Source organism: Lepisma saccharinum, chromosome 21 (assembly GCF_977018435.1).
Source record: "Lepisma saccharinum chromosome 21, izLepSacc3.1, whole genome shotgun sequence".
NCBI classification, from domain to species: Eukaryota; Metazoa; Arthropoda; class Insecta; order Zygentoma; family Lepismatidae; genus Lepisma; species Lepisma saccharinum.
In genome coordinates this window covers 24,706,394-24,826,428 of record NC_139249.1, presented here as the reverse complement: position 1 = coordinate 24,826,428, position 120,035 = coordinate 24,706,394, and the positions used below count along the sequence as shown (strand labels likewise).

The following is a 120,035-nucleotide window of genomic DNA, read 5'->3' as shown; positions in this document are numbered from 1 at the left end:
ATTTAGTTTTTCATAATCATGGAAACAAGGCTTAATGGTGTTATTATTCATCTAGGAACTACAACCACTAGGTAGGTCATATATATATATATATATATATATATTCACACAAAATTGTAGTACACATTCCTTCTGTTAGCGATGTCTGAACTTCACTGTTGTGGTACTTGATATATTTCCCTGCTGTGTGCTGAGTTTGGTTTGGTTGACTTTGTTATTTTTTTTTGCCACTTTTGGCTAATTGCAAAGATGAGAATGAGTAATGATATGATAAAATTGATGAAGAGAGACTCACATCCATGCCCTGGTTGGGATTTGAACCCGGGACCTCTGGCATCGAATGTATACCACTGTGCAAGGGATCGATTGTGCTGAGTTTGAGTTCCCAGTAGGGTATATGTATATTCCACTTTATATGCACAGATGGACTGGTAATTTTGATGTTCAGATGTCTGATATGGAGCCGCACAGAAAAATTGATCCCATGAAACAAGTGGGTAGCATTTAGCACTGTTGTTGGATTTGTTATGAACCATGATTTCTGTTGATCAGTTCCCATATACCGCATGAGGCACCTAAAAGTACCACCTGAAATAGCGAAGAAACCAGAAACAGTAGCGATGTGAGGTTTGCGGGAAACAATAATATCAAATGGGGCTCGTAAATCGGAGGTATGGGGTGGGTCGAAAAATATCGACAAATGGGGCATCTGGAGCAAAGTCATATTTTTTTAAATGGAACGATATACAATAACATGCATAATATAAAAGAGCACACGCAGAGAAACACAACGCCTTTGGTCTCATGCATCTACTGCACATAGGAATGAAGATATGGCCATGTGAAAATATGTAAACAAACTAACAAGTGGCCCACTTGACCGTCAGTACCACGGCATGTAAGACTTCTCAGGTGCCTGACAGAACTGCCTTTACGCAGAGCAAGTTTTGATAGCAGGTCCACGAGATCGTGTTAGTTCATAGCAAGCAGTCGTAGTGGTAAGAGCGAAGATTATGGTGTTCACAAACATAGAAAAAGCGGACATGATCCTGATTTATGGGGAATGCCGAAAGAATGCCTCAGAAGCCTACCGTTTGTACGCAGAGAGATATCCGGACAGACGACAGCCATCTTGACATCTGTTTGGTAAGTTATTTATTAAATTAAGAGACACCGGAAGTGTAACACCACGAGCACGGAACAAACCAACTACAGGTGAGGCAGGTGCAACAAATGTTCCCGCCGCTGTTGCTGTGAATCCGCACGTTAGCTCCCGTGAAATTGCCAGGGATGCTGGGATGAGTCAGCGAAGTGTATTGCGCATTCTGCACACACACAAGTTTCACCCATATCATATCTCCCTCCATCAGGAACTTCACGGGAATGATTTTGTGGACTGTGTTCGGTTTTGCACATGGTTGTTACGACACGACACACCCGATTTGTCACGTATCCTCTTCACTGACGAGGCAACTTTTACCAATCATGGAAATGTCAACCTAAGGAACATGCACTATTGGTCCGTGACAAATCCACATTGGCTTCGCCAAGTGGAACGCCAGCGCCCATGGAGTGTGAACGTGTGGTGTGGTATAGTGAGTGAACATCTCATTGGCCCTTTTTTATACAAGGGACACTGAATGCTGACCGATACATACAGTTTTTACAACATGAACTGCCTGTACTATTGGAGGACATACCACTTCAGACAAGGTACCAACATGACGGATGCCCAGCTCACAGTGCAAGACGCGCTACAGCATGTGTGGAAAATACATTTCCAAATCGTTGGATTGGACGTGGAGGTCCTGTCAAATGGCCGGCTCGTTCCCCAGATTTGACACCGTTAGACTTTTTCTGTGGGGAAAGCTGAAGGACATTGTCTACCGGGATGTGCCAACAACTCCAGAGGATATGCAACACCGCATTACTGCGGCCTGTAGGGACATTCCCTACGAGATGCTACATTCTGTGCAACGATCTTTGCATGGGCGCCTCGTTGCCTGTATCGCAGCTGACGGCCACCACTTTGAACACACACTTTGACAAGTTTTCGCTTCTTACGCAGTGGTTCTTCGACATACTGTCATGGTCATTTTCATTATGCTGTAACACTGTCAAATACATGGTGCTGACGATGTCTACTGTATTTTTTCTTCCTTTAACACGTTCTGTCTTCATCTTGTCCAATGGCTTCCGACATCTCATACTTGTACATGCCGTGGTACTGACGGTCAAATGGGCCATATGTTAGTTTGTTTACATATTTTCACATGGCCATATCTTCTTCGTTCCTATGTGCAGTAGATGCATGATACCAACGGCGTTGTGTTTCTCTGCGTGTGCTCTTTTATATTATGCATGTTATTGTATATCGTTCCATTTAAAAAAATATGACTTTGCTCCAGATGCCCCATTTGTCGATATTTTTCGACCCACCCCCATACCTCCGATTTACGAGCCCCATTTGATATTATTGTTTCCCGCAAACTTCACATCGCTACTGTTTCTGGTTTCTTCGCTATTTCAGGTGGTACTTTTAGGTGCCTCACGCGGTATACGCAATGACATACGGACAAGAAATTAGCATGTAACCAAGATTTGCTCCACCCTGCATCCCCAGTAGTGATAGTGCAAACTAACACTATGAAAAGTACACGAGAGTAGAAGCAAAAAAGTCTCTGTAAACGTGGGATCGCAAACAAACTGTTTGCAAGGTAATTGTGAATGTATGGTTACGGTCCAACACTGACTTGATTGTTTGTGCACATTGTACGCTTGTCTCCTCGCACACTCAGAGGTTTCTTTGTTTAAAACTGAACACTGCCGAATATGTAGCATACTGTACAGTACAATAGTCCTTGGTAATAATAGCAACATATCTAGCGAGGTGAACCTTTAATTTTGTTATTTGTATGACTATGGCACCTCACACGTGAAGAGCGTACGATGTGCACAATCAAGTCAGTGGCGGATCGTAACCATACATTCACAATTATTTTGCAAACATTTCGTTTGCGATCCCATGTTTACTGAGACTTTTTTTGCTTCTACTCTTGTGTACTTTTTACCGATTCAGTTTGTGCTATCACTTATTGTACACCCTGTATATATCAGGAGTAGCTTCTGGTACCTAAATCAGGATATATCTAATAACTAGAAGAGGAAATTGGAAATATATCAATGCAGTGGTGCAGACAAAATACAAAGGACTGCAGGTTAGCAGAAAAACATTTAAAAAAGTAAAAGGTAAAGTGTTCCCCTGTGCATAGCACCACGCCATGAAGGCGTATAGGGGGTGTGGAGGTAACGCCCCACACTTTCTTGATCCGGTCGTGAGTGGGGGTGATGTGATCAGCATCACGCCCCTGACCGCCTTTACCCCCCAGGGTTTCCCCCAGGTACCCATGCTATTCGACGCTGGGTGGGCGCCGGGGCCACTTCCACCGTTAGAAAAGTTCCTGGATTTGAACCGGCCAGGGATCGAACCCGGGACCTTGAGCAGAAAAACATTTGTCCCAAGTAAAGGTGGGTGGGTGCCAAAATCTCTCCTCATCCTATCCTCTAGCTATGGTTCTGCTCGAAATGTAAGAAAGAATCAAATATGAAATAACAGTGATACAGTTAGGGTAATTATACAAATTAACTAAAACAATTGCTTTCACACACAATCCACAGTAGCAATGAAACAATTATGCTAGGATTATGAATGCAATCACCTTACTGGGATTGAAGAAACTATATCAGGTGTGTCGCTGCTAAGTCATATATATATATTTTTCACAAAACACCTTCAGAAACTAGTATTTTGTCATAATTCTTAACACTTGTTTGTTTGAATATAAAATATTTACTAAAATCCCTCCCTTGCTTAGGAAGTGGCAAATGTCCACTTACTCTAACCGCAGGGTATTATGTTATCATCATTGATGACTTATGTAGAGAAAGAAAACTAATGTGAACACGTACACATCATGTCTTCCCTGGCTGCTTTGCATGTGCATCCAAAGAGAGGATTTTGATCCTCAATCTTCCCTATAAAAAGAAGGTTGTGTTTTTTTTATTTTTTAAATAAACCATGGTATGCCTGTGGGTAAAATATCAGACTGCCAGGTAGGAGATCCAGATTCAATTGTATTTCAGAAATTATGCTAAAAAATGTACTTTCGTTACTCATGCTGTGGCATATCAGTTCTAAGTGTGCCTTCATAGATAAGCCCTGTCTTGCTGGCCAACAGGATTCACTTTTGGTTCTACAACAGTAACCGCTTCTTTCATTCTTGCTCAGTTTGTACTTGTGGCCAGTTGACAAAAGCCTAGTAACTCAGACTGGAACATTTGGTTCGAATTCAATCACTGATAGTGGTCAATAATTTTCCTGTGCACAGGTGTCTTGCAGAATCTAAAAAATGCTGTGCGCAAGTATCTAGAAATATATTTCCAGAGCAGGGTGGATCCAAACAAAGTGTCTCAGAAATAATAATAATAATATGTTTAAATTTAAATAATTATATTAAAATAATCATAATTAAAATATTAAATTAATTAATATGGTATTATTATTATTATATGAATAGGTAAAATTGGGCCTCCCCGATGGCGCAGTGGTAGTGTCGTCGCCTTGTAATCAAGGGGTCCCGGGTTCGATACCTGGTGGAGGCACATAGTGGTTCAGATTCCACTTTAAATTGTAGGTCCAGTCCCGATTAGCCTTACTGTGCATAAAGTGGACTTAAAACACCAACTCAAACCAAAAATAGGTAAAATTGGTGTATTAGAGTAGATATATATGACAGCACGTATCCATTATCTATCTTGCGTGTAGTTAAGATCACCAAAGTTTCTGTAAAATGAACTGCCCTGGCAAGGAAATTGTCACATAGAGAGAGAGTTGAATATTTACTGAATGACAAAAATTAAAGTTCCTGATTAATATTTTATACATATTATCATTAGTAGTGTGCGTAAATCTTCTTCGGTAATGTCCTTGAAAACCGTATGGTTCCAATATAATCCTTGCTTTCCAGTAAGTTTGGTGTACGTTAGAACCTTCAATTATACAACAAATGCTAAGCAAGTATATTTTGATTATTTAATTTTGTAATTGGTACATCTTCCAGGAGAAGGGGGCACCACTGTCTTAAGAGTCTAAATTTCATGGAAATTATGCAAAATTCCAACTTGTTTCGCACAAGTATTTTTGGGGAAAAAATATGTTATTATTACATGACAGCTATTTTAACATTGTGATTATCTTGTATGAGAGCTTGTGCAGATCTTCAAGTAAAACTGTTAGCTTGATATGGTGCAATTCAAATGAAATACTTATATATTAATATTTATATATATATTCTGAACAAATTAAGGTGTTACATGTTGAAATATCAGCCTTTGTATTGATATCAGTTCCAGGTGATATTATCTCAGCCTAATTGTGAAAGCAGCATTACCAAAAAAAATCTTCTCTATACCAATCAGGGAAGAGGTTAAAAAGTGTGACTGGTACATTGTGTAAGCTTTCAGTTTAATTTAGTTTTTCTGGATCCTAATTTACTTGTATAAAAAAGGTAAAATTAAGTGGGCAGTAGTTCATGAACTAGTACTCACTCAACTTGGTCCTATTTGCAAAATAGTCCAGGAAACAAAGGCATAAAATGGGGTGTTGTCGGAAATAATTAGGGGAAAGCTGAATTTTTGTGCATTGTTAGAGAATCATAAGAGATGTATTTTCCCAAATATCCCCGCCTCTCCCCCTGCAGCTCCTCCCCCCCAATGCCCCCCTGAACATTCAACTTGCAGTGTTTCAGGAAATCATGCATATCCCTCAAACTAGTTAACATATTGCGACATTCTTTTTTCAGTGCTAACATTATTCTACAAATTTGGTCCTCTTCATGATTTAAATATTAACAATGGTTTTTGAGTAATTTTAAGACAGTGAAAAAAATGTAAATTGTTATACTGATGATTTTTCATTTTGGCACCATATTTTCGTTACGAATGATAATATTGGAAAATTATCCCAACAAAAGGTGTAGAATATTAAATTATATTTAATTTGATATCAATAATGACAAGCTTGCTACTAAATTTGCCATGTAGTGAATAAAGTTTGAACGTGCATGCATGAGCTTTCACTCACTATGTGCGCTCCCGTACTCTCGCTGCCTTCTGCAAAAAATTGAGTTACTTAGTATCTGAATGCACACGTATTTTTGTTTTTTGTTCATATGTGCTACATTTAAACAATATTTTTAATATACACATTTAATTGTCTTATTTTGAAAATATTAAAAATGACCTGTATGCAAATATTTTTATTACTTACCTCAGAAAATATCATTCTTGTCTGTCATTCTCAAATTGTTGATCTGTACACATGATTGTTTCAAGTACTTTTCCGTAGCCTAGTTACACTCTGTACCTGGAATCTGTGGAGCAGCGCCACGCACAATGGTGGAAAAGGGGAGAGACCGAGTGGACATAAAAAGCAGTGCATGCTGCTGCAAACAGCTGGTAGCTGCAGCCACGATTCCCCTCCATGCACTCACGCACTCATTGGTCAAATCCTCTCGATTTCTACTTGCACAGAGGACTTGTTTTCGTTTAGTCTATTTCTCACTCAAAGCTCAAACTAGTGCATTAGTGATAAAATGATAAAAGGGATGATCCTACTGTAGAACGGTTGTGGATTGTATCGGCCTCTGTTGTTAATAATAATCAAAGTCATCCAAAAGATGGTCCATAGATTAATTCACTTCACTGGAATCAATAAGTCTTGGAGGAGAAGGACTAGAGCCTGAAACTCTTAAAGTTTTTACAAAGAGAGCAAAGAAATCAATTATTGATCACTAGGACTCGGAAGTTGAGGAAAAATCCTTTTTTTCCCCCTAGTGTCCGAAGATGAGCCCCAACATAATATATGTTCATTTTGGGTCATTGTAGGCCAGAAAAAGGTGGGTTTCTGGACTATTGGTAGATTTCTGTATTCGTGTATGTTTTCCACAATAGCAACTTTTTTATTTTTAGTAAAGATATCTGAAGTCAATTTGTAGCATGATGAATGTGATGTCATTGCAGTTAGATGAAAGTATGTGTTGGATGTAGATTCTTTCTATTCTCTGAAAATTCATATCATTCTCATAATTAGTCCATGTACGAGGGGAGAGTGAAAAGTTTTGATCCTCACAGGGAAGGGGTGTTTTAGCTACAGTTTTACATTATGATTTCTCTACATAATCTCTATAAACACCTCCCCCCCCCCAGATCAATGCACTTATGCATTCTGTGCTGCAATTTGTTTACAGTCATCTGGTACAATGATTTTTGCCTCTCTGAGAAAATTTAGATGTGTGGTGTTGTTTCTTTGTGTTTGGTAGAAGAGCCATGCACTGTGTATGTGAATATATATGCAATACTGGCCAATATTTTGGTCCATTTGATCTGTGCCTTCCATATATCTGTTGTACTCTGTAAGGAACACCAAAGAAAGTTGACGCTGCACATACCACAGAATTATCATTCACCTTCAAAAAATGAACTTATAGCAGCAGGATAAAAAGAAATTACAACTACGCTACAAAATTTTAAAAAAATATGGAAACAGGATGGTCAAATTAAGTCACTTATCCAAATTGGAGGCGCAACCACAACAAATTTTGTCCGGGGGGGGGAATGTACCAGTAATAATAATAATAACAAAAATATTAAAAATGGCATAATAATAACAACAACAACAAAACATTAATAATGGCAAAATAATAATAATAATAATAGTAATTATTATTATTATTACTACTACTACTAGTGATAGTAGTAGTAGTATTAAATACGTTATTATCTTCATAAATTACGCAAAAAGGTGGTTGAAGTCGGTGCTAAAGCATGTTTTTGGAACAAACGATTTGAAACATTTTTTCAACAGTCAATTTCACATTAGCTAAAACAAGCACACAAACTGTATTTTTGAATGACAGAAAATGAATGATAAATGCATTCCGAAGATAATTCTTTTTGTACATATAAAATGTATAACTGGGCCTCCTCACCTTGTAATTACGGGGTGCCGGGTTCGATGTGGAAGCACATAGAGGTATGGATCCCACTTTAAACTGTAGGTCCAGTCCTGATTAGACTTTCTGTGCATAAAGAGGACTTAAAACAACAAATCAATCAAACATGTATAACTTTAATTTAGAACATATGTTTTACACATATACAACATGGAGCAACATAAAATAAGAAAATACATATTTAACATGCTAACACTAAATCGTATACGTATTCTAAGTTTACTCAATACATATATACAACACATATTATTTAAGTACATTACAGAAAAGAATGAGAACGAAGCGAGCAAGAAATTTTTTTCCAATTGAAAGCAATATTGATTTAATAGGGTGCAATGCAAATAATTTAACTGGATGCCATGGCATTATCTCTTTCACAACTTCTTTCCCATTTAGACCATTCAGCGCCCATGGCAGACTCCCACTGCCCCAAGCTACGGTTCTGAACTTGACAAGACTGAGTAGAGGAGGTAATGTGAGCGAAGCGAGCAAGAAAATTTTACATTATAATTTACTAAAAGTGAAGATTCATGAATATGGAAATGGATTTGAATTTAGCTGGTTCCCGAGGTACCGTAAAATTATGCTAGGTTCACTTACTTCACCTTACCTATATCTCCCAGAAACAAATAAATTTTGCAGCATGAAAAAATAATGTTACATCTTTTCCTTGCATGCTAACATTTCTATTTCCACATGTATGTACTTGTTAGCACAACACACTCAAAAGAATAGCATCACACTTACGAGGAGAGTGAAAAGTTTTGAGCCTCACATGGAAGGAGTGATGCTAGGCAGTGTTGCCAACAGCACGAGAGAAAATCGCACCCAAAATGGAGCTAAAATTCACATCCAAGGGGCTAGATTTACAAAGGTGCGGCTGCGCACTGAAAAAAACCTGGTTCTTAATCCTTGGGTGTTTTGGTGCAAAATTTCTGAAACTCAAGAACCACAACTAATCAACTGTCAAGATGAGGGGCATACGCTCAACCAAATTAAATTTTCTTAACTTAAATAATTTATTTCCCCCTTAAATTGTGGTGCAGTAGATTACACAAAAGCATTACACATTTTCGGCATATTCCTCCTTCATATATACGCACACGTACACTCACAAACACACACACGGCCGCACGAACGAACTAGTCTCTGGGTGAGCATCACTGTTACGAACGATTCGTCGATTACGCACCTCACTTGTGTGAACTTTCAAGGACCAGATGCAATGCATAGCCTCCCCGATGGTGCAGTGGTAGCGTCGTCGCCTTGTAATCAAGGGGTCCCGGGTTCGATACCCGGTGAAGGTACAAGTGGTTCCGATCCCACTTTAAACTGTAGGTCCAGTCCCGATTAGCCTTACTGTGCATAAAGTGGACTTAAAACACCAAATCAATCAATCAATCAATCAGATGCAATGCAACTGAACGAAGATTCGCATTTTCTGGAATTGACGTTATCTGTAACTCGCCTTGGGCTACAACCAGAAACAAGGGGATAAAGTGACAATGTGCACTTGCTACCTGCTCCCCAGGAGGGGTCGCAGGACGAGCTTGCAGGTGCAGAGAAGGGTCGGTTAAGTGAATTTTTCTTTGCAGTTTACTGAAATACCAAAAAAACATTTCATTACTGAAAGGGCTAGATTTGTAGCAAGATTTCTCTCTGTACGTACTCAAAAGGGCCAGTTCTGGCCCCAAAAGGGCCAACTTGGCAACACTAATGCTAGGTAGTTAAAATTCTGGAGGATGTAAGGTTTGAGTTCTAGGATACTCTGTGCGAACTTTTATAAAATTCACATGTTTTCTTCTTTTCTCAGGTTGAAAATGAATGAAGTGTCGGAGAAGAGAGTGGCCGACGGCCGTGATGTGCTACCTCTGTCGGCAAGGCCTCACTGAACAGGCTGCTTTGGTCCAGTGTGGTTTCACCGCACTTCCCCATCCACCTTATTCCCCCAACCTGCCCTATCAGATTTTCATCTTTTCCCTGCTATGAAGAATTCACTTCGAGGACGTCACTTCCACATGGACAAAGGCAGTCATTCAGTGGTGTGAGACTCAGCAAAAATCATTGTACCAGATGACTGTAAACAAATTGCAGCACAGAATGCATAAGTGCATTGATCTGGGGGGGGGAGGTGTTTATAGAGATTATGTAGAGAAATCATAATGTAAAACTGTAGCTAAAACACCCCTTCCCTGTGAGGATCAAAACTTTTCACTCTCCCCTCGTACATGGACTAATTATGAGAATGATATGAATTTTCAGAGAATAGAAAGAATCTACATCCAACACATACTTTCATCTAACTGCAATGACATCACATTCATCATGCTACAAATTGACTTCAGATATCTTTACTAAAAATAAAAAAGTTGCTATTGTGGAAAACATACACGAATACAGAAATCTACCAATAGTCCAGAAACCTACTATAAAAGGAATACACGTTATATATTTGGTTGGTAATGCTCACCTGATGTTAACTAAAGCTGTGTTAGGTGTTTGGTTTGAGATTTTGTTTCAAAGTCCACTTTTATGTACAGATAGGCTAATTGGGACTGACCTACAGTTTAAAGCAGTGATTCCCAACCAGGGTGCTGTGAGATCGGCAATTAGGAAGACATTAGGAAGTAGGCAAAATAAATATTAAGTCAAATTACAAATCAATGGACATAATTTTGCCCTTTTCAAATTCAAATTTGTGCGAGCAAGCCTTCTCTTCTATGGCAACAATAAAATCCAAAGCAAGAGATGGGTGGTATAGGTGTAGTACGTCTCCACATTTTTTCTCGATACGTCATTGTGAGCCACATTAGGTTAGGTTAGGTAAATAAAACACACACATCTTGTTTTTTTGTGTTTCCTTTACCTAACCTAACCTTACCTAATGTGGTTAACAAGAAAGTGGAGAAAACATACACAAATAAAGAACTTGAAATGTACATACATATCACACCTACATTCTTCCAATGTGGACACATACTACACCTATACAGAGATGGGCTGCATGACTTTGGGCATGATATGGAACAAATTGCAAGTACTGTTGTTGGAAAAAGGCCAGGTCTTTGACAGAACGTTTCTTTTATAATCATGAATAGGCCTCTGGAGTGGAATAAAGTAAAGCTGTTGCCTTGTAGGCAGAGTGCTTCGGATCTCATTTCAAACTGTAGGTCCAGCACACAGATTTCTTAAATAGTTTCTTTTTGCCATTTGCGGCCAATCTTATTTGCTTCTGCTTCAGTTTTAGTGCTTTTCAACCACTGGGTCGCAAAAGGTCCATTGCACCCAGGGGTTGAGAACTAATTTAAATCTAATTTCATATTTGACAGCAAGTCTATACATAATTGAATTACAGTATTTATTACTCTTTATGATTATGCTGTAGTTTATATATATATTACTATTTATATTAATTAAGGGAGGATATTAATTTACATATAAAGTTTAAAAGATCAGGAATATACAGGGTATTCATAAAGTCCCGGTACCATTACAAAAAAACATAGCTTGGAAACTACATGCAATAAAACAATGCTGTTGATTGCAAAATGACGGTTTGTTTGTTTACTTCTGTTGCAGGCATGATTGACGAAAATGACACCACTACAAGAGATAGCACAATGTGTGCTGTGGTATGCTGAGTACAAATCACCAGTAACTGTTCAGCGAGAATTTCGCCCTCGAATGAAAGAGATCCTCCATCCAAATCAAGCATTATGAGATGGTTGCAGAACTTAAGAGAGACTGGTAGTGTTAAGGACGACCAAGTGTATCTGATGAAACTGTCAACAAAATCCCTATGCCACTCGTGAAGACATGCATGATAGCCCAAAGTTGAATGCGTGGTGTGGACTGATGCGTGATAGATCCATTTATCTTTGCTGAGAATTCCATTACCAGTAACATTTACTACGACATGCTTGAACAGTGCCTTCCTTCTCAGTTGGAGGAATTCCAGCCAACCATAATTTCTCAACAAGATGGGGCACCCGCTCATTGGTCCGACGATATTCAAGGTCTTCTGGATAGGCATTTCTCTGGCAGGTGGATAGGCTGTGATGGACTTATTCCCTCGTCACCGTGCTCCCCTGATATCACACCCTTGTATTTCATCTTCTGGGGGTATGTCAAAGATTGTGTTGAAGGCACTCCTGTTTCAGATGTTGCTACTCTTTGAAGAAGAACAGAGAGTAGTATTTTTTTTGTAATGGTACCAGGACTTTATGAACACCCTGTATTTATGAGTGAAATTGTTGGGATCAGGGCATCGACTTGTAAGACATAAATTTACTGGGCTGTGGTCTCACAAAGGTTGAGAACCACTACAAGCAGCCAAAATACACCACTAGTTGCTCCGTGACCAGGTTTAGCAGCCATTTAACCAAATTATACATGATGTACTGGAAAGACAGAATACAAATATATTTTTCTGAACACAAAATTTAATGTAGAGAGGCTTGATACTAGATTTTTAAAAGGTAGAGCAGTATTTTCTTTTCTGCTTCATATACATGTTCATATAACAAATTCAAATGTTGAAAATCATATCATATTATTGGCTTTTTTGAAAACACTGTTTATGTCTATCTACGAATTTCATATTGTAAATTGTATTTTATATTTAGAAATAAGCATCTATTTCACAGTAGGGAGATAAACGAAAACCAAAGAACAGGAAAAATACTGCCAACTCCTGTATTTTCATTGATTTGACACACATTTGTGAAAAAAGCCACAGGAAAAAAAATGTTTTTTCCCCCCAAAAAAGCAGTTTTTTTTCAACCACTTCCAACTCTAGCGTTAACAGACGTGAATCAAACCATGTAAAAAAATGCATATGTAGCATGATGAAATCTCAATAAAACAAAAGGAACTTGGGCCCAGTGGATCACATTGCTGTATCACTGGTTGGGGAAATTTTCAGTACAAGTAAAAAATCAAGACCAGCCAGAGTTTGCTCAGAAGCTCTGTTGGCTGAGGAATAGCACAAAATGCTTGACACACAGAGGTTTGAGTCCTGGCCGGGCCTTTATTGCTTTCTAAGTTTATTTTATAGAATATCTTCTATGTGTGGCAAAAAATTAGGGTAACGGTTCAGATTATTTTATGATCATCTTCAAATTCTCCTAGAAGGAAGACTAATTATCATATAATTTTGGCAATCATTGTCACATGAAATTTGAACCTTCCTTAAAGTAATGAGCACTGTTTGGATTCAGAAAAAAAGTTATTTGTGTTGATAAAAACAATTTAAAAATTACCTTACGCAAGCATGCACACTTCCAATGGACAATGTATCTTCCGTTGACAAGCAACTGTAAGTATCGTAGACTAGTGGGAAATAATGTATAAGTAAATCGAGACCTTAGTAGAATGTATTTAGGGACTTTATTTAATGCTAAGAGAACCAAACCTGGCCTGCCTAACCTAAGCATATATTGAACAAAATCTTAAGTATTAGCTAAAACTCTGCAGTATGTGTTAACATTGACAATATTAGTTGTTTGCTAGGAATAGTTCATTGTGATTTTTCATTTTTGGTTGTAGACAAATAGACATTATGGAAAACAACCTGATCTAGCCTAATACCCTAAATTCCAATCTTAAACCTTTATTCAAAATTCGGTAAAACTATCAAAGCCGGGAATCAGATTTCTTCAAATTTACAGGAGAAAGTACTTACGGAATTGAGTTTGTGTGTAATTTTGGAAGTTCGTAGAAGCGTTTCCTCGCATTTTTCAATGTATTTGGCAGCTAATTCATGTATTTATCTATAATAATGTCTGTCCGATGCATCAAGTGTTTTGGTAACCGTTCCGATTGTTTTATGATTTCTCCTAGCACAAAGACTAATTATCGTAGAATTTTGGAAATCATTGTCACACGAAATTTGAACCTTCCTTAAAGTAATGAGCATGTTTGGACTCGAAAAAAAAGTTATTTATGTTGAAAAAAAACAACTTGAAAATTACCTTACACACTTCTCATGGACAAGATATTCTCCGTCGACAAGCAACAATAAATATCGTAAAAGCGTGGGAATGAATGTAGAAGTAAATCGGAACCTTAGTAGAATGCATTTAGGGACTTTATTTTAATGCTATGGGAACCAAACCTAACCACAAAAGCATATATTGAACAAAAACCTTAAGTAATCGCTAAAACTCCGCAGTATGTGTTAACAGACGTACATCGAAATCAAACCATGTAAAAGTTGCATTTGTAGCATGATGAAATCGCAAGAAAACAAAGGGAACTTGAGCCAAAGAACGAACAATAATTATTCGATATGTCGACAATAGATGCTAATTTTGTTAAAAAAAGTGAAATCCCTTGTTAAACAATCTTTCCCAATGCGGAATAAGTAAGTATGAATGTAAACAATTACAGAATGAACGAGTTACAGACAATTCCCGGCTTTGATAGTTTTACCCAAAATTCATCTGCTTATGTACTTTGGTAACAGTATGGTATAGTGAAAACACATTTCTTCAAATTTACAGGAGAAACTACTTACGGAAATGAGTTTTCGTAGACTTTTGGAAGCTCGTGGAAGTGTTTTCTCCCTTCGTTCAACTTATTCGGCCGGTAAATCATGTATTTTTCGACATTAATGTATCTCCGATGTACGATAGCTCTTGCCACCATTACCGTCGACTACGAGTATCAAATGTTCCGTGCGTTCGATTATGTAACCCCCGTTAGTGTAGCAACCAGGCTGTAGTTTTACAAGATAACGTGTGAGCGTTTTTTTTTTTTTTTCAAATATAATTTTCTGTTTGCCTAACATAACTAAACCTAACATAACCTTCCGTGAATGGTTTGTGGATCAATTTTCGCTTAAAAACCTTCTGTGAATAGTTTGTGCAGCATTTTTCCGTTAATAAGTTTGAACGTGTGAACATTTTTTTTTTCCAATTTAATTTTGTTTGCCTAACCTAACCTTCTGTGAATGGTCTGTGGATCAATTTTCGCTTAAAAACCTTCTGTGAATAGTTTGTGCGGCATTTTTCCATTAATAAGTTTGGAAACACTGCATATCAGCTGACGATAGACAACGTGAGTCAAGATTTGCCCGCAATATTGTGCGTAACGAAAGCGAATTAGCAACGAACAATAAATACTTGTAATGTGAAAAATTAGGCTTTTCTCAGTGAAAAAAGCAAAATACCATGTTCAAAAATGTTCCGCTATGCATAACAGGTAAGTACAAATGTAAATAATTAGGAAATAAACGAGTGAAATGTGTTTTCACTATACCATACTGGTACCTGTACTTTTGTGTAGCAAATATATATTATGCAAAATAACCGGTACCAGTTAGATAAGCCGGAGACACATTAAACTCGTTTATTTTCAAATAAAAATCATTTCTATTTACCTCATATGCATATCGGAACATTTTTCAAGCTGGGGATCACTTTTTTCCCCTCTCCTGTAAATTTGAAGAAATCCGTCTCCGGCTTATCTAATCGTTACCAAATAACCCACCTTAGATTAATACTCCAAATTTCAATCTCAAAAATAAACTTTTATTCAATGTTCATTTAAAACACAACAATGTAACATGGTAACAAATACCTAACATTAAAATTCGCTTGGTCCATCACGTGCATCAGTGCAGACGTTAAAAACAATTCCTCAAATTCACTTGTTATGGTTTGTATTTTCGAATGTATTCCCTTGAACGCATGTCTGCTTGTCGCACTGGTTCGGGATTTTTAAATTTGGAACACTGTAGTACTACTTTGACAGCTGTATCTAACGCAATTTTATGTCCAACAGAAACATACACTGGGCGTACTGATTTTGATGATGTTTTTAAGGCCATTCCCAAGACCTTTCCACTTTTACTAACCAACGGAAATCTGTCTCCTATCTCTTTCAAGTCACTTATTTGCTTCCGATGTGTGTTGTCTCTCATCAAACCATCGACGTGATGCAAATTCTTTGCAACTCCAATTGTGGGAATGTCACATATTACTCCTAAATGCGACGCCAAACCGAACCCCTTAGGATGAAGTATTCCATTGCCATCTACCAATATTATTTCAGGTGTGAAATGCGACGCTGTGTTGCGAATTCTTTCAACTGCTTCTTTTAGAGGAGGAACTTCACGAAATGCTAAGAATCCTGCTTTATAAGGAACGTCAAGCGTGACCATTCTGATATCTTCGTACACAACTTCAAAAGTTGGTAATTTGCATACAATTAATGCAGCACATGCTTTGTTAGGCGATTCCTTCACAAACGAAAGATCAGTACCTCCTACAAGATGTACACCATTTTCAACTATGAATTCACTGTCATTACAAATGACCAACGCTTTCATTTGCTCTTGCACTTTTTCCCATTCCGTCTCCTTGTTCTTCTCGACCATTGTGGAATATGTGATACATACACTTTCCTGTATGGTTATCTTACACTGTAATGTACTCTTTTGTACTCTTACCTGTAATACGCAGTTGTCACCAAGAATAGTCACATGTGAGTCACATACTGTAGTGTACAACACAGGGCTGTTTCAGTCTTATGGGAGATTGGTTGACCGTAGTTAGTATTCTGTGTTTCTACTGTTCCTCGCGAACCGGCTGAAGTCAAATTCGTGTCCATATTCACGAACCTTTTCTTCTACTAAATTTTATTGCGAGAATGAGAGTAGAATACGTGTAATATTTACAAATAGTACCAGGAATGTACGTATTCTACAACTCTTTCATTTACACAATATTTAGTTTCTAATTTGGATAAGTAGCTTCATCCGGCCGACCAGTTTGTTTACATTTTGAAATTGTGTCGTCTGATTCTTGTCATTAGAATATTATTTTGGGGATGCGATAAGTGTTGCCTAATGTAGTTAATGAAATCGTAATTTAACATTGTATGAAATCACTGCGTAATACGTATCAAAGCTTTTTTCAAAAAGTGATAAAGAAGTATCGCCAAACGCGAACCAAATTCCGTTCATTTCATCTCTGTGGTACAGGCTTGCATTCAGTATCGAAATCGAACTTTCTGATTGTAATTGTGTATCATTTGTTGTTTAAAATAAAAACTCAGGAATTTTAATGAAATGGTAATAATATTGGTCTCACTGCAGAACATGGGCTGCTTTTTACCTCTAAATAGACCAACAAAATTTATATCCCCTGAAAGTACGTACCTTCTACTTCCATTTTCCGGTGTTCCTTTTACGATTGCTATTATATTATGGCTCATCAAAAATGTTTTTCCTGCTACTAAAAGCAATGCATTTCTCCATTTGTTCGCGTCCATATTGTTTAGGCGCTCAAGTGTTGTGCGATAAGTGAGACCCTTCGTTTCGCGGCATTCGAGTTGATTTGTCACTCCGGATTCCACACACAGACGCACAGTTTCTTTCATTATTTCTTCGAGGAATGCCTACAAGGTTAGGTTAGGCCTGGTAGGTTAGGTTTCATTAGCATAAATACAATGACTAATTATTATTTAGGCTAAATGAACTAAACTTAGCTACCTAACAACATAGACATTTTTTGCTTTCGCTAGATTTGTGCAGGAATATGCCTTTCCATCGTTGGTACGATTTCAATACCGCCCAACCTGGACACGTTTTTCTGGGTTTTTTAAAGAAAAAAATTTTCCGCACGTTAAAACTTACTTTCCCCGATTACTAACTACCAAACGTGGTAAAATTTTCGTATCCCCAAAACGTATTTCTTCAATTTTACAGGAGAAAGTACTTACCGAAATGGGTTTATTTATACTTTAGGAAGGTCTTGGAAGTTTGCTTTCAACTCGTTGAAATTTTTTTGCCGATAAATCATGTAATTTTCGACATTAATGTCGCTCCGATGCATGAAAGCTGTTCCCTTGATGTCCGTCTACTACGTGAACCAAATATTTGCGAGCGTTTCATGACGTAACAACCGGTCAGTGTTTCCAAATGCGCGGTTTTGTAACTGTGTAACAGTTCTAGAACGTAAATAAACGTGAGTTACTGTTCATCATTTCTGATTACGAACTTGCGACAACATGACGTGCACAGGATCAGTGGCGTGCTCAATGTGAGGTTGATGGGGGTGACAACCCCCCCCCTTTCGCCCAGTATCTCTAAGGCTATTTATGAATGGTTCGTGGGCTATTTATGTATGGTTCGTGGGGCTATCCGTGAATGGTTCGTGGGGCTATCTGTGAATGGTTCATGGGGCTATCCGTGAATGGTTCGTGGGGCTATCCATGAATGGTTCGTGGGGCTATCCGTGAATGGTTTGTGGGGCTATTTATGAATGGTTCGTGGGGCTATCCGTGAATGGTTCGTGGGGCTATCCGTGAATGGTTCGTGGGGCTATCCGTGAATGGTTCGTGGAGCTATCCGTGAATCGTTCGTGGGGCTAGCGCAAATGGTTCGTGGGGCTATCCGAGAATGGTGTGTGGGGCTACGAATATTTTTTTCGAAACCAATTTTTAACTATTGAAACCTTTGCGTGGCCCTACTAACCTATCCACGCGCCAATGGTTCGTGGGGCTAGCGCCAATGGTTTGTGGGGCTAGCGCCAATGGTTCGTGGGGCTATCTTTTTCACTATTGAAACCTTTGCGTGGCCCTACTAACCTATCCACGCGCCAGTGGTTTGTGGGGCTAGCGCCAATGGTTCGTGGGGCTAGCGCCAATGGTTCGTGGGGCTAGCGCCAATGGTTCGTGGGGCTATATTTTTAACTATTGAAACCTTTGCGTGGCCCTACTAACCTATCCACGCGCCAGTGGTTTGTGGGGCTAGCGCCAATGGTTCGTGGGGCTAGCGCCAATGGTTCGTGGGACTATATTTTTAACTATTGAAACCTTTGCGTGGCCCTACTAACCTATCCACGCGCCAATGGTTCGTGGGGCTATATTTTTAACTATTGAAACCTTTGCGTGGCCCTACTAACCTATCCACGCGCCAATGGTTCGTGGGGCTATCTTTTTCACTATTGAAACCTTTGCGTGGCCCTACTAACCTATCGACGCGCCAATGGTTCGTGGGGCTTTCTTTTTCACTATTGAAACCTTTGCGTGGCCCTACTAACCTATCCACGCGCCAATGGTTTCAGTTGCTTTGTTTTATTTCAATCACTTATCGCACAACACTCTTGCTACCTTGCGTTCTGACGTCAGCAGACTGAAGTTTATTTTTAGGCTAAAGGCCTATGTTGTTATCCATATCATTAAAATTTCAGTAACCACCAAACGTCTCTAATTCCCTTATTTTCGTATTTTCCACATTCATACTTACGTATTCTCCATACTAGTACCTAGATATTTTGCTATGAAGAAGGTCGCAACACTGCATAACCACTGATCATGGACTACGCTAGTCAAGATTTCTCCGCCATATCGCGTGTAACGCAAGCAAAAGCGAAGAAAATAAAAATACTCCATATTTCGAAAATTGAGATTATTTGCCTGCAAAAAACGAAACGCGAAATAGAAGAATCCTTACGAATGCAGAATATGTAAGTATCAATGTGAAAAATACGAAAATAAGGGAATTAGAGACGTTTGGTGGTTACCGAAATTTTAATCCAAAGGTTACCAAAAAATTATGAATCGCGTTCCTCCTAAGCAGCCCATATTCTGCAGTCTTACCATAATATTATATACTGTTCTGTAAGGGAAAAGTTCCACGTGTATAATTATTCTGTGATGTTATGCTTCTACAATAACTTATTTTTTAATTCCTCTCGTATTTTCTTGCTTGAATGGTTTAGGTGGACCAGGTTTGGTTCTCTTACTTTTATAATTATACACACGCGCGGAAATAATCAGATAATTAAACCTAATGATCCTATCCTACTTATGTTATGATTCTGGTAATTATTTGAAAATAGTCGCAGCCTTTTCTATTTGTATGTAGCTAATGCTTAAGGATCATTTGAGGTAAATGCAACTTTGTATTGAAAGCAACATATTTTCAGTTACTATTTTCACCAAGTGGTCAACCTCGTTTTTGTGCAATTTTCACCTAAACTCATGATTCCTCACAATGTGGGAATTATTTTATAGAACAGTCACGTTCTCTTGTAAGATTTTGTTTTGCATTGCTTGTTAGGTTCTATGTCTCAAAAAATAATCATCTATACCATGTGATATCACTGCTCTCTCTAAAAAGTGGTAATAATAATCAATAATCATCATTTTTAATTTGTGTTAAGCTCTGTGGTTAGTTGAGTGATTTAACTTGCAAAAATTGACAATGTGTGAAATATAATAGCATCTGTACTTAATAATAAAGGTACCAGTTTCATAGATCCGAGACACATTAAAATCAGATATTTTGTGTCTTGCATGGTTCGTACTTACCAATTGTGTATTGTGGAACATAGTTCAAGGTGCCAATATGCTTTTTACACGAAAACAAACACTTTTTCTACTAATTTATCTAAGTGCTACTGAACGCACGTAACGGTGCTATATCGCTTACTTTCTGAATGATATTGCTTCTTTTGTTTTCGAATATCAGTGTTTTCCAACCTTCACCGAAAAATACCTACTATTGTGTTCGTCACGTGTGCAAATTGTACATTATGCACTGGTAGCTGAGGGACAGACCCACGAACCATTCCGATAAGGTTAGGTTTGGTTAGGTTAGGCAAGAATAGTTAAAAAAAGGGTGGGTTGGAAACACTGACATGATTTCCCGGTCAAATAGATACCACGATGAAAGAAAATACCTCTACTAACGTTGGAAACCTTAGAGAAACTCATTTCAATAAGTAGTTTCTTCTGTAAAAATGAAGAAATGTGTCTCCGATGTATGAAACTGTTACCATAATAAAAAAAAAATGGTGAAAATAACTTGTTCTGCTAGTCTCAACACCTCATGAACACACATTTTTTTTTTTATTTTGAGAATAATTACTGAAAATCATGGTTCCCATTGTGTGATTTTTTTTATTTTTTAGAAGCTATACAAGAGAATGAAAAGGTGCTTTCAGTACTGCAAACAACTGTGGGAATAACTTTGCAGTTCGGAGAAACCTTTCTGTGGGAAAAAAAACAACACTTCAGAGTGTGATCATTTCCACAATTTATCTATTTTGATGAACATTTTTGTGTTCAGTAACATGCATGTATCATGATACACGCAGTACAGTAGTTACTGATATAACAGATAATCAAGTCCAGTGAGATGTATGAAAGTAAGTAGTCTCTGATGCACACTGTTTATGCTGTACTTCATTAAATACTAGTTGCTCATGTTATAAAACTATTCGTAATAACTACAGAAAGGAGGTATGGAGTAGCAAGGTCCAATATGAATTTTTCATTCTTGTAATGGTGCTCGTATGTCCTTAGGAAAATGCAGCCAAAGTTGATAATTAAGTCATGCATTTCTTAAAGTGAGTACATTAAGTACATTATTTTTGTTTGTTTGCCATAGCGTCGGTCAACTTTATTTTTTCAAAGTGTACTCTCATTTATGTGGTGAGCATTCTAGCATGTTGGCTACTGAAATGTTAGTGTCACCAGGGAAACTATGTTACCCATTGGGCAATTCCCAGTACATAGTATTTGAAGATGAAAATGCAAGAAAATGAATCCTACTGTACGGCACTGTAGAGCATTTATTTAATTTCTAGGAATTATCCACCTGTGTGCGTGTTTTATGCACACATCAAGATAGAAGAGATACAAATGCAAAGTCCGGTATGGGACTTGGACGTGGGAAGTGTAATAAATATGGCACTTCTCTGTTTAAGTCTCGTATCAGCTAGCACAAAGTTCATCGTGGAGGGAAATAAATCAACATTTCTTCATTCATGTTCAGCTATTTAGTAAATGATGAGTATTTGGTTTTTAAATAAGCTGTTTTATGTGAGAGATATTGTAGATATCATTTTATATATATATATATGTGTGTGTAGTTATTATTTTTGTTAATATTTTCTGTTTTTTTAAAGTAGAAATATTAATTTTCAATATTAGGGGTTTTCATTCTTTCAATTGCGTTAAATGCTGAAAGAAGTCTTCAAGGAACAACTATTAATTTTCCAAAGTATATTTTCATACTTTTCTTTCAGTGTAAAAAGCATATATGTATAGTAGGTGCTGCTGCACTTGCTACAATAAGGTATGAAATTTCACTTCAACTTAATGGTCAGTGTCATGACATGTGTTAAAAGGCTGAACCTTTTCGTAGCATTCAACCTAGTACTTTTTATTTATTTGATTTTTGAGAAAACTTCCGAGCATTCTCTTGGTAATTATTATATTGTTTCTGTGCAGACTAACCTATTTCTAATCAGTGCCATAAGCATGGGCGTCCACAGGATTTTTTGCAGGGAGGGGCAAGTAAGGCAATTTTTTTTTCCAGGGGGCAAAGGAGTCATATTTTCCCTCATAATAGTGATGTCCCTTCAAAAAACACTGCTTCAGTCTGAAATTATCATGTTCTTCAACGCCCTTATAATAATTAACATAAATTACTGACTGAAATGAAATTATGTGTGAAATATATACCTTTTGTCAGACATTCATTATCCAGGGGGGAGGGCGTGCCCCTCCCCCCTTTTGGACGTCCATAGCCATAAGGTATGTGAACTGATCCCTGACAGTATTGAAATTTTTATTATCGAATGGAGCGTAGTTGCTGTAGGCAGTTATTATTTTTCGTTTTAATATGTGGTAAACAAAATGTTTTATTGATCGGTGTAATATCTTGCAATACAATCCTGTATAGCGGAAGGATCAGTCAGCATTTTTTTTTTTTTTTTTTTTTTTTTTTTTTTTTTTTTTTTTTTTTTTTTTTTGCAAATATGGATTAGCATGACATACATCGTTCTGAATTATTGTATCCTTATTTCATTCCATTTCCCCACACAAGAAAAAAAAGTCACCTATTTTAAGACTGTCATTTTCGTATGATGAAGAATGTTTTTAAAAATGCCTTTAGAGGAAATTATATATTTCCGCTTAAAGTAAGAGTGCAATTTCAGGAAGTTTTGGTAATAGTACGTTTTCCATATAATTTTCGTATACTTTTATTTTTGTGATAGAAATCAATTTTAATGCGAAAAGTTTGTACTTAAACGAAAGCATTGCATATAATTAATTTCCGCCACTTCTAACTACGTTTAGTCAATTTGCGCGTATAATTTATTATACGCGCAAATCGGCTGAACGCGGTTAGAAAGTATCGGAACGCGAATGGTACGGAACACGATAGTGTTTTGTCGTTTCGAGCAATCCGCGAGTCCTTGCGCATAGCGTTCGTCTTCTGAATTTTTTCCCCGACGGTGCTGCCGTCGGTGGTCGCGAGGAAACGACCTTCCAGTGCCGCCATACTGTCAACCATTTTTAACCCGTAGCTGTAACATCTTGTAGTAGTATGTCTATGGTACAACATGACAAAATAGAAAAAAAGAAAACATGATCTTCATCACAGGTTACTTGCCATGCCGCGATAGCGCATTCGGCGAGCCAGACAACTGCAAGTTGCATCTGAGAGGCAAAAAAAAAAAAAAAGAAGGTAAAGTGCTCCCCTGTGCTTAGCACCACGCCATGAAGGCGTATAGGGGGTGTGTGGGTAACGTCCCCATATCTCAGAGGCAAATCTCCGAATCAGGGGGGTGCTATTCCGGCTTCCCGCGCTGCGGCGGCACGTGAAGGTCTTCTGCTAGAGTGACGTCAAAAAGGGGACCCCTCAGCTGCGGGCCGCTTAATAACATGTAAAATCATACAACTTTATCGCCTCATAGAGGCGATTATAACTCTTGGGAAGCAATGTTTATAACATGTACTTCTTCTTCACTGCTTTCCCGTACCTTCTCAAGTTAACTGAGGATGGCAAACGAACAAATTCATGCTGAATTCAGCAAAAAGGGAAGCGATGTATTTGGTTCTTCAACACTATTTGTCTACACTTCCACACGCAGCAATAAAGTTGGTTGGTTGGTTGGTTGATTGGTTGATTTGGTGTTTTAAGTCCACTTTATGCACAGTAAGGCTAATCGGGACTGGACCTACAGGTTAAAGTGGAATCCGAACCACTATGTACCTTCACCGGGTATTGACCCCGGGACCCCTTGATTACGAGACACAGCAATGAAGTTAAATGATTATTAGATGAGAGTCTCATCTTGAGACGAGCACCCGAAATCGTAAAGTGAAACAATTTTAAATGCCTGTGTGTGCTGGAGGGGGGGGGGGGGGTGGGAGTAGAGTCTCGTGCGCATATTTTCATGCAAATAGTTTACAAACTTAATTAATTACAGCATGGACATAACTGCAACAGGATCGAGAGGCTAAGATTGAACAGAAAGGATTAAGCAAATCCCTCTATATGTATATAACCGGTCTCCATGATAGCATAACGCTTTAGGAAGCCAGAGGCCCCAGTTTGAACAATAGTAAGGCATATAGCAATGTTTGTCTCATTCTCCACTCATTAGTTCATCATTTCATCCTCAAAGTAGCGATCAACCCAGTAGAAATTCGTCTTTAAATGAACGACACATACACACATATTGATTTGTTATTATTTCGTTTTTCTGCTACTTCTGGCTAATCGCGAAGATGAGGATGAATGCTGATAAGATGAGGCGGATGAAGGGACAATCATAAACATGCAAGGACAACACAATACGAGCCCCACCAAGGATTATAATGGCCACGAGCCCAGACGCCAGAGCCTCGCTAGTCACTAGTATGTAAAATACAGTCCAGGGTGTACTACGTGGATATTAATACAATTGGGCACTCAAGATATATATATATATATATATATATATATATATATATATATATATATATATATATATATTGTGTGTGTGTGTAACGACCCTATATTTAGGCTTTTTTGCAGTCTTTGGGTCCTGTCGAGTTGCATCCACGGGAAGCTCCAAAATGTCGGTGTTGTGTGTGTGTGAGTAAAACTATTAGTATTATTATGAAGTTACAGTTACGCAATAAAAAACTTCTAAGCCGTATGAATGCAAATATTGCCATCAGTTTCAATAATACGAATGTCTATAACAGTATCCTCCTTATTTAATTTTTATTTAACACGTAGTGTTTTTTTTTTTTGATACGGAAGAAACATGCATCAAATTATGTCAATATATTGTACATATATTCAGGTAGTGTTGTATTTTAAAAATTTCCAGCAGTAGAATTTCAGCAACTTCTTTGCAGGGGCGACTTATTGTTCACAAGAATTAATTGAAGTTACTGCTGCATAACATAATAAGTACGAGTATATTGCAAAATCATAGAGAAAATGCAGTGGGCGGGGGATGTCTATGCAATTTATCCTAGTGGGGGAATTTTCTTTAAGAGGATTTTCTTAACTAGAGAGATAGCATTCCAAAACCTTTCCCTCTTTGAGCACTGCTGCCTCTCCTGTAAAAAAAATCTTGCGGGCGTCCTTGTCAAATTGCGTCATTACGAGGCAAATATTTTTTTCTTATTTTTGGGTTGCTTTCCTGTAACTTTTACCTAATTGGAAGGCGAGGATGAGTAATAAATAGATGAAATAGATGGACACCCGCAAAGGGACACAATGTCCAGGCGGAACTCGAGCCTTAAACCTTCGCTGGGTAGCGGGATCGTTACTGAACCAATTAACGTTCTCATCTATTTCTATTTTGAGGGCTTCCCGGATGGTGTAGTGGTGACGTCATCGACTTATAATCGAGGGATCCCGGGTTCGGTACCCGGTGGAGGCACGTAGTGGTTCGGATCCCACTTTAAACTGTAGGTACAGTCCCAATTAGCCTCAATGTGCATAAACTGGACTTAAAACGCCAATTCAATCAATCTGTCTTATTATTTCACGTCGCTTTTTGACATATAGAGCAAACTAGGGCAATGAAATGAAAATGAAAGATGAAATAGATAAGACACACAATGATACACACCCATGCCTCAACCAGGGTTCGCTTCTGAGTTCATAGAGCGTTACGCTAGCGATTTCTCCAGGTAAGGGATATACGATAGACGATTTACGTACACCGAGGGGGTTCATACCTGCAGTTAGGAACATTCAAATGGAAAGTAATTGCTTCCAGTTTCCGAAAGCGACATGGCTTTCATTGTTCGGTATAAGCCAACTTCGAGGCACAGATTTCTCCCAGATGTCAGAAAAATCTGCAGGTCTAGTAGTAGCCATCAGGTATTTATTTACAGACGTGCTTGTGCTGTTTGTCTTGAATACGAGTATTAAAGCGAGTAATTTTAGGTCGTATTACGTGTATTCGGTGTCTGTACCATGAATAAGCGTGCCAAAGCTAAACATTCTTGTGCTCCCCGATGGCGTAGTGGTGGCGTCATCGCCTTATAATCGAGGGATTCCGGGTTCGGTACCCGGTGGAGGCACGTAGTGGTTCGGATATGGAAAAAGTTATTCAATTTGAGATTGTGTTTGCATCCTTCCATGGGTCAACTGTTTCTAAGCAACATAAAGTTATGGACACTCTAAAGACAGTACTTCAGTCAAAATTTCCTGAAGTTAACGAAAAGATTATTTCCCTGTATGTCAGAACAAGAACTTTTATTAGAATTCGACATTTGAATAAACTAATGAAACTCCAGTCCATGGAAGCAAGTGCAGCGAGAAAAAGACGACAGTGGGTAGCATCGTCTTCAAAATCATAAGTCTCCAGGAAGGGTAAGTTGTAATGAATTTTTATTCTTACTGATATTTATTTCCGCCTCGGCCTCCACTGTATAGTGATTAACAAATCATATTTCTAAACCAAGACAGAGGCCAGGCCTATTGTTCATGTATTTGTTATTTGACGTCGCTTTTTTACCACTTTTGGTTAATCGCGGCGATGAGTGTTGATCACATAAAATTGATGAAAGGGCAGGCACAAAGAACATCAATGCCCACGACGTGACTCCAAGTCGGGAACTTCAGTGATGGGATTCAAAGTCGAACACGCGGTTGACCAGATTCGCCATCGAGCTGGCACGAGTTTCTTTGAATTTATTAAGGGATTACGCTTTCCCACGACATTGCATTTTATCCATTTATTATTTATTTATTAATTTCTAAAAAAACATATTTTGATGTTACGGTATTTTAAACACAAATCATTTTAGGTAGAATATTTCTGCAATTTTACCATAGTGTAAACTTTAATGTAGCGAAAGCATGTGTGCATCACTATAGTTAAAGATTTTCACATCTACAAAAAAAAGATATCCAAAACCCATATCCACCTCACTCAAGGATTATGTTAATTCAATTCAAATTGTACGCGGGTTCAGTGCCATGAATCTAACCTTTACTCAACAGAATGAGATTGGTTCATAGAATGTATCGCCGAAAATCAATTTCGCTGATATCCCGTTGTCGCTGTTCTATTTTCATTAGATACGAGCTCCAATTACCATTTTAATCCTTCGTTTTAAAAGTTATTCAAACACAAAAAAAATATCGGGGGTCATTTTAAAGTTTTTTTTACTTCATTACTGTCTTCATTTGATGTTTTTATTTTCTAAGAATTTCGGCGGGCTGCAGCCCCTTAAGCCCCCCCTGCGTACACCAGTGCTTGCCACACTCATCTAGCCTACGCTCCCAACAAATTTATCACTTCATCATTCATTTTTATTGTTGCGGTTACCCTAAATACGTAGAAAAGCGACGTCATATAACAACAGCGACAGCGACATCCTATGTATACTAGATATATAAATTATAATGAACAAATTATTAATAACAAACATCTGTGAAAATTTGAAGGTATGAAGGATAATAAGTATTGGTGTGGTAGCGAAATATTTAATACGTAAAATTGTATTTATTTACCCATACGCAACTTCAGATTTCAATGTAGGGGCGATATAAGAGGATAGTCGTGATTACTTTTTGTTTGATTTGTATAACGACATTTATTGTAATTGCGTGCTGTAAACTTCTTCATATTATTGCCTAGTTCTTATTCCTTGCGTTTTGCTTATTATTCTGCTGCAAATGGTTAATAGAACCAAGATATGGACAATTAAAAATGAAAACATTTCCCGTAAGATTCCATTGCTACGCGAGCCTCGCCACTTGACAGATCCCCTTGGTCACGTCAGAGCTCGTTGCGGCTTCTGGCCAATGGTAGAGCTCCGTGTCTCGGAATGCTCTTCCTAAAATACTTCTATATTCCTTGTCTCCGATATAGGGTTGCCAGACGTCCCGTATAGGTGGGTTTCATGTGACGTCAGGATTCGCACCGCCGCCATGTTTGCGGCAAAGCTGTTTGTCGTCTGCAAGGAAATACTCACCACACTCGTTACACCTGCGCCAAGTGCACGTTTGTTGTTAGTACTGTGTAAAATGTCGGTAACATTGCATGAAAATGCAACGAAAAGGCCAACTCTAGTTCGCCTGTGATTATTTACTTGAACCAGCTACATGGAATCAGTTTGTATTTATTAGTGATTCGGATTCTGCTTGAAATATTTACATCCAAGTAAGTAACCTATGTTTCACGCTCGGGGGGGGGGGGGGGGAGAAAGTGGTCATCGACGACCTTGAGTACAGAATAACTGAAAATTTCAAGATTCAGACATTTTCTTCTATGTTTCCTTTTAACGTCTGTTCAAGCGCAGTAATTTGAAACGTTGAGTTGTTCAAAACAGTAATGGACATTTTCACTCAATTTTTTTTACAACAATTTTAAAAACTACATCCTGGAAAAATGACCCCTGCAAGTTCTCTCGTTTCTCTGCGTCCAGTTTAAGGCAGAAATGAGACTTCCAAAGTTGCGAGGCTAGCGTTGCGCTGAAAACACGCCGCCGCCATGTTAATACGTCACGCCTTAGAGAGAGCTCGTTTGTCGTCTGCTTCGAGCGTCCAGTTTACTGCGGGTAGCCCGCGGTGAGCGAACATGTGCAGCAGTTTTACAAATCTGTACAGATTTAAATAATGGAAGAAGGAGCGATAGTGGAAAGGAAAGCTATGCTTTGTAATGATCATTCTTCCATGAAATATCCCTGCTGCTCACGTGCAAGATAAATGAAAGGGTTCTGCTGCGTGCGTGTTCTCAGGTCATGCGAAAAATATTGCTTGTAAAATTGGTTGCTGACCAAACTTTCAAAAATATATATATTTTAAACTTACATTTATCGAAATTTGCTGCAACCTATGTAGTGCAAAATAAGAATTTTCACATTCTTCACTTTATTTATAAAGCCTATTTTACTTTATTTTCCATAAAGCAATTTCAGTTTGTGTTTCATTTCTGTTGCGCAAGTTATGATCAAATATTCTTGGGCAATTAAGAGAAAATACACTGAGATGATTACATCAGTTGCACAGTACATATCAATACTTAATTTATGTGTAATTATTACAAGGAAATAATGTGTATAACAAAGGGCGTATTTAAGGGGGATTCAACGGGTCCACCCCCATTGGTTCAGTAAAATTGCCAGAGTTACCTCTTCATCCGCTTGTTCATAAAAATTTCTTCGGACTTATTTTATTCTCTTAAATTAGAGACGTAAGACGGGATACGGATGGGAAGGAAATTACGTAATTCCACACACCAGATGGAGAACTGCAGATCAAATGTCTGCAATTTCCTGATAGTTTCGGAATTTCTGCGATAAGAAACTGCATTGAGACTGTCAAATCAGTTATTTTTTCCCCCTCGAGTCATCTTAAAGATATTTGGTTTTTAAAAACGCAGTGACACAAGATGAACAGAAAAGTATCAATACTAGCGTGACTTCGTGACTACATACACACAACTTTGTCGGGTCCAGCACCCCCTGCTCCCCAACAATCTTCCGGCCAGCAGTGTCCTGGATTTTCACTTACGAAATAAAGCAACCCTAATCATACCAAAAGTTGATCCATCCGTACCCCCCCCCCCACGTGAACTATATATACGCCCATGTGCATAACAATATCCCATACTGAAATGGTACGATATATTTTGAATTTTGTACTGCGAAAAAAGCCGCCTCATCTCGTTACCCCGAACGCATTAATTGGCTGGTTCACAACTTCACCACAAAGGATCCTATCGAGACGAGACATGGCAGCCTTGGTCTCGTTTTCGTTGAGAGTTGTAAATGTCTGTCTTGTGTTTATTTGTAAATGTCTCATTGACAGTCTCGTCTCGATTTATAAACATCCGTCTCGGTTTGGGTGGGCAATTCTCGTTCTAGTCTCAAGTCTCGAAAAATATACTCGTTGAATTAACAACATATGCAAAGGCTTATCATTATAAATACAAAAAAAACCTTTCTTAATATATATATATTTTTTTGACTCCTCGTTTTAACGGTACGAGCCCTCGAAAACTGAATATTATCCTGCTTATATATGCAAACCAAACCGCAGATTCAGAATTTCCAGGAATGAACTGGCGTTGTAATTATTATACACAAAATTCATGATGTATCTGAGGAAGTCGCATGTCCAGGTTTGACTCTCGACCTGGACATGACTGTTCCCTTGTGAGTGACATTTCATTGAACTGGAAATTGTTACATGGGAGGATGTTTGCTCGAGACTTTGGGGACACCTAGGGAGATGTTAGTGTTGCTCACGAGACGAGACATTTTCCGTCTCGTCTCATAAAAGGAGATGGGACAAGAACTAGTGAATGTTTTCGAAATGAGATGGGACAGAAGAAAAAGTTCGTCTCGTATCATGGCAGTTTGGGTGATACTTAGATTGTGCTTGTTGTTGGTGGTGGTAGTGTGTGTGTTGGGGGGGTGGGGGGAGTGTCCTCCTGCACCCCGACTTCGAATACTGCTTGTAGTCATTCATCTTCATTGTAGCGATTAGCCAAAAGTGGGAAGAAATGTGATGTTAGAGAAGATACATACTAAATAACCATGCGTTCTCATCGTTGCGGTTAAACAAAGTGACGGAAAAGTAGGCTAAATACAAAAATTTGCAATGTATATATATTAACTGAAGAAAACTAATTTGCTGAAGGAAATTTAAAAACTCCCCGTACCTTTTTATACCGTATCACCTCTTATATTGCAGAAATTGGCGTGTAAACTAGAGTGTTCTAAACGTATTATCTTAAAATTTGCGAAGAAAATATTATGACGAAAATAATTGTAATTCCAGAAAAGGCATTCCTATAACATTAAGTTCTTGCCAGTCAGAAGCAACCTATGTATTCGCAATGAACAAGGCTGTTCACGTGTTCAACCATTGCCTGTTACAAGTTTTGCTTTGTCACCCTAATGGGAAAACCCTCTACCGAGTGGCTGAATTATAGTAAATACTGCTATACTGCTAGGGCATAATTCATCTCCAAGAAATGGAGCACATATTTTTGCACTGGAAGTTACAAGATACTTGTTTTACACAGTAACAAGTGACCTTGCTGTCGCTTCCGCGGCTCATGCTAAGTTGACGGGACGAGCAGAAGACATGCCTGCACGCATTTCTAAGTGATGACGTCAGAGGACCTCCTGTCTGTGGAGAGAACGTTTTCAAATCCGTGACGTAGGAGGTGAATTTCAGCGGTGTTTGAAGGCGTGTTTCTCGAGAACCAAAACAAATATCGCCGAGATATTTTGCTCATCTCATGTTTGTGTCATTATCTGTAAAATAAATGGATTTAAAACGTTTTTCATGTCAAAGTGGAAATGTCCATTTCACTCCTTGCTTTAACAATATGGGATATGCAGGCTTCAGTGACGGAGTGGTTAGCACAACGCACTACTATGCTAGGGGTCCCGGATTCAAATCTCGGCCTGGGCATGACTGATCTTAACGACTAGAAAATATAGCAGAAAAGCGAAGTAAAATAAACCAAATAAATCAATCAATTTGAGATACTTTGATATATTATTAAAATGTTTTAACCAGGGTTGGTTAAACGTTTAAAACATACGGCTTTGTTTTATTTACAAATGTTTTAAACGTTTAAAACAATGTGTTTTAAACATGTTTTCTTTAGAAGTGTTTAAAACACATTTTGGTACTTGATATTTTATAATCTGTGATATTTTTTTTGTTTTTTTTGTCTTTTCATTGAATCTGTGTCAATTAATCCGTGCTTTACGGGTCTCACTTATCGCATAACACTTGAGCAACCTTATGTTCTGACGTCACGGGAGAAAGCTTTTTAATTTTAGGCAAAATGCCTACGTTGTTAGGTTAGGCATGCTAGCTATGTATGCACAAGGTAGCAAAACTGTTGTGCGACAAGAAAGACCCGTGCTTTACTGTAGAAATCGAAGTTTCTCAGTTCTTTGTTTCCTACCGTCCTGTAAGTTTGAGACTGGTGGAAGCTGGAAACTAATATCTGAATACACAATGCATGATTTTGATCATGACGTGAATTTTATTTCTCTTGCGATACGATTCATTGGTTTGCATAACTGAATGAAGCGCAGATGCTTACTTTTGGTAACATAATTTTGTACTTGGAAAGATAAATTGATCTGGAGTATCTATTATGGCACTGCAGGTTGTTTTCTGCTATATAAACTGTTCAGGCAGCAGGAAATATTTCACTCTGATTTTTCCAGGACGAGGATAGTAATTCTATAATATTTAGTTTCTTGAAATTTAGATGAATATGAATCCTAACCAAGTTCAGCAGTGACGGAAAAAGGGGGCTATTATCCCCAACCTTTCTACCTGCAGTAGAGATGTGCGGGATCCCGAAAAGTCGGGACCGAGATCGGGAAAAAAAATTCCCGTCGCGATTGCGACTTCGGGAAATGATTTTTCGGGATCCCAAGCAGTCGGGAAATACCGAATGGTCATTTTGAAAAGTCGTCAATTCTCGATGTTTTCTGCATTGTAAATGTCTGGAACTTATCGAAAATTGTTAGTTTTTGTACCAGAAGTGCAAAAACAAGCACTTAAGATGGAAATTACGTGTAGAATTCGAGATTTCAAGAGCTTTAGGAAATTCGAACATATTCCGTCCCGAAAATTTCCCGACTTCGTCGGGAAATTGATAATTTTCCCCGTCCCGAATGTCGGGATTTAAAGAATTTCCCGTCCCGACCCAAAAAATTCTGTCCCGCATTCTCCTATCCTGCAGTATAATATACCTGATCTCCAAAGGTAAATAAACTGTCCTTGCCGCCTGTACTCATAAAAATGAGTATTTTTTCTTTAACGACTTTAACTATAATTTACTGGGAAAAGGTTGACTTTCATTTGTTTAAAACATGTTAACATGTTTTTTTAACTCATGTTTAAAACTATGTTTAAACAAAAAAAATGTTTTAAACAAAAAAAAACAGTTTGTTTTGTTCTTTTTTTTTTAAAAAAAACTCAAATTTTGCCAACCCTGTTCCTGTGTATAGAAATTTGTTCAGTGGCTGAAAATGTATATTGAATTAAAAAAGAAACATATCGTGATGAATACCCGTGGGTCACGTTTAAAACACCTGGCTATGTTTTTTTACAGGTGTTTAAAATATTTTTAAAATTCAATACTACATGGATGAAACCGTTTTATACTTCACTTAACACACTGCAAAATGTGCACATTGTTGTTAATGTCAATATTTAGTTGAATTGACGATAAAATGTAGGTAGTGTCTGCTGCCATGTTATTTTTTTGCTGTAACCGAAACGAGACATGCGCGTGGTAGCAGACTCGGTCTTTGTTTTATCGTGATTTCATCATGCTATGTATGCAATTACGTCTCTAACACCTACTGTAAAGTTTTAGCGATTACTTACACAAAAATGTTTTAAGATTAGGTCCCTTGGCATTCTACTGATAATAAACCTAAATGCTCTCGTAGTTAGATTAGGTTCTGTTAGAATTAAAATAATATCGCTAAATGCTTTCTAAAAAAAAGGTTCTAAATTACCTGTACATTCATTCCCACTAGTCATAAACTTGCATTTTTCTCGTCTTCATCTGTTCTTAAGATTTGTAACATAATCTTAGCAGACGAATTACGTGGCAGGAGCAAATTTGACGCTTATTCTTACTCCTGACACGCGCGTGGCAGCAGACTCGGCCTAAAATGCATTAAAAAAACAAGAGAAGAAACAATAGCTACCACGTGGACTCAGTGGGCCCTGGCAACTGTGAATTAGTTGAAGCTTCTAGAACAGCCTACATGAGAAATTTAAGACTAACACAAATGTGTATTTTAAGAAGTTAGTGAAGCGTTTACTTCATAATAGGAACACAGTCCATCTTTAGATGATTAAGAGATTCCTTATTAATCATTATTCTTAGAAAATAAGTCTTCTTGGCATTATGTTTTAAACGTTTTATTTGTTTAAAACATGTTTTTTCGGTTCTTGTTTAAAACACTGTTTAAAACATTAAAAACATGTTTTAAAAAAATTTTTGTTTTGTTTCTTTTTTTAAAAAACACAAATTTTGCCAACCCTGGTACTAACAAACGTACAGTTGGCGCAGGTGTAACGAACGCTACGTGATGGATATTTCCTTGCAGACATAAGAGAAAATGAATTAACATAGTGATGGACAATTTGCCTGATAACATTTGAGCTTCACCTATAGTGACTGTATTCTCACACAAATTAAAGAAAACCAGGTTAGTGTATGCTATACCAGTTACTTTATTTATTCTTGGTAAAATTCAATGTACAGAAAAGATAAATGATTTAAGGACAAGCTGTAACTACTCACTCTCTTTCTAGCCATAGGCTGAAAATATTTCTTACCATCTTTATTAACCCTATATACATAACGAATACATCATGTGGAACCTTTCTTCCTTGCAAGCCTGTTTTGGCATGCAAGGATTTATCAACAGCTGGATGTCAAATAACGTCTTAACATGCAAATAACACAGCACTTCATTTGTTAACACTTGTATAGTGAAGACAAAGGTTAACAATAAGAATAGTTGACGCTCAAAAAGTAAATTTGTATATAATTTTATTTTCTATAAAGATTTGTCAATAAAATAGAGGGAAAAATGATATGTTTATGTATATTTTGATATGTGTTTGTATCCCTTAGAACCTTAGTGATATGTATTGATTGGCGATTTGATGGCCAAGTTTGGACTATGTGGCTCTAATTTTTTAATGTTCTTTAAATGCTATGACAGTCCCAATCTGTGCTGGAACTGGAATAAGTGGTCTAAAGCGCCATCTTGGAAAGAGATTTTCAAGTCGTAATAGAACTATCGGGGGAGGAAACGACTTTACAACATCAATGATATGTTACAACGGAAACAACGACAAAGACGCGGTGTGCTTAGCTTATGCTCTTAAGGGCACAAGTTTCTTTTATATGTAAGAGTTGTGTGTACTTGTTGTACTCATGCTACATGGTACTTCGTCTTTCACCCATATAAAGAGTGGTTGGATGACAAACCACCCAGTCACAGTTTCTCTCCTAAAGCAAATCCATCCTTCCTTTTCCATGCAGCCATTTTTTTCCTCATGTAAGTGTGGTGTTTCGCTGCATTGCAAAGAAAGGAGCAGGAAAACGCTCCGTATTTCTTTTTCTTGGAAAAACAAATGAAACATCAGAGGAGACGTACACTAAAAAGTTGTGACATTATGGAATATACGAGGAAAACACATACAAACAACACGCACACAACACTTGCCTCAGCCAGCAGGGTATTTTTAAAATTTATTTTTAGCAGCAAGATTAATTCCTGCTTTTCTCTCATATTTTTGTTGAAAAATCATGTTAAACTATTTTAAGTACTGTTTGTTTCTTCCTTGAAAAAACTTGTTTGAACATCATTATACTTCCTCAGCACGTTGCTCACCAAAAAACACGGGGTTCGTTGAGATTACAGGTGAGGTGTGGAATAATCGTTACAGGTAAGAAGGTGGGTTGTGAAGGTTGAAAAAAGAGTCACATGTCGCATTTCTTGTTTCTGAGATGGGCGACAGCAGCAGCATTCTGATTGGCTTATTTCCTCAGGTGGTTGAAGGCTGCTGCTTTGGCTGTGATCCTCTTCTCGCCTGCGGTGTGTTCCACATCCTCCTTCACTTGATCTGCGGCCACTGGACCAATGCAGATGAGAGGGTCCTTGAAGTAGGAGCACACCTGCAAAATACAATGGACTTATTTTGTGTAATCAAACACCATGGATATACAGATCCTACCAAAAGTTTAAGGACACATGCATTTTTCATGAAGATGCTTCCTGTCCGCAAACTTTTGGTCTGAGGCATACGATTTTTTACAGGGAACTAGTTCTTGTGGCGAGGAACATTTGCTGACATTTTCATTAAAATATCACTCTTTGTTTGTTTTACATAATTGGAAAGAAAATAGCTATTTTTTATATTTGAGGAGATCTCTACAGTTCAATATGGGGATGACATTCATGATTTTTGTTATGGAGAAACACAGATACCTGTAGAAAATTTAAGATTGTAAAAGAGCAACATAATGTGTTTCCATTCAAAAATTTCCCCAGTTTTATAACGGGAAGTAGAACCACAGAAAGAGGCCATAAAACAAACAGGTGTTGACCTTGACTTGACATGAAACCCTTCAAGCCACAGAGATCGTTTATGTGTCACATTGTAGTGTGAATACCGTACTACAGAGTGCAGCACTGTATTGGATTAGGAACAACATTCTTCTCGCTGCATTTCTCACTCCGTTAGAGGGTTTTCTGGTGTCTGGTTGTGCAACGTTGTGGTTACGCAAAACATTGGGGAAAAAGTGTGAAGGAGGAAACCAAGTGACAGATAATGGGCATGCATAAGTGCAGTAAGTCTTATACAGAGATTGCAAGTCAGTTGGGTGTCAGTAAAATGTGTGTGGAACAAGCAGTGAAGAAATTCAAGACGACCGGTAGCGTTGCTGACTTGGCGCGGAGCGGTAGTGAAAGTATGGTGAAGAGGGTGAGATTGTGTTTGATAGCCCGAGGAGAACCAATATACTATTAGAAACATCCACAACATGGGTTTTGTGTGATACGATGCGATTACATTGTAATTGTATGTATGTGTGTGCCAAGTACAGAATTCACAAATTTCATAGGGTGTCCTTAAAGTTTCGGTAGGACCTGTAGAAAACTTGTACAGAGTGTCTAACAAAATAACAAACCTAATATTCTTGACATTTTCATGGCTTTCTTTTTTTCGCCCTTCTTAACCTTTATTTATTCGCCCCCTACTTAGGAAAAGTTGGGAATTAGCAATTAAGATAATAAATATTTATTCAATGAAAACCTTTACCAAAAGGCCAATGAAGATGAAAAATGAGCCTTGCCTTATCTAGTAATGCATACGGGACTGAATCTGACAGACTAGCAACGCTCTGGCTTCAGGACTTGCAGATAGTATAATCTTATGTGATGCTCGTTTGATTTGATTTATTTTACTTCGCTTTTTGTGCCATTTTTGGCTAATTTGCGAAGATGGAGATGAGTGATGACATGATGAAATTGATTAGTGGACACTCACAAACATACACTCCCAGGCCGGAATTCGAACCCGGGACCCCTAGCGTCGTAGCGCGATGTGCTAACCACTCCGCCACGGGGCCGGCTTATGTGACGCTCGTGTTGTCATCCCTATATACGTATTTGTGATTGTCCCTTCATCCATCTAATCTTACCACTACGATATTCATTCACATCTTTACGATTAGTCAAAAGGGACAGGAAAGTGAAGTAAAGAAACCTTAATCAATCAATCGGTTATCTTGATAGCAAAATTCTTGACCACAAGTATAATTTCTTGCCTTTTTATTGATTTCTTGACCAGCTTGTTGATTTCTTTACTTTTTCTTGACTTTCGTGACTTACTGGAGTGGAATACACCCTGTTGTATTGCTGTCATGTTAAATTTAACGTGATGTTAAGAGGGATCAAATATTTGAAACTTCTGTACGTATAGAAATGATTTTAGACAGTAATGTAGGCTAATTTACGAACAATTATCTTTTAACTTTTATTTATATTTTTATTTATTTGTTGATTTGCTTTATTTGACTTCGCTTTTGTGCCACTTTTGGCTAATTTGCGAAGCTGAGGATGAGTGATGATATGATGAAATTGATGAATGGACACTCACAAACAACCATTCCCAGACAGGGATATGAACCCGTAACCCCTGGCATCGTAGCGCGATGTGCTAAGCACTCCGCCACGGGGGCCGGCTTTTTTCTATTTAATTTCTAGCTTATGTACTGAGTGTATACAGTATTATAAGCCTCTTTTATGTAGCTAATCTTACACTGTAAAATAGTTCTTATGCATGCATGTTAAATACACGGTGTTGTATAAAGGTGTAAATCTGTTTACAACACTTAAATAAATATATTTCAATTCAATTGAATTCAATTAAGATAGGGGATACAGGTACATGTACGGAATCAATTTCTTCACCATATTTCCGAGTTGGAAAAAGTGCGTTCGTTACCAGGTGGTTCATTTCGTATTGTGATTTATCCTACTGTGTATGCAACCCAAATAACCTCTGAGCATTGCGGGCTTGCCTGAATGAAAGGTTCATTCCTCGTAGGAAACCTTGTTGGCAAGGACTTTCAGCGACATCCATCAGAAGTTACCTTAATTTAATGATAATCCAGTTTTAAATTCGGTTATAAAGATTAAAATTCGACTTATAATTTCAGCCTAGGTTGTGTTATTTTGCTGTGCTATTTTTTTATACAATATGGAGACCTTTGGAGTACAACGTCATCACAGTTCGCTTTGGATGTCTAAACACTACAGGTAAAAGTGATAACAGTGCTTCTCAGAAAAAATATATGCTGGCTCGAAACCAGATGCGCAACCGGCCGGCTACCTCTCGAGCTATGTCAAAGATACCAAACTTGCGTTCGAATGAGGACCTAGACCATACACGTCTGGAAGTGGAACCTCACTTAGTTAAAATGAATATGTGCTTTAGAGAAGGATAGAGAGTTTGACAACAGAACTTTTCATACACGCGTGTGTTTGGCCGTTCAACACCGGCATATTTTGACAGGATGTAGAGAACATTAAGACTTTTCTTAGTAAAGTTCTGCTCCTCAAGGTGTCGTTTCGGCGCTACGAGCCCCCGACAAACGTTATTTTCCATCCTGTATGTATGCAGCCATGTGAAACAAATTCCCGATTGCAACTGATAGTTATATTTTCTGTCGGAGAATGATTCAATTTCTAGCACGATACGAACAAACTGCGTAACCAAAAACAGGAAAGCAGGCCCCTGTGGCGGAGTGGTTAGCACATCGCGCTACGACGCCAGGGGTCCCGGGTTCGAATCCCGACCTGGGCATGGATGTTTGTGAGTGTCCATTCATCAATGTCATCATATCATCACTCATCCCCATCTTCGCAAATTAGCCGAAAGTGGCACAAAAAGCGAAGTAAAATAAAGCAAATCAATCAATCAATAAATAGAAAACCGCAAGGACTGCTCTCTCGAGTGAGAACACCTCTGGACAAAAATTACAAAGTTCTTCTTTAATGCAAAAACATAAATAAATAAATATTGAAAATAAATAAAAATAAAGTAAAGGTAACGTAAATTTCCCCGTGCCGTGTCATGAAGATACATTTAGGGAATGTGTGGGATAGGGATACACACATTATCTATCTCGGACATTTTGGAGGTGATGTGATCAGCACCACGCTCCGGCAGCCTTTAACCGCAAGGTACACATTGATTTGAGGCTGGGTGAACCCCAGAGCCGGTTTATGCGGGAACATGGCCGGAAAAGTTCCGACCTTAGATCAGTCCACTCCGGGAATCGAAACAGAGTCTCCCGCGTGGCAGTCAGACGCCCTTAAAAAAAAACAGTATAAGTAAATATGTATGGACGATGTTGCATGCATGATTGAAGGGTAAGGCCTAAATCCATACCGTACTATAATATTTTAATATGTTTTCTAATGTGACCAATAAGTGACAGTGGCAACCATGAATTTGTACCTCATACATACATGCATACAGGGTAGAGAATGCCGTTTTTCGAAGGATTGTAACACCCAAACGGGAGTTAACAAGCAAAACATTACTAAGAAAGTTGTTTGTCCTGACGTCCTCTACGCATTTGTGAAAATATGTCGACATTGTACGGTGACACCATTTATATATTTATACGAGGGTTACAACAAAAGTCATGGCAACCATTTTTTTCTACGATTATGAGGGTCAGGCAAGACATTTTAAAATACACAGTGGGGACCCCGTCACATGCAATGTATTGTGACGCCACTATACAGATCGCAAGCCCAACTGGCAGCTGACCTCCTATTTGCTACAGAGCTCTATCTGTCCACCAATCGTCTTCGGGTGTGTGTGCCTCGATGGGTGTCAACAACTTCAGTTGCGAAGTAAAAGCTGTAGGGGTAACATCGCTCTCCCGTTACAACGTTGCCAAGCGTACGTCTGTTTTTGTCAGTTGTTTTTATTGGCTTGTTTGCACAGTGTTTGGGTGTTTTTGTACTAATTTTCCGTGTTTGTGTACTATTCTTTAACTTTTATACACTAATAGCGCTGATCAACTCTCTCTCACTCTCTCTCCGGTTTTATAGTACGTTTGGCAACATGCTGTGTATCCGGTGGTCATTTGTTTCGTCCCACCAGGAACTTTCGGTGCCTTGTGACTCGAAAATACCCGATGTTAGTCGAATTGAATTAAACTAATCGCTGATTCGTTGTTTCCAAGCCGCCAGTTGGACTTGCGAGCCGTATAGATGGCAGTGGCTGCCAAGACATTGAGCTGACCGAAGTGGGAAGTCAGTGCGTGTTTAACAGCTGTGAGCATTTTCTTATGTGAAAATAGCAGTTCTCCGTGGAAGGAATGCGAGAGAATATCACACTAAGCTTGTGGAAGATTTAGGAAATGATGCTCTACCATACCGAACTTATGATCGATTTGCAATTACGGTCCTGATTGAAACCTCCCCAAGATTTTCCGCTCCAAGAAATGACACAGCTGTCTCTATCGAAACAACATTCTTCCCCACGGAGCCAGGAATGCAGTTAATTAACGAACCCGCACGAGTGTGGTGTTGCCCTGAAAATTCATCTTTCCCCAAATTCCATTCGGCTCCTGTCACGATAAGTTCATACACTGCGAATTGTCGAAATTTGGTGATGCAGGTGGCCAACAGAGAAGTGCCAGTAATCACAGCGTTACAGATATTAAAATGTAAAAGGCTTACAACCTCGGCTGGAACACGTCCCTTGCTTTTCCACATGGCTTCGATGACAACGCATCTTCTGTTTCCCTGAAGCAAGCCACCTGCACAGGCGTAAACAAACCAGCATCTAGGCACGTAGAAGGACCTGAGCTGACGTCGTAACTCCCAAAGTCGAGCCAGCCAGTCTACACTTCGGACATTTTCCGGACAACATAAGTGATACGGGAATTTGAACTCTAACTTCGCTTCGAGATCTGGACGAAATATGTCATCGCGCTCGTGACATTAAGCCACCCAGGAAAGCCATAACTGAATTCATACGTCAGAAGCTACAGCCCTCACAAGAAATTTATGGGAAGTTTAAATTAAATTAAAACAAATAGTTTCAACCACTTCAAGCGAGCAGTGTTCCTGGTGCGAAGTCCCGTGAAAACCCCGTCATCCCCCAGGGTGTAAACAAGCATCCACATGTGGGCGGGCCTACAGGAAAAGTACCAATAGGAAGGAAGGACGGTCCCCTGGTGCAGCAAGAGCAAGAAGTTTGGAGGGTGAAAAGACGTGTGCTCGGTGGACAGTTCTCGTGCATTGTTCAGACAGATTAGGAGGGAAAAGTTTTTCTTCTCGCCCACGAAAGACAGTAGATCGCCAGATAAATAGAAGCAAAGAGACTTGATATCCACCACTCTGACCGATTAGGAGGGAACAGTTTTACTTCATCGTACGAAGAAAGTTTAGTTCTACTGTGATAGAAGTTAATTTTCATCCACCGCTCTGAATAATTAGGAGGAAAAGGGTTTTCCTCAGGACTTTAGAGTTTTGTTGATAGTTGCGTGTGTTCTCTGTAGTGGACTTATATTCAAGTGTGCTTAACATGAACTTGATCTACAAATAGGAAGGTCGACAGGTAAAATAGATAGAAATGATTATTTCTATCGGTGTATAACGCTCCACGCGTGATCTTGGTACCGATTGTAGTCTGTGCACCGAACGGTCAACTGTTGGGCGGTGTGTATCCACAATGCGTTGTAAGTGTTAAAGTGGTAGCTAGATCAAATAGTAAAGGTAAAGGTAAAGTGTTCCCCTGTGCATAGCACCACGCCATGAATGCGTATAGGGGGTGTGGGGGTAACGCCCCACACTTTCTTGATCCGGTCGTGAGTGGGGGTGATGTGATCAGCATCACGCCCCTGACCGCCTTTACCGCCCAGGGTTTCCCCCAGATACCCATGTTATTCGACGCTGGGTGGGCGCCGGGGCCGCTTCCACCGTTAGAAAAGTTCCCGGATTTGAACCGGCCGGGGATCGAACCCAGGACCTTTAGCATGGTAGTCAGACGCGTTACCGACTGAGCCACCGCGGCTCAGTTTTTGCACGATCAAATAGTCGTGTTCTGATTTCTTCAACTTATAATTTATTAAATGTGAGCATTGAAATTACTACCGGCTTGTATCAGAAGACCAATGGTTAAGGAATTTAATCGTCCTTACCCCCTTGGCCGAACTGGTGGACCGTTCACCACTGAATGCATTCATACGTCTGGTTTTTGTGGTACTTATGTACCAGGTTTTTTTCAGTTCTTTTAATTAATGAACATCCATGCTTTTAAACAGATGTGAACCCATTTATATTATTCAGGAGCATTCGGGCGTGGAAGAGAAGCAACTGCCGACATGGAACGTTCAGGACGACCTGTGATTGCGCGTATTTTGTATTTCTCTCTATCCTGATACAGATCTCTTATGTTGTTCAAAATTCATACATTAAACGTTAGCATATATCGTGACCTCTCAATTGTATATTTTACAATATCTTGCCTGAGCCACATTATCGTGGAAAAAAAAGTACTTGCCATGACTTTTGCTGTAGTCCGTGTGATAATGGGGATAAATGGTGATATTTGTCACCCACAGAAAGTACTTTGTGAGCGCTCACCTTCCGTGGAGCCTGCCTGTGTCGTCTCTGGACTTGGCAGCAGAGGCCTTTTGTGATGTCACAGTCGCTGCTCATTGTGCAATCGTCACCTGCAAAGAAAAAACAGTCACATGAGCTCTAAAGCGAAACATAAAGAGGAGCAGCACACAAAAGTCTACCTGAACTTCACACACAATTTACGAAAACATTCAATATAAAGGCAAAATACAAATTGTACTGGTAATCTAATACTTTGGTGATGCAGATTTTAGCAAAACTTTTGAGTATTGTACTCACATTGTTCTACTGATTTACAGCAACATTTCATTAGTTTACTGGTAGATTTTACACTGAATCCGTATAATCAGTCTACTATAAGGTTAATTTTCCGTTAACTGAAGGTTATATTAAACCAGATTGCTGTTGGCTGTCTAGATACTTATTATAGATGAGCAGCCATATTTATGTGGTACGTAGTGTCGTGCAATTTACGACTACAATATAGCAAATTGTTTATAAAATTAGAGTAGATTGAAGGCATTTTCTACTAAGTCAGATATAAATATAAATATTAATCATGCAACTGTAATATTTCTGAAGAAGGGAATATCTGACATCAGGACATGTGCATTTGTGTACTCGATTTCGTGCGTTTGTTGTCAGTTTTTTTTATCTGCATAGCGCTACTCTGGTATCTAAATTTCCGTATTATTTTCAAGGATTAATGTATCGTCTAACGCCATTACGTCATCACAAGAAATGAAGGGAATGACCCAACCTGTACAGTGGGATGTACAAGTAATGTTCATTAATTTTTCTCTTGCATCTTACATGGTTTTGTTTTTAAGGACTAGATTCTTTACGTATGCTGATGCAGAGGCTGTGAGCCGTTTCTTTGGAATTTTTATTCAATTCCCGAAGCTCTCAGTGCATAAAACAAAAAGAATAAACATGGTGGTGGACAATTTGCTTAGTAATACTCATGCATCCCACTGTACTTCTAAAAATCTTGATTTTACGAAAGTATCTCCCATCGCGAAGAAACTCTCTTAGAATATTATTTATTAGGAAGATTTGAGTAGAAATCCCCTTACTCTATTCGTCGTGTGAAAAACATTCGCTGTGTATATTTCATAATAGACAATAGTCGCACCACGCCATTAAAACATGTAGAATAGTTGCAGTAGTGAAGATAATCCACAAAAATACTTAATGTTCTAGGGTGAAGATGGAAGAACTAATTTTTTACAATATCATAAAAATTGCCATCGTTGAAAGAAACAGTCAAATGGTCCAGCAGATCCTTAATTACAATGTACCTAATATTTAAGGTGCAAAATAAGTATTCTTTCATGAAAAAATTGCTGTTGGAATTGCGAGTAAAATGTATTCCTTCCCACCCCCATCCACATGCATTAAAAGAGAGACATTACAGGAAACGGGTTGTACAAATTTATCTCACGGCGTAGAACATTGCATTAGGGGAAAAATGCAAAACAAAAATATTGAAATTCAAATTATGAGTCTTCCCTTGTGTAGACGAGGAATGTCAAATTCACAATTTCTGGACATAGTTATCCAGAAGTGCCTTGTAAATGTGAAAGCAACGCAAGTTATGTATGCGAAGATCTTAGTTTCGAAGATTGCCTACAGGAAGCGAAAGGATGATAACCGACAGTAATTTGTTTTACTGAAGCATTTCGTGCAGCGTGACTTTAGATAAGTTCTCAAATTTGCATTTATTATCATGCCATACCGCAATCTGAGTATCATTCGACATGGCATGCGTAATCGCGCCAAAACCACCATCATCAACAATTTTTCCCATGTAATGTTTGTTTCGTTTCGTCTGCGTAACGAACTGCCACGTGCAAATTCTTTCTGTTGATGATGTTACAAGGGCCTCGTTTGTTCGCGTTAATTACAAAAAATTCCATCGTGGCTCTAGCTACTGGTCTGTTCAATCTTTTTCTGGTTAGCCAGTGGCCGTGGACGACAGTTTTCTTAAATTCAGAACTGTGGTCTTATCAAATGCTGAACATAACTGATTGGTCGCAAATGTATGAGTAAAATGTCATGAGTCATCAGACGCCTAATTGTGCTCCTTCGAAAATTTCGTTTAGCTATAATTTTCTCACTGAAAAGTGCATTTCCAGAAAAAAAAGACTTCCGCACGTTATTAATTTATAACATTTTCTGTATAAACTGATAATGTTAAGCATTTAAAAGTTTCTCAATGCAGAAAATCCTGTGTAAATATCTCTTACGGTTTTAATGTTACAGGTGATCAACTTTGGGTTGCGTAACTTTTTTAACACTCTGTATTTGATTTTGCTTTGTACAAATGCAAAAAAGGTGATGAAATACACGGCAACTATAGGAGAACTGCGTTTTATTTCTTTCCACCTCTGATAGTAGAAACTAATCACAAAAGTAGTTTTACTTTTCGTGGCTGATCATAATTGCAGCGAGCGTTCTAGTCTAATATACAGGTAAAGTTTCATATACTTGTATATATATATATCAAATATCAGTTCATTGGGACAATAAAATCGTACAAATATATGTGTAAAAATTAGTCCCGGTAGTTTCAGCCCATAATCATCTATTCATTTTCATATATTGCTATGCATTGATAAGATAGACTAAATTCAATTTTACATGGTTATGATGACTATTTTCTCTTTAGGTTCAATTTCACTGCGTATTTTACTTCACGAAGCATATTTGAAGGGCCGCTACCACAGACAAATTACAGTTACACGTGTACTAATGGGCTTCGAGCGTATACCGATCGTTTGCCTGTCCGAGCGTTATTCGCTCGAGCGAAGAAACTGTCGATTCAGTAAGGCCATCTAGCGTCATCCGTGCGAACTATACCATCGAGAAAAAAGGCCTCGAAGTAACACTAGTACATAATAACTTGTATATCCAATTTTCTGTAAATAGTTGATATTAATCTTAAATAACTTTATATTGTTCTAATGTTGTTTGTTTGTTGATCGTTTGTGGAGCGTGATTGGATCCAGTGTACCAGCTCGAAGCGACATATCTTTTCATAGAATCTGACGTATTCTCATGAAACGCGCCACTCGGCGTGCTCCGTGTAAAAAATAAACAACTCTAAGACCGCGAAGCACAAAGGGAAAACCACAGACGCGCTGTTGATGTATGTTCCCAGAAATTGAACTACTCCAGCGAATCCCTAGTTTGCCATATCCCTGACGTTTTGCGTCACCATGAAAACGGATGTTTTCCTTCATGCTCTGGGCGTACATCTTCCAATTTTCCCTATGCCCAACTTTTCCATTATAGAAATTCGTATCGTATTCCCACATTTCATTTTGCAAAGGTTTCCTGTATAATTTGAGAATCAAATTTCTTATTTCTCCTCTTTCAATACATTTCCATTTCCCTCCCACAGTCAACGAGCTACATCCGTTGAAATTGAATTTTTTATCCTACCTTTCCTTATCAAAGTTGTTTTTTCAGAAGTTTGTACTCGTTTCGAAAGTTAAGGAAATGTAATTTCCCCTCTTTTTGCGAAGGAAAACGATAACAATAAAACCTAGAAAAATGCATATTGCTTTTTCGCATATGTGAATAACAAATTTCCTTTCTGACAACAAAGACCTTGTGTGTCATCCCACAAAATCAAAACTTTTCTGAAATATTTAGTAATATGATTCCTGTTTATGACTTTCAGACAGGCATATTTGTGTTACCACGGAGGTTTTAATATTGCATCTCCCAATTTGATGGATATATGTGTGTAACAGTCATAAGCATGGTTCGCTTTTATCAATTCAAAACGTGGCATACGAGCCTAGAACAATTTGGTGAAGAGATTCAAGCCAGTGTTATTCTCTTGTTAACGTAATACAGGTAAGATAATGACAAACAACAGTCTTCTAGTTATATAGAAACTCTATGCTCTAAAATGAATAAGAACTCTACTTTTTCTTGTAGCAAAAAAGTTTGTTTTAAGCTAGCTTTGTGCCCAGATAGGTGAACCTTACTTTTATAAACTCAAGAATATATTCACATAAGAAGCCTGGCCTCCCGATGGCGCAGTGGTAGCGTCGCCGCCTTGTAATCAAGGGATCCCAGGTTCGATAGCCGGTGGAGGCACACATAGTGGTTCGGATCACACTTTAAACTGTAGGTCCAGTCCCGATTAGCCTTACTGTGCAGAAAGTGAACTTAAAACACTAAATCAATCAATCAATGACATGAGAAGCCACAGCATTCACTAGGCTACCACTCACAGTATGAGAAATCCCTCTTTATTGATTGTTAAATCAAATCAAATCAAATCAAAGTTTTGAGGAATTTATACAAGCATACAGCAATTCTTGCAAAGTAAAATATGTACATGCATAATACCGATTGTTTGTGTTAACTTCTTAAATTCGACTTAACATTCCTCTTCTTCTTATTATTATTTTTACTGACCCTATCAACTGAGAGTTGATTTTGGTCATCTTGTCTAAAGTGTTGGTTCACTATACATTTGTTATCCACAGGAAGGAAAAAAAATACTGTTTAATGTTCATTAAATCCTTAAGTTATTTAGGGATACAGGGAATGGAAAACCATTATTGTCTCGTTCTCTATCAAAATCTGGAGATTGTAGAAAGATATGTGTGGCATCTTGATTAATTTTCCCACATGTGCAGGCTTGTTTTGATGTTATGTGTAAGCGTGCTAGGTGATCATTAATGCGAATACGTATAATAAAGATTAAAACTGATCTTGGTAAATTATATGAATAGAACCAAGGCTTGATTTGTGAATTTTCTGCAAGCCATTTATATGTTTTACCTCTGGATTGAAATTGTACTATACACCACTGTCTCCATATATTTTTAAGTTTATTTTTAACTCTTGGGAGAAAGTCCGTATAAGGAAGCCTCGCAAGAGAGATAGAATCAGATGATCGGGCAGTTTTGGCATATATGTCCACACGTTCATTTCCAGTATTTACATCATGAGCCTTAACAACTTAACATTCTTACAACAATAAACATCGTGATTCCTATAGCAACAGAATTCTCAAGATGTACATATGCAGGCAAATCACTATTCTCTGACATCATCAGATATAGATTAAAATATTGAAGCATAGCAATCACGTACTAGGTTACAGAGATTACAAAATAACAAGCATAAATACTTGTCCAACGGGGAAAGGACGTGTCATAGGCTAATCGGGACCGTGCCTGCAGTTTTAAGTCGAATCAGAACTACCATGCAATGTGCTTCTATCGGGCATCCAAACCGCGGCCCTTTGATTACAAGCGACAACAATAGGGAAGGCGACTAAACTGTCTCTCTCCAGCGTTATAAAAAATTCCAATCGATACCGATTCTTGAAAATTGTAGCAATTAAAAATTGTTTATAATATTGACTAATATACGTATTAATGGTTGAGTCTTCCGCTTCACTTATAAGTTAAATTTAGCAAAGTTCTGCTTTGAAATACGGTGCGTTCAACGAAAAACTGGCCCCGAGCACAAATATGAGAAATGTTACAATGTAGTGACTGGTCTATATGCAACCCAAATGACAATCGTGCCTTTTGGGTTCCATAACTATCAGGAAACCTAAGGTCCACTCCACATGCCCTAACCTAACCTAACCAAACGTAACCTTAGGTTTCCTGACAGTTATGCAACCCAAAAGGCACCATTGTCATTTGGGTGCATATAGACCAGTCACTATAGTGTAACATTTCACATAATTGTGCTCGGGGCTGGTTTCAAAATGTACGCACGGGGACCGGTTTTTGGTTGAACCCACTGTATTAACAAATTACACCCGAATATAAAAATACCAGTTATGTAATCACAAAATAGTATTTGAAATAATATTGGTACAAAATCAATGACAATTTCGGATTTTGCATATCTTCCAGGATTACGAGACTCCGGAAAGGTGTTACGTGGCATTTTTTTTAGGACCCCGCGAGAGATGAACACGCCGGAAAGGTTTCGGTAAGCAAAATCCAACAGATATTTTCCTACACCGATACTACTAGTATTGGTCGATACCGGTACATAGGTTTCGGTATCGGCTCCGCCCTCATATATAGTGCTTAATTTCTGGCGGTACGCCTTACTGGCACCCTTTTTATAGGTGAGAACAAAAACTAATTTATATTAACGAAAGAAATGTGTGTGTGTATGTGTGTGTGTAAAGTGAAATGAGAACGAACACACCTACAGAGAGAAACATTCAATACTCCCATTTCTAAAACACCAAGTAAAATCCATTGTTCTAAACTGCACGCTCTGACCTATCTCTGAAGATGTAGCTTAAGATAATTACATGCTCAACGCGTTGAGCACGACGCTGTGTACATATATAAAAAAAAATCACACGAAACTCCCAACGAGGCTAAAAGTCGCCGAGAGCAGATTTTCGGCGTCTCTACAAAAGCACCACAGAATTGTAGAGATTTGGTTGCCATGGCAACCAGTAATTAGCCAATTTTCCTCTCTTGTCTTCTGATTGGCTCAGGGCTATGTGAATGCTGCAGTGACGTCACAATGCACTGCGGCCAACATAAAATGAATATTGCAGACGTTGTTTTTTTTTCTTCCGCGTGGGTTTCGAGGAAGTGTAAAAACCCCTTGCTTCTATCCGTGGTGGGATGCAGCAAACTGTTGACACTGGGAAACCGTATATTTACACAGAGATTTAATTGTACTGGTACAGGTATTGGAAAACATATAGCCTAATTTCGAAGTTTTAATGTCGTATCAAGCGGGATGGAGAATGTAAACATTGCACCTCACACGATAGCGCTTTAGATATACAGTAATATATCCTGAACGGTAGGCAACACGCACATCGACTTGGCACATAAAAAAGTATCTACTTTATCTTCCGGCATGTTTAAAACAAAATTGATTACAAATACCATGCTTTAAAATCTTAAACACATGCCTATACTTTTTTATGTGTGTTTAAAACACATATTTAACCGAATAGTATTTGACATTAACAACGATGCAGGTTAAGAACGGAACAAACTGTTTAATTCAATGTAAATGATTGCATTCACAATATAATGTGATGTTTCGGAAAACGGAGTGGGCATTAAAGAGATAGAATGGAACCTGGCAACCGTGAAATGATCGGAATATTCAGGAATGGCCTACACAATAGACATTCAATTAACGTAAATAGGTCTTATTAGTGTTTACGGCATAATTAGAAACACAACCCTCATTTGACGATTTTAGGATTGCTTACCAACTACCCTTCTTAGAAAATATGTTTCTGAACACATGGTTCAAACGATTTTTTGGTTTAAAACTCTCATTACTTGCTTGAAACAACATTTAGGCTTAAATCGTAAAACACGTTTCATTTGTTTATTGAAAAAATACTGATCTTTACAGGCTACAAGAACTTCAAAATTCATGGAACTTTAAGAACGGATACGTAACAGTGAAATTGTGTGCTCATGTTTTTAAAAAGTCATCATAGAGAACAGTGGCGGGGATCGGGTGCCAAAACTGGATGCAAATACAGTTCACTTTCTCTTGGTAGACAAGGCTTAGCATTAAAAGGTCATAGTGTGAGGGTAAAACGTGGCGAAAAGTGGGGTGGCAACTGCTCCTCCACGCCCGCCTAATCGCCGCCACTGTTAGAGAAACAACAAACAGAGTTCGTTTACGGCATGATATATTCTGAACGGTGCAATCGAAGTACAATACGGATCAACTATATTTCTAGAATTTTCTGGATAAATGATCCAAAATTTTTTCTACTAAATTTTCGCTTATTTAGTGTAGAGATATGGTGATTAAAAGAACGAGAAAACCTCGTCAAGAGATTATTTATGCTTGTTTATTAACTGGAATTGTCCGACCGCCGAGCAATCTCAAGAATGTGCACGCATCGTTATTTTCTCAGAGCTTTGACTGAGAGGTAAATACGTAGTTCTAACTTGATCCAGCGTGTTCGAAAGGTGTAATAACCTTTCGAGGCAAAAGATTATAAAAGATAGCTCGCTCAAGGGATCGCACTCATATACTTTACGTCGAATTGAACTTTAACAACGGTGTACGAAGTTTACGGCTGCATAAGCCTTGCAACCACTCGTGCGGTATTGCTCGGAAGACCGAACCTTGGCATCAGTCACAATACGGTGCCCAAGAAACATTTGGACAAGATACATCACTCGTCTACCAGGTATGAACAAGCGTGAATAACCCAACATCAATCATCCATATCTCCTTTCTCTCAGTCGGAGCAGGTTCAATCACAAGTATATTAAGCTCTACCAAAATGTGCCATTGTTGCGTCCCTGTGACCTCAGATCCCTGGTAAAAGGGGATTACAACATTAGATAAAACTTGTTACAAAAATGTCAAGAGCATACTTTTCTGCCAAAAAACACGCGATAGAACACTGAATAATTTTGCTAGTAGATCATTTTCCCCATCTTTCTATTGACCTCGCAAACAAATTAAATAACGATAAAGACAGCTGGAAGCATTTTGGTTGCGCTGTTTTAGTTGATTTCATGGTACTGTAATTTTTTACTTTTCATTTCCGATGACAACGGTTTCTTTAATTTACAGGATTGATTCACTAGACCTTTTGAAAATGAGAGTTTATCACGTCTACGTATCGAATATGTCATTAAGCCCATTACAGCAATCTGTTGTTGACTTGATTTGCTTTATTTTACCTCATCTTTCTCCCACTTTTGGCAAATTCGGAAGATGAGGATGAATGAGATGAAATGGGTGAAGGGACAATCACAAACATATAAGGGCAGCACTCAACACAAGCCGCACAGTAGATTATTCTGGTCGTGAGTCCAGATGAAAGAGCCTTGCTAGTCAGCAAGATGCAGTATACTAGGCGGAAGGGAGGTTGGAATTTGGGTGTCTTTTGCTGCCCTGTTGTGTTCTCTTTTTCTGATGTACGTTGGTGAGGAGTGTTGAGTGGGACTCTTTCTCCCTAAGGTTGTTGGCTGTCGTACTGTGATCGAAATGGGCGGGTATGAGCCAGTGCCAGAAAACATACCGGCAGTTAATTTTTATTGGAGCTGATCGCAATGGCCTGTACTCGCTCATATCTCTCTCTCCCTTTCTTGCACCATTGATTTGTGCCGTACAGCACTCTGCACTTTTCCCCCCACTCCGATGTCCACGGCCGACTGCTCCTTGTCAATCATACGTCATGAGAAACGCCCCAATAGCGTCTGCAATTACAATAGTAATTTAATTAAGTGCTGATAATATAAACATTGCTTTTTGCATAGGAGAATTAAGATTACATCATTAACTGTTTGTCCCTTTAAGAATTATTTGGTTCGATCAAACTTATTTAAAATGTTATTCGCAAAAATGTACAATCACGTGGTTTATTATTCGTTTATTCGTGGATGGAGGTATACAAACAAACTCTTTTACTTGTCACTGAACAAATGTTTGTTTTTCGTCCAGTTGGTGTCACGGGCTGATTTGTGCGACGTATTTATTTTGCGTGTGAGTGTAACAAGTGAAAAATGAATTTATATTTGTGGCTAAAACGGACACCTTCCAACAAACGCGATACAACTGAAGTTGAAGTGCTAGAAACGTAAGCACTGAAAAAAAGGGGCTGTATCAAAAGACAGGTGTGTGCATAGGCGCCGACTTTGGTGGGGCAAGGCACTTTCTGCCCTCCCCCCTTCACGTATGACACATTTTATGTATATTTATACAGTGCGTTCAACGAAAAACCGGTCCCCGTGCGTACATTTTAAAACCGGTCCCGAGCACAAATATGTGAAATGTTACAATATAGTGACTGGTCTATATGTAACCCAAATGACTATCGTGCCTTTTGGGTTGCATAACTGTCAGGAAACCTAAGGTTAGGTTTGGTTAGGGCATGTGGAGTGGACCTTAGGTTTCCTGACAGTTATGCAACCCAAAAGGCACGATTGTCATTTGAGTTGCATATAGATTTCTCATATTTGTGCTCGGAGCCGGTTTTTCGTTGAACGCACTGTATATATAAAGTATTGTTTATACCGATCATGCCCCCTCAAAAATTTACTGTCAGTATGCTTTTTGGCATCTTAAGTCGGTGCCTCTCTGTCTGTTCATACAAGTATACCGGTAGTAATTTATTTCCAATTAAGCCTCTGCTGTCGTGTTGATGCAGGGAAACCCAATGATGATAGGGTTTACCGTGTGTTTACTGAAACTTCTAAAATTCAGTGGTTTATGTTTACATGTATACATGTGTACATAAATTGAACAGTAAAAGAAGAGAAAAGTTTCAAAAGGACCGCAGACATATGAGAGCAACAAGTACACTTACTGTATTGTTTTTTGTTGGAGATGGGTGGCTGACAGGTCCTACCATCTGGAGTCTCAGTGCAGAGAAGACCAGTTTCACAGTCGTTATCCCTTCTGCATGCTTCTCCCTGTTTCTGTCCGTATGCAAAGAGGCAAGAACCGATGACTGCAAAAGATGGAAGAAAAAATGAATAAATTAGTTCATACCAAAAATGCCGGTTAAAATGTACCATAAAATCTGCTTTTGTCATAAGAAAACAACACAGTACATAAATGTAAATTTTTAAAATGGAAAATAAAAAGTATGAATATGGTGTGACCACAGACGAATCCAAAATCACGAGAGAGGTAAAACAAACATGCACGCTGTAAGTTCCAGATGGTTACAATTTTCACACCTACAGTCATCACCCTTTTTTGACAGTGGACTCGTCCAGTTAGCTCACACGCAGTTGCGTCTATGGTCGTGACTAACGCACACGGACTATACCACACTTGTTTACCTTGTTCCATACGTAAAGCATGAAATCCCTTTAGCACGTAATGGCAACATTGTCGTTTGCCTGTTATTTAGTTATTATTAGAATAATTAAATCAAGAAGACTTAGGTGGGCAGGACATGTGGCACGAATGGGAGAGGAAAAAAGAGTTTACAGGTTTCTTGTTGGAAACATGATGGTAGGAGATCCCTAGGAAGGCCAAGACAAAGATGGAGAGATAACGTTGAGATTGATCGGAAAATAATGGAAAATATTGGATTTATCTTGCCCAGGATAGGAACAGATGGAAGGCTTCTGTTAGGGCTAGAGAGTTAGTTAGTTAGTTAGTTTGCCTGTTATTTACGGTAGTTTACTATTCCATTTATTTGCTCAAGAACATGTAACCAGATAGGTTATACCGCCCCTTAGTGTTAGTAATATTATAAACGTAAAGTAGAAAATAATTTCAAATGGGACCTGGCAACACTAGAGTGTGTCAATGAAGGACGGAGAAGAGACGGTTGTGCGGAATTTTTCGTGTCGCGGACTTAATTCGTGGATCAGTTATTTTTTACGTGTAACGTATTGCCAAATTCTTCAATGTTTGTTTGGTGCAACAATATATTAATGTTCTGTAACACAGGCTGTTATGTCTTGTGACAGTATTTGCTTGTCCATGTATGTTGAATAGGCCTATTACATTCGTTTACACCTAAATCCGGTTGCAAACATCCCCCATGCTTAGGTTTTCTAATGTATAATACACGAACTTATAATCGATGACTCTAAAACTGCTGGTTAGAGCGATGCACATCTGTTTGATTCCCGAGCTCAAGTTATTTTTGACGTAAAGCGTACCAGAAAGCGACTTCTTTGCGTGGACATGTTTAAACCTGCAAAAGGGCAGGCATCAACTGGGGAAAATACTTTGAAAAGTGGACAAATCATCATTGATATGTGGTAAAACGAACTGCCACCACTTGGCCTAATATATACAATTGAATTTGCATAAAGAGTTGCTTAACTACGTCCAAATAGGCCTCGGCGTAACTTTACTAAATGAATCCCTTTTTACAGCAAATCGTCGATAGTCGATCAAGATGGATTACATATAGGTGAACCCGTTAGAGCCTGTCAACATTTGTCACAAAACGACTGCTCTGGACTGTCTGTTTTCAAATTAAGACATTCGAAGTATAATTCAGCGTGAGTTTATGCATACGTGGTAAATTAATTGAATCAAACCCTCAAAATTATAACACTATTATCCTTCGGAAAGTCAAGATCCTTCATGTGATGACGTCATTTAATCGTCTAATATTCTACACCTTTGAAGTTTCCATGCGTCACTTCTTTGGCTTTAACACGTGCAAGAGTTCCAGCTACTATCACAAAGCTAATAAAAATTACAGGTATAAGTACTTCCTATTATTTCACCCATTTTCTTAAAACTTTAGAACAAGAACGATTTGTGTGCTGCAACTTATTACATTTTCTAAAAGTTTAACAAAGGTAAATAAGCACAGAAACAACAGGATTTCCGTGACGCAAACTCACTGTTGCCATAACAAACGCATAGAAAAATCGCATGTCCAAACAAAGTAGCACTGACGAACTTCAAGACACGAGCCTCTCTGGTATGACTAACTTTCCCTCCTAAGTCTCTCGTCCCAGCACTTCTATTAGTTTCTCGCGTGCCAGTGATCGTCGTTTTGTTTTCGTAGGTACGTTTTGATAACGCAATCCCTCGAAAAACAGCGCAAAGTTCTTGTTTGTTTTATCGGACAAGAGGTTTCATTTTTACATTACACGCAAAACTAATCGTACATCACGTGTGCTCATTGAGTGCTTAATTCAAGATATTCTTTCAGTATCGTCTTTACAAAAAATATTGTACAAAACATTCTACGACAATGAACCTTCATACAAAAGTAACGTTAGCGGTTTAACAATATTCTCTTTAGAGTTGAACAATTTTCTTCTAGTTGTTTCAGGAGTCCTATTTTATTCCGTTACGAAATGAAGACTGATTGCAAGGTGTGACCTGCGCATGCGTCAATTGTGGGAAAAAGGACAGCTAGCTCTGCGACGACATTAATGAGCATTTCTACATTCTAATTTCTTCATATAGGAGAAGTATTTATTTTCCATGATAGCGCTCAACTAAGATTATATTATATTTCTTGGATCTGAAGTGAAAAGAATTATTATTTTCTTTCACTTCAGATCCAACAAATGTAATATAAGCTTAGATCAGCGCTCTCGTGTAAAATAAATACTTCTCCTATATGAAGAAATTAGAATGTAGAAATGCTCATTAATGTCGTCGCAGAGCTAGCTGTCCTTTTTCCCACAATTGACGCATGCACAGCATGCATCGCATGCGTTCAGGAGACGCCTCTGGTTCATTAACATTTAGCCTTGATTTCTTGAACTAATCTGGGAAGAATATGTAATGCATTGTCGCCACAGTGGAAAATTCTGATAAAAGAATCAGACTTTGTTGAAAGCACTCAAGGTATTTGGCATTTTGCCACGAAAGGGGTGATCGATGGGGAATCCCGAAAGTGATTATTTGGCACCGATCCAAGACAGCACGAAGAGGCAAGATTACAATAAGAATTTGGAGAGTTACAGTTCTTTGAATGATAAGTGTAACGTTGCTTTCTAGCTCGTTTGGTATGTCGCTATGATGAGGATGAAATACATTGAACATGTACAATGAAAACATCCTTTCCATGAATGGGGGCACTCCTTGGCGGTATCTTGTTTTCTTTATAGTGAAAAACCAATAAAATTTTCACTCCACTTTTAGGTACCTAGCCTATATTCTTCCTATACTCGCAATTGACAACGGCCTCCTCTTCTCGATTTGCAATTGTCTGTCTCGTTCGTCGAGTCTAGAAATATCTGAGTTATTTATGGTTCGTTTATTTGAGTTCTTTTTGCTTTAAGCCCACTTTGCACAGATAGGCTAATCGGGACTGGACCTATAGTTTAAAGTGGGATCAGAGCCACTGTGCAATGTGCCCCACGAAACAACGGCCCCTTGATCACAAGGCAATGACGTTACGTTAGCGATGTTACCACTACGTCATCGGGGAGGCCCTTTATTCATGCTTTGAATTTACTTTATCCACATATTCAGTCATTCGAATGTTTGAATGAGTCGCGCCAATTGCCATTTAGGTAAAATATTCATACATCTTATATTTGAATTTGATGAAGTGCCGATTTAAGGGAGAATTCACACCGAAGTGACAAGTGACTCGCCACTTTAAGGTTCAATATAAGATGGGACAAGACATTTTGAACCTGCCTGTCCAAGTCCCTACAGCCTGAGTTATTGTTTTTTTTGAAGAAACACTGGGAAACAACACGTCTCAATGCACACCCAATGACCCTTTCATTTTCCTTCCGTCTGTATTTTTCGTTGCCACTGTGTTGACAGCTGAGTTGTTGTGTCTTAGGAAAACAATGGGTGTTAAATTCGTCTCAATATACACAACGTCCTTCATTGTCGAGGCAGTTCTCGAATATTGTGAGTCTGAGTTTGAGATCTTATATGCTGCAGTTATTTAACATTATAATCCTGTGTAGAAACATTCACTAAATTATTTCACTGTACTCACATATACTGTGTATGCATCGTAAAACAAAAATAGTTGAATATTGGACTCCGCGAATTCTCTGTTTCCCTTCCGCTGGCAGTTAGTTTGGCAACAGCGCAATAGCACTGGCTGTTTATTGGTTGAACTCATGTTCCTTCTAAAAGCATACACGGTATAGCCGAAATTAGTCATTAATAGAAAATTTCCAGTCTAGCAGGTAGAATACTTAGAATATTGCATGGCTTAAAACAAAGTTAATGAACCTTGTGATGGACAATTTGCCTGGTTATATTCATCTAATCCACTCTTATTACTGTTATTCCGAGTTGGCAACACTGAGTGACAAGGAAATAGGTCAAGTGGCGTTTGAATTGTGTTTACTAAGAAATTTTGTACAGCAGACAGTAAACAGAAAACTTGTAGAGTCTTAAGCAATTTTTTTCTCAAAGAAGAGGACTGTTGCAGGCCGAGTATGGCTTGTACGTGCCCCGTCAATCAATATTCGAGGAAAAAAGGTTCCATGAACTTCGTAACAGAAATTCAGTACAAGACAGAACGTGTAGAACAAACACTCTTGAACGTTTTATATGCAGTGACGTAAAACCAATGCGGAAGCCAATGAGACAACAAGGCTTGAAAGTTTCTCTGAATATGTAATTATTACAAAGTTACAGGAGAAGAAATGAGAGTTTTCTAGGTAAAACTTTCCCATGATTCATTGCAAGAATTGCAATATTTCTCAGACACTAAGACAGTGGTGCCAAAGTCATTAATTTGGAGGGAAGCAAGTCAAATGTTATATCTATTGACAAGAAATCTCCCTTGGCATTGCACTCTCTTACGGACGATAGCCGTGATTTCAGAAGCATTGCATCTGAGTTATATTGCACTGTATATTCACTTTGGATATCAGACTATTAAACCAACTGTCATGTATGGTTCACAGACTTCGTGACTTCCTGTTAGTGAAGGAAGAAGCCTGCACATATTGGGAAGAAAGGTATGAAGGAAAATAGCTGGTCCTGCTTGTAAAAGAATACGGTGTTAGAGAACTAGGACAAATAAAGAATTGGAAGAACTGTAAAAGGACATCATTTCAGAAATAAATGCTGAAATGGGTGGGACATTTGGAGAGAATAGCTATAAATATACGTATATAGATAGAGCTGTATCATTAAAGTAGAATGCAATCAGTTGGAAGATCCAGGTTGAAGTAGCTGGCCAATGATGAAGATATGAAGAGAATGGATATCTGAGGATAGAATAGAAAAGCAAGAAACAGAGATGACTGACTGAAAGTCTATCTTGATGGATGTAAAGACCATGAGAATAGAATGTTCCTGGTTATGAATGTTTACCGTCACAAGCGTTCACTAAAATTGTTTGTAGTTGGCCACCAAGGACTCGCGATCTAAATCCATCAGGCACTGTGTCCTCGAATTCTTAACTCTACTCGATGGAACGAATGGGATTTCCAAGAAACTGTTCATTTATTAAACAATACCATCTCCACGATAAAAGAGAAGTGGGGAGAGGGAAGCGGAAACGAAACGTTCTCCGCATCATAATAAAAGTAGAGAGACGTTTCCTGTTTTCAGCCGTGTTTTAGTTCGTTCTGTGCGTTATCTTGTTCTCACATCTCTCGCATTTCTATTCCTGATTCAGAACGACGTTTTGCACAAAGCAGTACGAGAATCAAGGAATTCTTTTTTCTCAGGCTCTCCTCTCTATTAGATAAGAAAGGGAGAGAATGAAAATTGCTCCCAAGCGCACTTGATTCCTCTGGGAACCGTTCCGGATGCTGGACGGATACTGATACAGGCTGGATGCAGATGTGGAGAAGCTGAAAGGGAAAATAGGATAAAGAGATGCTGGTCCTTATAAAAACACTCCTGGAAATGTAATTTTAAAGTTGAACGTGCCTATAGCCAGGAAGATTGTTTGGAGAATGATTTATAAAATCTAGAGACGAGAAATGTCAAGAATTATTTCTAGAAGGCTCGTCATGTTACATTACATCGCTGTACAAAATGAAACTTGTTGAGATCTGTTTTGAAAATGACAGGTGATTTAACATTATTCGAGAATGCTGATTACGAATATGCAATCCATTTATCCCATCACGTAAGATTTTTCACAAATTCTAAAAATAAATTCCAAATATCGATATTTGCATACACTATTTGCTAGGAGCTAGATTTTTCTTCCAAATGAACGTGCATTTTCGTAATAAATTCTAAATTTCATTGGCGAAACATGCTTCACTTATGTCCGTTTCTGCCTTTTTCGCTTGGAAGCTCCAAAAACCAGATTTTCTCTTGTGTGAATCCTCACTACCAACGTCCAACACTTATCCGCCATCATTGTTCTGTTCCAACGTTCCTGAAACCGGCGCTGCAAGTCACTGACTTCCTGACGAAACCTTTTACCGTGTTCTTCACTTAGTTCACCCACGATAGCAGTAAAACTGTCTAAAAGCGAATGCAGGAAATGGATCTTGGGTTCAGTTCCCTCTTCTATTCCATACTCTATGTGAAAGCCTCCCCGATGGCGCAGTGGTAACGTCGTCGCCTTGCAATCAAGGAGTCCCGGGTTCGTTACCCGGTGGAGGCACACAGTGGTTCGGATCCCACTTTAAACTGTAGTTCCAGTCCCGATTAGCCTTAATGTGTATAAAGTGGACTTAAAACACAAAATCAATCAATGAATCAAACCATACTCTATCTCATTGCTTTCCCTACTGAAGGGTCTGTATGCAGTAGTTCTTGTGGTAGAAGTTCATTTTCGAATTTCCCGTGTCGAATTCATGTAGCAAACGTTGACAGTTTTAAAACAGCAAATTTATTGACAACCAGAGGTCTCTTTTAGAGTCAGCACTTTTTTCGGAAATATACATGTACGGTATGCGCCAACATATACAGTACTGAAACTCGCGCATCTCGAACACGTGGTTGCGTTTGTCGACGGGGCATAGCTCCAGCTGCACGTGTTCGCAGTAGCGAAAAGGAAGTTGTGTTGTGCAGTTGTTGTTGGAAATGGGTCTCTCGACGGAGGAAAAAGTATTCATAGTTGAGCATTATTTCCGCTCATACGGAAGCGGTCGTGAAGGTGGACCGAGTTTGAAAAAGGTGACTGGTCTATATGCAACCCAAATGACAATCGTCCACTCCACATGCCCTAACCTAACCTAACCTTAGGTTTTCTGACAGTTATGCAACCCAAAAGGCACGATTGTTATTTGGGTTGCATATAGACCAGTCACTATATTGTAACATGTCTTATACTTTTGTTCATCTTTTCATTTCAGTACTGTATATTTTGGCGCATACGGTATATAGCATGTTGTCCCACTCCGTTTTAAAGAAAACTGTACATTATACAGCAACACTAACTTCATTTTTAGATTTTGCATGTCAAATTCATTAAGAAAACGTTGACAGTTTTCCAAACCGGAAAATCATTGTAAGGCAGTGCTATTTTTGACTGCTAATTAAAGAACGTACAGGCGTAACATGAATAGAAATAATACTTGCATATAAAGGAGGCCTGGTCGACCTGCTCTAATTGTTAAAGAGCGTTCTAGTATGCAGAGAGGGCGGTGGTGTTGTAGCTTTGTAAGAGAGGCTGAAGGGAGGGAGTGAGCGAGGCAGGAGGCTTCGTCGATCGCGTTCTGCAAGTACTACAACTAATAACGCAAAAGCATTCTCGATAGCCGAGTGATTACGGGCAAATTCCAAGCGGGGGGGTTACAGCCAATGGCAAAGATAATGGTTTAGCAAATTGTCCATATCTATTTTCATTATTTCTATTCTACATCCTGTGTTGTTCTAAAGAATTGATTCCTAAAGCATAAGTTGTCATCTGCTCATTGTCGTTTTTATTTCAATTCTTGATCATGAGAAAGAGAGGGCGGGGGGGGGGGCGATATTGATGAACAATTGTCCTACTGTTTCTTTTGCCGTTGAGTGTACAAAGTCTGAGAATTAAATTGCACGTAGTACTTCAAATTAAGTTATTGTGCATACCCTGGGCATTTGGTTTAATAGCTTTTAATGAAGTAATTATTATTAACACAATAATTGACAACAAACGAAATACTAATCTTGGAAAATTAGCTACTCCAGTCCACAACAGCTACTAATGCCTTAAGCTCTGGACAAATTTAGCTATTTGTTATTAATTTTTGCAAATTATACACTTTCCTTTACTACTTGAGTACACAATTTTATTTCAATTATGTTGTAACACTACGCCACTCAAGTCGACTCTGGCAATCCACAAGTTAGCATAAATCTTTGAACCTGAGTCCGCATTCCAGTTCATCGAATTAAAATTTAATATTCCCTGATAAAAAAAGTACTATTACTATAATCTCGTATTCTGGAACTTATGTCATATATTTAATCAAATCCCTTATGTATTTGTAATCTATCGGCTAATAATATGATTTAATTTAGCTAAATTATTTAAGCTACTTAATACGTATAAGACTCCTTTTCATGTACCACTTGAATTTTGAATTTGAATTAAAAATTTTGGGTGCGTCAACGCTTTGGCTATTTTGCACCAGTCACACTATGCGGGGTCAATCCCCTTAGCATAACAGAAATAAACCAGTGTCTGCAAACTAAAATATTCTTACCTTGGTTAAAAGCTGAGGCTGTAAAGGGGCACTCAGTACACATAAGGACAAAACACACACAATTATACTGGCCATAGGCCCAGTCGCCAGAGCCTCGTTAGTCTGCAAAATGCAGTCCAGGGTGTACTACGTGGAAGTGAGGCTGACAATTGGGTGTATTACGTGGAAGCATCACCCCTTAAACCCTTCATGTAGCACAAGTATCCACCTAACATAATAATAATAATAACAACAACAACAACATCTTTCAAAATGCCGCGTAATAATCACGACCATATTTTCAAGTATTAATGGAGTACAAGAACTGAATTATGTGGAAAAATTACTCATTTTAAAGATCTTTACTCTACAACAACTAAAATGAATAGTCCTTATATACCTTTAAAGATAGTTCCTCCAAAAACATCTGAAAAAAAATGGCGTCAAAAAATAATAAGTATTCAAATAATAAATTAATCAAAAACTATAAGATATATCATTATTCTAGTAGAACCTCATAGTAAAATAAACATTAACTAATTTAAGAAAGATATATACAAAATTTCCAAAATTAAACCCTTAGAATAAAACACAGCTAAAAAAGGCATTCCACATAGAGGAAAGTTGAATTACATATACAAGAGAGAGGGAGGCAGAAATATTTTTAAAACACAATTCTTCACATGCGAAATCAACCACTGAAGAGGCACTTTTCAACCTCACATATTTTGATTCATTTCTTAAATTTTCATACTGAAAGGGCCACCTGAGGTAGGAAAATATACAAAGTTGCAGATCCATATCTTTTGTATTTCCGAAATTACAGTGTTCTTAACTATGCGATTTTGTACAATTTTTTCCAACATCTTGTTAAATTTAAATTGGAATATTTCTGCAATCAGGGAACCTACAGAAGCGATTCGGATGGAATTGAAAAGGTATTGAAGGGTTCTTTCACACGAGATATTGCATGCCTATGTCAGGGCAAAAAAAACAATTGAAGGTGGTGTAAAGAAAATTTTGGCAGCCATTTTCTCAGGAACAGGTCTTTTAATTTCTTTAAAAAAAACTATGTGCTGTACATACACTATTACTCAATAACTTCAAAATTTAAAAATGGGGTGCCAATGGGATCCGAAGTTATGTTAGATTTAGGTTAGGTTAGGGTATGTTAGGCAACATATTTTGATAGACAAATTCCTACGATTGAAAAGTAAAAGTCCTACAGAAATGAAATACAATAATGTTTGAATTAAGGTACATGAAGCTGGTGTTTACATTCCCAGTTATTTGAAAGAGAGGGTGATTCAAAAGTCCGGTTCCATAGGCAACTCCGTTATTAGTGCACACAGCGAAAAATGGAAAGAGGAGAAAGTTGTTGGAAATAGGTGAGTTTCAATCCAAAGTGCTTGAATTTTCACCGTTCAGGCTGTACACTGGTACGAGCCTTATTGGTAGCCGGAAATACCTCATGCTTGGTCCTGAATACTGCATGACACAACAATACTTCACAGTAATGGGCAAATATAGAAATTCTTTACTTTGCCGTAAATAGACTAGTGGAGCTGGTTGAACTGGCAAATCGAGGGTTCATGCATAGCTTAGCGCACATCGGAGGCCTTGTTCAATATGCGAGCGCATTTCGACAAACCCCAATAAATACACATCTTATGCGAAACCGTACCCTATGTCCTGAAGTGCGTAAGCCTAAGTTTTCCTACAATTATTTCCATCTTATTTTCATTCTATCTTGTTTCTAGTGCTTTTGTATTTACGGAAAGCACGCCATGGTGCTTGTTTCGCACTACGTTCTTACTTTGTTGCATATCGCATTGTACTAGTTTGATTTCTGGCACTGGGAACATTCGATTACTTTCATTTCATTCTGAAGCACCAGTAGCGATTAATGATCTGCAGGGAAACAGAGATTAAACGAGTATTTTTGTAATGTACAGAGTGAGTGAGAAATATGGTTACACGTTTGAAGTAAATGTGGTGTGTTACTGTACAATGTAGATGGAAATGGTAATGATATATTAAATAATTTCAGATAAAGAGTCACGCGCCCGAGCATACGTCATTAGCCAAGATGACGCTGAACATTCAGACACAAGTTACAGTTTCAGCGTGGGCAATTGCATACCAGAATGATCATGAGGCTATGAGACTGACGAAACGTGATTTTTAACGTAACATTGTTGCCGTCGACTGTGGGAAAGTGGAGAAAACCACTGCTTACATCACATTGTTGTTTAAGTCCATTGCTGTGCACACGACTCTCACGATCATTCTGGTGTTCAATTTCCAATGCTGCAATTGCAACGTATAGCTGCCGCAAAGAGATTCGTCACTCATTACCTATGGAGAAATTAGCTAGGTGAAGACATTTAGAACAACCCTCGTATAATTTTAATTGACTTAATTCCTCCCACATCAGGAATCAATATCGACCGACCGACGGCCCTTTCACGACATGGGGAAATTGTATAAACAGCTGACGAAACACCCCGTTGCGTCATCTTCGATGTTAACGGCTTGAGCAATCTGTCTTTTCCAAGAGACGCAAAATCGTTATTTCCAGGACGAGCTGTGAACAGCACGAATGTAGGAGGGGATGTTATTTCCTTCTGTTTATAAAACAACTTCGTTTTACCACGAACTCTGACCATGGGCGGATGCGGAGGGGCGATAGAAACCCCGGGGTGTCTTCAATCTTTTCAAGAGTGATAAATAATTTGCGTATTTTAATTTCCAGGGATAAAAATAGTTCTATATACAGCGCGAACATAAAGTCCGGTAACACTTTTCTTAATTTATTGTACAAAAACAACAGCCTAACGAAGATAAGAATACCCCTAGTAAACTCGCGAACTAACATGCACAGACATTTGTTTTCTCCTCTTGCTTTTCCTTCACAATTTGTCAACGCAGGAACATGAAAACAATGTAAGCAGCTGATTGCATCGTCCACGCTCCCTCCGCTCGTTTACGATTAAAAATTCGACTGCAGCGGTACAGGGACATACTTATTTTGATAAAGCTGTACAAATGCCATAACTTCAAATGTATTTCATCTTGAAAAGGAAGACTGTAAATTTGTTTGTACATCATGTCACAGCACAAAAAATTGACATAATTTTTAAAGGACCAACACAATAGCTTCTAATACGAATAATATAAATAGATGGCGCCAAGCAGAGAGAAGAGGAAAGTAAGAAGGATTTCTGACGCTTGAGGTGGAAGAACTATGCAGGAGCATAAATAAAGTTAAATATGAAAAACTAGAGGGAACAGTAAGAGGCAGCATGATTAGAAGGAAGGAAAGAAATTGAAACCAGGTGTTAAAGGACATTGAATCAGAAATGTCAAGAAGTTTCGCAGATGTATTTCAAGTAATGTTAAAGTTAACTTCGTTTCTCTCGTAACCATCACGCCTGCGAACTAAGGCTATCCGAGTTAATTTCTTTTGGAACATTAGGGTAATAACACGTTAAAAACTATATACAAACTTCCTTGTAAAAATGTACCTAATTGAGATTAGCAATATTCTAGATGTGCAACTTTCGTTTGTCCAGAGAATTGAAAAGACGATAAATGTGTTTAACTAATCTTGACAAGAAGATTGATGTGAAAGACTCTAAAAGTGATAAATTAAGTCAAATCTGTGTGGACTTAATTCTATATGTATTCAAGGAAAGTACATTTTGCGGGTGAAATAGGAAAATAAATGACTTATTAAGTAGTAACAGAAAATCGAAACTTTCAATAATATATATTGTATATCAATGACTTTGTTTACATACTCAATTCAATTTTCTTATTATGAAGAAAATTACCACTTAATGTTTATATACTTAGTATTACTAATATAAATCTTACACGATATAGGAATCTGTGAGTTGTGTGGTAAAAATCAGTAATTCTTAAATTGTTATACCCATTGAAGAACATTATGGGTGGGGTATCGGCCTCGGCTGGAAATTCGAGACGAGCTTGCGAAAATCGAGACTAGATAATTCGAGATTTGGTAAAGACGAGTCCGAGAACAAGACAGACCTCTGTAAATCGAGACGAGACCGAGACTTTGATACGATACTAAAGATTTTACACAATAAACGAAATATAGTTTACTATGCGACTTCATTCAGACATACCAAGCGAATATCTACCTGATTATTTATAGATAAGTTATACGTTTTGATTATATAGCGATTGCAAAGTCAATTCATTAGCGGTATTTGGGAACCTGTGATGCGAGGTTGCATACATTCAGGGTTAGCGATAGGTGCTGGGTGGAGATGACGTCAGCGACTCGTTTGCGGTTTGGTGGCTTCGGGTACGACACGCTCCAGTGCTGCAAATGCAGAACTGCCAGAAATGTTATGGAAATAATCTCACTCTATACTGTTTAAAGGCTTGCTAGCCAGAGTTGCTCAAACCGTAGAGAAATATTCTGACTATAACATGCGTGTTGCATAAAACTAACGTCGTCATAATATTGTCATTCATATTTTGATAAGAATTTTTCAAATATCCTGTGAGGACAACATATAAATGATATCAAAATGTGACGTGGAGTCGTTGCTTATCGTTGGCTTTAAGCGTCACTAGACATAAACCCTTGCTCAATAATGTACGTTTCCTGTGTTTCATCCATTTGTGAGCACATGGTGAGGTAGGCATCCACGGAGAAAGTATTTACAATATTTCTTGCCAGATGTCATATCAGATAGCTGGAATCGCCGATGTAAAGTACTTACTTCCGTCCATATCCACGCAGACAGATCCTGGGCAGCAATGTTCATTGGCGGTGCACTTCTTTCCATAGCAAGGTTCTTCGTCTTCTTGGATTTCGTCGAAAATTTCCACAGGGCTTTGCAACCTCTGCAAAAGAAGAGAATCGAAAGAGTTAGAAAGGAAACAAAAGAACAACATTCCTAACACATCATTTGAAATTGTCAAAGTTATAGCTGCATTTGCAAAATGTGAATTCAACCGGGGTCTCCGAGATACTTATATACGGGCCACACAGCAGCTTCCGTGACGTCACAGGACTAGTCAATTATAGTAAATTTATAGCATTTAACAAAGTGCATTATAAGAGTATAATATTTATTTTTCTGACTGAATCGTCCTTTCGTATTCATTCAGAACGTTGCTTTCACATCAAGAACATTTCAACTGTTATACGGCATTACAAAATACGTGAATAATGTTGATAAAACTAAAATCCAATCTTTACCGTTTTGCATAATGTATCTTCATTTTTCAAATTACCAAGGGCCAAAAATGCGATAGAGATAACTTACTCTAAATTCGTAAAGAATTATCATCGTTAATATATAATTGCTTTGCATTGCTGTGGAATAAACACTTACGATTCAACTTATGCATGCAAGATAATTTTGTAAAAGTTGGGTTGAGGAAAGAGCTTGTAAGATTGGAATTTGGTATTAAATAAACTTTCCAACTTTGGAAACTGAATTCCCCTGTGTAACTTGAATACATTTTTAATTTTCGAGAGATCAGGTAAATATTTGGCTGCACAAGTTTGACTGGTTTGGTTGAAGGTTAAGCTTACATTTGTTTAAAATCATGTTTCGTATTAAAAATTTTACATCAAGCACATACTAATGAAGCAAACGTACTAGCCTAACCTATTCGAAATACCTGGATGCTAAGAACACTAACCTTAAATGATCTAACAGTAATTAAAGCCTATGAAAATGGATTTACGATCACACGGAAAATGGGAATATTAATGCAAGCGACGTAATTTAATTAAGAAGTCAAAGCAAGAAGCAGGAGAACTCAATAAACCTCTTGATCTATCATGAGAATATTGTTAGAAGAAATTCGTATTCTAAAATCCATTTTCCGTAGACAAGCTAGATATGGTAAAAATCAAGAGACAAGTTGTTTTTCAGGATACGGCGTAAGTTTTAGGAATATCAAGCGTGTATTTCATCCATCCCTAACAAGGACAATTTACTTGTAACTGTACGTGAACATGTTTTGAAATCGTACCATGCTGAAATATATGTAAGTTCATATTTATATTGCCCCTTGTACTTGGTATATTTAGAACAGGTTGAGATAAAATCTCGCTCACCTACTTTTACACAGAGTATAAATTTAAATAAAGCAAATAGGTTACATGAAATCACAATGACTGACTGTGCAAGTCTACGAAACGAATCGTTATTCACATTCTTTATAAACTAGTAAATTTTCACTTTAGCAACTTCCGTTCTACATTTCGAGATTTCCGTTCTACATTTCCAATTACCTTAAATGCTGGTGACGCAAGTACACATTTTTAATAGTTCACTAACTACATCGCAATAATCATGAAGATTTCATCATGTCTTTGACAGAAATAATTGACAAAGAGAAAATATAACACCCATTACTGAGTACAAAAGTACAAAATTATCCACAATGTATTTGTGAAATAGGTTATTAGCATTGAACGAAGTCGTAAAATTCCATTGATGTTCGTACATTATATTTCTTTCACAGATGTACTATATCATCAAGATCTAATTTTTGTAAACCGGAACATAGCTTGAAGAAGTAAGTGAATACTCCTGTACTGTGGTTAGATAGAAAAGGTAAAGGTAAAGTGCTCCCCTGTGCTTAGCACCACACCATGAAGGCGTATAGGTGGTGTGGGGGTAACGCCCCCACACTTTCTTGTTCCGGTCGTGAGTGGGGGTGATGTGATCAGCATCACGCCCCTGACCGCCTTTACCCCCCAGGGTTTCCCCCAGGTACCCATGTCATTCGACGCTGGGTGGGCGCCGGGGCCGCTTCCAACGTTAGAAAAGTTCCCGGATTTGAATCAGCCGGGATCGAACCCGGGACCTATAGCATGATAAATTGTAAATTAGATGTTTAAGACGTGACTTTTGAACTTTTAACTACACAATTTCAGACAACTTATGAGCAATAATACGGACATATGAATAACTATCAACTTTTTTCGTGTTAATTAAAAGAATATAATTAGTAGTTACAAGTTTGGCATACCATACACAAATTCTTAAATGAATTTCGCGCTGGTTGAACACACTTTCTTTTTACTAACATGTAATTAAACGTTGTATTACATATAAACGCGTACATTTACTTGTAACTGATCAATACATAACTATGTTTAATTTGCGATAATAATTATTATTCTTACTGTGAAATAAATACATTTACAGGAACTCTTTTTAGAACAACTCGCTCATTCAAATACATGTATTTCGCCAAAACACACGACTACTGTTTTGACGTCATCAGGTTGCGGCCCGTATACGGAGTATACACGAAGTATACGCATCTCGGAGGCCCCTAATTCAACTCAAGATTCAACTGTTCCGCATAGTCGTTTTCTAATTTGCAAAAAGGAAAAGAAACGCACTTGGGGAATTTTATGCTCGGTTTGGTAGATTTTAGCTATTTTATGCTCGGTGGGATGCAAATATAACACTTGGTAAATTGTCCATCACCATATTCAGTTAGTTTGTTTTAGGAATTGCGAGGTAAGAGACATGTCAACGAGACAGCCAACATTCTTTGCATCAGCATGATTACAATTCTATAGCTGAAAAACATGTAGGAGGCAATATAAAAATAAATGAAAATGGTGATGGACAATTTGCTCGTACACGTTTTACTGAAATAGGTCGTTCCAAAAGTTGCTATTTCTATTTTATATTTTCCTCTTCTGTGTATGCATGGAAGATAGACAACTTCTGTCATCTATCGTTGAATTAGTTACTAGCGTCGGACAAGAAGGGTTAACTAGAGGTCCTCCAGTATAAAAACACTGACAAATCCCATCAGCTTTTGTTGTGATTTGAAAACAGTCAGCCTACAGCCTGATTGGTTGTTCTGATTGACGTCACGTCGTCAGACCGTGAGCCAACTCTGGAAGTGACATTTGACGAGGCATCGTGGCATGCCAAGCTCTTCCTCCAGCGACTGGCTAGAGGGCAGCTGGAGAGAGAGAGAGAGAGAGAGAGAGAGAGAGAGAGAGAGAGAGAGAGAGAGAGAGAGAGAGAGAGAGAGAGAGAGAGAGAGAGATATGGCAAAATTCTCTTAAAAATTAATCAATCAATTAACTATCAGTACCTCCCCGTTTCCGACACGGTAATGTCATAGCCTTATAATCAAGGAGTTCTGTTTAATACACGGTGGAGGCACAAAGTGGTTAAATTACTTTAAACGGTAGGTCCAGTCCTGATTAGCATTTAGGTGCATAAAGTGAACTTAAAACTGAAACAAAACTCAAACTATAATGATACAGAATACATTAGGGGCAAATTTTCGTGATATTGTTTCTAATTAAAATTTAGTTGAATTCAATCCATTTTATGTAATGAATTCTACATCTCTTTTGAAATATTTGCTTCTTCCTTTTCTATAGCAAATTATATAACAGAACTTCCTATTGAAAAGTTGATATTGAAGTCGGCTCATCACCCTAGAGTTAAGCAATACACACAACGCATTGCAGGGAAGCCAGTATTTCAGGATATACGAGTCCCAATATTATTGCACGTGACTGTACCAGTCCCTGATGACACTTCCTTCAACAACCGCGTTTATCAGGATCCAAAAACAACTCATTAAAGCTGTCTTACAGTAGAACAGATAAAAATTGACCTTTTTCGTCTTCAATTCCTTCCACCAGCAACCGACCAAAGGTGAGGTGGAGGAGGTGAAGGGGGGAGGAAGAGAGAGAGAAGGAGGGAGGGAGATCTATCATCATTTGAAGCGTGGAAATTTGAAAAGACATAACAAATTATCATTTCGTGCTTATTGACAAAATAAGCTCCACTCTACGTCACGTATCGTCGTGTGTGAAGCAAGAGGAACGTAACTCCATAAAATTTACAGGAATTTTCATTCTTATAGGTCTCACACCACAACTTGAGCTCTGGGAAGAAAGTATTCGAGTTGACCACGGAGGCAGTGACAACCCTCATAATGAGTTTTCCACCCTTCAAGAGCAGTGTTTGCAACCGCACTAGTTTCTTGCTATTCTCAATATACTTGTATGTTACCAGAATGCCTGTGATAACCAAGACCATCTCTTAACAAAGCTGGATATGCACTACTGACTTTTAATTTAAAAAAAGGGGTATATCGACCTTCGAACCTATTACGGCCATATTTGCTTTGTACGCAATGCTGCGAGCTCCTCTTCCCACCATTTCCTTCTCTCTCCTTTCCATCCCTCTGACATCATCAATGCGTATATACGTTTCTCTTCTCGTTATATATATATATTATTTCACAACGGCCCCAAATATTTTACTTGCAAACTGTGCTGCGTCAATGGTCGCCATTAGAAGCCTCTCCTTCCTTTTCCACTTGGTGGTAAGCACAATGCGCTTCGACGTCATAGGTGCCGGGTTCGAACCCCGCCATGAGTGTTCTTTGTAACTGTCCCTTCATCAGTTTCTTCTTATCATCTCTCATCCTGATCTTCGCGGTTAGCCAAAAGTGGCAGAAAAGCGAAATAAAATAAATAAAATCAATCAATGAATTAATAACCGCTTTATCCAAATTGGATTAATTGATTTGGTTCATTTTACTTCGCTTTCCTGTCACTTTTGGCTAATCGCGAAGATGACGATGAGTGATGATAAAAACACTACCATCTACAGGCCGGAATTCAAACCCGGAGCTCCTCGCGTCGTAGCGCGATGTGCTAACCACTCCGCCATACATATCGGCGAGTATCTTGGGATACATTTCCTGCTTGGCTTCGCAATGCAGAACCCCCCCTTTTCCGAATTATGCAAATCTACATCTAAACTGAGCGACCAGTTAATTGTTTACATCTGTAGATGGCAACATTGGAATTTTGCTCCACTAGCCTGTTTTTTCTTGACAAAACCGATATAACCCCCACGGATTTCCACTTTCTCCAGAGCTCAAGTTGTCGCGCGAGACCTATAGGAATAGGTCTGACTCTTAAAAAGAGTCAGTACGTGACTCCACCTTACTGCTAAGGAATAGAAGTGGAGATAAGCCGATCTGACTCCAAATGCAGTTCTTCAGAGGAGTTTATTTAAACTAAAGTGAAACAGTTTTTTCTTGAGTTACGTTCTTCTGGTTTTCATACGACGGTATGGTTATTTCACCTTTATGTACACCATATAGCCAAAAGTCACCGGACACTCAGTACTGTTCATTCCAAAGACACAAGCCAGGTGTCGGGGCAGGCTTTCCACTAAGTTCTGATATATTGCTGGTGGATTGCTTTTCCATTCGTCCCGTAGTGAATGGTTCATGGCTGGTTTTTCGTCGAGTGAATCTGGCACGAAACCGACACTCGAGTTCATCCCAAAGATGTTCCATGAGGTTCAAATCGGGGCTTTGAGCGGTCCAGCTAAGCATATCCACCTGATTGTCCTCAAACCACGATACGATGGACCCTGCTTTATGGGCAGAGGCATTATCGTGCTGGTAGAGAAAAGAGCACATTCCAAACTATTGCCACAGTGTGGAAAGCATGCTATTGTCTAAAATGTCCTCATAAACGCCACTGTTCATGTTACCATTGATCATAAAGGTAATGGCCCGAGCCCAAACCAGAAAAATAGCTCCAGACCATGACACTACCTCCACGTTCACTTGGGTGTCCGGTGACTTTTGACAACATAGTGTACTCACCCTGGAATAATCTAGTATGGTAGCGTGTATTTTTGTTATTCAATTTCAATTTTCTCCACTTTTGGCTAACAAATCGTGATGAGTGCTAGTTCGAGGTCATCTTGTAGTAAGCTCTAAGAAAAATGAGGCCCATAAATTCCACGCGTTTCTCTGAAAGACGAGCTTCATTTCAATACCGTTTTGTAGATGCCATGACGCTTAAGTAAGACATCTGACTGACGATGCAAGTCACGTGGTTCTAATCGGGATCTACATTCTTCTCCACTCGTATTCATCCGCCCGCGTATGTCTAACAAATGACCGCACTTAATTCTCGCAGGGTATTGTTGTTGTGAAACGCACGACGGAGATAACAACGAATCTATTGTTGTTACTCTGACATGTGTTCCGCATACGCACGAGTTATCATCTCACCGTCAAATGAAGCGCCGTGGGTGGTGATGAACTATTTCTCATTTACCGAGTGCGGAGGATTTTGTTTTTAGATGTGTACACGAGATACGCGTAGGGATACATCTAGGTTTTATGGTATCTATTACTCATGTCATAGCTGGTACATGTGGAACTACATTTAGCTGAATTTATTGCTGTACAGATACGCATAGGTATAATGTTGCAACCAGCGTGGGAATTAAACTTGCTTTTAGATTTGCAAATGTCCTGTTTATTACTGGCTTCATGTCATGAATATACTCAGTAGCGCTGACTCCAAAACAAGACTTGTTGGGGGGAAAGGGGACACTATTGAAAACTGCACACACACACACATCAAATGTTGTGAAAAATACCCAGGTGTATACAACCCAGATTTCTGAGAAAGTTGATCTGTGACTTTGCAACTTCCCGCCTGGCAACAGATGTCTCTGCAAGCTACCAGTGACGATGGCCGACAGTAAACTTCCTAATTTACCAGCAAATATGCCAAAAGGACCCGTAGGGAATTGCGGTGAAGAAGTTTATTAGTAACGGTGTTACGCGAGGCTGAACAGTGTTGACAACTACTGGCGAATAATGTTCCTATGCAAGTGCATGCCATTTCTGCAATTGTTAAGAGGATTCTACGCTATAGGATATGATATATTTATGTATACATAATAGAGATTTCTGCACTTTTACTTTTGGGGGTTGGTGATTTTTGTTTGTTTTTCACAAAGAGGTTGTATTTTTGGAATCATGTGATTTTATGTATCATGTTCACTTTCTTCTATAACCAACATGATCCTACTGCTGCTGGTGTCTCTCGAAAGCATAGACCATCAACTCAGCCGCGTGCAGTGTCGTTTGAGAACAGTCGTCGAGAGCAAAGGGCATCATTCTTCTGAATGGCAGTGCCCGTACCCACGTCGTAAAGGGCATTGCAGATTTAGTGGGAAGAACAACACCCACCCTACAACCCAGACTTGACCTTTTGACTTTCGCATTTCCGATGTCCTGAAACCTCAAGAGACACTGACTGGCCTGTTGCAAACTGGTTTAGTCCCCAGAGATAGCACATCTTTCGGGAAGTCACTGATTCCCTTTCTCAGTGGGACAAATGCCTTAGTATGTGTGACAATTATGCGTAAAATATCTCCGTATATTCATTCACCTGTTTAACCAGAAAGTAAATTTTAACTTGATCCATCCTGAATATCTATCTCTTGGATGGTCTTAAAAATAAGAATGACTAAGTACTTGAGAGGATAGATATGAAGATAGAAACAAATTTACCTTTTTCCAGTACTCTAATGCAGACAAAAATAATTTCTGCGTCGAGAAAGCATTTTGCGTGCAATATCAATATACTTATTTGCTTCGTCTCCAAGCCTATTGATTACTATGACATTGATGACAAATAGGTAGAGGCAGTGTCCAACAACTGGCTTTTTAGGTACCAGAAGTACACCTTTTCACTTAAGAAAGCCTGTATGTATTGGCATTTACAGGAAAACTCACTCTCAAGTAGGTAAAAATCAGGTTAGAAATTCCCCATGTCTGGTGGTATATCCTACAGCTGGCAACACTGACTTGATTTTTTTTACCTTGAGTCTGACAAAAAGTATCACACTGTCAACAGAGTTCTCTGGTGGACGGAGCAAGTTTTTGGCTTCGCTCCGGCAGGGAATACATTAGCCAGTTTTGAAAGTTAGTTGGAAGGACAGAGTCTGGTAGAGCTTGCCTTGTCGTAGGCCACAACCGATGAATAATTCACAAAGAGACTGCATTATAACCTCATTCTCATGCGAAGATTAATAAGCAACGCACATGCATGCATACTCAAAGTAAACAAGCGCACGCTCCAGGTAGTAAAGACGAAACTCAAGCCATCGAGTGCTCAGCAATGCACGGAAGTTACATTCAACTTCAAAATTTCCTCTTTTTCTTTGGTTTACATATTGCGGCCGTGGCGTTGTCTAAAACTTTGATCGTAACAGATAAGAGAAACGTGAATTTGCTTAGTTACAAAGCTAATACAGAAACTACACGGTTGTTAAAATCTACGAGAGAACACGTTATTCTGTTATACCGTAGTCAAGTTGCAGAATAGTTTGAAGGAAACTGTTGCCATGACATTATCCGGAGCATTAAGAGAACTTCATATCTGCGTGTGTTGGCATTTAAAGGAAAACTCGCTCTAAAGTCGGTAAAATCACGTTTAATAATCCCCTATGTCTGGTGTAAAATTATTACAGCTGGCAACACTGACTTGAAAAAGTGACGAGAGACATGTCAGTTAAGAACGAACCAATCAGCAGCAACGTTTCACACCACAGCGGGGCAACAAGCTACATACGCATACATTCGATTGATGAAATTGTTAAGTGGCACGCGACGTATGTCGCTTCGGTGTGAAAGCTCTTCAATATCTTAGCTATTTGATAACCGATTTATTATTATCATAAATAAATTCTTCATGGGTGTTGGTGCTAGTGGTCGGGATAGTGAATTTAATGCAACCTTGTGACAAGAACGCCATAAGACTTCGAAACACAGAAACTATGAATAAAAATATAAAGAAAGAGAGAGGGCGATAGAGATATAAGAAGGGAGGGAGAGAGGAGAGGTATAGAGACAGAAATGAGGAAAGACACGAGGTAAGAGAGAGCTCACAACTGTGATGTGAATAATGTTTTTTCCCAGAAGGCAGACCCGTGAAACGTATTTATCGAACTTCCCTCGTAGAATGTGATATATAAATATTACCATCGTCATGTTTGTTGCTTTGCTTTAGGAAATAAGGTTCAAGAGTTGAAACCAAAGGTCATTGAAGCAGCTGACAACGTACACATCAGCACAAGAGCGTTCCCTCAAAACTGTAGTATGCAAGTGAAAGATACCCGATGGTGTAGTGGTAACATCGTCGCCTTGTAATCAAGGGATCCCGCGCTCGAAACCCGGTAGAGGCACATAGTGGTTCGGATCCCAATTCAAACTGTAGGACCAGTCCCGATTAACCTATCTGGGCATAAAGTGGACTTAAAACCGAAACTCAAACTGAAACGCAAGTGAAAATAACTAACTAACTAACTCTCTAGCCTTCTTAAACCCGAAGGTTCATGGCTGCAGCAACATAAGCCTTCCATCTTTCCCTATCTTGAGCAAGATCTATATACTCTTTTCCATCCCTACCGATTTTCCTTAGGTCCATCTCAACATTGTCCCTCCATCTTCGTCTTGGCCTTCCTACAGGTCTCTTACCATCAGGTTTCAAAAACAAGAATCCTGTAAATTCCTCTTTCCTCTCCCATTCGTGCCACATGGCCGCAAGTGAAAATAACGATGGACAATTTGTCCCGCAATCTTTATGTATTCTACTGTATCTGAGGGATAGGGAAAAACGAAAGAGACAGGACGATGAGAGAAAGGAAGTGAAAGAGACCAAACAGAAAAGGAGGAGCGACAAAAGGACAGAGAGGGAAACGTAAGGAAATAGCTGAAAGAACAAGACACACCCACACAGAGCAAGCGAGATAGATAGATAGAGAGAGAGAGAGAGAGAGAGAGAGAGAGAGAGAGAGAGAGAGAGAGAGAGAGAGAAGAAAGAGAGAGGAAGAGATAAAAGTGAGAGAGATGGAAAGAGAGGGAGGAGAGAGAGAGAAAGAGAGAGAGAGAGAAAGAAAGAAAGAAAAACGAGTGCTTAATTTGATTCATTATTTATCCCAGGGAAAAACCTGGAAGAAGAGGGGAAAGATAAAGAGTAAGAGAGATATATATAGGAACAGAGAAAGAGGAAAGAGAGAGATAGAGAGAGAGAGAGAGAGAGAGAGAGGGAAAGACAAAGAGAGAGAAGAAAGAGAGAGAGAGAAAGAAAGAGATAAAAAGTGAGAGAGAGGGAAAGATAAAGAGAGAGAAGAGAGAGAGAGAGAGAGAGAGAGAGAGAGAGAGAGAGAGAGAGAGGGGGAGAGAGAGGGGAAGATCATATCTTAAAAGAAAAAGGAGTGCACGAATCAAGTTTCCAACACAACACCCATGCACAAACAACCACACGCAACCCCCGCACGGAAAGAACCCCGCAACCGCTAATCCGGGAACAACATGGCGGAATGCATTCTCGCGGCTCGCTAATGCGGCGAATGAGAACAAACGGCGCGCATATGCACCCGCTTTTAGATGTAATTAGCAAAATTCGTCGGTTCATTTCGCCATTTGGAGCCGGGGACGCTGGGGACTCATTTATAACGACCGATGCTTCGTGCGAGAGTGGAGAATCCATGTTCGAACACGATCCAAAGGGTGGGAGGACAATGTGTAATGGCTGTAAGTGAGGGTCCGAAAATTACTGTTAATGCATTGCGTCGAGAACCTGTAATCCCGTGTGTGTGTACCTAGCAGCGTTAATAGGTGTCGTGGGTTTCCAAGGGCGGTACTGTCCGGTACGTCGTACACCCAACGGCAATAGAAATAGTTGGTGAATTGTTCATCATCACTTTTTCATTGTCTGTTTTCCACAATATGACGATACTTTAAAATAAAAACGTCAATTAGCAGAGAACAACATCCGCTTCACACCAATAAAAATCCATTTCTTAAAACAGTCTAAATCTAAAGTAGATTTAGGGGGAATAAAACCTCAGGCTATGTGAGAACCTGGTCTTGGAAGTATAGAGTGTTTCATAAAGGACTTTACAACTTTGTAATTATATATACATTTATTCACACACCTCACAGAGCTGGTTTTGGTGTCATTTTGTAGCAAAATACCTCACGTTTTGACTCACGTAGTAGCTTAGTTCCGAATCACACCACCGCTAGTGCTAGCGGCAGTTGTACCAAAAGGGCTGCCTTCACTGGTCCCGAGCGTGCTCGCTGTGTGTTTTGGTTTGAAGAATCGAAGTCTGCAACAACAGTTCAACTACCTCAACGACGTCCGGGATTTGCTCAGTAACCGCTTTACAAATCAGTGGATAGGTCGAGGTGTGTCGATTCCATGGCCATCTCGTTCACCAGACCTGACACCTCTTGACTTTTACTTCTGGGGATTTATCAAGGATAAAGTTTTCAGACCACCCCTACCTGCTACACTCGCTGCTCTCAGAACAAGAATCTACGCTGCAGTTGAGGAAGTTACGCCTGATATGCTGCAGCGGGTTTGGCCAGAAATCGACTTCAGATGGGATGTCTGCCAAATTACCAATGGAAGTCACATTGAACTTTACTAACTTATAGGGTAAAAACGTGATATATTGTGCTACAAAATGACACCAAAACGAGCTCTGTAAGTCGTGTGAATAAATTTATATATAATTACAAAGTTGGAAAGTCCTTTATGAAAGAGCCTGTATATAGGCTGCGAGAAGGTGCATTGTAAGTGGAGGTACAGCTCTGGAGAACAACGTCAACACTCAAACAAGCGAGGGGTTTGCCCCGTGAAATAAGAACACACTAAAACATTTGATTTAAATACTTCGATTGACTGGACAGGCGGGGTGAGGAAATGACATAGGAATGTTCGTACCTGTAGCGCTGTTGGCAGTTCTCGTCTCCGCTGGTCTTCTCTTCGACGTGGTCCTACCCTGGAATAAAACGAACGAAGAAGCGTCCGTGCTCCTGTACTCGCGTAATCCGGTAATCTAAACTTTAACTTTCCGGTCGTTTAGTCTCTCCTTTTCCTTTTGCAAACAACGACTATGGAGCTCACTCGCAATAACTGTATTTGACGTAAATCTAAAAGCAACTAAGAGCGAGATATTCTCACGCGAGCTATTTAACTGAAATTCGAACTTTCGATCGCTAAATCCGTTGACTCAAGCGCGTTCCTTGCCAACGGTGTTTTTTGTGCATAACGCTCATTTACTTTATTTCATTTTCTTCTGGCCTAATGCAGTGTCGTTGGCGTGATTTGCTTTTAAGAGGCTCTTTTCCAGCACTTTAGCGGGACCCTTTTATGATGTGATTAGCTTATCGATTTATGACACCCGGGGTCCTGGGTTCGTGTCACGCCTACGGCGTGATACGGCACACCGGCCTGGGGCAAAAAATTAGATTCACGAAAGGAAGTTAATTCTTTGTAAAGTTGTGGCTAGAGAGAGAAAAAAAAAATTGTTGCTGGTACCCAGCCTGTTCAGTCAAAGGATGAAGACATTATATTTGAAGTAAGCCCAAAAACAAAGCACAGCTTGTAGAAAAAGCAATGAAAATTGTGATGGACAATTTGCCTATCCAACATTTTTTTTCATGGAGGACAAGCAAGCTTCTTTTTCTAGGGGGGTGGCGTAAACGATGCATATTACTTCCCAAGTATTGTGTTGGTTTCTCAAAAAGCACTCTTTCAGTTTGAAGTTATGTTCCTGCAACACCCTCATAATTGATTGATTTGGTTTATATTACTTCGCTCCATTTCCACTTTTGGATAATCGCGAAGATTTGGATGAGTGATGTGATGAAGGGACACTAACAAAGAACACCCATGCCCAGGCTGGGATTCGAACCCGGCACCCCTGGCGTCGTAGTGCGGTGTGCTTAGCCATCATAATAATCAACATATATTACTGTGAGGAAAATGAAATTATATATTATATGTGTCAAATATATACTTTTAGGTTGTCATTCATTTCCATGTGAGGCCGGTGCCCCTCCTTGCTGCCTTCCAGACGTCCACGTTATTAATCTGTGCCGTTTACTGTACTCACTTCTTTCGGAATTGCCTTACTAATATGATCCTTACTTGCCTACCTATCTGCAAGTACTTAATTGTCTGATCTCTTATTTTATTGCATCCGTAGCGCCTCCCGATGGCGTACTTGATACTCTGCCGATTTGTAATTAGCAGATCCCGGGTTCGATCCCAGTTTCGGATCCCACTTTAAACTGTAGGTTCAGTCCCGATGAGCCTGAGTATAAAGTGGACTTTAAACAAACTATGACTTTTGACACAGACGGTAAAACTTTTTTTGCATCCTTTATTCGGTGTAATCTTCCCTACTTATGCGCTAGAAACAAAGTTGATAAACCCACGAAAGAACTAAAAGGCAGATAGATGTATGGGGAATGGGATGTTAAGAAATGTAGAGGAGCGAAAGCGAAAAATGGAGAAATACGGACATAAAAAGAAAGGGAAAAGACAGGAAGAAGAAGATGACAATGATGGGATAGAAAGGATACAAGAAATTTGAGAGATATTCGATTAGTGGGATGAGACCCACTGAAACGCAAACGGAAATATATCGAGGTTGCAAGGCGATAATGTTAACCATTACGCCACCAAAGTTCGTTTTAAGTTTCCATGTGAGACGATTGTACGTACAGTTTAAAGTGAGGTCAAAAACACTATGTGCCTGCAGCAGGGATCTAATCCGGGACCTCTTGATTACAAGTCGAGAACGTTACACCACCGGATAGGCCAATACTAAGCTTATCAGGTATCACGTGATAACGATGATTAAACGGAAACAAAGATTTAAAAAGGAACAGAATAAAGGAAGAATTCTACGAGAGAAATGGAGAAAGGAGATGGAAGGAAAATAATGATAGAAGCAGGAAGACAGGAGGGAGAGGAAGCCTGAAGCGTTAAAGATTCTAGGAACAGCTATGAGCCGAAATCTCTGAAAACTTTGAGGCCTCATCTGTTACAATAGCCTGATTCACAAAACCTGTCAAGTAGATCCCTCCTGTCAAACGGCGACTTAAAATGATTCATAAATCATCGGCATAATCCTCCGCTCAGACACGACATGATTAGCAATTCAATTTAGCTGTGAAGGTGTGAATTTTTCAGCACCGTGTTTTTTCGGATCAGTTCAACACTTCCAGTAGACTTCAGAGGGATAGAGGCAGATCAATTTCTGAGACTTCTATACCTGCCATCTCGTTCACATCCTCCACTGTCTGAATATTGCAGGCCTGCCTTTTGTTTCCAAATAATATGTCTCCTTGTCTTTGGTACTGACTGTAATTTCTTGTCTTCTCTCTGATATTCACTTCTAAGCTCGTCTTCTTGCTTGAGTTCAAACCCAAGCTTCCTTGCTTGTCCCTAAACCTTGGTACGCTTTCCTCATTTTCTGGCCATTACGGTTTGTGTGTTTACTGTTGTTTGTGTTATTTTGAATGCATAATTATTGAATTTACGTTGAAGAACATTCATTGTACGCAATGGAAAGAACTAAATTTTATCTTTTAAACATCGCAAGTTTCAGTAATGGTCAGTGACATACAGTCATTTGCAGTTTTGAATTTAATTTCGATAAGGACATTTTATCTTCATATTATATAAATTCGTTTGATAAAAAATTCTTTCACGTTTGACACAAATGGATACAAATATAGAATATTCAACAATAACTGCTGTTCAAAAATCCGAATCTGAACCAAATATATGGTGTAAACCCTTTGTACCGTCGTAAAGTTAGTTCTCTAGGATCCCAGTGTATCTGAACCGGAAGCGGAACCTATTTCCGGTTTCCAGAAGCTTCTAGATATATCCAGTATTAAACAATGAGACAGATTTATTGTTGGGGCAGTATCAAAGGTGCAACAGTTTTTTTTTTACACAGAATAAGATTGAGATATACGAGAAGATGCTAAGTGGATGGAAGTTAAAAAATCGTTGTATTGAGATTATGATACAGGGTGAGTCATAAGTCTCCATACAAATGGTGAAAACGGTGACTAATGTTTATTTTTCCTTTTCAGGCAGGTTAACCAATGAAAAAGAGATGCCACTAACGAAGAAAGAACGGATTGACATCATTCTGTTGGCTGGGAGTGGTACCATCCGTTATGTAGCACGTACATTCAATGCAACCTACAGAACGCAGATAACCCATGACACCGTGGCCAAACTTATCAAGAAATTCAGAAGGACAGGTTCCGTCGCCGACGAAAGCAGGCCTGGAAGACCAAAGACAGCACCAGATGAAAGAAGGATAACGCAGGTGCCACGGTGCTACATGACGGGTGGTACCACTCCCAGCCAACAGAATGATGTCAATCCGTTCTTTCTTCGTTAGTGGCATCTCTTTTTCATTGGTTCACCTGCTTGAAAAGGAAAAATAAACATTAGTCACCGTTTTCACCATTTGTATGGAGACTTATGACTCACCCTTTAGTATTGTACATGACACTAGTGACATTGCATTGCCGTGCGTGTTCATAGTGTTAAGACCTCAATAAACCTCGGGTATAAGATAAGAGAGAACGATTTCATTTTGACATCACGTCCTGAGAAGGCTCAGTGCAGCCACAATTTAAGGAGGGTCCCATAACTCTAACGCGCAAGGAGATTGGGCAAGTCTCCGTGACGTTGTAATCTTGGCTCCGGCAGGAACCAAGGAAAGTCCAAACTTATTAATTTATTTATTATCTTTCTTGCCTTCCGTCTTGCTTATTTACTCGTTTCGTTGCTTATTTCTTTGTTTGCCTGTTTCCTTGCTTGTCTTGTTGCAAGACAGAGTCAAATGAAAATCTTGATTTGTTTTTCTTTGGTATCTTATATTTTCTAGTTTCTATTCCCTTTTCCTGCTTTTATATCTTACAGCTAAATTTCCGGCCTTCATATTTACTTTGTGCCATTCATGTCTTTACATTTGCTTCTCATCTATTCCTCTCATGTAATATGTTACTTTCCATTCTTGCCTCCATATTTGCTTTCTTCTATTCCAGTCCTTATTTTTCCTTTTCAGTTTTGCCGCCTTCATATTTGATTTTAACTAATCCCACGTTCATATTAAATAGTTTTTTTGGTTGCATTTACATATTAAAACATCCCTCTTCTGCATTTGCTAACTGCGTATTTGTTAGCTCCCTCGCCTACGTCACAACTTGTTTGCTCCTTGACAAATTTCAAAATATATATTTGCTTACTTGTCCCTGTGCGTAATTGCTTCCTTGTCTCTCTCTACCTTACTTTCATGATTCATTCACTGCTTCCTTCTTTGGACTGATTCCTTTGCCTGCTTGCTTGGTTTATCAGGGTGCCAAAGAGGTGAAGATATCGAGAGGAATTCATCCCAGAATCCTCTGCTACAATGATCACTTGAATCCACATAGATCCCAAGGGCTGTTCACTCGAGGCATCGATCGGAAACAGAACAAAAGAACTCGAGTTGTGAATGCAGCCATTGATGAAGAACCGTTCGATGAAGCGACTAGTACTCGTATTTTCAAGTTCCTCACGGAACCAGGGCAATCGATTACGTTCAGGCCTGATTAACCTTTGTACAGATTACGTCACGTTTCATTTCAATACAGTACGTTTGCAGAGCGTGAGGGGGAGGATTTGTAACATCCTGCAAAGTTTAGTCTCTCCGCAGCAGTTGAAAAATGAATTGAAAACCATTAGGTAAAATTGTTTCCATTTCTCTTGTTTTCATTGAGCTAATTGCTCCGAGCATGTTCTTTGATGCTTGATAATTAAATTTCATGTCTTGTTATATAATTTCCCCTGAGGAGGTTTCAACTGAAAAAATTCAAATTTAATTAGGCGCTCTTGAAAAAAAATTATAGCGAGGCATGTTTCTTTAATGTTAAAAAACAGTTCCGTGTTAGTTGCTTTGTTTTCGCTCCCTAGTTGATGATAATTTTGTTATTGAAGGAAGAGAATTTTGTCTAAAAAATCTATAAAAGTTTTGTGTGACAAGTCGAAGCTAAGTTGCCCGGATCTATGCTTACTACGTTAGTTTGGTAACAATTTTTCCAATTTTTTGGGTATAGACAGGCTATATTTATATCTTTAAGTTTCGGAGGCTAATATACTATGCCCACTTCATCAAGATCTCAATCCAGGTAAGTGACTCCGTTGCTTTATTTTAGTTTGGAAAAATTTCCGTTTGTACTCATTTTATTTCAGCGAAATTCCTTGTCGCAGTAGGACCATTTCAGCTGAATGAAAGTCGACGTACTAACTTTTCATCACATTCCTTTTGCCTCTGTCTACACATGTAAGGACCGGAAAATTTATTATAAGATACAAACGCAAAAAAAAACAAGTTAGGAAATATGTAGAGAGGAATAGAAACTAGCAACTTAGAAGGAAGGAATACATGAAATAAAATTTGAAGGTAGAAATAGAAACTAGCCAATTAGAAGAGAGGAATGGATAAAAGGTAATATGAAAGCTGAAATAGAATGAAGTAAATATGACGGCTGGAATAGAAACTAGCCAATTAGAAGGGAGGAATGGATAAATGGAAATATGAAGAAAAGAATAGAGACTAGCCAACTAGAAGATAGGAATAGATAAAAGCAAATAGCAAGACACGAATAGAAGAAAGCAAATATGAAGGCTGAAATAGACTTGTATAGCCATTTCAAGCTATTTTATCTTGGGTTTAATTAGATCAGTTACGTTATTTTTTAATGCATCTCATTTTGTTCCATTTTATTCGGCAAAATTTGTGTCGCAGCAGGACTATTTGATCTGAATGAAAGTCGACGTACTAACTTTGGATTACATTACTTCAGCCTCTGCCTTGTAGTTCGTTTGATTTGCCCAGGAAGCAAGTACATTCACGGGGAGAAACATGTAACGTTGACGGTCGAAAGATCCACCACCACAGAACTTCAAACCAAGTTTTCCAATCGAGCACGAGGTGACTAATCAGTGTCAGTTCGCCAACCGAGCGTTTCCAACTTCCACCCGCAGTCCTGATGGAATGGACACAAAACTTCAGAAGGAGTTCAAGGAAGAATGGGAAAATTGATTTCGGGTTCCATCGCCGAAACAGGAACCTAATTAGATCGCCGGAACAACAACAACAATATGATTCCTGCGTAACTAATCAGGGAGAGGGAGCAAAGTCGTAAATTCCGTGCTTCTGTTATTCTGTTTGTGTCCCATCCTCCTAACATTAACCCGACAAAGGAAGTCCGGACAGTATATGGAGCAATTGAATTAATTGCCACATTCGAGCAGAATGCCCACGAGGTTAAGGGGTTCGCGTCTCCATACAGACTAGGGGGAAGTTCGATGCGAGTTGCAATTTCAGCTTTTGTCGCCTGTCCCTTGTTCTGCGTGATGATGTCCTGTTGCGATATATTATATTGATTGGCTCTCTGCATTGGTGGCTGTGGTCTGGGTTGTGGCATGGAACTTCTTTTCCAAACTATGGCGCATTGGCTGGGCTACACCACTGGGAAACAAGGAGCATGGTTGCAGAGCAGCTGGAGAGGATAATCGTTGGCTGAATCTCAATGGCAAGAATCCTCATATCGTCAAATGAGATGAAATGAAACTTAAAGTTTATTTCTAGCACTTGAAAACTCAAGAAATTTCGCACTTAGTTTACACAATTTCTGATTTTCCCACCTACATGCAGTGGTGAAAATTTATTTGTAGAGATGTAAGATGGAAGGTGATTTAATCAATGAGAGAAAGAGAGTTTGTTCTGAGGAAAAGCTTTTGTGGAAAATAAGTTGTGACACTCACTGTTGGGTTCCAGGTACAGGTGTGATGTAACGATTACTCAAATCTGGAATTGACGGCGAAGAGAAAGATTTAGATAGAATTTTATGTTCAGAAATATTTAGAAAGTTATGATAGCTATGTTTAGCTATTCTGAGATGAAATTTCCTACTTTGTTCTCTTTATATTGCTGTTACAAGCCATGAACCAAATACTCGACCACTGGTATTATTTGGGCGCTAACCTAGAATCGAATAGCTTCGTGTCAGACCTCGCTTGACATGTATTCTTAAAGTCTTTAATCTCTTAAACATCGTACAATTTCCTTCAATATTCCCTGATTTTTTCCAGAGAAGCAAAAAACAGCCACAGTCACCAATGATTTGTAATCTAAAAACTCTGTGAGCTTCTGACGTCATTTGCTCACAGACGATCAGCAGAACAATGATTCGTTGCCCCGCTGCGAGCCCAACTTAAAAATTTCCTCCAGGAGAACTGAACCTTTTTGTCCACGAAGCCCTATCTATCAGCACCTATCCATCAATCGACAAATGTTTGTTTACCTGTCCAACCTTCTCTGCGTCTAGCTTCCGTCCTCCTCGCCTCTTCTTTTCTTCCCGCTCTTTGTGTGTTTTTATCTCGCGTCGCGTTCCATCCTCTGTTGCCCCAAGCATATCGATCGTCCCGCAATGCAGGTGATGGGCGGGGCCGGGCTGGGAGAGTTGCAAGTTGTACGAAAAAGGTACGGAAGAATGGGAGGGAGGGGGTACATGAGGGATGGAGATAGAGAGGGAGAGAGAGAGAGAGAGAAGGAGAAGGTATATATATAAGTGGAAGGTGAGGTTTGCAAATATTTCATCAGAGGACGTAGAAAAGTTTGCGGATTTGCCGTTGTTGTCTCGGCGTTGCGAGATGAGCTTGGTGAACTGGTAGGGCCTGGATGATATTTTGCAAACGGTCGTATAGCTTCACTGCAGAAGTACAAAGTTAAGTTGTAAACTGCGAGAGCCGCAGAACAGCTGCGCAAAGAGGTTTCCTTAAATAAACTTGCTCATGTTGAGTTGTCGGAGATCGAGGCAAAACCTAGATAGGCGAGAGCTCTTTCCAAGTTTCGAACCATTAGCAGCGACTTCACCATAACTATATTGCAATCTTAGTCTGTCATCCTCTACTCATCAAACTTTTCCCAACAAGCATCTAGAGCAATCTTCTCTCGTTTTTCGAGGTAACATCTATCTATTTTCATAATCTCCAGTCAGAACTCAAACTTTGATGAAACTTCATAGCTTTCTAACAAAGAAGCTGCAGAGGCTCGGATCTTAGAATTCAAGAGTCTCTTTCTATTAGCCTCTACGTGTACAATAAATTATAACTTTGCAACTATCATCGTGTTGAGTGAATGAGAATTAGAAAACTTAAAATATGACGCAGTAAAGTATATTCACAATTCAACATTTACTAAACTGGCATCAAATTAATACTCTGGAAGAACACAACACATATTAATGAAGAAGGGAGATTTATTCACAGATTGAAGCAATTGGCATGTAAAATTAATAATACAAACATAGAATGTTCTGTACGCATGTATATCTGCAGGTTTTTTTTTCCAAGGGAGACAAGTTAGGCACCCCAAAAACACTGTTTTAGTCTGATGATATTGCTTTATATCAGTCTTCTGAGAAATTACTGTCACTGAAATGACATTATACGTGTGAAATATAATTTTAGTCTCATTCATTTTCCAGGGAAAACAAAGTCCTCCTTGACCCCCATGTCAATATATGAGACACAATTTAGGAACTCATCGGAAGTAGCGGGTATGATGTCAAAAGCAGGACATAATAACATAATCAGAATGAATATTCTAAAGAAAGCTCTGTAGCAAAACATATTCAACATGGATTCTGTTGAACGTCCACAATATAAGTTGAAAGTCAACGAAATGGATAGAACGAACAAATCGACTTAAGAAGAAGGGTGTTCGTTTAGGGTGTGCCCAAAATGGTCTGAAGCACCCTGGATGACGATGATGTCGTAGTTGATATTGCTCTTACTCTCTTTATATTCACATTTTTGTCGTTGTCGATGATACTAAACCACAGCTGCAGCTACTTTTAAAAGCATGCATCCAAATCTTGAGTGATCCATATCTGGGTTTCCCAGGTTTTAAGATTACCTATCAGAAACAGAAAATCCTAGACGGTGAAGTAGAGATGAACGATGGAGAAAAAAATCACGTTAAAATCCGCTAAATGCATTGAGCATTCGTGTTTTGCAGAGAGAAATGATGGATATGGCAGTCTGCAGCGGATATGAAAGTCCACATTTTAATTACGTTCTTTAATTCGCGTGACCTTCAGCGTTCCCGGCACAATGTTCATTTATCAGAAACGTCATGGCTATTTTTCTCCACATCTGAAAGCTTAATTAATTGCTTTTTCGCCTCGCTCAAAGTCACAACTCATAAAGATATGGAAATATGCGGTTCTGTTAAAACTCTGCGGTTGCACGCAAGATGGCGCATCTGGCCAGTCTATATTATTACAGATTATCATCGAAAGAGGCCTCCACATGTGAGGTTATACTTTCCATTGTCAGATGCATGCAATAGTAGTACACACACGATTTCTATCACGGTGCATTTGGGTTGATATCTTTCATGTTTCATCGCTAATTTCCAACACTACCGCAATAATGTATGTGTAGCTTTGTACTAAATGTAATCTCCATGATTTTGTTATAAGAGCAGAGTGGTTTTGGTCGTCGCTAGATAAAAGGTGCATGCTTCGTAGAAATCCCAAGTCAAGGCATACTTGATATAAGGATATAAGGTTCTTGCGCTTTATGCCAAGCGATCTGATCTGATCTGACCCTGTAAATGGTTAATAGGACATGGCTGGTTATGGCGAGCTTGATGTAAGGGTTTTATGAACCTAAATATTGTTCTTGTTGCGAAGAACACTACTTCCTTCCTTTCATAATCAACATGCATGTATTGTGTATTGTTATAGCTGTTAGTTTTTCATTATTATTATTACTATTATTATTATTATTATTATTATTATTAATCAGAGTTAACGAAACACGGGAGACTGTTATGAAATGCAAGCATAGTTAATCTATTTCATAAAGTAATATTCATTTATCAATGTGGTAATACAGTAATGCCTAAATGTTACATAATAAGTGTTACCTTTATCGGTAACAATCACTATATAACGTGCCAACTGATGAGTGAGACTCACGGCAACCCATCTCTTTACTTCGCGCGCTGTTCGGCTTAAAAACGAACTGCATTTACAGGGAAGTAATGCTTCTGGGGACCTTGCAGTGAAGACAAAAATTAATTTAATCATTATCTTTACAACTTTGTCGCTGTGAGTGTTTACGTAGACTTATAAAATAAAATTTTGCCAGAGACGACATTTTCCACTGCTCCAATAAGAAAATCTACACATTTTATTTGACAATTTATTTGTTAAAGACATTTTTAAAATATTGACAAATTCTTAGCACCACCATCACCAATGCCAATTGCAGAGTACTGTCAATGTTTTCGTAACAATTGCTCCGGACATGCTTTAACGTTCTGAATGGAAAGCTGTTCAAAATTTAGTTTCAATGAAAAACTGCATTTTAAATATTTAAAATAATATGTAATAAAGCTAACAATTTTCGTCTTCACCATCTTGTTCTACATAAAATTTCTTACGGTACTGAAATTTGAAAATCGACATATTTGGCAACAGCACGCATTATTTTCTCACAAGAAAAGCATTGTCCATAAGAGCTCATTGTGCCTTCACGACGTGAAAAAGACTATAGTACTTTGGTGGTTTATACTGCGGAGTTTCATGGAGGACGAGTATGCAATAGTTTGTATATGCACAGTGTTATGTTGAAGATCACGATCTACTGGAGGTTGCAATGATGTTCCACCAACACTAATCACATTCAAAGGGAATAGTGGCATGCTAAGATACTCTCTAAGATACTCTTGTGGAGACACCTAACGACAGTTTTATCATCTCCTCGGCCCTTTTACCCTATCAATTTCCACATTTTCTCTACTCGTTTCAGAAACAAATCGCTCAATATAATGCAGTTATTGTATTTTTCTTCCTTAAACCACTTTTCTCTCTCTTTTGGGAAATTCGGATCATGATGATGAATGATGAGATTAAACTGACGTAAAGAAACAAAAAAAGTAACTCTCGAACTAGTCTTGGATTAGAATTCAGGTACTCCGGCGTCGAAACCGTGAGTAGCACTCGGCCTCTAACATCGTGCACGTTCCTGCATGTGACGAGAGGAAAATACCACAATTGCACACACCAAGCTTCTTATTATCCCATTAAAACTTTTGTAAAAATCGTTTCCGCTCTCTGCATCAGCCACGGTAGAGGTACTTCAAATTCAGCACTTTAACTTAAGTTTGGCAACACTGTAATTAGCATCATAGTGGAGAAAGACATTCGATGATGAGACTACTCACGTTCCGAAAGAGCAAGAACGTAAAACGTGGATCTGCGAGTTTCATTCTACGATCCTCTGGCGAGCAGTTAAAAGACTCCACTGCAAGACCCAGTGTTGCAACACAGAGGATAATTTACCCAAGTGCAGGGATATTCTCAGCTGAGATCTGAAATTTCATTGATTTTCTGCAGCGCGGATTTCTTTAGAATTGCAATCTTGCAACTTTCTAACAGCGTGCTGGAAGAGGCCTGTGTTTATTTCTCAGGAGAACTGCATATTTTCTGATAAACTAAGTGACGGTATTGTCCTGGTAGCTTTTTCATAAACCAAGAGAACTTAGCCCAGAAAGTGAACCAAATTGAAATGGAAATTTTTGAGTACATGGTGAAATACAACCGTATGCAATAGCTTTATTCAATATTTTTTTAAGCACAAGTGCCAGCAATGACAATAGAAGATATGGCCAAAATCATCATCTGTATTATATTGTTCCCGTCGAGTTTATCATTCTCATTTGTACTCCAGCCGCTGTAATGATTCAACCTCAACCAAGCATTTAGGGGCAAATTTTTCTTTAGTAGTGAGACGAAAGTTATATCAACACATGTCCGATTTGCACGCTTATTATACACACTACGCAGGGATAAATGAGACCTAACCATGTGAGCAATTATAACCATTGAGGTCAAATGGCATTCCCGCAATATCTTCTGTAAGAAATTCCAAGTCGGAACATGCCATGGAAAGAGCATTCAATATTTCTTCCAAGAGCGACCAAAGGGGGAAAAGAGAGAAATTTTCGCTATAAAAAGGGAATTTTTGATCTCAGCATGTGGAAACACTGACATGACTTACCCGCGAAGTTGTAAAGCCTCGCATTGCCGCCGTGCAGAGTTAACGATGACGCTTTGTTCCAGGTGCAACGGCCTGGTGGGAATAATCCCTATCTAACTGACGGAACAGTCGTTGCTCTCTCATGCGATCTTCCCATTTGGTGCTTTCATGCGTGTACTGCCTCCCTGCTGATGGCTGCCCTGTGTCTAATTCTGAAACAGGGTTGCCAGGTTGAACTTTGAAAAAACCAAGAACGATAATTTTGAGGTGCCTCAGGTCTAATGTCGGAGCATTGCCTGTATTCATATCTTTCTGAAGTCCTCCATACAGGGTCAAATAAACTGTAACAGCTCGTTTGAAGGAAGTGACATCAGAGCACACCTCATTTTCTCCTTGTATTCATAGTGTAGTAAAGCAGCAGGACAAACAAAGAATTTGACAGATATTATCTTCCTAGTAAACACACTTAACAGTAATCTAAACTCGAAGCTGAGCTACGGCCGCCATATTGGAAAATGGGGACCAATTTCAGTTTTTTGGCTTATATTTCATTAGCAACCGCAGATAGAAGAAAAAGGTTCAAATAAAATATGTTGTACGTTATGAAATCATTTTTTTTATCTTACACTACATGTCTGTCAAACAGAATAATATTCAGAGCAACTTTTGTAAAAATATTTTATCTATGCTCGTTTGTGTTAAAATAGACAGAATCTATGAAGGAATCAGTACAAATTTCCTGAGCAAAATGACAACTTAGTGAAGTTACATTATAAATCCATTGTTACCGTAAGCACTGCCATCTTTCGGTAAAAATTGTCAAGTTTTTCCATGATCGTGCACGATTTCAGTTTTAGGTCTATCGAGGTTTCCTACGACAATATTCCATCGCTGTCGATTTTATTGAGTCTTGAACGTTCTGTTTCAACAGCAATTGAATCGTGTACGGACAGCTCAGTTAGTCATACGTTCAAGATTCACGAAACATTTAATAAATTTTGATTTTGGATCGACAAGAAAACAAAACAAGCAAATTCTATCGTACCCTGAAACAATCATTCCGTTTCTCGACATTCTGCAGTATTGACAGACAGTACAAGTAAAAGTTACTGGCAACCCTGGATTTGTGCTGCTAGGTTTCATAAGTACAGGATAGAAGTATATTATGCGAGGGCTACTAATGTCGACACCACGCCTAAGAGAGATAGAGGCAATTAGGGAAACATGCACAAAATTGATGTGCCTTTTCATACGGTGAAATTTCGTCCACAAGCACCGTACACATATGTAATCTCACGTGGCTTATGTGGTTCTTCACATCTCCTCTTTAAGCTCTCTAGCCGCGTAATAAAAAAAGGCACCCACGCACGCTATTCCCCTAGTGCAATAGAGAGTGCGTGCTGTAAATTCCCGGAGGGGTTACAGATAATAATGTTCGCGTGATAGGTTACCGGCGATGTTTTTTTGTAAAATTCATAACGTGGGGAATATCGGGCTATCCAACGGTTTGTGAGCACACATGCAACTTCGTTCTATTTATAAACCGGGTTCTGACCTCAAGGCGTAATTTTCTCGCGTGGAAATCTTGCTTCCTGGTATCTGCGAATCTCTGCCTTTGGCATGTGCAAAATTGTGTTGGGTTAATCGTTAGGATTTTCTCGCATGCACGGTAGGAAATCGTCTTCATTTCAGAAACTAAAAGCTAGAAGAGAAACACACAACTATGAAGGAAGGAGAATAGAGAACTCTTCAAACGCTCGCTGACACTTTTCAAATCGTTCTTAAATTTTCAGCGCCAAAGCCATGGAATGAACTCCCTCCCTCCATAACGTCCCTCCATGTTTAATAATTAACTAAAGAATCTGCTGTTAAATGAGCAATATAGTTGTTCAAGCTCCAACGAATAGCACTAAACACGAAATCTTAAACTGTATTCGAGCGTCGCCAATATGTGACAAATCCTAAACCATATTTTAATATAGTATATTTATCTATGCATTGTTCTATCTTACTTCACAAAACTAGCATAATTATGTACATCAATTTCAATATTCTTGTATGGACCTTCTGCTCAGAAATGTTTAGTACATAGGGTGCTAGGAACGTTTTGCAATACGCCTTTAATTGTCACAATCTTTCACCACACCCTACACAATTCTTTATCCTTTGAAACCAGTCGACAAACCAACTCTTCCATGTTGTCTGAGAGAGCTGGGTACATTCGTCATCCAATACCCATAGAAAGTCCTCCTTGTTGGAAAACCGCACCCCTCTTAGGCTGTTCTTGACGTGAGGGACATTTGAGACAACAGCGCAAAAGCGCATGGAGGGAGGACGCTTCAGCACCTTCAGCGCAGTACGTGCCAAATACTCGATGCAAAGTTTGGAGCGGTGGGCAGGAGCGTTGTCGTGCTGGAAAAACCAAGTGCCTGCTCTTGAGCGTGGACGAATATTTTTGAGAGCTTAAAAAACTCTGGGCAGACACTCCTCCGTGCACCACTTCACGGCGACTGTCTTCTGTTTTCAGCATCACGCGCTCCACAACTCCACTTATTGAAAAGAAGGCGGCCATCATTCTCTTCTTCACGGATAGGGATTCTCGCACAGACACGAGCGTGTTTTCATCTTGAAAGACCCGGACTTTGTTCTGGACTTTTGTAGTCATGTCATAATAGTAAAGCCAGGTTTCGTCACCTGTTAAAATACCATTAACAGAGAGAAATGTTACATTTTGAATCTTCATGATCCAATTTTAAAGTGTAGGTCTAGTCCCAATTAACCTATCTGTGCATAAAAGTAGACTTAAAACAACACAACAAACTTTCCAATTTTAAATAGTGGAGGTAGGAAAAGTTTGATTTTTCCTATTAAACCCACTTTATGCGCAAGTAGGCTAATCGGGTCTGGACTTTCAGTTTAAAGTGGGATACAAAGCACTATGTGCTTCCACCGGGTATCGACATACAGAACATTTTATTACAAGTCAGCGACGTTACCACTACGTCATAGAGGAGGTCCTGAAGGTAAGGTAAGGTAAAAAGATAAAGGTCTCCCTCCCTGTGCATGTGCACACATGCCATGCAGGCATATGGGGTGATGTGGAGGTATATATTGATTGATTGAATTGCTTTATTTTACATCGCTTCTTGTGCCACTTTTGGCTAATTTGCGAAGATGAGGATGAGTGATGATATGATGAAATTGATGAATGAACACTCACAAACATCCATGCCCAGGCCAGGATTCGAACCCGGGACCCCTGGCGTCGTAGCGCGATGTGTTAACCAATCTGCCACGGGGGCCGGCATGTGGAGGTATAGAGCTCCACACATTCTTCTTCTCGGGCATAGTCGGGATGGTGTGATCAGCATCACACCCGGCCACTTTTACCCACAAGGATGCCCCCAGCTGCCCATTTACGAGTCTGTGTTGGCCTCAGAGCCGAGAAGAAACAGGGAAATGCCTGGAACCTGGTCCAGATCACCTGCACCGGGATTTGAACTCAGGTCTTCCGCATGGTAGCTCTAACAACTGAGCTACCGCGGTCCTCGAGGCAGGAAGAGAAAATCAAGAGAAGAGCTGGGTATTCTCTGCCCCTCTCTTGAAGTCCAACACTGGTGGAGCAGTTGCTATTTTTAGATAACCCGCGGGGAAAGGTCAATCTCAATTCCTCCAATTCCAAAGCGAATGGACCATTCCGCGGTTCCTCGAAGCGCCAGGTCACAGGGGAAGACGAATCCGCGCCCCGGGCGATTGCATTGTGTCGGGCGTTTTACGGTTCATAAAACATTCCGCATCGCCTGGAGACTTGTCAAGTTCTGAATCCGCGGAAAACTCTGTTGAATAATGCGAGTGGGGCAAACCCCCTGTTACCTCCTGGAAGATTGAATTTTTAAATTCCAATAACGCTTCTTGTTCAGTTCCACCTCCTCCCCCGGCTGCTCTTTCCAATCAGGGTAATTGACCGTGAAAAAATCCTGACTGCTTCGGAAGATCGATACCAAAAGGAACTAGAACATATAATTAGCAATTCGGCTAATCGTCATTGCTTACAGTTCTATTGGATATGTAGAAAAATATTGTTTAGCACTTGTTTACATTCTCAAATCAGTTGAAATAGGACATGGCTTAGAGTGGGACGAGGCTAAGCAGGTAGGAAGGGAGAAGAGAGTACTAAGCCCCGCGACAGGTTACGTTTGCAGCAACTTCTCGCATATAATAGACCCAAACGTGCACACAGAATGTAGTCCTGCTGCAATACTGACGATTTTATCACTGTCTGTGATATGAACAGCTCGGCAGTTGAGGCAAGACATGCATGTGAGATGCTGTGCGCCATTCTCGCGTGGTTTAATACATAAAATCTGCTGCAAACTTAACTTGTCGCGGGGCTTAGCAAGAAAATAGAAGGAGGCCAAGGAAATAGAGAAGAAAGGAGAAGAAGACACAATGAACTGGAAGGGGGGACTCAAGATAAACAAAGAATGGAATAAGGTGTTAAAAAGAGTGGAAAGGACAAGAGCGAAAGAGGAGAGAAGGAAGAGAAGTGAAGAAAGAAAGGATATGGAAAAAGAGCGTGATAGGGAGTAGGGCCGCACACATTCTCGATCCCGGACATTTTGGAGGTGATGTGATCAGCACCACGCTTCGGCCGACTTTACCCCCCAGGGTCGCCCACAGACACCCACAGATTCGAGGGTGGGTGAGCCCCAGAGCCGCTTTATGCGGGGACAAGGCCGGGAAAATTCTGACCTTAGATCACTCACCCCGGGTAGTCAGGAGCCCTACCGACTATAATGAAACTAAAATCTTCGTTGAATCTTTATGTTGATTATAGGCATATTGGATATGTGGTATTGTTCACCACTTGGAAAGCTATTTACTCGTAGAATTCAATATTGTTTTACATTCTAAAATCAGTTGATATGGTTAGTTAATTTGTTGGTTGGTGTTTTAAGTCCACTTTATGCACAGTAAGGCTAATCGGGACTGGACCTACAGGTTAAAGTGGGATCCTAAACACTATGTGTATCCACCGGGTATCGAACCCGGAACCATCGCCATGGGAGAAGATCACCAGTGAGTTATGGTTACAGAATAACTGGCTGTATGGAAGACTTCAGTGTGTTTTATTGGGCTACATTTTAAACCACCGCTTGTATTACTTTTGGGTTGGTCTTTTTTAAGTCCACTTTATGCACAGTAAGATTAATCGGGACTGGACCTACAGTATAAAGTGGAATTCGAACCACTATGTGCCTCCGCCGTGTATCGAATCCGGGACTGCTTGATTACACTGGTCTGAATGAAAATCGGCCCTGACACTATTCCTATCTTGCGAACTGTTGCTATATATTTTTATTATTGTTGCTATATATTTTTAATATCGTTGCTATATATTTTTATTATTGTTGCTATATATTTTTATTATTTGGGGGTGTTTGAGGGAGGATGAGGGGGCTGGAAGCTAGAATATGTAGAAAATAAGTGAAAAAAATTGCGAAAAAACGGGAAAAATCGATCATTTTTAATGATTTTTTTACAATTTAAGGGGCAAATCCCCCCCCCAAATCTACCTCCTTGCTACAAATGTTCATGTTTTAGAACGTTTTACCTCTCTGGCCCCTCAGAAGAAATATAAAGGCTAAGATAATACTATTCATCCCTCCAAATTATCGAAAAGTGATAAAAATAGGTGGGGGGCTGCCCCCCCCGAAAACGGTGGGTGATGGGGTAAAACGGGGGTCATATTCGGATTCAGGAGGTCATTTTACATAAGAATCAGCAGGAATGGTGTCAGGGCTAGATTTTGTTTTTTTGCAGACCAGTGTTACAAGGCGACGACGCTACCACTGCGACAATATTATTATCATCATTATTTGCAGTAGGGTTACACTCTGAGATGACGGGTGGTCAGCGCATTGAGTCACATCGCCGCTGTTTTCTGGCTTTTGAAACTTATTTTCAAGTAGCTTCCCAGTTGTCCCACGACGCTAGGTCAACGCCGAAAATTTGGGGGCTCCAATCGAGAATTGAACTCGAGATCGTTCACACTAACGGCGATAGCGTTGACCATTTGGCTACGCAGGAACCTATTGGGGACCATGATCTTCGTTATCACTAGGCCTTGGAAGTTGATTACCTAAAAATAATTTTCACTCTCAAAATGAAAGCTTGGATTTTTCTTTAAAAAAAGAAGGAAGAGTTGTTGAATGATGCGCTAAAACCCGTTGTTTGGTTGTTTAAACTATCGAAGCAAAATGTAAAAAGCAATTATGTAGCTTTCTTTAATTTTCCTTCAATAATATACACATTTCCGAGTGGGCCTTGCACAGTACAATTCAGCATTTGAAAATACAGTTGTGTTCCGCCTGCATCATGGTTATATTTTTTTATTTTTTGACTAATTTTAATTTAAAACCACAGATTAAACCGATAATAGTGTCCAGCAAGGATAACCTGAAAGTAAGCTTGAAAGTTTTTTTTATGTTCGCTGGATAAAAGACAAATTGACCTCAATTAGTTATTCAATACATATAGTTAAAAATAAAATTGTGCTCTTGCACTGCCATATTTTCGATTAATGGCGCTAAAACGACCACGTTAGGAACTTTAAATATGTAAATTATGCTAATAAATGCATTTATAATTCACAAACCAACAGGGAAGTAGCAAAACGAACTTCAAAAGTGATAAAAATGCAAGAAAAACTGAAAAAAATACTGAAAAATGACCTAAACGCCAAAAAAGCCCGAAATGCAAAACAAAACAATGTTTTCTGATTATAACTGAAGCATAACAGACTACCTTCAGGTTTAACATTGTGTTCAAGGCCCAGAAAAAGACGACTTTTCATCAACTTCTAGCCTTAGATATCACTAGGGACATTGAATTTTCGCGATGCGCGAAATCGCGAAATGTGATAAAAAAAAAGATGCAATTTTGAACATTCTGCACGTAACTACACCCCCAATGATGAAATATGCATTAGTTTTATTCGCGAAGTAATGCGAAATGTGTGCTTTTCCACGAAATGAACGCTTTTTCGCGAAATAACCGTGAAATATCATCAAATTAAGTAGAAAACACGCAAAAACCGGCAATCGATGTTTTGGGCGCAAACTGTCGATTTGTAACGAAACGTTTGCCTAAAGTTTCCTACCACTTGCAGCTGAAGAACGTTTTATCTTCAATCACATCAGGAAGTCGCTGCAAATTGGGATTTCCCATGCACATAATCTCAGTTCGAAAACTTCGCTCCCTGACAAGCTGCATTCCATTCTTCCCCCGAATGTCTACTCAACTTCCAGTTTCATTGAACTTGCTAGCTGTAGCAGCGATAAGATAAGTCTGTTCCCGCACATCAAGGGAAAGACTGGTGTCATTTGGGTTCGGTCATGAATGAATTTTGTTTATCATCATGTGATTTTCAACATGTGTTTGTGTATGTGCAGTAGTGATTATTTTATTTGTTGGACAGCAAGGATATCCTTTAAATACATACAATGAATAAATCACTTGAGATATGCAATTTAGAAATGAAGTGATTTTGTGTTGATGTTTTCGTTTTGGTTGCACAGCTAAGTACTTGTGTATGTGTACAGTATATAAAAAATGAAGTAGTTTATCAATTTATAGCTCTTTTGTATGTTGTTTCCTCTCATAATGCAAAAATGTGTGCCAATTTTTTTTTCCACCGCTGGTATATAAAGCTAATCTAACGTTTTATTTACCGCTCTCCTCAGTTTTTATTTACCATAAATTTGTCTCCCTAGTTATCATATCCTTTAACGTGGTTGCTTTGTAATCAAGGGGTCTTGAGTTCAATACCCGTGGAGGCACAAAGTGGTTCGCATCCCACTTTAAACTATAAGTGCAGTCCCGATTAGCTTAACTGTGCATGAAGTGGACTTAAAACACCAACTCAATCAATCAATCAACAATCCGTTAATTCACATCCTGGTGGTACTGTAAACCGCTGTTGTTAACAATGAATGTTTGTTTACATTGAAGAAGGAATGATCTATAAAAAACGTATCCAATGACATTTAACAATGCCGCTCCGAAGCCGAAAGCCCTTTAAACAAGGAACGCGTGGACGAAATGACCTTTCTTTTCACGGAACAATTATTCCGCTTCCATCGTCCCCTAGGACAACGTCGAGGGCGCTGGAAGCGACTGAACCCGGGTCACCAGGGTAAAGGAAAGTGCTGGAACTCCCACGCAGAAGAAGAGAAATTATGGAAAACACTGCAACGGCTGACAGTCTTTGTCCATTTTTAAAACGCGTCCTCCCACTCAATCTTCACGCTCGGCCTGTCAAACGCCTTCATTCATGAATTACCCGGCGGCTCGGCTGTCGCTGCAAAAATAGCGTAAGTGCATCATCCATTGGGAGGCTGAGCCGTGACAGGTTACCGCGGTGCATGTTGCGCAAATGTTGTTCTATAGGAACGAGAGGGGAAAGGGGCAAACTTTAGTAGGTAACCACAAGAGATATATGATTGATTGATTTGCTGTTTTAAGTCCATTTTATGCACAGCAAGGCTAATCCGGACTGGACCTACAGTTTAAAGTGGAATCCAAACCACTATGTGGCTCCACCGGGTATCGAACCAGGGACCCCCTGATTACAAGGCAACGACGCTACAACTGCGCCATCGAGTAGGCCCCACACACAAGAGAGATGGTAGAGGGCCATATTAAATTATTCATTGTTCATCTTCCTCAGTCTGTTCCTTCTTCCGCCTTCTCTTTCCAATTTTCTTATTCCTTGTTACGCCCTTTCTTCTTCTATATTATTCACTTTCTTCTTTCCTTCGCCTTCATCATCCTCTTCATTCTATTCTACTTCTTCCTCATTCACTTTCCTTTCTTCTTCCTCTTTGTTCTCTTTCTTCTGTACTCTTCTTCCTCAGTGTACTTTCTCATTCGTTTTCTATTCTCCTCACCACCTTATCTGTTATTTCTTCTTCTTTCTCAATATCTTTTATCTATTTTCTTCTAATTATTCAATCTTTTCTATTTTATTCTTCTTCCTCCTTATTTTTCCTCTATCTTCTTCTCTTTCCTCATACTTTTTATTATATTTTCTTCTTCTTCCTCATTATCTATCTTTCTTATACTTCCACATTCTCTTCCGTCTTTTCTTCCTCATTCTATTTCTTTTCTTTGAGGGTTTATATACCAATAAAGGCACAGCAGCCTCTTAAACAAAAACAAACATGTTGGGTCGTAGTTTGAGCTTGAGGTTACATTCTCTTCCCCCTCTCTTCCCTCCGCATGTTTTGGTTTTGGGAGCAGCAAAGCGGACACATGCCGGCGATAAATTGCAGTATTTTTTTTCAATATTTTTTCATGCAGCAAAGTTGCAAGTCCTAATGGTGTGACGTCAGCCTAACATCAAAGGCAACCGATAGAAAAGTAACCAGATAACCAATTCCTACATTTCAGTCAGGCGTTCTCGTAACTCGATCAACCTGTAATCCCAACAACTTAATCCCGATGTTGAAAAACTCTCATTCAATGCTTTATTCGCAATTAGAAGAATGTTTATATCCGATTGAGCCCGCTATTGGTAATCTGCTTAAATCCTTTGGGATGGACACATTCTTGCGGAAGCATTTTCACAAAACTTGTGTGGACGTGGCATTAACCAATAGTAACGCGCTCGTTACATGACGCAAGAGTCCACGAGTTGATCCTTTGATAGAAGAAGAGCTCTGGGATGGAAAGTGTTGTATCCCCGCTTTCCAGAACCTTGATTCGTATGATCGAGTCCTGGTTACTTCCTTATTATATATATATATATTTTGAAGAGCTAGTGTTTTTGGGAAGATGTCACGTAAAACGTAAGGGCAAAGATGAAGTTCGCCGTGCATAAAACACCGTGTCATGATGGCACATTATAAGGGATGTAAGGGCAGGGCCCCACACATTCTCGATCTAGTGATGTGATCAGTACCACGCTCCGGCAGCCTCTACTCCCCAGAGTTTCCCCCAGGTACACATTGATTTGAGGCTGGGCGAACCGTAGAGCCGCTTTATACGGGGACAAGGCCGGAAAAACTTAGATCACCCACCCCGGAAATCGAACCCAGGTCTCCCGCGTGGCAGTCAGACACCCGACCGACTAGACCGTACTCCAAAAAATACAATAATAATTATTTAGAAAATGTCACACATTTCAGTCACAGAGACAGACATTAAAGTACTGACTTTACTTAACAATCTTTAGAAAATAACTGACTGCTTACGCCATAAGATGAAAACCTTATAGTATACCTGTAGTATAGCATCATCCTTATAGTATCTTTTGTGGGGGGTAATGGAGTCATAGCCAATACGATCCTCTGCGAAGGTTCGTGCTTATGGTTGTTCCTTCGTCAGTTTAATCTCCATTGTCGCGATTAACTAAAACCTGTTGCTAAAAGCGACATAAAGCAATTCAACATTGTAAATTTGTATATATTATTTCGCTACTCCAGGTGAGACAGACAGACTTTGCTGTTCACGACGAGAGACTGTGCCAAGATCTGTCTCAGTGCTACCTTACGTCTTATCTAAATATAGCGTGGAATCTTAAATTATAAATCATAGGACGCGCATCCAGAAATAGAATTCCAAACAAGACTTTTCTTAAATATTTTAACGCAACCTTGCATCATCAGTCACCTCACACAGCAACTCGCCTCCCGACCCCGCCAAGTCAGACGATCACATGGCATTGAAGTAGCAGACATATTACGTCATTCCTACAGGGCCGGATTTAAAATGTGGGCGCCCCTAGGCCAGCACAGAAATTATCGCCCCTTCCCACATTTGTGGATAGTAAGTGTGCTACTCTATTAACTACAGAAACGTATCTTAACCCCAATTTTCCTACAATTACTGCCAGATCTAATGCATGTACATTTTTGCGTCTTAGAATTTCCACATTTTTTACGGTTTTTATGCGGCGTCCTGTAACTACTCATCGTTCACATATGTTTAATATTTTTGCCGATCAAAACTTTTTACTCTAAGCCTTGAAAGTACATTTACAGAAATAATAGATGGGGTTTAACGTACAGCAGCCTATGGATGGTAGAAATTACATAGATGCAGTTTAATTGTTACTATTTAACTATGAACACTAAGTTATAAATCATAACCAATTAGAATTTCTATACACAATTTTGATGCAAATATTGACTTGATGTACAGTAACGGACACGAGTGGCTTGTAACGATTCCATTGAAAGTCAATGTATTCATTACAAGCCGGCAGTGTCCGTGACTGTACATTAATTATATCAACCCTACCACTATTATCTTTACATTTAACTCTATTAGGATTGGAAATCGAAACAGATAAAGGTTTCCCTGCCTTCTGACTACTTGAAGCCCTCTTGGAAAGTTGAACGCATTTGCAGGCTAGGAAAACACAGATGTCTCATTTTCTCTCAAATGAAAACAGTTTCTCCAGTCACAATGTTTCCGTAACATCTCTGTCTGTTGTACATTTGCAGCTTGAGAGCGAATCTAAACTCTGAAAGCTACCAATCAGCGAGCGAGCCGCTGACGTCATCTCAGCTCGAATCGCAAACCCTGGGCCCGTTTCGAAAGTCGCACGAGTTTAACGAGTTATTGTAACTGGCTGTCCCATAAGTGCTTCCGTGCGTTTCATTATCCTGTCCCAAAAGTCGCTTTCCGTGCGTCTCGTGCAAGAACGAGATTCACCAAACGCACGGGCCAGGAGGCTGGTATGTTTGGTGAGAATCGCCTGCTGCCTTCAGACAACGCGCGTGCTGATGGATTCAAACTGCACTAGTTCGGAAAATGTATTATAATTTAAACAGATAGCGATATGAAGCTACATGCACAAGATGAGTATGCCTTGACCGTTCTTAGAATGTGATTAAAATGAGTAACAGTGGCCATAATAGAGTTTATTTTTGTCATAATGACATTCCTTCCGCTGACGCCATGCGGAAACTTTCTCTAAACAAAACTCTGCGCCTGCGCTTTCGCCTAGAGCGTCCCATAAGTCTGTAAAATAACTGGTTTCACCAGATTCACGAGCCCAGTTATTTTCGTTGAATGCGTTCGTTTCGTTAAGACTCTTGCACACGCTGTGAACTGTTGGTAGGCTGGCTAGTTAAATAGAAATCTAACTCTATCTGCGTGTCGTAAAAATATAGAACGCTTGCTAAGAATTCTCATATTGGTAGCGGCAAGACTGTTAAAATAGAATATTGAGTAGTAAACAGCATATCTCTTATTATTGTTATATTTATTTAAAATTTAGAGGACGTAGTTTTCGTTAGAAGTACGTGGAAGTTTTATTCAATCACATCCTACTGGGCTTAGGCTTAAATCTGGTTCTGAATCCAAGCAAAACTCATAAGTGAAAATAGTTTTCCTCGTCTTCATGACGTAGAACACAAACAACGACAGTGTAACTAACAAAATATAAAGTAATGACAGTGAATGAATTTGTCTTGAGTAGAACATAAGAGTTAAGGAATTTCACATACTCCACTGAGTGAGAAGAGAAGAGAAAGGACTGGAAAGAAGTGAAATAACAGAGAGGACAGAACATATCGAAAGGAAAACTATAAAATCTATAAAATGACAAGGGAAGAACAAAAGAGAACGAACAAAAAGGAGAAGTGAAGGTAAGAAGAAGAGAAGAAATACACAGAAAGGAAAGACGAGGTGAAAACAAGTTAAAACGGAGAGTAAAAAGAGAAATGAACAGAACAGAAAAAATCAATAGAAGATAAAACAGAGACAAGGAAAGCAAGAAACGAAAGAAGAAGAGGCATAAAATGAAGGCCGATACAACAAAATACAATAGAGTACACGACAGATACAGTTGAATCAGAGAGACAGGAAAGCAAAATAACATAACCGAACAGAAAGAAAGAAAGAATGGAACAAGTAATCAATGAAGAAAGAGAAGCATACGAGGAATATATATAAAAAATAACAGAATATCCAGCCGAATGCGTTGAGCGGTAGACTTACGATTTTACCATATAACGAGTCGCGCCGCTCCAAACAGGCGTGTAATGATAAATCATAGCATTTGCCTATCGTATACCTCTACAAAGAATACCGGAACCACATGAAGACTCCAGAAATGATAAGATATCTCATTTGGAGACGCGACAATCAGAAAAGAACCTTCTAAAAATACCACCCTGCAGACTTCCGGCATGGAAATTCCAGAAGCCGCCTTTCCGTCTTTCAGAACGCAATTGGCGTTGCAACTTTTGTTCATATAAAAAGAAAGCAACGGGCACTTCTTCTCAGTGGCGCACTCTATTAGGCGTGAATGTTCTTGCTACTTTATTTACACCCCCTACTTCGCAATATTCCAATCTACAATCTCAAATACATGTTCTATCAACTTGTATCTCCATTGAATAAATTCTAATCAAAATCAAGTTAGTTATTAATTCCAGACTTATTAAAAACACACGGAGTGATTAAAAAGAAGCGGATAGAAATTCACTTTGAGTTTACTCTGTTAATCAAAACTGCAATCAACATGGCACCAGTTTTAAATTGAATACATTGCAATCAGACAGCGTATATACGCCCATTAGTTGCATTTAAATAAGTTCATTAAAGAGAAATTGCAGTTGATCGATAGTTTATTGGCTTTATTGGTAAAAAATAATGGAAATATTAGATTAATTGGCATCTGGGGCCAGTCCCCTACGGGCAGGCGAGGTCAGGCTATAACCCCCCCACAAAATTGTCTATGCGAGAAAATTTTAAAGGTCAATAAGCGTTGCAATACAACAAACAATCATTTATAGTAAAGATAAATTTGCACAAAAAAAGAGAGAGAAAGGGAACTAGAGATAGAAATGGGAAAGAGAGATAGAGAGAAAGAGAGAAGGAACGAGAGATAAAAAGAGAGAAAGGGAACGAGAGATAAAAGAGAAAAAGAGAGAGAGAGAGAGGAACGAGAGATAGAAAAGAGAGAGAGAAAGGGAAAAGAGAGATACAAAAGAGATAGGTAAAGAGAACGAGAGACAGAAAAGAGAGAGAGAAAGGGAAACGAGACATAGACAAGAGAGAGAGAAAGGTAACGAGAGATAAAGAAAGAGAAAGAAAGAGAAAGAAAGGAAACGAGAGATAAAAAGAGAGACAGAAAGGAAACGAGAGATAAAAAAGAGGGAGAGAAAGGGAACGGGATATAGAAAAGAGAGAGAAAAAGATAAACGAGAAATAGAAAAAAGAGAGAGAGAAAGGTAACGAGAGATAAAAGAGAGAGAGAGAGAGAGAGAGAGAGAGAGAGAGAGAGAGAGAGAGATTGAGGGAACGAGAGATAGAAGAGAGAGAAAGGGAACGAGAGAGAAAAGGAAACGAGAGATAGAAAAGAGAAAGAACCACGAAGAGATAAATGATTGATTGATTTGGTGTTTTTTTAGTCCACTTTATGCACAGTAAGGCTAATCTGTACTGGACCTACAGTTTAAAGTGGGATCCGAACACGGAGAGATAAAGAATTGATGGGAAAAAGGAGGAATAGAGAAATAATGAGAGAAGGACATATCAGAGAAAACAAAAAGGTTAGGACAGGTAAGGAATTGGAGAGCAAGGGAAAGAAAAGAATGATAGAGGATAGAGAATGGAAGAAATAGAGAGTGAGAGAGAGAGAGGGAGAGAGAGCGAAGGGGAGAGAGAGATAGAAATAGAGAAATACTGAAAGAAAGGGGACACATACACAAAGAAAAAGCAACTATTTTGTCGATCTCTTGAGCTCCCCCGAAACAAAATTCTCTTGGACGCCTCTGCCCCCTCAGCTAGAATCCCCCCCGCCTCTCTCTCTCTCTCTCTCTCTCATAGGAGCAATTTGAATGATTCCCTCAAACAGAGGAACAATTTTAAGGACTCTTCCAAACATAGAAATAATTTGATTGAATCTTTCAAAATAGGAATAATTTGAACAAATTTTTCAAACATGGGAATAATTTGAATGTCTCTAAACATAGAAAGAATTTGAATGAACCTCTCAAACACACGAACAATTTGAATGAATCTCTGAAACATGGAAACAATTTGAATGCATCGATGCAGGAGACAAAGATGACCAGACTCCAAATGCATAGGCTGGGAAGAGTTTCGTGTCTCCAAATTCTCTCCAGTTTCCCTCTAAAGCTCACCAAGGGATATTACCTCTCGAAACCTTTCTTCAATGTGTGCTGTAAAGTATGCCAAGCTTAGTGTTTTTGTTATTTGATGATTAAATGATAGATTTTGCCTTAGGTGAAGGACAAGTTCTTAGTTACCTCACGAACTACCAGCGTTATAAAGATAAAATTTGGTGGAAATGAACATAACAACCTACTGAAATATGACGAAATAGATGAATTCGTTCTGTCGATTTAATATCTCAAGAACTGGATAAACTAGAGAGATACTCGATCTGCCATGGCAGAAAACTGGGTTGCGACCGCGAGAATATACAAGGGGAAAATAATCGAGCTAACTAACGTGCCGATATCTCTGAAATTACTCCAGAGATTAAAAAGACATGGGAGAGATGAGAGTTGATTAACCACTAGTTTGTTTCTACATCAATATTGGATAAAATATCGTCAATGCCTTGCCTAGTATTCGAACTGTGATTTCACAACGCGCTAGCTAAACTATAATGCGTATTCCAGGTTTTTGTTTTTGGTGTCGAACGATTTTGGAGAGTGGTCAAAGTAACGGACCGCATTCGGAAAATTGCGGATTCGTAACCCAGTGGCTGGTCATTCTGACAAGACTTAATCGTTCCAGGAGAATTCTGGACTGTACTCTCAGCGAAGGCTGCGGACTCCTCCTTACCATGCCTGAAGCCACGAAGGCAACTCCAAGTCAGCGTTTAGGCAGGATTGCTTGCTTGCTTGTATTGAGTTAATTAACGCCATTTTTACCTCTTCGAGTTAATCGCGACGATGAGAATGACTATGATAGGTTGAAAGAAGAGGAACTAAGTGGTAGATTCACGTAGTGAATGCATCTTCATCAATATCATGCAATTGTTATTCATCCTCATCGTCGCGGTCAACCAAGATTGGCAGAAGGACGACGAAAAAAGAAACATGCGCTGGTGGATACTCTAACATAGAACTTTCGAAGGCGAGAACTTGATTCGATCACTGAACGCCTTGGTTTACGGAGGTGTGGACTGACATTCAGGAAATCGCGGTGCAAATTCCAGAGTCCATATACCCTGGTAAGTGGGTTTCCCGCGGTTTTCAATGAATCCCTGGATTTTTTAAATTTGATTTTTAAAATTTTGCTTTGGCTAATAGCGAAGATGAGGATGAAAGGTGATAAGATGGAATTGATGAAAGGCCATCACAGACATACATGAACAGAACACATAGGAGGATTATTCTGACTTTAAGTTCAGACGCCGGAGCCTCGTTACTTTGCAAATTCAAGTCCAGGGCTCCCACCTCTTTTCCCATGTAGCTAGCTAACGTTCGATATCTCTGGAACTGCACCAGCCAGAGAGCAGTAGTGGTGCATGTAAAACTGTCCAGAAATGTAGTTGGGAGATATGAGAGTGGGCTAGAAACCCGCGTGTTTCTACTTCAAGAATGTCTCCCATGCTACATCTTTCATAACTTGACATTTTAGTACTTACACTCCACTAACTTGCTGGCAAATGCTGATGTAGTATTTTCAACTAAGACCAGGGTTCCTTCCTCCCACATTTCTTTCCATCACGGTTGACCAAAAGATACAAATAAGTAACGATAACTAAATCAAGGAACATCTTTCCTAGACACATCCATGCAATACAACAGCAACTTTTGTTCACAGACTCACCTGTAAGAAGGGCTGGTATCTGTAGCCGCCGTACCCCCTGTTGCCCAAATTGGAAAGCATCTCGGGACTGAAGCGGTTGAAGAGACCTCCCCAGCCGTGGGTGACCCCCAGGAGAGCGGCAATCACAAGGACGAGCTTCATGGCGAGACTAAGGGCCCCGGTTCGAATCTTGGGAGAGCTACAGAGGTCCAGGCAGGATCCGTGAGTGCGTGTGTGTGTGCGGCGGCGGGCTGTCTGAGGGAGCGGTTGCGCCTCGCGCTGTAGTAGTCCCGGTGCGTAGTGGAGGAGTTCACCGTGTGGGCGGGTGGCGGATGCGCGCGCGGCAACGCGGTTGCCAACCGTTGCATAATTTCACCAAACGTAGTGTGCGGTCTTAAGGCTAGGAAAGCTTGAAAGGGAGTGAATCGTGCGCATTTGGTTCTGAGAAACCATCTCCCGATGGAGAAGACTGAATTTGCAAACATATCAAGTGCAAAAAAAGATGAGAACGGTTCTGCTTGGCTCTGTCGTGGAGTCGATAGCGTGTCTCCTGGTTTCGAATACATGGTAAGACATGGATTTCAGTTTGCCCTATCAACTATTTCATCCGTCATCATACATAACGTGAGATGTAACAAAAGTAGAAGTGGAAGTACAAATCTGTCAATAGTGCCATACGGATTTTAGCTAATACAATGAATGACTATGATTTACTTATGTGCAGAAACAATGTACACGTTTCTGAATATTTACTGTTAACTGGCAGCTTATGAAAATGTACAACAGTTTCATTCTATTTTTTAAAATCAATTGTTACCAATTATTTCTTATAGCTAACATTACATTAAGAAAAATGTTTTTCAACACTCTAAAATGCAACACTACCCGAATATTTCGACACGCGTGTGGGTATGTATGTGTGTATGTGTGTGTGAGTGTTCATGTATGTCTTCGTATAGGTTTAGATTTATTTTTGTACTTTTTTGTTTCTTGTGTTTACTTTCTTTGTATATGCGAGTGGAGAAGGTTGCATAATTTGTAACTGCATAATTTGTATTCATGTCCAGATATTATAGGAATAGTTAAATCAAGAAGACTTAGGTGGGCAGGCCAAGTGGCATGAATGGGAGACGAAGGGAGATTTTATAGGATTCTTGTTGGGAAACCTGATGGTAAGAGACCTGCAGGAAGGTCAAGACGAAGATGGAGGAAAAACGTTGAGATGGACCTCCTAAAGAGAATCGGTAAGGTTGGAAAAGATTGGATTGATCTTGCCCAGGAGAGGGACAGATGGGTGGCTTGTGTTGCTGCAACAATGAACCTTCAGGTTTAAGAAGGCTACAGAGTTAGTTAGTTATGATATGCTTATATCAATAAAAATATAGATATAACCATGGTTAAGTGGTAGAGTAGTCTTCCACAGCCTTAACTTCGCTATGAAAAACTAGGCGAAATAAATCACTAACGTCGAGTAATCAAATGTGACTTCAGTTTTCCAAAGTTTCGTATTCTTTGTAATTTTTTAGTCTACCATCATGAAACGTGTTGACTCACTTCTCCCAAATGCAGTACCAGACAAATACACCTAGATACTATGAGAAATTCAGCTCAAAAGCACTAAATTCGAGGCTGATATTGTAACCATAAACTTTGCATTTTTGATCCTCGATTCCCTCTTAAAGTACACAATACATTTTAAAAGTACTTTTTTTTGTAAGAATATGTAACCAAGAAATCCTCTAAAAATTTTTCGAGTGGTTATCTCTGTCTCCTGCTCAGATGCATTCAAATTGTTTCCATTTTTCAGAGATTCATTCAAATTGTTTCTATGTTTCTCAGAGAGCCATTCAAATTGTTTCTATGTTTCTCAGAGAGTCATTCAAATTGTTTCCATGTTTGACAAATTCATTCAAATGTTTCCTATTCTGAAAGATTCATTCAAATTGTTTCTATGGTAAAGAGTAATTCAAATTGTTCCCATGTTTTAAAAGTTCATTCAATTGCTCCTATGAATGAGATAAAGAAAGAATGAGAGAGGATATGGAAAGGAAGAAATAAAGAGGTAGAGAGAGAGAGAGAGAGAGAGAGAGAGAGAGAGAGAGAGAGAGAGAGAGAGAGAGAGAGAGAGAGAGAGAGAGAGAGAGAGAAATACTGAAAGAAGGGGGAAACATATAATGATAAAGAAAGTATTTTGTCGACCTCTTGACCTCTCCCGAACGAAACCCAAGAAACATTCTTAAATTTTCTAACCCAAGAAACCCTCTAAAATTGTTGAGATTCTCGTTACTTTGTCTCAGAAAAAGTATAATGGACGGAAACTTGAAAACATGCGACTTTGGAGCACTAACAATATGGCAATATGGAGAAAATTGATTTTTCGTCCACAATTTCGTAACAGGTAGACCAATTTCTTTCAAACGGATAATCAGACCAGTAATATGAGGGATGTAGATACTCAAAGCGCTTCAGTCCAGAATCTCCAAATTCACGGCAGTTATCAAAGTCAGAAACCGTCCTACGTGTCCCACCATTCCTCTCCTTGACGGCTCACTACACTTAAAATCTCTTATTGCATAATTGTTCTCCAAGTATTGCTCTAAAACAGCCTAGTTTCATATTTGACGCTACAGAAACGTAATGTGGACTTTACCTGTATAAAACACAGTCGACACGGAGAAAACAGATCTTGAAACGCTTTGATTGATATCGCTCAAATACAATACCAAGGGGTCCCGGGTTCGATACCCGATGGAGGCACAAGTGGTTCGGATTCCACTTTAAACTGTATGCCCAGTCACGATTATCCTTTCTGTGCATAAAGTGGACTTAAAACGACAAATTAATCAATCAATCAAATACAATATCAAACCAACTCTAAGAGATATATAATTGCTGTTAAATTTTGTGCCCGAGACCTTTGTATTTGTTGCAATTAACGTTGGTACAAATTAGCTGCTTGGCCTCGCCTCTAAACCACGTACTAGGATACTATTTCAAACTTTTCTCTCCAATGCTGTTATAAATTTAGTTTCGGGAGCTCCAAAAACGTAGTGTATACAGAGCTTTGAAAATGTCACACATAAAAAAGGTGAATATATACAGGGATCTCAAAAATGTATACACATTTTAACAGCTGACAAAACACATAAATTGTTCATCTTTTCAGGTTTGGTTAGTTTGAAATAATGACTGAAACCAGATTAATATTTGAACAAAGGAAGTTTATCGTAAAGAACTACTGGAAGTTTGAAAATGCAATTGAAGTGCAAAGATAGTTTAAGAGAGGGTTTTAAAGAGATGCACCTACATGACTTAACATCACTCGAATTGAAGGAGATGAAACTTGAAAATGTCAAGAGAGAAACGTTATGGAATACCACGAACATTGACAATTTCTACAAAGCACGAAAGTTGATGGAAAATCCATGTGGCAAGCGAGTCGTGAGATAGGAATTTCTAAAATCAAGCATCCATTGCTGTTTTAAGCACTTTCATCTGAAGAGTTACCATGCTCTCAATGAAGATGATCTAGACCAAAGATTGCAGTTCTGTGAGTGGTACTTTGCAAGCTGTGTCAATTCAAGTACTTAGGAGTAATACTAACAAATGAAAATAGTATTAAAGATGAAATAAAAATCTGACTTTATTCAGGAAATACGTGATACTTTTCTCTTCATAAATGTTATCTTCTTGTGTAATATCTAAGAACTAAAAGATAAAATTCACAAAACAGTAATTTTGCCTGTAGTATTATATGGATGTGAAACGTGTCCCTTGCATTAAAAGAGTAACATACATTTAAAGTATTTGAAAATAAAATCCTTAGGAAAACATTTGGAGTGGAGGTTACATAATTTAGAACTGTATAATTTGTATTTTTGTCCAGATATTATCAGAATAATGAAATGAAGAAGACTTAGGTGGGCAGGCCATGTGGTACGAATGGGAGAGGAGAGATTACAGAATTCTTGTTGGGAAACCTGATGGTAAGAGATCTGTAGGAAAGCCTAAACGAAGATGGAGGGACAACGTTGAGATGGACCTAAAGGAAATTAGTAACGATGGAAAAGATTGGATTGATCTTGCTCAGGATAGGGACAAATGGAAGGTTTGTGTTACTGCAGCTCTAAACCTTCGGGTTTAAGAAGGTTAGAGATTTAGTTAGTTAGTCAAATAGATGGATAGGACGAAGAGATTCAGAACTCAATCTTAAATAAACACTGACTTCATAAGTCAAAGTGTGTATACACACACACACTCACATATATCGTCACTGTGACCATTCTGAACGTCATATATATCTTATAAATTTTTATATCTATACTTAAAACGCTCCGTAATAGTGTATTTCCCTACAGAAACACTCTAAAACTTTAATCACTAGAACAATAATTTTAATGTCATTATTAATAGCTGTATTAGTACAAAACATTGCACAGTACCTTTTACTTTATCGTGGTTGGCAATACTGCTGCAAACTTTTTTTCCAGGATTTTTCATTCCGACTTTCGTAGGAGCAATGGGAATAGCTGTATGGATCATTAAACCATCCCACCTCCTACCTTCATCTGCAATATACAAAGAACAAGGCATGATGCACGTTTATGATCTAAGAGAAAAAATCAATGCGAGTCTGTATTGCGTAGAACCTCGAGTTATACCCAAAGCAAGATTGGAAATGTTTTTACAATATGCACAGGTACATGTCATTTTGTTTTTCACTCTTTATTAAACATCTCTTTGTATTAGATGAAGTTTTTTAAAAAACAAAAAAAGTTGAACTCATGTATATTTTCCAAAACAGTTTTGTTTTTGTGTAGTGAAGTCTCATTTTCTTATTATCATTTCATATAGGTGCACCTGACAGATAGATATTTTTTAAGTTTTTTTGTAGTGGACTCAAATTGCAATACTGTGCCTGCAGATGCGAAGAGCATCTATTGAGAAAAAAACACATAGTACATTGAGCGACGAAATATGAACCGTTGTCCATATTCTTCCATGTACAGGTAAATAATCACCAACAATATTCTGCAAAGTATAGACAAAAATATGCTACAAACAAAGCCTTGAGCTGTAGATTCCCGATATTCACTACTAGCTGATTAGCCGGCGTTGCCCGGGTATTTATTTATACCAATCTTGTATTAGATAGGAAAATAATTAATTCTAACTATAGTGTAAAATGAACTTGGAGTTGAACGGCATTGGGAGTGTCACTATTAATCTTAGCAACCCCAAAAACTATGGATTCCACACTAATATCGGTGGTTTTGGATTACTTTTACATGTTACACCCTTCCCACCCCCACCCTTGGAGATGACAGAGGTGTGTTACCCCCACAGTATTTCTTTCCAAATTGCAAGTGATACGTCTACAAAGTTTGGTTGAAGTAGCTCCAGGCGTCCGAGAGTTATGCCTGAACAAACACACATACATACATACATACATTTTTATATATATAGATACAGCACAGAAACATATCCACCAAGTTGGATTAATTGATTTGGTTAATTTTTCTTCGCTTTCTGCCACTTTTGGCAAATCGTAAAGATGAGGATGGGTGGCGGTATGATAAAATTGATGAAGGAACACTCACAAAGAACACCAATTCCCAGGCCGGGATTCAAACCCAGCATTCCTGGCGTCGTAGCGCTTATTATTGTATAGTGCGTCTCAATCTTAAAAGTCAGTATGGGCTAAATGGAGCGCGGCGTTGACAGATCAACAAACGGAGGCGCATCGAGTTCCCTCTTAATCGCCAATGATTGCTACAAACTTACTTCCGTAATATCGTCCAGGAAATCTTCAAAATCTATGTATTTGATGCATTTTGGGAAAAACGATAGTTACCTCAAAATTTGCATGTAAAAGTTTATATTTCGACGTAACTATTTAGTACTATTTTACATTTTGATTATATGTGTAACTATTATGCGTTCTATACCTCGAAGTTTACCAATACTGTGTTTTTTTTCCAGCTTCTCTATCCATTATTAAACAAAGTATGTAACTTACATGCAATCCACAATTATCACACAGCACACTGCACTTCCTACGAAACGGGGCACCTGCCTGCAACAGAATTTTAACTTCGGCGACGCGCAAAGAATTTGATGCGTGAGACAGCCCGCGTAAACAAACTACGATTCTGCAATAAATAATGGTGCTGTGGAGTAACAATGTATTCTAAAAATAACTTCAAACAATGGTCAACACTTTTCTCGCTTGGTCTGCACGTTTATCGCGACAAACCGAAAGGTTTCTCGCTAACCAACGGGTTACGGTCTTGTGAATTATACAAAATATCGAATGTGTGTGTGTATATATATATATATATATATATATATATATATATATATATATCTTCGTAAGCAAATTAATTCACTCAGGCGAAGAATATCATATCTACACCATAGATCCCACAGAAAAAAAACTGGCGAAGTTGATCAAGCGGTTTGATATTTATGGCTTTTGAAGTATTTACTAGAAAAAAATCACTGTTTGAAATTTATGACTTTTACATTTTGTGAATTTTGTAACATCTGGAAACGGAACGGTAGTAGAGAAGGACAGAGCTATTTGCAAAACTCATGTATTAGAGAGAGAGAGAGAGAGGGAAGTACTCCATTTACTTCCATACTGACTTTTAAGTTTGAGGCAGTCTATAGCGTAGATTATTGGCTGGGTAGCCTGTGGAACACAGAACCCTGAATGAGGCACAATCTTGGCTTCTGACAGGCGAGAAGTTGAGTACTTGTGGAACAAGGTACTCTAAGGTGAATTTGCTGGAGAAGGCTACCACTTCTGATGTTGCTGTTTTATGCAGATATGCTAGTTTGTGACTAACGTGAGGAGGGTTGTATATTTAACATTTTCAGAAGGATTGGCTTTTTCAGGTGTTTTGTAAATGAACGAAAATTAGTCTAAGTTTTAGGGGCATGTCATGGACCAGATCGGAGAGCAGAATTTATCTGTTGCACAGGATCTTCTATATTTTTAATACCGTTCGTTCATAATTTGCTCCAATTATTAGTCTTTCTTCTTCCATTTTCGTGTTTTACTCGAGTCTTGGCCTTATCCTTTATCTTATATTCCCAATCTCTTTTCTCGGTTCCTTCTTTCTCCGCTTTCAGCTCGAAGGAAAATGAAAGCAAGTATCCTATCCATTATGCAACCCAAACAGCATTACTGTTGCTTTTGTTGCATAAAATCCAGGCGCTCTCCTGCGAAAGCCCCTTCCTCTGCCCACGGAGTGACAGGAATCAATGGAACCACTTGTAGAGAGGGAGACGTAGACTTCACCCGCTGCAATCGGTCGAAGATTTTTAGATGTGCAAGGTACGTGCATTCGGGTGGGTCAAATAAAATCAGTGAACTAGCATTGGTTGAGGAAATGACATCACTCTGGAGATAGTCATGGTCATAAAGTCTATCATATTGATTTGAATACAACAGAAGCTTAATTATAGACTGAAATGGGTACTCGGACTGCAATGAAACCTAATTGCATTAAAGCGTATATCAATAGAAATTATGCAGTCATTTTCCGAGTTATTGTGCCCTATTGTACCATGGTTTCACGACTGAATTGTTCAAACTATTCGCTTGGCGGCACCACTAACTTCTGCATTCGCGCGCAAGGAATATATCTATCCTATTGATAAATCTAGAGCATGCGCATGAGAATCACAAACATGTAGCTGTTTCATATGTCGTATATGAGTCACCAGTTTGATTGTTTATTAAGATATTATCGTACAGAGAAGAATATACTCAGAAACGTACCCCACATCCTGATTAAAATATCTCTATTCTCGTTACTAATGTTAATTTATTGATTATAATCTCACTGGGGATGTAAAAATTCTTAAGCTATTTGCACCATTGGCGAACCACCTTTAACGAATACCAAAGTTAGTATAAATCAGGTAAATTAATGCTTGAAAACAAAGTACTAAAATATACATATGTGACGCATAAGAAAAGCTAAGACACAAAACCATAGGAAAACAGGACAACACAACAGCATCAGACGCCAGAGCTTCGTAACCCTGCAACATCAGAGGGGCAGAAGAGAATATGGCAAGTGGACATCTTCCGAAAAGGTCACCTCTTAACCTTGTATGCTAATGATGGAGAGACGAAATCCTTATCGTCTGTTTGAGTTGTGTTCCGAATGGGAAGCACGTGGTCAGACTAAGAATAACTTTTGTGTGCTTTTGTAAGTACTGGCCATCAGTGAAAATGCAGCGCTGAGTGTAGGAGTGTAATATGCACAGAATGAAGAATCTTCCTACGCAATGCGGAAAAACGAAACAATATGACTTGTTAGTCTCCGTGGTACCTCAGCACCTGGGTTACAATGCCCAGACGCACTTTACTCGTTTCAGTAGACTATCACAACATTCTACGCCTGTGCAAGAGGACCATGGATGCAGAGAACAGGTCCATGATATCCAGCAAACCCAACAAGACATCCTGCAACAATGCGGTCAGGAACAACACCCTGTTCAACAACAGCAGCACGTCTGGGGACTGGTTATTCTGGATCCGGAATCGCCACTCAATATAGAAGACGTCGTAGAGATGAACAGCTGCAGACAGGAAGAGCGACAGGATGGAAGAGGAACATCCGCTCCTGGGACATTGTTTTTACGACCAGTTGACGCCGGAGGACTTCATCTTCTTTCATCTCAATCTCTCTCTCCCTCTCCCAGAGAAAGAAAGAGAGAGCTCTATCTCTCTCTTTCTCCCGCAATCTCATCTCTCTTTCTGGAAAAGGAGAGCAAGAATTCCTTTCTCTCTCTGTAACACACACGCACACCTGCAAAAAGAGAGATAATAGAGAGATAGAGAGAGACGATGGGGAGAGGAAGATAAAGAATGAGAAAAAAGGAAGACATAAGAGAGAGAGAGAGAGAGAGAGAGAGAGAGAGAGAGAGAGAAGAGAGAGAGAGAAACAGAAAAGTATCAAATAGAGAGAGGGGATAGATAGAGAGAGAAGTATCAGAGTGAGAAGGATCAAAGAGAGAAATATCAAAGAGAGATTGACAGAGAGAGAGAGAGAGAAAGAGGGAGAGTGAGAAAAAGATAGAGAGAAAGAGAGAGAGAGAGAAAAAGACAAAGAAAGAGAGAAAGAAATGGAGAAAAAGAAAGAATCAGACAGAGAGAGAGAGAGAGAGAGAGAGAGAGAGAGAGAGATAGATAGAGAGAGAGAGAGAGAGAGAGAGAGAGAGAGAGAGAGAGAGAGAGAGAGAGAGAGAGAGAGAGAGAGGGGAGGGATCTCTTTCTATCTCTCCCCCACACAGACAGCTCTTTCTCTCTCTTGACTCTCTTCCCTACCCCCTTCTCTCGATAGACTGAAACCCTAAAGTACAGTCCATAACGTCCCGACCATGGTAGTGACGAGCCCCCTCCACTAGTGCAACCGCAAGTGTATTCTAGTCCGACACGTTGTTGCGAATTTCGCACCTCACCGAAAGAGAAACCGACAAGCAATTAGCTGGACAGCGCTTCGCCTTTTGAACTCAACCCGCAGACTTCCTCCAGTTTATATTTTCGATCAACTTTCTGACAGACTCAATTACCTCATCGCTATCGAAACATTATCAAAAAAATACCTCACAATTTCCCTACCGGTTTGCCCGAAAAATCTGCTGCGGAAAGAACGGCTAATTTTATATTTTATTACCTGTCGCTTCATGATTTAATTTAAACCAATATTAACAACGAAAGAATTAGTTATAATTAATTATATTAGGACATACACAAAGAATATGCAGATTGAACTGATTACAATTTAATTAAAAACTTAATTGCTTGTTTACCTCAATCAACTCCTACAAAAACATATTATGTTCTGTAACAAGCTGTACTTGGACCGATAACTACGCAACGGGTAACCACATGTTGCAGTGAAAGTTTAAACATATCTTCACATATTGTCATTGAGTTGTATCAATGCAAATTAGGCAACTAATATTTTGTACCCAATTCGTTACATAATCCATAAAGACCATAGTGGTTATGGGTTTAGTCTAGTAATAAAAGGGTGTCGAGTGCGATGAGCATCCATGCAAATGTCAGTTTTGTTCTTACCCAGATTTAAATTGAAGGACCAGTGCCGCTTAGGCTTGCTTGTTGTTCGGATTAGGCTCTTTCAAGCATGTTTATAACACTTTTCCTTATCAGATTTCTTACAGGGCAAAGGGAGAAAATATCCGCAGGTGGAACTACACGTAAATGATAGTACTAACAAAATAACTGTAAAGAATACATACTAAAGTAATAAGCAAACTAATACAAGTAAAGTAAAAATAATTGAGACAGTTGAAAAGAATGGAAACGAACGTATGGCAGAGGTTCGTTGAAAATGAATATAAGTAAAAGGAATAGCCAAGGATCGTTGGAACTAAAACTAGCAAAAGGAATAAATGAGGATCAAAAGAAGGGAATAAAACTTAAAAGAATAATACACACAGAACCCAAAACGTGTCAATTGACACATATACTTTGATTTCAATAACACGTGAACGTGCATAAACTGCAAATGATGCACCTTTTAGTGTGTCAAAATACACAAAGGAATGTATTAAAGGGTATTTTTATGAGATGATGTTCCGTGTGATGCACTAAAATGCATCAATTTGGAAGATCAGACAAGATCATTTAGAAAATAACAAACTTTCACTTTTAATGCATCAATTGACACAGCTAAATGTGTAATTTTGTTATCTTCGAAATGATCTTGTCTGATCTTCCAAATTGATGCATTTTAGTGCATCACACGGAACATCATCTCATAAAAATACCCTTTAATACATTCCTTTGTGTATTTTGACACACTAAAAGGTGCATCATTTGCAGTTTATGCACGTTAACGTGTTATTGAAATCAAAATATATGCGTCAATTGACACGTTTTGGGTTCTGTGTGTGTAGGCGATCGGTGAAAATGATTAGAAGAAAAATGAATACAAGTGTGGTTGGCTTAAAACTAATACAAGCGAAAGGAATAAATGAGGATCGGTAGAAAGGAATAAAATATAGAAGAATAACAGATGATCGGTGGCAATGATTATAAGTAAAAGAAATAACTGAGTTAGTTGCTGGAAGTAAAACTAGCGAAAGGAATATGGATCGCTGGAAACTAATATGAGTAAAAGGAATAAATGAAGAAGGCAGAAATGAATCCATGCGACAGGAATGACGGAGAATAGGTGGAAAGGAATACAGGTTAAAGAAATAAGCAAAGATCTATGGGAAAGGAAGGACTGAAAGAAATGAAAGCACGATAAAGCAAGCCTCTTGACTATGTTGTAAAAGAAACAGTTGAGTTTGATTAAGTTTTAACCTGTTCCCTTGTCTTCCACCGTTCAAATGAACCTGAGAAGTTAAATCTGCGGTTTGTCGAACTCCACGTTTGCAAGTAAGAAGCCTCCAGCCCTAGTTTGCTCTGCGATTCCTTGGTTCTTCGTTCTCCAGTGATTTCCATGTGTCTGGTCTCGTCTCGTTCCAAGTAGCTGGGCGTATTGATCTGGCAATGACCGCTTTCGTGCCAGAGCCTCGTGTTCTGCAGAAAACTGTAAAAATTGCGCGCAAAAGGAAAGAACGGGAGAACTTTATGTAACATAAAGTAAGTGAAAATTACCCCCTGTTATATCGTTGCTTTCCTTCTTCTTGTCTACAATTTTCTGTCATTTTTCACTTTTTTATGGTCAATTTCAATTCAAGGATTTTAAAGCAAAGGTAATAAATGTTTTTATGAATACACCCCGTCATATTTCTAGTTATCTTTTCTTGTATTATTGTTTTCCTCTCTTCATCTTTTTTGTACATTACTGTTCAAATAAAATATCATAATGAAGACCGCAGTATTCCCACATTTCCCCCATATTCAAGGGTAAGAATTTGTTGACTTTCAATATTCTAATTCAAATATTCCACTGACGCTGTGCTACTAACTTATATCTCATCGAATATGGAAGTATTGTCTGCTAATATTTGTTATATATAACTTTAACGCTTCAATGGCATTATGAAGCGAGATCAAAACCACTGCACATATGCCTTCACGGGGAATCAAAACTCCTTGCTTACAAGGCGACAGCGCTAGCCACCGTGCTATACGGCATACATGACAGCAAACATTATATGCCAACACGCATGTGGGACGAAATCCATTATCGGTTAGATATCTTCCGCGTCAGCAAAATTGGACATTCAGAGCATTTGTCTAGAGCGTACATAAAACATAGTATCGACAGAATTGCTACTGACAGTTGTATCGTTTATCTGCAGTAAAGTTCCAAAATGTTTCACAGACTTGTGAATCGCCTTGTATCAAGGTGGATTGATGTAAATCAGGCGATTTAAAATAAAAATCAC

The 120,035-nt window shown here is 38.9% G+C and overlaps 2 protein-coding genes across 2 annotated transcripts; both read right to left on the bottom strand.

The window, feature by feature from the left end:
• Positions 1-15,726: 15,726 nt before the first annotated feature.
• On the bottom strand, positions 15,727-16,452 carry LOC146004111 (endonuclease V-like). The gene has a single exon (XM_083142776.1). It carries the CDS (start codon positions 16,450-16,452, stop codon positions 15,727-15,729), a length of 726 nt encoding a protein of 241 aa, XP_082998902.1.
• An 18,102-nt stretch (positions 16,453-34,554) lies between these two features.
• Positions 34,555-107,942, bottom strand: spab (space blanket). The gene is made up of 5 exons (XM_083142478.1): positions 107,667-107,942; positions 66,793-66,916; positions 53,344-53,487; positions 43,029-43,117; positions 34,555-36,028 (listed from the first exon to the last, which is right to left on the bottom strand). The coding sequence occupies exons 1-5, from the start codon at positions 107,805-107,807 to the stop codon at positions 35,891-35,893; spliced, it is 636 nt and encodes a 211-aa protein (XP_082998604.1). The 5' UTR covers positions 107,808-107,942; the 3' UTR covers positions 34,555-35,890.
• Between the last annotated feature and the right edge of the window lie 12,093 nt (positions 107,943-120,035).

Coding starts and splice junctions, on each gene's coding strand:
- LOC146004111 (XM_083142776.1), bottom strand. CDS start 16,452: ATGGTCGAGAAGAACAAGGAGACGGAATGGGAAAAAGTGCAAGAGCAA.
- spab (XM_083142478.1), bottom strand. CDS start 107,807: ATGAAGCTCGTCCTTGTGATTGCCGCTCTCCTGGGGGTCACCCACGGC. Junction 66,917..107,666: donor GATACCAGCCCTTCTTACAG/GTGAGTCTGTGA, acceptor CTTCTTTTGCAG/AGGTTGCAAAGCCCTGTGGA. Junction 53,488..66,792: donor CTGCGTGGATATGGACGGAA/GTAAGTACTTTA, acceptor CATCTTTTGCAG/TCATCGGTTCTTGCCTCTTT.